We start from the raw sequence: 144179 nt of genomic DNA on the forward strand, positions 1-144179 counted from the left end.
AAACATTCTTCACCGTTTACGTTACATTACGTCAGCTTGCTAGGCAAAATGTTGCAGATTAGTGAAATACACAATGGGGACATTTTGATGCGGTTGGAGGGGGGATGCGGTTTATAGAATGCTGAGAGAGACATGGATTCTGCCAGTAAATTGCTATCCGACCAATGCTCACACAGACCTTTGACATCAAATCTGCTTCCATCTTCCCCAGGCACTACGTTTGCAAAATGCGCCCCTTTCAATTTACTTGCAAGCAGTGATGCTGGAATCTGTCTGGATTATGCTAGAACCTTGCGCCTGCAAAAACCACGCCAAATCCATTGGGATTAGTGTTAATACCGTCCACCCTCCATGTACATAATTGGTGGCATTAATTAGTTGTTTTATACATGGGTTTACAATGTACAGAAACCCGGGATAGGTGGGGTTTTCATGCAAGAATTGCACCCAGTCACAAAAACAATCAAAATAGACGGGAGAACATGTGTTAGCGGTCACGGGCATGCAATTTACATTTTATGTGAAATGATTTATATATCTATTTGTATTTGTTGAATTTCCTAGTGTTTTTCAAGTCGAAAAGCGCTAGCCTCTGCACTAAAATAATCACCCTCAATGTGTTAAAATAAGGAACGGAACAGTTCTAAGCATTAAAGGATTATCCTGCACATCTTCAGGAGCCTTGTTTAATTAATACAATTCGAAAGTATTTACTTTGGCAATGAATTCATCAACAAAAAAAATGTTGACAAAGCCGACATGGCTGGTCATGTTGACACTATCTCCAAGAAATAAATGTAGAAGAGTAGGTCGATGCGTTTTCCCAAGCTTCCGCCCCCTCAACGCCATCATATTGGAAAGCAGGAGTAGAGCTCTATGTGGGACCCCATGTGTTGTCCCTATGCTGCATCGAGTGTATGAGCGACGATATGCCCTCAGGCAACCATACCAAATGTACCCTTGTACTGAAAGAGTGGAAGGATGTCAGCATGCACCGTTGGACATCATGGAGCGCTCACTGAAATGCGATGAGGACAGAGTGATGTCATGAAGTAGATATACGAGGACATACTGAAACGATGTAAAAGCAGCAATGAGAAAAACATGAACAAAATGATAAAGTAATCATATATAAAAAGAAGATAAAGTAACTTGCTGATCAATAAATGTAAATACGCAGTAACGCAAGGTAGATGAGACATATAGACAGACGCATGCTACAGAGGAAAATATAACATGGCTAGGACGGCCATAATAGGAAGATGGGCGTCGGCTCGTGTTAAGACTCAATTCAGCTACCTCAAAGACAGACCAGGAATGCAGAGTTAGGAGACGTTGGATAAATAGCTGTGTGTGCAGAATAAAGAGGAGTCTATGTTGGCCTGGTATCAAGGGTGCTATTTAAAGCAATAATTGCAAGGCACAGGGGAAGGCAGGTGGATAAGCCATGTACATAAAGACATATTTATCTTAGATTAAAGAAGAACACATTTGCAAGAGCCAAGTATCGGACAACTAAAAGTGGGTAAGGGCTATACAAGATGGAGTGACCAAGTCTCTAGAGGCCAAGAGGAGCACGAACAACCAGTAGGAGTAAATCTTTATTTATTTTTTATTTGTATTTGGTTAAATTAACCTTTTACAAAAAGTTCCAACAACAGTCAAGAGACAAGAAATAAAAAAGGACAAAGAAGAAAAACCCAACAAAATAATACAACCCTAAAGCAAGCTCAAGACAAACAAGGAACAAGAAACAAGCAAACAGCAACAAACCACTAAATAAATATGACCTACTAACTATAACCTAAAATCATTTTCACATTACACATAACACAATATGATTTAGTAAAATGTGATATGATATGATATTATCGTTTATTTATATAGCGCCTATACACAATGTGTTTCAAAGCGCTTCAAGGCAAGGGAGGGAACAAGGGAAAATACAACCACATTCTTACAGGCCATGAACAGTAAGGATGTGAAATTAACTATCGTACTCGGCCTGACGACATTTCAGATAGTGCAAGAGCTAAGACATAGATAAGGAAGGGAGAGGGAGAGTGGGAAGGAAATGGAAACAGACAGGCGACTACCGTACTAGGCCTGACGACATTTCTGGTAGAGCTGGAGAAAAACAAAAGGTGAGGGAGAGGGGTGGCGAAAGGGAGGGGAGGAACAAAACAAGCGACTATCATACTAGGCCTGACGACATTTCAGATAGTGCTGAAGCGGTGGTGGGGAGGAAAAAAACAGTAATGGGAGGATGGAGGAAACAGAAGAGGTTACTATCATATTAGGCCCAGGGACAATTCTGATAGAGTAAGTGCATAGAAGAAAGTAAGGGGAGGAGATAGGAAAAGGGAGAAGGGAAAGGAGGAGAGAAAAGAGAGTAAGCAGTCAAAAAGAGTGGAGAAGCAAGAGTGGAGAGTGAATACAATTGCAGAAGTCAGCAGTAACACATAATGTTGCAAGCCAGGATACAAGATGAAGATGGGAATAAAACAGAACATAACAACATCTTCTGATTATTAAAAAAGCACTAAGAAGGGGTTTTGAATGAAGAGCGCACTGCGACTACATCAACTTTTCCAACTCCAAGTAAACCAATTTTATTTTTATATAAATCTGGAAATTACAAGGCTATCCCACAACTTTCTATCATCTGAATTACTGCTATTGTTTTCTGTTGTGAGAAGCCTTCAATCAGACTTTCCCAAAATGAATCCTGCAGATGTTGTATAGGTTCAGGAATGAATCTGCTGAAGAAAAGCAACCTAGCCTTCCTTGTGCCTTCACAGGCTGTCAAAAGATTTTTAATGTATTGGGCTTCCGGGACTGTACAGATTTGGCAAAATGTTCTGGCCAATGCCCCTTGTCCCCTTTTTGCGAGCACTTTGCCTGTATAGATGACATTTAATCTTAATATTAAAAATGTATTTCTGATTTTGCAATCCGGGAATTTTATCAGATATTTGCTCAGAAAGCCCAATTTCCTTTCAGCTAGTTGCAGTTGATTCGGATGGGCCCCCGAACATTTGTGATTGTCTGAATCCAAACCCATTCCTCCCATTTCTTTTTCGCTTTAACCAGATTTTCTGCTAACAATTGTTTTCCAATGTCTGCATCAGATAGTACTAGTACTTTTTTTCCACTTGGACTTTAAGGTTAGAAAGCATTTTCGATTTTAGTGTCTCCAGATGAACTCTTATGTCAGAATAGAGGGAGCCATCCTGCAAGTTGCATATCCGCTGACACAATAATATCAGTTTCCAGCCCACACAGGAGTTCAGAGATCTTAAACCCAGTTCATATCTGATATTTGTCATAGAGAGACAAATTGGCAAGCCCAGAGCATTTTTCCACAGCAGTCCCTCCCACTTTTTCCATGAGATGTTCCAAAGTTGGGGCTGGGCTTCCAGGCCATAGGGTAATACTGGGATCACCTTAGCCTGGTAAAACTTCAGGACCGGTATTAGCGAGAATCTGCCATATTTTATCAAGATATTTTTCATCTGGGCCGACAAGGAGTTAACTTTCAGGACCATGCCATGTTCGGCTTTTTATAACCCAGGTAGACGAGCTCCTCTACCTTTGGTACAATTTTACCCCCCATTTCCCATTGACGAAATATAACTTATTTATTTTGTCTGCCTAAAGGCAAGGATTTTAGATTTATATGGATTTATGGCAAGACCATTTTCCGTCGCATAGCTATGAAGAGCATTCAATAGACGTTGTAGTCCGATAGGTGTTTTATCCAAGACTACAACGTCATCTGCATACGCATGCCAATGGAGTTTTTCTCCATTCAATTCTAGGCTTGCCAATGCAAATGGGGCTAGGTATTCCCCCATTTCAGCTATGAAAAGATTGAAAAACAACAGTGCCCCAGGCACCCCTGATGCACCCCCCAGTTTACTTTCACTGCCTCGGACCGATGGCCTTCCTCGTCTAATTGCACTCTGATATAGTTATCTTTGTGAAATGCAACGAGCATCCCCAGTAGACCCTCTGGAATTCCTCAGTTTCTGCCAGAGCCTTTCCCTGTCCACCATGTCGAAGGCCTTTGAGAAGTCCACCCAAGCTCCATACAGCTGTTGGCCCCCACTTTTGCTTGTGTTCTCACGTAGTTGATTTAATACTATGCCATTTACGGCTGGGGACAGACCCCTCCTGAAGCCAGTCTGACATTTGGACAGGAAGTTCACTTTTCTGACCCAGTTTTCCACTTCCCCCATCAGAATCTCCATGAATATCTTGCCATCAACATGCAGGAGGGCGATAGGGCGATAGTTTGCTGCCACCGCCCTATCACCCCCCTTAAAAAGGGGGATAATAGTGGCCAAGGTCCACGAGGGGGGAAGTTCTCTTTTCCTCAGTTTTGCCCATAGGGCTGGACTGCACTTCAAAACTGGATAAGTTAGCCCATTCGGTTCTGCCACTTTTGAAGCCGAGCTCTTCAGAATTAGGTCTTCAATGTAGGACTCATCAAATTCTAGATTCCAGTTAACATGATTATTTTTGTGAAAGGATGTTTTATGTGGTTTCCCAAAAATCGACTGCAGATGGAAAATCCAATCTTTTTCTGGCACTAAATTAAAGAGATGAATATTTGATTTCCCTTCTAGTTGATGGAGAACGTTCCAGAACTCTTTTGAGTCCCTTTTCTCAATTAGCTCAAACATATATTCCCCATCCCTTTGCAGTCTTTCTATTTTTCTAGAGACCGAGCAGGATTTATAGGCTCTATTCAGTAACTTTTCTTCCTTCTTCCTTGTCTCTCAGTTAGAATAGATTTTTCGAATAATAATTAGATTCTTATTTTACTCTCTTTTCTTAAGCCGAGTTTATTCCTCAAAAACATGCCGGTGTGTTTGCCTGGCTCCCACTCCACTCCCACTTGGAGAGAGGGTGGACCAGACGAACTTTGTAAACCCTCCTGGAATGCAATTTGAGCGTTGTATATGGTCAGACAGAGCTGCTAATTTCTCATTCAGTTTTTTCACTTTGAATTTGTATTTTAATAACCAAACTCTGACTTTTCTGCAGTCAATCACTTGGCTATCCTTATCCTGTTGGTCCAATAAAATGTCGGGAAAACTAAGTTCCGACCTCAGGTGGTCACTCCCCCCTCCCAAACAAATATTAAGTGACGCTTTTAGTTCAAATAAAGCAGTAGAGAGGAATAGATAGTCCAGACTAGAGACTGAATTCCCTTGGATTCTCATTATTCTTGAAGGAATGTCCACCGGGTTCCATTTGCCATTTTTAGTCCCAATTCATTTAGAAGATCTACCCAGGATCTTCCATTTTCTGTTATTCTCCTCCCAGTTTTATTGGTCTGCCCTTTTGTCAACTGAATACATTGCGAATTTAAGTCCCCTCCTAGTATTATTACTGCTCCTGTATACAATTATCTCAATTGTCCCAAAGAGAGCGCCAAAGATTTCAAAAAGGACCCAATATCGGAGCACGCAGGGTTCCAATAGGTGTTAAAGAAAATCATGTCCAAGACCCCTGTTTTTTGTTTCAAGGAGGCTTTGCAAATTTGCAAACCCTTAATATTACTAGGGATTTGTGTAATGTCATTGAATTTTGAATGTCTAACTGCCAAAATCATGCCCCCACTTGCTCTACCCTTAGCTTTTTGAATGCCACATTATCTGAAATCCCTCTACTGAGGTTTGATTTGTCATCCATGTGTCTTGAAGCATGATGACATCACCCTCCCCTGTTCCAGCAAAGAACATTCAACCCCTGGCTATTAAAGAAGATTTTGTCCCAACCCCAGTTTCTGTAAGACTTCTGTTAAGATACTCGGGAGCAGAGATAAAGTATTTTCTACACTGACGTCCTTGGTCGCAGCCTCTTCATTTAGTTGGTGAGACTGCTGGGCTTCGGTGACATTGCCACCCGCTTGTTTTGGACATCCCTTTGACACCCCTCTCAGAGAATTTTTCTTGAGCTCCGGCTGCGAACAGGAGACCAAAAGATCGAGTTTCCTTAATTCAAATGTTGCTCCTACATGGCTGTGTAGGCCTCTCTTGACGATAACCCCACCTCTGCCACCAAGAGATAGTCGTGGTAAGGAAATCTTACGAACTCAATATGCAGACTATTGAGTAAGTATAAGCTTGGAACTTTTTTCAGAAAAGATAGGATTATTCCTCGGCTAAGAGATTTTAGCTTATTTTTGTTAGTAGTCAGGGAGAGCCATATAATATGCATTGCGAACAGAGACAAATCATTTGCCTTTTTTTTTTCTCTCTTGGCATCCCCGGGCCTCCTTGAAAAATGACTTCGCCTTCATTTTCCACTGGTGGCACAAGTATTTTGGAGGTCTTCTCGGGGCCATGACTGGACGCCCCAATCATTCTGTGTTTGCCATCCCCTGTTCTAGTTTCCTCAATGCTCTCCTTAGTTATATATAATCCTTGTGTTTTTTTCAGGAATATTGGAGCAATCATCTGATTTGGTCTTAATTCTCTGGATGCTTCACCCAGAGGTATTGTATTTGGCATTCCTTTATTTTGCTTACACTTCAGAAATATTGGGGCAATCGGCAAGTGCTCACTTGTCTTTACTGAGGCCTTGACTGGCCTCAGTTGGACGATTGGGTACCTGCACGGCTTACATCTAAGCCTGGTATTTGCTTCGCTATGGGCCCCTTGGGATTTGTTTTTTCTCCTTCTGTTTGTGATCCAGTTGATGACACCATTGGCAACTTGTCTACAATCGGGCATCTGGCCTTTTCTCTACTCTTCTTGGAAGTTTTAGGATCACACTCCTGCCCTTTTCCTTTCCCGCTCTGGTCTTCTTTGGCCAGGTTTGTGGCAGGAGAGTCTATCACAATCAAGTCCTATGAGTCCACTCCCGCAGACGTAGAAGATGCATTGGAGATTTTCTTCAAAAAAGCATTTGTCTCTGAAGAATTATGTTTGCGAATTTTCTGATTTTTTGATATTTTTTCCCTTTTTTTTAGCTGCAGATTCTTTCAATCTTCTTTATCTCCTTGATTCACATCTTCTGTCTTTTCTCCCTCCCTTCCCCGTGTATTGGGATCTGCGATCCAGGTGGCGTGGCACCTTCGTGAGTTGACTGATTATTCTCCCCGGTTATTACCGGTACGTCTTCCTCCAAGAGGCCATCACCCACATTAGCCAGCCATCTGAATTCTTCTAACACAGATTCCGAGAGTGGATTATCGTCCATCTGGGAATTAGTTTCTTCCATTTGATTCAGTTCTTTTAATTCCGGAAACCTTTGATTAAGTATTTGGATCTGAGTCAGTATATCTTGCTTCACTTTTGTGTCCAACTCAATCTCCTTTTTCCATGCTGCCATAGATTGTTGGATGGCTGATACATCTAGGCCTTGTTTAGTGATTTCCACATTTAACTCTTGTAGCCTCTGTAATACAGTAGTAATTAATGCGTTACAGCACCCCACCACTGGGCCATCTAGTGTGGCCATTTCATTTGTAATTTCTAGCAAAGTCCCTGTTTGGGACTGAACTTTCACCCTCAATAGTTCAAAGACTGAGACTAGAAAATTGAGAACGTAATTGAGGGCAGAAAGTGTGGTTTCACTTGGATGACTAGCCACAGAGATGGCTAGAGAAGGTAACTAGCACCCAATGTTCAGATCTTTCTGCCGAGATCCCAGCGTCTCTTCTATTTCATCCTCAGGGAAAATAATATCTTTATCTGGCTCAGTTGAGGGCAAAATTCCAGTTGACTCAAGGCATTCATTAAGGTCCAAAGCCCCTTGGGATGACGCCCTCTCTTTTCTAGACCTTTTGCAAGACTGAGGCCCCCTACAGATTTTACTCAGGATTCCTCCTCGTTGGCACTTTTGCTGTTCTTTCCAAAATGATCTTCAATTTTTTTCTGTATTTTTGAGGTTGTCACTGTAAATTCCAAACCTTTTTTCCAAAACTCTGCAGTTGTAGTTGTGGCTGCCTGCGGAGCGTTCTGCCTGATTGGCATGTGGAGTGTATCCTCCGAGTGAATTTGGGCTTGGACATTAAGCAGTCTTGTCGATTGTGGCAGTTCAAATATGTCTCTGTGACTATTCAACCCTGCGGGACTACTTGATGATGGCTGGTCCCATTCGGGGGCTCTCTTGTCCTCCTAAAGTGGGTTGCTTCGTAGTTTCATAATTCCTGTGCCTTCACCTCCAAGCTTAACCCAGTCCTAGCGTTCAATGGCACCCCTCTTTGAATCAGTGAATTCCAACTCTGGGGAACTCCGGGGAAGTTAGAATTCTACCTTATACTCCATGGGACACTAATACTGAGCTTTTACTCTCCTTCACCTTCCTTCCTCTAATAGCCTCTTCCCAGGCACAGCAACAGACTGAACGATTTATCGGCCCAACCTTTAAGCATAGAATTGAAGCAAACTCGAGGAGAAAGGACCTGCTTGTACTCCGCTCGGGTCTTAAAACAATGCAATCACTCGATTTTTGCGGGGCCAGCCGACGGGATGAAAGGAGTTCGAACTCCTGCAGTCTCCCACCCGATAGTTCTAATTACCGAATCCTCTGAGTAATTAGTAAACCCACAGATGGAACCAGCTGTCAGCTGCTATGTCTTGTCGAAAGTCTATCGTTTCTACCAAAAGCAGCACTCCTGCAGGCAAACAGTGTTAATGTTCCTCCCACGTTCATGTTTCCCAGTCAACACAGCAAAGGGGGGAGTATGCAGGAGGGAATTACGCTTTAGGAATTATCAGTTCACTGAGGCGAGTAAGGCGAGTAATACGCCGGCAAATAAAACAGTCCAGTGTAATTAACAGAGTTCAAATAGGCACACTTTCAATGCCCGTAGCTTTCCGCTACGAGAAACTTTTTTGTTTCGTTTTTTACTACTTCAGATCCAGCGTCCCTGCCGCGGGACTTAGATTTTTGTGACCCACTTACCCACCGGGGAATGAAACTTATCCGGGGCACGGGTCCAGCCAACGATCTTTAAGAGTTCTGCTTCACTCCTTCACCTGACCCCACCAGACCACAACAGACCACTTTCTTCACCACTTCCTCTCCGCGCACGCTCCAAGTGGTGTTTTATGTTTGTTGCAGGACAGGTTCCTGTATTGCTCCTACTACAACAGCAATGGCCACTGAAAAAATACTAAGTGTCCAGGATGCAGACCACAACAGACCACTTTCTTCATCACTTCCTCTCCGCACGCGCTCTGCACTGCAAGTGGTGTTTTATGTTTGTTGTAGGACAGGTTCCGGTATTGCTCCTCCTACAACAGCAATGGCCACTGAAAAAATACTAAGTGTCCAGGATGCAGACCACAACAGACCACTTTCTTTACCACTTCCTCTCTGCGCGCGCTCCGCGCTGCAAGTGGCGTTTTATGTTTGTTGCAGGACAGGTTCCTGTATTGCTCCTCCACCAACAGCAATGGTCACTGAAAAAATACTAAGTGTCCAGGATGCACACCACAACAGACCACTTTCTTCACCACTTCCTCTCCGTAAATCAAATAGCAGTAAATAAGATGTCAAAATGGACACATTTGTTGTGTCCTTACACATGATTCAGAAGTCGAAAAGAAGGGCTATTCATTAAGCTTCGGATGACGATAGTGATGTTCTTACACTCTCTCAAATGTCCCAGAACAGATAGCAGACTACAAGTTTAACTAAAGACTTTGGCTTATGGCCGGACTGATGAGAGATGATGGATTAATTGGGAAAGTGGGGAGTCATCTGACCTGACTCAAGCACCAGCGTTTCGTTTTGCTTACCTGCTGCTAACGAGCAGAAAGTACAAGGTTGGGTGAGAATGGCAACCAATCAGAGGGTCTATGGGGCAACATGCTATACCCTTTTCTCTGCGTTAATCAGTATCATATGTATTTAAAGGTAGTTTTAGGTGTGCCTTACAGATAGGGGGCAGCAAATGAAGTACTAACCTATGTAAGCCATAGGTAGATATGTTCCCTTCACCAGCCCTTCCCTTCAATAGGTTTTGTAGTTTGCCACGTAGGATGACATCATAGATGATGCATATTGGGGTACAAAAGCTCTGTATAATCAAGTTTGTCTGTGAGTGCAAACATTATTCCGTTCTTCACCAGTTTGCCTTCCTTTATTGAATTGAGGATAAAGTAGTATTTTGCCATATTTTCTGAGTCTGTCTGCATTTTTAGTCTGAAGTCTCTATTGGTAATTACATCTAGCACAAGAGGTGCTTCAAGGTGCTAGAGCACATTAGTATTTTTGGAACACACCCACAATTATGTCACATGACATGGTTAATTTGGCTACGGAATAGTTGTGCCCCAAAATAAATACATTTCTGAAAAGGGGGCATTTTACAAGCCACGTAGGGCAAATGTAAGGCAAAGAAGCAAGGCGCTGTTCACACCTTCCTTTTACACTTCATGGCATTATAGTGACATGTGGAGGCAGAATAGAAGCATGAGAAAGAATTAACATCTCCTGCCATGCATTCCTTCTATGACTTCAAAGAGCCTTCAGTTTAACACCTACATAAGGGTGGCATGCAGGCGTTAAACCAATGGATACCTGTAGACTCCACCTGTGTTTATAACCTGATCAAATCTGGCGATAAAGCTGAGAGACCGAGAACTGCATAAAATGTTTCTTTAGAGAAATCATCTAGTCCACTGGACTGAAATAGAAAGACAAAATCTTGAGCCCAGGAAGGGCATTTTAAAAGTCTCTTCCTAACAAGGATACTGGGAGGATTTTTCTAGGCCAACTAGGGGAAGAAACAGTGTGTATTCCAAACCCTTGGACAAAGAATCCCACTTATAAAATAAGCCCGGAGAAAAGAAAAAAAAGTAGGATCCTGTGTCTCATGCATCTAGGAGGCATTCCCGACATCAGTATAGCAGGCAGCACCCATATGACAACAGGAAATATAGTTCCAACAGTAGCTCTGACTCTGAAGGAGAGTGGTCCAAAGATGCAATAAGGGCAGATCCCAAAAGAGTTTTAAAAAGACCCCATAAAACAAATAAAATCCATCACATATAGTGTTACCCCTTATCACAAAAACACAAAATATTGTGTGTGCTAACATCTAGAATTGTATGAACAAATGATGTGCTCATTTGGAATAAAGAGTGATTCAATAACATGGAATAGGTAAAAGTGACATTCTCTCTTGAGTTTTCCTGCTTTTATGCAGGGCTGGAGGACCAAAAAAACAATAAAGGGTCTACTTATAAGGCAGACATTTTAAAACACGTTTCTACCCACAGAAACCTACAAGAAGACCATAATGCATCATACAGTATGGTGTGTTGAGGACCAATCTCCAGGAGGCCTGAAGACTCTACTCTTAAAATAACATCTTGACAATCTCTGATCTCATCACTCAACCCTATTTCTCCCCATATGGAATATTCCCCCTGCACCTCATCCCCCTACACATCCCAGCTCCTCTGCTCACCTTTACCTTACTAGTTAAACCTGGGTGCATCCCCTTTGAGTGCTTGCTCCATTGCTTCCCAGATAGGTTTGTGCTTTATAAATCCCAAACATACATCCATACACGCAAGAGGTGCTGTGTCCTGTTTGCCTGTCCTGCTGGACATTTTGAGTATAAAATGGAAATTTTGCATATTCAGTGTGAATGAGAGCTCAGAGAGAATGTTTAGTGAGTGATTTGAAAGATTGTTCTATGTGCATGTCATTTGGGGGATGAACTAGTGTGAGTGAGATGTCCACTCGGTTCGACCGTAACCTTATACTTCCCAAAGACTCCTATGCTATCTGTTGGGACAGCACTCATATCACAACACTGATGATGAGCTACAAAAATGGGCTGTAAGAAGAGCAGTTTAAAGGAGGGTGGCCCAATTATACTTAGGGGGTGGTTAAACCTGGGCTAAATTAGCTACATAAGCTACATTTACCTGTCTGTCCAATAAAACATTGGGCAGACTGGTCCATTAAGGTGTAAAAGCATTATGCCTTGCTTTTACACTTTCATATCCTCCTCCACTCTATATAATATGACCCTGCCTTTGGAACTCGCCAGATTTTTACTCAGGTCCAGATATATTTTCATTTCCACACTTGTTCCCTGCTGGCATGCTGAATGGGGTACCCTCCCTCTTCTCGCTGGTAAATCCGAGAAGTCATCATGTCAGATAAGGAATGCTCTACTTCCTGATCAGAAATATTTGGGACAGGGGACGTTAGACACCTTGCGGCTCATAGCTCTCTAGAGCGGTCAGGCATATTATGCCCCTTTACAATGCATATGGAAGTTTTAGGTTGGTGGAATGAGGCCTTTGGCAGAAGGGAATAATCCCACCCTATCCAAAGCAGCTGCCCCTTGTAGTTTTAAGAGCATTTTATGGTCCCTTGCTTCCTGGCCCCATTTCTCATTTCTTTCCATTTAAGTAATCCTTTTCTTCTCATAATGGACTAATTGTTCTCACAAATCGCACATATAGGCCTGACTAGATTCCAGAGTTTTGCTATGAGAAGTTAACAAGTCCTTTTTTAGCTTGCAGTTCCTCTTGTAAACATTTATTTCTGTGCTAGCAGTTTTGAATTATGCTAGACCTTTCATGATTTTCCTCTTGTGCGTGCAGCATTTGTTTGTTAAAGGACTCTTTTTGTTGGACTGTCTGTTTTTGTTCCAATTGATCTTGCATGTGCTAATTTGCATCTTTCACATTGGCTAGTTCTTGGGAAGAGACTTGTATCCAACCCTCATTTTCATGTACCTGATTAAAATTTGGAATGAGTTGCTGTTGCTCGTAAATTAGAGCAGCACACACTTGCGCAAGCTGATGTCTAAGTTGTTTCATAACACTAAAAATAATGTTTATTTTGATCAAAGTACTTTTTGGATACAACCTCTTTAAGAATTAGGTTTTTATTTTCTTGCTTTAATTCATTCCATAATGTGTTGTATCGGTGTCACAAAGTTGGCACAGGGCATTATTATATGCAGACTGGTCATTATATTTTCCCTGAAGCTTATTTTGGGCTTCCATATACTGTCTATAAGTATCCTGGAGATTCAAATCTGTGTCACTTGGTTTTGTAGCTCATCATGATAGGTTTTGATTTCACCTTACATTTGATCAATGACATTTTGCTCTTGCAATGCAGAAACCTGACTTACTTTCATACAACTGCAAAATGTCTTCCAATTTCTCATTACACAGTTGTGTGCTGCTCAGCAGTTCCACCAAATGTTTCTGGGGCACATCTCTGTACTGTGTAATTTGAGCATCCCGGTCTGCTAACCTACCCATCTGTGTTTGAAAGGGGCACCTGGTAGAGAACTCAAACACATTGGGCCTCATTACGACCCTGGCGGAGTGGGTTTACACCAGCGGTATTCGCGGCGGACCCTTCCGCCCTACTACGAGTTCCCGTAGCGCCATGGAGCGGTTTCCGCCTGGTTTTTCCGGGCGGAGAAATCCATGGCGCTACGGGACCTTGTTGTTAAATACGCCACCGTATTTTACGGTGGCGTAATTAACGCCTTCCCCACTCCCATTATACCCTATGGGGCAAAAATGGGAATGGGGAAGGGTAAAATGGGGAATGGGGATTTACCGCCCCGCCAAGGTCGGAATGGGGCGGTAAATCCGCCAACCCCCATGGCGGTATCGGCAGCTTTCCGCCGTGCTCCATGGTGCATATTGCACCACGATCTCCGCCAGGGTCGTAATGAGGGCCATTGTTTCATTTATTGTAGTGACATACCACAGACAGTGAGGATCCTTCAGCACAATTCACATCCTGGTGAAGGCCATTAGATTGAAGTTACCCAAAATGCAATAGGCCGAAGCACTACTGTGTTGACTCTTGGTTGTCTTTGTATTCCAAAGTGGCAGAAATACTGCTTTTGTTTAAATCTATCTATTTCACTGTAATCCTGCCTAAGAAGATGAGTAGGTATTTGTAAAAAATCACCAGACAATTGAAAAATGAACTTGTGATGATAGCTTTTTGTTGTTCTGTACATAATGTGGAAGGTTCACTATATATGTTTCCATGGTATGTCATGTCTATGAATTAACTTTTGTAAAATATAAAAAAAATGTCATTATTGTTACAGTAAAAACTACTGAATAGTAAGTGTGTTTCACTCTAGTTCTGTTCGGGATCACCTTAACCATTTTTTTTATATATATGCTAACCTACCCTAGGTAGAAATACAAGTCTGCAGAGAGGCATATCAGTTTAAAATGTTTTTCTTTGACTGTTGAAGTTATATATACTCTCCTGCCAGGTATCTGTTTACAATGGGCCTCATTACAACTCAGGCGGTAAGGGGTTTACGGCAGCGTTAACAGCGCCGACCCTTACCGCCTGATTACGAGGTCCCCTAGCGCCATGGTGCTTTTAACACCTGCTTTTAGCAGGTGTTAAAATCCATGGCGCTAAGGGACCATGGAGTTAATTACGCCACCGTAATTTACGGTGGCGTAATTAACGCCTTCCCCACTCCCATTATGCCCTATGGGGCAAAAATGGGAATGGGGAAGGGTAAATGGGGATTGGGGGCTTACTTAAGTCCGCCAACCACCATGGCGTAAACGTAGTTTATGGTGATAAAGTCACGGCCCAGGCGGTAACTTACCGCCTGGGTCGTAATGAGGCCCAATGTCTGTAATCTCTGAGTAATTTATTTGGATTACCTGGTATACTCTCCTACCAGGTATATGTTGACAATGTCTGGAATCTCTGAGTAACTCAGATGGATTACCTGGTATACTCTCATGCCAGCAATCCCTTTATGGGGACTGCAGATCCCCTGGCATACTTTCCTGCCAGGTATCTTCTTCTCAACATTCTTACTGACTAATGTCCTTCTTTCCACCAGGGCTTCTCTTCAATGTTCCCACTGTCTCCAGTATACTACAGTTGTATTCATTAGGCAGACTAAGCACCTTGGGCACATTTTATTTGCACACTGGGGCCCTCGGTAACATGTTGTTATATTTTGAGGGAATGGCGTGGTAAGAAGATGAGGAGCTGAACTACTCTTCAGCCTCTGTGTCAGAGGATGTGATAGTCAGAAAGTAGGATACAGAGTCTGAAGAGTGCAGATAGAGGTTGAGCTGCTGCATGAGGAGGGAGAGATGGTGGCTGGGGAGAGTGAGATGGTGGGCGAGGAGGCTTAGATAGTAGTTTAGGGGGGAAGGGAGAGTATGTCAGAGATTGTCCCCTACAAGATAAATCAAGGAGAGGAGACTGGTGACATTGGACCATTGCCTGTCCATGTGGTGGGGAAAGGAAGGCTCATGATTTCCTCAAGTGGGTGAAGTGAGGTTAGAAGGACACCCACCAACGACATCACCACCCATGTAGTCATTGGTTTGAGACAACTTAATTTTACCAGAGAGTGAGACTGTCAGGCGAAGGCAGGCTATGTAATATACAACACCTGCCAGAAGACAGTGTGTCTGTGTTACCTTGGGCACCTCCCCAATGCAAAACCACTGTAGGCTATGTCACAATGATGTGATGTGTTCAAGGAGAGCACATCACATGCCTCCTGTCACAGTTACTGTGTCCACAAGGAAGTGTCAGATGACATTTCAGTTTGCATCTGGTCACACTCTGTCAAGAAATACCCAATCCCGCTGACTCTCGGCTAGCTCAACTATCTCCCTAAATTCCCATGTCTGGCCCAGGGCACAGAAAGTGGCTCTGTCGGTTCACAGAGTTAAATAAATTGAGGCAAAAACATTAGATTAGGAGTGCAGTACTCAGACTCGGAAAACGACTCCACTAATTAGTAGAGACAAAATATTGAGGCAGAATCTGCAGATTGAGCACTGTAGTATGATCCAGAGAGTGTGTCCACTGGTGGGGAGAGCAGAGTAAATTGTGGCTCTAATGGATGGTAAAGCCAAATACATTGAGGCACAACCTCCACTTTTTTAGCAAGGTACTAGGACTCGCAGACTGTGCCACTGGTTGGTAGAGACTAATACATTGGGGATGAAGGGAAAACTGCAAATGTACTTCCACCTTTCCCCCATTCCACTCCATCCACACGACAGTAGCTGGCTCACACACAAATCTCCATATTCTGCATGGTCACCAATGGGTGATGGACTTCCAGCAATAAGATGCTCATTCATATTTTTTAAAGTAAGCTCTCTCATGTCTGTGCCATTGAGGCATCTCATATAGTCTATGGCAGTGATAAAAACCTGTTCACACTGCATATTAGCGAGCAGCCCAGTAGGAAGCTTAGGTTTTCTATAGCAAATTGAACCACACTGGCCACTTGCCAACCAGAATTGCATTCATAAGTAATTAGCTGCCATGTGTTGAGAAACATGTTGCCAACTGTTTGTTCTGCTCAGATGACCACTGACTTCCTGTGGGGACCCTAAACCATATAACAGGCCTGACTGGAGGAGGAACCTGTTCCACCACATATTTTCCAGCCTCTAAATGCTCACCTTGGTGCTGCCTGACCTAGGCTGAGATTTTGTGGAGAATGAGTATGCACTGCCTATAGAATTCTCTGAGTTCTTGATATGTGACCTTTAGCTCTTTCTTCTAATTGTATCTCGGCTTTTAAACATCCCTCTACTGCATCCTTATACATGGCTAGCATGTACTCTTGTGAATGACAACCACTTGTATTTTCCTCATTCCCACCCACATGCTGTTTAAAAGTTGCCATCTTGACTTTAAACCGTGGGTCCAGAATACCAGAAGGTACTTCTCATTCCTCTTCATCCCAGCAATGCATGGATCCTGTCAGAAGCTTCAAAGAACATTCATTGGCAATTGCCCTGCTTCTGCATTGAGAGACAGTTCAAGTTCAAATATTATGTTGGATAGTTCAATGATGTATGTAGCGCACAGGCTAACCTGCTAGGTGGCCTCTTCAAATGGATGTAGCAAAGACAAAACAATGTCCAACAGTTGGTGCTGGGTAGATGTTAATTAGGCACCATCCCGTTGCCAGCTCTGGTTAATGCAGTTTTCACCCACTGTGTCACATTATTCTCCCAGAAGCTATAGCATATTCAGGTTTGTATCAGCATTGCAGTTTAATCTGGTTGTAAGAGAGCTGGTAATCTCACTACATCATTCCTAACATATTCTGGACACAAAGTGGACACCAATATTCTGGGTCATCTCATCTAGTGCTGGGTACTGGCTGATGAAGCAAGCCTGCAATAAGGTGTCTGAGATGGGAAAGGCATGTGCATTTTTTCAAATATCATCAGGGTATCTCCAAAATTAGATCCATTGTCATCTGTTACAAAGCCCACATGTAAATCACAAGGAGTGAGTCTATGTGAAACAATCTCCTTAAATTGTTCCCAGTGATCAACTACCCTCTGGGAACTGCTGTAAAACCCTTCTGTGTACATGGTGGCCCGCTTGCGACTGACATTTGGCAGCAGCTGTCCTGGTCTTTTCAGACCGGATGTATGAGGGAAGGAAATCAGTGTGTAGTGATGGCCATGAAATCTGTGCCTTGAATGCTGTTTCACAGATTCATTGTTGGTTGGAAAGTCTTACCCACACAGTGGTCTAGTGTAATATCTGCTGCTTCCACAATGTGCTTGTGAAGTCACAGCACTGAGATCCATGTGAATAAGTAGTGAGTCTTAATTTCCTAGCTGTGATCTACAAGGCCATGGAGATGTATAAATCCATGGTTTAATACAAAGGAATAGATCAGTATCATGATCACTAACATTATATCAAGGTGGTCATTAAATAGACAGAGATTTTTGTCTCTTTTGTGATATCTGTGACACACCCAAAAGGTTCAGCAATGGTTGGCTTGTGTATTGAGGGGGACATAATTTGTCTATATGCAATGGGATCTACAGAGAAACTTGTTACAATAGAACTTGTGAAAATCTTAAATCAGGAAAATTCTCTGTGCAGTTTTGTGGGATGGTGGCGCAAATGTGCCTGCGGTTTGTGAGTAGAATTAAAAGCAAAATTAAAGTGAGAAGTGCTGGAATAGTGCCTTTTTCTGGTTCTCTTACATCATAGTGCTGCCATTATTATTAATAGGGTGCACCAGTGAGTTGCTTGTAGTCACCTGTTCACCTGAGAGAGAGCACTCGGCACATGGTAAGGATAGTGCAACTCTCAAAACTAGCTTTCTCAGGTTGCAATGGACTCAATTCCAGATCCCCCTCCTCCTTACCTGAATCCTCGGACGAAGGTTTCTGTCTTCACCTTTCTTAATCCACAGCTTTTTTCTTGAGAAGAGATATGGCCATCCTCGGGTGGAAGTCACTCTGATACCCTGGAGAGACAGGGGAATAAAGGGCCCCCTTCCGAGGACGCTAGTGAGAGGAAAAAAGCAAGAGCTAAAAAAAACCTCTCTCTTTGAAGGTATGGAGGATTAGATGGAAGGCACAAAACTCCAATGTCTGCTGTTATTGTAGTCAGTCAGAATTTCTTTTCCCAGCAAAGGATAGAAGACGGACCGGGAATCCAGTAGAACTTCAGTAGTTGGCTGTCCTCCTGGAACAAGGTAAGCAGCACCAGTAAGCAGAAGGAGGACCGGTTCTGTCGAGCGGAACGCCGCCCAAAGTGGAATTCAGTAACAGAAGAGGAAGAAGGAAGGACACAGACAGTAACAGGATACAGAGGTAAGAAAAGTAAGAAAGTAGTAAAACGTTAAGGAACAGAATATGAACGGGTAACGAAAAAGAAACCTTTGCGGTTTTCTTAGTAAGAAAACCGCAAGGAAGGTAAGAATGGACAGGAAAGGGGAACAGAACAGCAGAGGATAGTAAGAGCAGCAGCTAGCGAAGAAAATAGGGAGTGGCCAACCAAAGCCGGTTCCTAGAAAGGAAGAAACGAACAACAGAAAACACTAGAAGCAGGTGAGCGAGGAAGAGGAGGTAAAAAGGTGGCTAGGGACAGTGGGGCGAGACGCGCAAGGCAAAGGATTGACAAAAAGGCACAAAAAGTACAGCGCGAACACCCGGAGCAAAAGCGATGGGTTGCAACGCGTTGGTACAAAATAAGGGGTGTGGTTAAATATGGAACCAAAACAGAAAGACAGAAAACACTAGCACAGACAAACAGGAAGTACAGGGAAGGAACGGAACATTCTAATGGCGGTGTAGTCGCCAAGCTATTCAATAGACACCAAGGAGACAGGCGTAAAGTGCTCATGATAGCAACAAAGTAAACCATCTCAGGAACTGTAATGGCACTTAAGTGAATTTCGCCAAAAGACTGGGATTTTACTGATGTAAAGTAAAAAAAGGAAATGTTTAAGCCTCCAGTATCAAAACACTCTCTCCATTCATGCAGAACCATGCCTGCCACACTGGAAATATATAAACTGAAAGTATTCGTGAGATACAAGTAATGTCTACATTTCTACAGATACTGCTAATTTCTTACAAATCAAGTAAAACTGACTGTACTACAGATATCTTCATTTCAAAATACAGTTTATCTGCTGTACTTGAGAAAATGAAGCTAAAACTCTTTGTATTCAAAGCCTCAACGTGTCAAGAAAATTCCCACGGAAACAGTGTATTCATGCCTCCCACAGCTGTCAGATTATTGTACAAAGTTTATAATAATATAGTGGACTTTAAATAATATCTTACACTGTTAACAAATTACTTTGCATTGGTTTAAATAACGCTGCTAATCATTTCAAAACCCCTATATTGTGTTGACTTCAGCGGACCCAGGTTTAACTAACCGTCACAACTCACAACCGGGAGTCTTGCAGGGGATATTCATATGAAAAGCAAATATAATACCATGAAAATGAAATATGTGATATTCACAGAAGATTAAGATCTGGAGTGGCCAGATGGTCTGGTTTCTGTCCAAACCTCAAAAGCAAATTGATCCATAAACTGCTGCCTTTTGTTCCTGCTCTATACAACTCTCCCATCTGCTGGGACTAATGAGAGAAAAACAAAGGGATCTGTCATAAGAGCCCTATCAATCATTGACTAACAGTGTCACAGAGAGCACTCTTGAGAGCTATTGCTTGAGACATCCTTAAAGCACAATACCCTGTTTACAGTTTACAGTTTAAAATCACCCATTAGTTGCAATCACATGTTACGTACAGAAATACTTTTGTCTTATAATTCTAGAACCATATGATTAAGAAAAAAAACTAAGTGTGTTTCAAAGCTGTGAATCTCCTCTTTAATTTGGTACAATTTGAATTCCCAGCAATTATTTAAAAAAAGAACAACATGATAAATAATTATGCATTTAAGAATAATTATAGCACATATTTGTTTTGCAAGGCCAGGGGGTTACAGTAATCCATGTTTATTTGAGGTGACAGGTTGATACCATGAATTAAGGGGAAATAACGAAATGTCATTCAGTAGTGTAGGAGTGAAATAAGCCTCTTGTCAAAAATATGGAAATTATTATTAGCCAATGGAGATTGGGGGGGGGGTGTATTCTCTGGGAGTGTTTGGTTGTTTGCAAGCCAATGGAAGAACCTGACAATCAAATGTTGGGCCAATCATGACATAAGCATGGGAATATTGCACATTTTAAAGAGGGCAAAAACAGATAAGGAGGTGATTCGGAATATGACATTAAAGCTGCAGGGAAGAAGAGCACCTGTCCCCATGAACTGCAGCTGGATAACATCTGGGAAATTAGGTCTTGTTCATTAGGGATTCTGAACCAACTTAACCTGGAGATTTGCTTTCCAAGAGGTCGGGGAACCTGACTGAGATTTCTTTTGAAAACTCATGAGTGTCCATTTGGACTCATGCCTTAAAAGAAATATTTTAAAATGAGTATGAAAATCTCCCCACATGCAATCAGACAAGTCCCCTCAAACTATTACCCTGACAAGTCTCTGGGGTGTAAGGACATTGGGAGGTCACTTCCACTAGGTGACACTCATTCCAAATAGTAAAATTTGATTTTGTTGTGTGAAAAGAAACAGTGTTTGCCATTATATTTAAAGAGTAGTGAGGTTTCACAGCATATAGAAACCATATATAAATATATATCAAAGAGAATAGGGTGTCATAGCTGCTAGTATGAGTGATATCCTTTAATAATGTATTTTAAGCGGAGGGAGATTGTCTGGAAATAAAAGCTAAAATGCTTTATCTGTGCTATGAGCGCTGTATAAAATAGGGAATACTCAATGCTGAGAGTATAGCATTTTATAAGTCATATTTAGAAAGTACCCTATGCATTTTTACAGATATAGCCAAAAGACCATGATTCTAAGCACACTGCATCATAGCCTAATGAAGCTATCCATGATAATGTATGATCCGTGAAAGCCATAGATATAAAGGACGGAGAGCACTTGCATTCTAAATTGATAGCACATTACTTTAGGCCCATGACTGCAGAATTCTGATGCCATTGATTTTAGCCTGTATTTAAATGCATACATGTGGATTAGAAACTCATAACCCAACATTTATTCCGCCAGACAAATTAATGTAGGTATATGTATTTAAATGTCAATTTCCTATGCAACCTTTCTTTGGTACCATTACTTGTTTTGAAATTGGAAACAATATAATGTCTTTCAGTGGTCATCTTTTGATCAAATCTCATTTTGCAAATATGAAGAGCTTTCATATACTTGATAGTAAGCAACATTGTGGTTACAGATTTAAATATTGTTTAGAGGTGACCTGGTATTATCTAGGGTTATAATTGTTATAAATATTATTAATAGTTTTGTTGTGAGGCTGTGTTATATGACACCAGATGGCCACAGGCAAGGCACATTTAACTGGGCAAATAATCCATTGTAAATGTTTATGTGATGTCTCTTGGTAAATTCCCCAAATTAAAGTAAGGGGAGCACCTTTACATTTGTTGTATTTAAAATAATGTGAGTTATAATCATGAAATCCAGCCTGTTCACTGTCCCTAGAATTGTGGGGTGGGATTACATACCAGGGGGTATTATCTCAGGGGTGCCCACATATTGAGCAAACATAAAATCAACATGTTTATTCAAAATCATTGCAGAAATGGGTGTGTGTGCCAGGACATTAACTAGATGACATCACTGATGATGACACACTCATGCATTGAATAGCACAAAATGGCCTCAAGATCACAGATTTGTGTGAAGCTGCATGAGTGCATTAGTGCATGCAATTAAATGGCAGCTGTCCCTGTTCTACAGTCTCATTAGAGTATAAAGGTAGTGATTGGGAATTGGCATTTGTGGAATTGTAGGTTGAGAAAAATAGTGGATTTGGAACAGAGAAAAATAATTCAGGTGCCTTTTTTATTTGATTGGACATTAGTGATAGAGATATTCATTATTACAATCAGATATACAATTTAACCATGTCATCACATCACTGCCTGTGCAGTTTTGGAAGTGCTTCTTGAATATGCTTTAACCAGATAGTTCCTGAATGGCCAATGGAAATTATGCGAGACTTGTCTTTGGCCTCAAGCCAAGGGATCGTATCTCTCCAGGACTGGAATCTCTGCTCTGGTCCCCAGCGGTGGCGAGGATTAAGTTCAAAACCCTCTGCATTGTCCACAAGGCCTTCTGGGGCCTGGGACCTCAATACCTTCAACTCTCTCTTCCTAAATATCTTCCTTCTCGAGCTCTTCGCTCATCTGCCCCCAAATCCCTCAGGGTTAGTCGCTTCTCCAAGCAGCGAGTTGATGGCAGATCTCTTTCTTCTGCTGGGAGCTCCGTCTGGATCAGTCTCCCTGCCTCTCTGAACTTGAGGAGAACCATCTTCAGTTCTGGAAGCACCTCAAGACCTTCCTCTTCTTTGATTATGCTTTCTCTCCTCCTCTCCCTTGCTGATCTCCTGGCTGAATCTGAAATTGCACAGGTTACCTGGCTACCCTCTGATCTCGGGGCCAGGACCCTCCCCGCCAGATGCACACCTGCACTGCCCCCCTGGCAACCCTTGCACTAGGGCACTGTTTCTGTATCCCTACAGCCCCTACTAGCACTTGACACCTGATGTCAGCAGTAACCCTTGCACTTGCCACTAGCTGGACGTACTTTTATTTATTGATCCTCATTACGAGTAGCCCGGTAAAAACGGGTTAATTACCGGCATGCCAGTAAGAGCGGGTCTGTGCTTGCGTGAACCCGCTAATAGCGGGTGATTACGAGTGCGTGAGCACACGCGAACCCCCATGCCGGTAATGGTAATACTGGCATGCCGCTAAAGGCCCTCCAATCCCCCAATAGCGGCATGACAGGACCTGCCGATACCGGCACCACCTCAGAGCAACCCCTAAATACTGGCCCGGTAATACCACCATGCTAATACCGGGATCGCAAAACCGGACCCGGAAATTACGTCATCGCGCAGGAACGGGAAATGAGCCGGCGGCCATCTTTGAAAACACAATCCATTGCCATCCTCCCCAACCACCAGTCTTTTCGTGTCCTGCTGCGTCAGAAAACCCTGAGGATGTCCAAGGCTACCCAGAAGATGACCCCCCCAGAAGCGGAAACAGCGTTTCTCTGACGCTGAGCTCAACATGCTGGCGGACACTCTGGCTCAGCATGCAGAAATAATCAAGTCAAATGACATGAAGCATGCTGCCCAGATGAAGAAAAAGCAAATCTGGCAGGAGGTTGGCCAGAGGGTGTCGGCCGTGGGGACCACCCCACGCATTGTGCGTGACTGCAGAAGGAGGTGGGACGACCTCCGCTTGAGGGTGAGGAACATCCTGGCAGTCAACAGGAGGGCGGCCATGGCGACAGGCGGGGGGCCACACTCACCAGCAAAGCTGATGCCCTGGGAGGAGACTGCCAGCTCATTCATTGATCCCGAGTCAATAGAGGGATTCGGAGAGATGAGATGGGTGCCGCATCATCCCCAGAAGGAGGTGAGTGACCCTGCATATCCCTGTAGGAGAAACCATGACATAGCACAAGTGACATGGAAGTGAGACTAGGCAAGCCAATGCATGTCCCAGACCCACATCAACATATCCAGTCAATAATGCGTGCCACACCCTGCCACACACAAATGCATGCTGAGTGCCAATCCCAACACACGGGCAACATAATATGACCGTGCCCATGTAACTCAACACACAGACCCCATATCAATGGCATGCCACCTGCCATGCATTGATGGCCTACATGCCCCATCAGAACACCACTTGCCACACCCCTGTAATAAATGGATGCATGAATGTATGAATATATCACAGTGCAATAGTATGTCGCTGGCATGTGACACCATCACTGATGACCTGCATCTCTTTTAACCCCCAGGCACCGATGAGGAAGATGCCAGTCAGGAGAGGGGCGCAAGGGCATCAACATCACGCCATGGGACAAGGGCCACCGCCACCCCCCAGCCAGAGAAACAGGCCAGACCAACACGCAGAGTGCCAGACCGGGTTGAAACCCAGCAAAAACACCTGCTGCCAGTGTGGGCCACACACATCAAGACCAGCAGCAGCCACCCACAACAGGGGGAGGGGGTTCCGTTCCTGCACCACCAACCACCGCAGACGTTGCAGATGCAAATGTGGACACAGAGGGTGTCACAGTCATATCCACTACACCCACCCCAAGCCCCCTGACCACCTCCCCACCCCATATGGAGGCCGACAGCAGTGACGATCCCTGACTCCATGACTCTGACCTCAGAGATTCCGACATGTGCCCCTTCGAGGAGGACAGCACCCTGGATGTCGGCCCCACGCAAGCCCCATCCACCACCCCGGCTACCACCACCCCAGCTACCACCACCTCGGCCACCAGCACTCCGGCTACCACCGACACCTTTGAGGCTCGCCTGTCAAGGGTGGAGGCATGACAGGAGTCAATGCTTGATCTAATACGGCAGTATATTGCCGATGGGGAGGGCACCAGGAGGGTCATTGCTACTGCCATTGTGGAGACCACAGCAGCCATTGCTGCGAACACTGCTGCCGTTAACGCGTCTGCAGTCATCATGAGGGACTGTCTGGGGGCAGTAACGCAAGTGCTAACGTCCATCCTCCTCCTTATGCAGCGGCCACGCCTTGGAGCAGGCATGGAACCTGCCTCTGACACGTCCTCTGCTACAACACCTTCAACCTCAGCCCACACAAGCCCTGTGCTGATGACCCAGAGGAGTACACGGCACTCAGAGATGCCACCCCCGGATACCAAAAAGGCCAAGAAGTAGATTGGCCAAACAATGGCCGTTGGACACATGGTTGTTGGTGAAGGGAACAATCGTCAGAGTATATTTGGGGACATTTGGGGTTTGTAGGGTGGGTTAGGGAGTTCACTGGGGGTTATTGGGGTTTGTAGGGTGGGTAAGGGAGTTCACTGGGGGTTATTGGGGTTTGTAGGGTGGGTTAGGGAGTTCACTGGGGGTTATTGGGGTTTGTAGGGTGGGTTAGGGAGTTCACTGGGGGTTGGGGGGGAGTGTTCACATTGTTGCCTGTTTGAAAAATACACCCATTGTATGCCAAAAATTCAATGGCTGGACATTCTTCATTTTGTGCATGTACATTTAATGTGTGATGGTGTTCAGTGGCCAACTCCCAACAATACAAGTGTACATGTACACATGGAGCCAGTGTATCACCTACACATGTCTATCATAGTCCCTGTGTTTCAGAAGTATTTGTGAATTAGTGCTTGGCGTACAGCATGGCCATCCCGTGCATCACGTACTGGCAGGGGGGCTACTTCACCTCCATCTCCATCCTCATCATCCTCACCCGGGCCATGCATGTCAATGTCAGGTGGCAGTGGTACATTTCTCCAGACGCACATGTTGTGCAGCATGACACAGGCCATGGTGATCTTTGCCACCTTCTCAGGCCTATATAGGAGTGCCCCACCAGACCTACTGACGCAGCGGAACTGCGCCTTCAACAGGCCAAAGGTCTGCTCAATCACAACACGGGTACGGGTGTGCACACGATTGTACTCCTCTTCATGGCTGTTCTGCGGGTTCCACACAGGAGTAAGTAGCCACGGCCTCAAGGGATATCCTCCATCACCTGCAAGCAGATACAAATAGGTGTGTGTCACTCTGAACTGCCACCTTCAGGGAGCACAGTCATGGCGGCAGCTATTCGGTGTGGGCATACACATGTCCCTGTACGCATGCAAAAATGTCACCTAGATGCAATCTATACTGTCATGAGGTGTGGTAGTCTGGATGGCGTTCAATAGATGATGCAGGGTGTAATCATGCATGCTGAAGCAGATGTGCTGTGGTATTGCAACAATGTTTAGCCTGCAATTCATGCTGTTAATTCTTCACTATGCATGGTCACACTGACCACATTGCCTCAGTTGCCATCCTGTTCATTCACGCATTGCTTGCCATCACCATGGTGGCCTGGTTGTGCATCTTACTTGTTGTCATCGATATGCATAATTTGTGCAATGTGGCCCAGTGATGTGTCATGTTCCGTTTGGCTGGTCCAGGTCAGGAGTGTTTAGCTCTCGATGCTTTATCCAATCACCGGCAATTGCCACCCAGGTGGAGTATGCCCCCCCCCTTTCCCACCCAGGTGGAGTATGCCCCCCCTTTCCCACCCAGGTGGGGTATGCCCCCCTTATGCATCCCTACACATCAGTACCCCAAAGCAATGGCATGGGACAGTTGTGCAACTCACCAAGCAGCCAGGCACGTGGTCCAGCATGTCGCTCCATGTGACGGGGTAGCGTGGAGTTGCGCAGTACCATGGCATCATGTGTTGATCCAGGATATCGGGCGCAGCAATGTGTGATGATCTTGCTGGAGTCACATACCATTTGCACATTGATGGAGTGGTATTGCTTGCGATTGCGGTACACCGCCTCTATGGCATGGGGGACTACCAATTCCACATAGGTGCAGTCGAGGGCACCAACACAAATGGGCATGCCTGCCAGTGCATGGAAGCCTACTTTGGTGTTGGCTATCTCCTGTGTAGTCCGTGGTAGGGATATGTGGCTGCTTGCGTGCTTCAGGAGGGCATCCAGTACTTGGTTCAACATGCGTGAAAATAGTGGTTGTGAAATGCCATGCAGCTGGCCCACTGTGTGTTGGTAGGTGCCTGTGGCCAGGAAGTGGAGCACAGACACCACCTTTAGTAGCAGGGGGATGGCAGTGCGTATTTCTATGAGGCTGGCAATGTCGTTCTGTATCATGTCCACTATGTGTCACGGTCCAACCGGCACAGGGTGTTGATCTGCGCAGGGGTTAGGTTAAAAGGGATGGGTCTTGTGCGAGGGATTGGTGGTTGCCTGCGAGGCACTGCTGGCTGCACTGGTGGTAATTGCTGGGCCTGTCTCACCCTCCTTCTCCTCCTGCGTCTCCTCTGTGCTGCCTGTTGTTGCTGCTGTAGTTTTTGTTGTTGTTGCTGCTGTAGTTGTAGCAGTATGGGCATGTCCTCCAGCGCCATGATTGCAACAGCTAGTGGTAGCATTTTGGTGTTGGAAGGGGTGTGGTGTGTGGGTGTGCTCATTTTATACTGGCCCAGCCTCCATTGACTCCACCTGTGGGGATTGTGTGCACCTGTGGCAGTTGCCTTGTATCCTGATTGCTGTTTGCGGGTGGTCTGCAATGCCTGTATGGGCGGCATCGCACAGCCGTGATTACCGGCTTCGAAATGCCGGTATTTGCATGTCTGCGTGGGCTGGGATGTCCCCCTATTACCGGCATGCCGGTATTTGCTCCCCAAAGGGGCGCATGTACGCGCCCATGCCGCTATTAGCGGTGCTGTTATTTAGGGTGCCGCTAATACTTGGTTGCCGGTTCAGAATACACCGGAGCGGTAAACGATGCCGGTATTGCCTTACCGCCAACCTTGTAATGAGGCCCATCGTCTTTATTTATTTTACTGTTATCCTATGTACTGTACGGCCCCTCCCCCTTACCCCCTGCACTTTTCCCCTTCACCCTCCCCTGCACTTGTGCGATCTCAATGGCACCTGGCCTAGTAGGATTGTTGTCTCTGTCTTCCCCCTGTTTCCCCTCCCTCGCCTCGTCGCGCCTTGAAACACTTGTGTATAGGCGCGTTATCAATGCCATATCATATCACGGTTGATGGAAGACATTGAGATATAGAAAAATAAATGAAGAGAAATTGTGCAAAATGTAGAAACAGATATTTGGGCAACAGAATGTCCACTAAATGAAGCCTTTCAAAAACTGTACTTCACCTCCACAGCTCGGGAGAAGAAGCAAATGATTGTGAATCTTTCTGTTCATTTCGTCTTTCACCTTAAATTGGTGGAGGGCAGGATGCCAGAAAATGTACCGCATTTGCACCAATTTACAGAAAATACTAAAAAGAACTCAGCAGAATTGAAATTCATGCAACAAGCTAAAGATCAGTGTGACACAAGATAAAACAATTCAGCGCGTCTCTGTGTTACAAGCAAGTGTTAGTAGAGAAACAGCACTGTGTAATAAAAGAAACGCAAAATGAGTTGGAAGTGTGCAGAGAAGTCAAGCAATGCTGAGAGAGACAAGGTTTAGAGAATAAGGACATTCACAACCAATGCCTACAGACACAGGATAATTAAAATTCCAAACTGACCTGTCAAGCCGCTTACACCAATGGCTTATCAGATGCGTCATGAATATACAAATACAATTGAAAGAGAGTAAAGAGATTGCCGTGAAGCCTGTTGGGAAGGATATTGATTCATAGGCTGAAATTGATCAGCTATATATTGAAATAAAAATCATTAAGAAGCAAAGGACTCAGTTCAGGAAAAAGACATTCCAGAAATACATCAGCTTACTTTACAGTTAACACAGGCACAAATACAGAGTGATCAGATTAAGGTGACTCTATAAGAGTTAATGCAAAATTTAGAAGCGAATGTAACCTTGAGAGACAAGTTAGACACACGTTAATGCAAGATCTCGAGGACACAGTGTCTGAGATTGAGTCTGAGATTGAGCACCTGAACAAATTAGCTAGCTGGCAGAATATGAGCCAAGAGTCAGTGGAAGATAGAAATGGTTATCAGAAAGAGAAAGATTACTTGTTTGTCACCTAGAAACATGTGTACAGGCACATTATAAATGCCATATGATATCATATCTTGTATAAAGACCTAGAAAACATGAAATGTTGCTTCCATAACTAAAGCATTTGAAACTAGCCAGGGAAGTATCAATGATTCTAGTCAACAGCTAATGCAGGCTAAACAGCATGCGATGGTTAATTTGGACCATAATGCTAAGTTAAAACAAGAAATCAAAGATATTCAGTTGAGTTCAGAATTACTATCTAAAACTCAAAGACAGATAGGTTTCATTGAAGGAGGGAGACTATCCCCAATTCCTGAGACTACCCCTCCATGCCCATACTGGTGGTGTTGGCAGAGCTAGCCATAGTCAGGAAATAGGGGCTCCATGCATACCATTTCCCCTTCCCAAACTCAACCAGATATACAGGAAGACTTGATTCTCCTGTCAGATACAAAGGAATATAGAGACATTCAGGTGAGAACACAGTGTGTGCTGCTCTTAGCATGCCTGCAACAGAAAGGAGAGGAATTGAGATCATGCCCAAACATTGAATTAGTGAATCAAGATATTAAAATGAGCCAAAGGAACAAGAATGACAGCAGCTGATCCAACAGAGAGACAATTTAGCCTGTTTGGCTGACCACGAGAAACAAACAAGCAACCTAAAAAGGGCATTTTTTAAAACCCTTTATATGCTAGGGTTTACGGGGATACCTCAGAGCCCCCTGCGTAGATGGAGAAACACTGATTCTGAGTGGCAATATGATTACATGCCCGACTATCGAGCCTCTCAGTAAAGAGTTGAGCTCCACAGCCCAGTAGACCAATGCAAAAGAGAGAAGAGAGAGGATACCCTCTACTGTACGCATAGGAAATCGCTGTATAGTCATTATGAAAGGGGTGCATATATGGAAGCAGCAAGGCAGATTCAACTAATGGCTCTGACTCTGATGAGGGTAGCTGTACTCAAGTCAGGAGACATGAAGCACCCAATGAAAAGCTTTATGACCCTATTCCATACAAATGCAAAATATTCTGTTTGGGAACGTCAAGAACTGTAAGAAAACATGGTGGCATCATTGGGATTGAAAAATGACTGGAAAAACATAGAATTCATAAAATGGATTTTCTCTCCTATGTTTTCCAGCTTCCTTTCTGGGCCAGAAGATCAAAATCATTACAAATGGTCCTCTTACAAGTGAGGCATTTTTTTTAATATTTTTGTAATTCATTGAAACCCATAAGAAGCCAGAGTGTGGGAGCCCCTCTACTGAGAACAAACATGGGACAAAAACCCTGTTCCATGGACTTTCTTCTACTCCGGTGGGTCTACTACCACATTTTAGTTCACTGCACCCTTCTCAGAGGAGAAACATCAATTAGGCATATCAGTCTGGTCCCACCCAAATGGGCGATATAGCACGAAATACTAGGCAATTCTCCTCTGAACAAGAGTACCATCAGCAAACCAAGACACATGTTTTTGCCTTGTTGGGCCTCCTCAGTGAGATGAGGCTGAGCCTCTCTAATGCACAGTATAATTTAATGTGTGCGTAGGTACAGTCTCCTAGGAGGTTTGCTCAAGAACCAGATTACTCAATGTTTTGATACCGAGATTCGACATTGCAAAACTGTAGTCTTCTGTGCTCATCCATAATACGTAGTGACTCAGTTCATGATTTTGATCACTCAAGAAGTTTTATGTAGATCATCCCGCAAACTTTGAGGATATAAGAAGTACAGAAACCAACAGTTTCCCAAACGCCTGCTCGAGCTCCCATTAAGGTAGCTGAGGTCAGGAGAACTCCTCAGTTGGACTTAGAAACAGGGGAAAAACTGCATATTCCTCTGCTGCTAAGGATCAAAGCAGACAGAGAAGAACCTGAGTTCAAAGTCAGCCAACTATTCCTCCACCTGGAATTCAAAATACTGATCCTACAAAATTAGAGACTTACATCAGTCCCTGGAATTTTAAGTTCTAAGCCCAACATGGGCTACAAATAAGTTCTTCCTTCAAAGAGAAATAGTCAGAACCCAGGAGGGAGTTACAAGGGAAATCCAAATCCCAGTTTTCATGGGGAGAGAATCCATCCACCACCTCCTAGGATCAATTACCAGGAAAGGTATCCTCCTCCTCCTAGGTTTCTGGATAAAAGATCCCATTGCCAGGGTGAGTGGAGACCAAGCAATACATTTAATAACAGTTATCAGCGTTATCATAAATACTGTCCTAAGAGGGATAGTGACCCTTCTAGGGAAGGACAAAGATATGGCCAAAGACCACTGTGCAGTCTGTAGGGTGAAGAAACATTCTATTAACTTGAGCAACAGGTTAGACATTTCATACAGAGCATTGGCCAAATCATAAAATCCTAACAGGGAAGATCCAATTCATAAACATTGATATTTGTGATGTCATCTTTGATGTCCTGGGTGTTAGTCTTAGCAGTGCACGGTGGTGCGAGTTATAGTTGCTTAGCTTACCATAACTGGCGAATTTCTGGGGTTTTTCGATTTTACTTGTAACCATAATGTCCTTTTAACCAAGTTTTTTTACTGAATTTCATAGGTTTTTATTAGTCCAACTTAACCATAACATCCCTTCAACAAAGTTTTTTCAATGAATTTCATGGGTTTTTAGCAGTGCATGCTATTTTCCTACAATTTACTAATATCATACTTACCCAATATAACAATATTTCTGTCCAATTTACAAAGTGTCACCTTAAAACTCTGCCATTTCCCACCTTCTAGAATCATTTTAAACAGTTTTACACACTTTTTGTATCTCTTTCAACTAGATTTGCATCCGTAGACGTCTACGAACATCTGACTTTATTGCAGACCTTTTGGACAGTGCCACATGACCATACAATGGCAGGCGCCATGATGATGTGTCTGAGAACCTGTCCGCACTTCACGATAAGATCTGTGCTTTGCGGACAGTTCGGAACTGCATTTTCTACAGATCTAGGAACTTTCAACTTCAAAATTTCCCTTGCACAGCTCCAACACCTATTCCTACTCATTGGGGGTCATTACAACGCAAGCGCTAATTGCGCCAACTTTACCACCATGGTGTAAACTAAGTTTACACCATGGTGGATGGCGGATTTACCGCCCCATTCCAAGGTGAGTGGGGCGGTAAATCCCCATTTCCCATTTTCCCTTCCCCATTCCCATTTTTGCCCCATAGGGCATAATGGGAGTGGGGAAGGCGCTAATTACGCCACCGTAAATTACGGTGGCGTAATTAGCATCATGGCAGGTTAGCGCCATGGATTTTAACGGCTGCTAAAAGCAGCCGTTAAAATCAGAATAGGCGTTAAGGGTTAACGACGGCATTAACCCTGGGTCATAATGAGGCCCACTATCCATGAACAATCTAGTACACAGTACATACTTTTAGCAAAACTGCTATTTATCTTAAAATGGCATTAGCTCCACAAGAGCCACCACTACTGCTGTAATCAAGGAGCATGAGAAACACTGCCCGCTACCTTAGAAATAACATGTGCGCAACATTTTCCCCTGTCCACTTGCCCCTCCATATTAGTGTTTGGTGCCTCTTCCCTCATTTCTCTCCCCACCTTTCGTTCATAGCTCTCCTGTCAAAAATAAAATACATCCAAAAACAACAAAAGAAATGTTCCTTTAGCAGCCACCGATCACAGCTAAATAAAATGTATAGACTTCATCTACTTTTCATTTCTCAGTAAAGTACATAGACTCAGTAAGATTTTCCAACATTTCCATTTGCATTTTGTTTTATGCTAATGGGAATATTGTGGCGTTCATCCCCCGTTCTAGAGACTGGAATGGTGGATACCGGCCCAGCAGCCCAAGTTATCAGCCCAAGCGAAGCAATGGTGGATAACGAGGTCTCTGGACCATTATCCCCCCATTCCAGCACCTGTAATGAGGGATGAAGGCCATTAGCACCCTAGGATCCCAAAGCGGGAACCCGGGGTACCAAAAAAGGTTTTTTCTTCTGAAGTAAGGAGGGGCAAATTGAAATGATAATAGTCTTATGTATTTATTAATTAACTTTCATATGAGTATATTTAAGTAAATATTATAAATAAACAGAGGACATGAAATGTGCGTCTTCACTGCTTCGCTTCTCCTCCAACTGTCCTCTCCCCACGTTCCATGCTCGTCACTTCCATTCTCCTGCACGAGCACCCTCTCGTGCAGATGCACGGGCCATTTCACATATGAAGATACTACACATCTCCCTTCTTTATATAGAAGAACTCTTTGGCATAGTTCTCATTATTCTACATAGTCACAAAGATATCTTGGTGGTCTGCATTCTCTTCCCGTCCTGGATCTTATCCTGTTACTTCTTTCTTGATAATCATCTGAATCTGTTGCCAAGGAAGTAACTCTCTTAGAGATTCTGCTCGACACCTCACTCTCTCTTTGCACATTCTTATCATCTATGTCAACAGTTATACCTACTCTCCCTCTCTCACTATCCACTTCACCCAAACCATCAGACTTACTCCCCCAACATTGATCACCTATATCCATTACCCTTTCATTGTTCCATACTCTGCCATCATGGGTCCTAATAGCATGGGAATATATCTCTACCACTCTCATGGGCTTGGACCATTTGCAACCATCTCCTCTCAAATTCACAGGTAGTTTTATCCTCACCCAACCACCCACTTGAAATTCAGGTAATTTCCTAAAGCGTTTTTTATCATGCATTTTTTTGTTGTCGATTTGCCTGTGTCTAATATTCTCCTTCGCTTCCTCTATTTTATTCTCACTTCTCACAAGATCATTCATCCACCCTGGAAACATGTTTGTATTGGCTTTCCTGCCTCTATTGAGTTCAAATGGTGTGACTCCAGTTGAACTGTGAGGAGTGAATCTGTGGGCTAACAGGGTCTCTTTGACTGCTACCTTCCATTCCTTTCCATTGGCCCATGCCAGTTTAATAGCATTTTTTATTACTCTGTTGAACCTCTCCACAACACCATTGGTTTGTGGATGGTAAATGGCGCACAATTTATGGTTGATGGCTTTGCCTTTCAAATATGTTTCCATTTCCTCAGATTTAAACTGTGAGCCATTATCTGTGAGAACTATTTTTGGATAACCCTCTTTCACACACTTCTTCCATGAAATTTATAACATTGCGTGTGGTAACTTGAGGTAAAAATTTAATTTCAGCCCACCTGGTTAACATGTCAATTATCACTAAACAATAAGTAGCACACCCATCACTCCAAACGGGACCAATCACATCCATAGCTAATTCACTCCACGGACTCTCAGGAACTTCTCTCAATACCATTGGATGGTCCGCACCCCTGCACACTTTATCGCTTTTGGAGCAAAGGATACATTTTCTAACTTGGTCCTCGATCAGCCTATCACAACCGGACCACCAATATGTGCTTCTGATTCTTCTTTTAGTCTTTACAATGCCCTGATGTCCTTCATGAGCCATTGTTGTAATCTTCTCTCTTAGGTTGGTAGGGGGTATTATTTTGTCTCCTTTCATGAGATAATCACTTTGAAGATATAATTCTTCTCGTACGTCCCAAAAAGCTTTAACTTCTGGAGAAAGTACTTCATTCTTCCTCCATCTCCCCTCTTTGACCATCTTCAAAACTTCTAATAAAGTGTCATCCTTCACCATGCCATCGCTCCAATCTTCCTTGGATATAGCTTGACTCGATATTTCACACACAGCTTCTTGATCTCCAAGATCCTCTTCAACATCATTAAGATTGGTCAAACGAGACAAACAATCCGCTGTAATGTTCTTTGAACCTGGAATGTATATAACTTTGAAATTGAACTCCTGAAGTCTTGTAACCCATCTCCTAATCCTGCTGGATACTCTGTCCAGGCCTTTGGTACTGAATATTTCCACTTAAGGTTTATGATCTGTGTGTATGGTGAATTGTACTCCCCATACAAAAGATCGGAATTTCTCAATGGCCCACTTGATTGCCAAAGCCTCTTTCTCAATTGTGGCATAGTTCTTTTCTGGTCCTTTAAGTAACCTTGATGCAAAAGCAATTACTAATTCTTGTCCATTATAATATTGCGATAGGGATGCGCCTAAACCCACATCGCTTGCATCAGTGGTTATTACAGTCTTCCTGCCTCTAACATAGCTTTGCAGTGCCAGAGCTTGGGCTAAAGCTTTTTTTATGAACTGGAACTCTTTCTCACTCTTCTTATTCCACATGAATTTCTTATTCATTTTCATTAGACTCCTCATTTCAACTGTGTGGTCTGAGAAATTCTCTATAAACTTGGCGTAATATTCTGCCATTCCGAGAAAGGTTCTTAGTTGATCCTTGTTGTCTGGAGTATTCATGGATCTGATAGATTCTGCCAAGTCTTTCTTGGGTTTAATACCATCACCAGATATTACGTGTCCTAAATATTCAATCTCCTTTCTGTTGATTTTCGATTTGGCTTCACTCAACACCATTCCAGCCTGGTGTAGTTTGTGCAAAACTCTGTTCAACCTCATATCATGTTTGTCTTGATCATTTGCATAAACCAATACATCGTCTTGAAAGAAAACTACACCTTCCATATCACCAAGTATATTCTGCATTACTCTTTGAAAGACTGAAGCTGCTGAAATTAATCCAAATGGCATCCTGCGAAATTGATAAAGCCCCTCTGGCGTGATAAAAGCCGTCAAGGGTTTAGAATCTTCATGTAGTTTAATTTGATGGTATGCTGCTGTGAGATCTAGCGTAGAAAAGACCTTTGCAGGACCCAAAGTGGAAATTAGTTCTTGTATATTGGGTAATGGGTGTCTGTCGGGGATCACACATTTATTCAACTCTCTCATGTCGACACATATTCTTATTTTTCCTGTAGTTTTCCTAACAATGACCAATGGTGAAACCCATTCCGCTGCATCAATGTTCTCAATAATGCCTTGCATTTCCAATTTGGTTAGTTCCTCTTTGACTTCCCTTTTGAGAGCCAACGGAATATTTCTGAGTTTCTGGGCCACAGGTCTTGAATCTCTCTTTAGCAATATGCGATGTGAGAATCCTTTTAAGCATCCTATTACATCATCTCTAAATATTTCATTCTTTATCTTCTGAATGTTACCAATGTATGATCCATCGATTTGGTAAACCATTTCATCAGCATTAGGGTCTAATCAGACTTTGAGTAATTTCTGGTTTGTCCAACTGAGTAGAGCAGACTCTCCGCTTTTAGATACATAAATGCGACCACTTGCTTGCCTCCCTTTGAAGCCTAAATTGGCAACAAACCACCCAATCAATTCTATCCTGACTCCACCGTAGGCTTTGGGTTTTACATCAACTTCATGTAAATACTCTGGGCCGCATTTCCTCCACATCTCTTCTGGTATCAGCGTGTACTTCGCTCCAGAGTCAACCATCATATTGACTGGAAATCCATTCACAACAATTTCAGTTCTGGGACTCTCTATGTGTGTGTCTTCATCCGTAATCATGAATACACATTCCTCCTCATCGTCATCATCTCCAATCCAGTTAGAGGATTGTTCACCACTTGGGTTGGTCCTACAGCACTTTGCTATGTGACCTTTTCCCCCACACCTTCTGCAAATCGTCTTAAGAGCAGGGCATTCCTTATTGTCGGCCCAGTGACTTGGGCTACCACATCGGTAACATCCTCTTTGTCTGGTCCTCCCTCTACCATCCTGGGGAAACATGCTCCTGTTTTGACGTTCTCCTCCTGACGTAGCCGTCCTTATCATGTCGGGTCTATTCCCTCTCCTAGATTCTACTCTGTCAGGTCTTCTTGTATTGGCTTGATTGTTGTACGTATCTCTACTCTCAAAAAATCTTCGCAGTAAATTGCTGGTGTTGGGTATTGTTCCATCTCTTTGTGGTCTCATTTTCTTTTTCTTGTTGCCTCTAATTATTCCAATTTCTTCATCTTGATCTGATTGTACAACACTAATCGATGAGTTGATTGATATGTCCTTCATTCTATTTTCTAAAGTAGAAACACACGTTTCCGTATGCTCCGCTTCCTTGGCCAATCTAAGTACACCATCGAGTGTGGGATCATCTTCAGACCAAAGTCTCTCCCTGACCTTACTGCTCCTGCACTCAAGCATAAATTGGTCTCTGATCCTTTCATCGAGTTGTTGGTTGAAATTGCAATTCCGGGCCATTTTCCTCAGGGCAGTAACATACTGTTCTACGGATTCTTCTTTCTCTTGAACTCGCTTCCCGAATTTGTATCTTTCTAGGATGGTGCTCATTTTCTTGTCATAATGTTTATTGAGTTTGGCAATGGCAATTTCATACATGTTCATGTCCCCTGTTTCATCCTCTGTGAGATCAGGCAAATCCTCAAATTTCTCTTGGCCCGCTGGTCCTAAACAATGTAATAGTAGAGACTTCTTTCTTTCTATACTGTAGTTCACTCCACAAACCACATGTGCGTAATGTTCAAAAGCTTTAAGCCATCGTTTCCACGGAAGTGTAGGTTCACCAATTTCCGGTAGAAACATGTGTGGTGGCTGCACTCCTTGCATGGCCATTTTTGATTGTATTTGATTGGTTCAGGGAATCAGTCTAGGTATAAAATCCGTATAATAATTTTGCGGATGGTCGTTGAGATTGTGTATCTTGTACGATATCAATTTCTTTATCTTTTCACTGTGGAGAGGAGGAGTGTGAGGAGTAATGAGGATTACTGAAGAATGTAGCGTAGAAAACTTCGTGATGTTGATTTTACTTTATTTTAAATTTCCACTGTGAAGAGGAAGATTATGAGGAGTAATGAGGATTACTGGATTACTCGACATGGAGTAGTGCGTAGTGACGATGGAGTCTGGTATTAGCAGCAGGATCCGGTTCCGCTGGGAACACGCGACGTAGTGTGCGTAGATTACGGCAGGCAATAGATTGGCATACGGCTGGGAGCAGTGAATAAATTAACTAGTATCATCAGCTGGGCCCGCCTCCTCTGGGAACACGTAACGCGGTATGCGTAGGATACGGCGGTTGAATGGGGCAAGGAGCAGTGAATAAATTATGTCTCTCCCATATGTGTCACGAAGAGTGGGCGGGGAAAGCACGATCGCAGTGACAGTCGGTCTGGGGAATATGCGCTGCAGGCGATCGCGGCTGGGACGCTAACCGCGTTCCTACCTGCAGTGCGGCCGGAGATCCTTCTCAACGGCCATTATTGTTTCTTCCTTTCATCCTCGTCGCCATTGAAGTAAGGAGGGGCAAATTGAAATGATAATAGTCTTATGTATTTATTAATTAACTTTCATAGGAGTATATTTAAGTAAATATTATAAATAAACAGAGGACATGAAATGTGCGTCTTCACTGCTTCGCTTCTCCTCCAACTGTCCTCTCCCCACGTTCCATGCTCGTCACTTCCATTCTCCTGCACGAGCATCCTCTCGTGCAGATGCACGGGCCATTTCACATATGAAGATACTACATCTTCCTACACCGGGATTCCTCTGGCATCCCGGTGTAGTAAGGAAAATCCTTTTCCAAGATGGCCACCATGGAAAGGGAAGGTGGGGTTCCATACAGGCCCCTCTTCACTTTCCATGGCAGCCTGCAGAAGGCAAAGATAAAACCCTATGACCAAATTACTACAAGCACATTTTTCTTCCCTTTCAAACCTATCCCAATTTCGAACAACTTTACCACAAAGCCGGTCCCAGGTGCACATGGCCACTTTAACCCCATGTGTTGTCCCTCGTGGTCATGGCATAGTAGCCAGATTGTCCGGATCATGACCTTATTCCATGACCTGGACAATCCGGCCACTGCCCATGGCTACCGGCTATACCTCAGTCACCAAAAAGGTATATCACTACTTTTTGTACCTACATTATGACACTTGTTCAAAAATAAAACACGGGCACATTTACAAAACCATGCTTTCAGATCCTTGCTCCTTCCACAAGTTTGCTGGAAATCCACACATGTTTTATTTTTTCAAAAGTGTCAAATGTATGCACATACAATCGTCATATAACCTAGCCCCCATTTGACAAAATCCATAGAGACTTTATGAAAACATTTATATCTAGATCTAAAATCTTTTTGCAAACTTTTGTGTAGATTCGTGAAATTGCACCACATTTATAAACCTTTACAATATTTTGGGACCCCCCCCTCTAATTTTGCCCCCTCTTGAAAAAATCCCACCAAACATTTCAAAAACATTTAAATCTAGCTCTTTAATCTACTTACAAACCTTTGTGTAGATTTGTTAAATGGTACCACATTTATAGGCCTTTAAGGCAATTGTATCTTCTATTTGAAGAAAGGTGCTATATTTCTTGTTTGTTTTTGAAATGGGATAATGATAACATTTATTTGGGACGGTTTAGTGACTTTTTTATGTACATTTGAAATTTTTTACTTTTGTTTTGTGCCTCTGCAATTCAGTTGGCAAATAAACATTTTTTTCCTGCCTTTTATTGCTTAATGCTATTCTTTGGCATGAATTGTGCATGAATTTTGCAAGTGCATCCATTGTAGAGCTTGATGTCTTTCATTTAAATTTCTGGTTCCTGCCGTCACTTTTTTATTGGGAAATTTCCTATTGAAACATTTATTTGCATGTCTTTCTGGGGTATTGCTTTTTTGTATTAGGTTGAGCTAGGATGTCACAGGTTCTCATTAAGTCCCTGTTGAAGGCACAAATGACCCTGCTGCACTATCCAATGACGTGTGTAGTGGGCACTAACCACCGTAGCCACCTGGGTTCCAGGCGAGAATGAGCATGGTCGACTAAATCTTTAGGCTTTACTTGACAACCCAAAATCGTGTCACGATGTTCAACATTAACCTGTATGCTGAGTACATCATAAATATTAGTAATACGAATCCCCTTGCCACACTGATTTGTTCATGTGTTATGAATCTATAGCCCTCTGGGAGTTGCCTGTCACATGACTATAAAAATATTTCTTGGACAACAAGAACGCAATTGATTCAATCCTGTAGAAAACCAGACCTATCACAGGGAAATGGTTGACATTGGTGTAGGGTTGATTTAACAAGAACCACACAAGAGCTAGTTACAGAAGACAAATATGTGTATGCTGCCTCGTCTAGTAGACTGATGTTTTGATTGTAAGATTTACTGTTGAATCTATGTTATGGAAACACAACTTAAAAATTATTTGAGTTGTTAGAGTACCTATCACGAATTCTTGATGAAATAATTCCAAGACTCAAGTGTATGTTTGTTATTTGTTTTTGTATTTTACTGTGTTACCTTTCTAATGAGATAAGGGCAGCACCATGGTTTTGTAATTGATGTACGTATTTTTTGGTAACTTTTCTGTACCAAGTGATTATTTGCACACATATGAAATTTGTGTTTGGGGAATTGCTTTGTCAATTGTTGGATAAAATGAGTTTGTTGACTTAAAGTTTGTTGTGTATTTTTCTCCAACCTTAGACACACTTTTGTTAGACTGTATTCAACTGTGACAGGATTTCAATGAAGGAAATCCTGTCACAGTTATTCCATTCACCCTGCCCCCATGTTTTTGTGCTATGACTACTTACATGGACCCTGCCAGATGCGTCCTGTGAAAACAAACCTAAGGATATCACAGGAGGGCTTTTCTGCTTAGTGCACATTGCTCCTAGGGGCCTTGCTACTTGGGTCACTTGCATACCTTTGGGTTTTCTCCAAAGGTGGTATAGTGGCTAAGGGGAAGGATTTAATGGGATTGCCAGGGAGTATTATTCCTCAACCCTTGCACATAGAGACACATTTTGTAATGGCCAGACAGACATAAACGAAACAGCAGTGTTTTATTTTATTCAAGGTGCAGGCAAAATATCATATTTAGACTGGAAAAACACATAGGCTCCAGGGAGGAATCATTAAACTGGCAGTTCATTTGACCAGGCTGAATGTCAATCTGAGTGTGATAATATCCTTGCTAGAATATTCCATAAAAAGAGATCTTCTTTCCATCCCTTCACTTAAATGCGTTTGTATTTCCTTCATGAGGCAACATCATTTAATGAAGGACAGTATAGAAATATGGTGTGTACCCGAGAAGCATCGTGTCCATATGGCAATGCAAGTTTGGATCTTGCAGTGGAATTGATATGGAAATGTAAACGGTATATTAGCTAACTATATTTTCTGACACTGCATAATCTATACTTGCAAAAAGAGTGGTTTTCATCCCGACACACAGTGACTCAATCTGTGTTTTTTGGCATTCCATCCCAAAAGATTCTAATCATGATGGTATTTCTTCTTATTGGTTAAAAATCAGTATATTGTAATGCTGACATAGCCCCTTAGCATAACTTCATATAGTCTTTAATGTTTTCTTAAGAGTGCAGCAGAATACATGATTACCAGAATGATAGCTGAGGTGTAGAACGTTGTGCTCCTCATTGTCAGACATCTAATATAGATATGATTGAAGTAATTTATATACATATATATATATTTATTTTTTTCAAAGAAACAACTGTAGTTGCATGGATGTTAAGGTGAGAACTTAATGCAAAAAAACCCTGAAAATTCAGCCAAAGCCACCTTAACTTCGCGCTCCCTGTTGCGCAGCCTATGACCACAATGATGACTTCACAGATCACTTCACTGATGACATCACTAATGACAGGTTCTATCAGATCACTGTTGACATTAGAGATTACATCGATGGTGCCAACACTTGTGAAAGCAGTAATTACATTGTATGTAACAGTTTTGCTTTTCCACTATATCTTGAATGGGTTACTTTTTGTAATGTTATCCAAGTAGACAGTTTAAAGTAAAATTAGTGCCCGACAGGGGATAATCAGATTGTTACAAACAATCAGATTGGTCCTCACTGTGTCCTTAGCAGCCTGAGAAGTCACCAGTCACTGCCACGTCCCTCAGTGTTCGTTCTACGAGTGGCTGCCATGGGAAGGTAGAAGGGACTTCTTGTCGGGCGCCTGAATTCCCGGTGCCACCGGGACATTACAAGTTCCGGTGGCATGGGAAGTCAGGCACTGGATTTTGTAAGTCCCCATTCCCATGAAGTCTGATAGGACTCCATGGGAGGGGGTAGATGGAAGCACCAGCACCGTTCCTAAAGGTGCCGGTGCTGCTGTGACGAATCTGCCTACCGGGGCCACTGCGCTCGACGGGGTCAGACTCGTAGTCTGGCAGTCAGGAAACAAGGGTGCCGGTGAGCTTACCGGGACCCTTGTTTCTGGACCACCACACTTGTAATGAGTAGTCATCATGTACATTGTTCCAGTGGACCTGGACCAGATGGTTTATTAGAAGGACTGATAGCAAAGAACAATAAAAAGTAATTTACTTTGGGTGTGGTGATAACTCGTGGATATGGAATCTGGTGTATCCTGATTAGTCAAGGGTAGTGTTTATAGCTATGTCACAGTTTCCACTGCAAATAAAGCTCCAAATATTTAATGACACACTATCTATGTATCCAAAAGATCCACAGATGTTTACATCAACGACAGTCAGCATGTGTACAGTGTGACTTCTGCAATCATACCCTAAATTGTTATTAAGAAATTCAAAGTTTTTATAAGCTAACTTATAAATAATATGTCAACTACCATTATTGCTGTATTACGCACAATGTAAATACTGTTGAATACCAGAAAAAGCAGCATTGGTGGCCGCTGGCGCATTGCCACCTAGCAATGCGTACTTTGGTGTGCGGATGAGGGCATCCCCTTCTACTGGTATGGTCTGAGCGCATTGTTGGCTTGTGAGAGTGGGGGAACATGTTCCACTCGTAGTTCTCTTTGCAAGCTTTGGCCAGAACACACCAGCATTGATCCTTGGGCAGGCTGCATCAAGCAATAAGGATATACCTCATTGGCTGCTGCAGCATGGGCGTAGGACATGGGGGGGACAGGGGGGACAAATCCCCCCCACAATTTTAAGAGGGGGGATGTAATGTCATTTATCCCCCCCAGAATATGTGTTTGGTGTGTCGTGCAGGGATCTGTTTTTGAAGTCGGGGGAGGGGCTGCTTACTATGTAAGATGCCCTCTCCCCCCTGACCCCTAAAGCATGGGGGTAATTCCCTGGGGGCAGATGGGTGATCATCTGCCCCCAGGGAAGGGGGGGCAAACAAAAAAAAAAGATTTTTTTTTTAAAACGTAGTTTTGGGTGGGGTGGGTGCGGGTGGGACCACTAGCCACCAGGGATTTTTGAAAGGGGGGTGGCCCTCCCATCCTAAGTGGATGGGGCACCTTATGTAGTTCTCCCTGGCGGTAGATTTCTGCCCCTAGGAAGGGGTACATGAGATGCCCCCATCCATTTGGGGTGGGGGGAGGCCACTGCAAATATTGGCAGAGCCACACCCCAAGCCTGGGTCAGTACGTTTTGCCACCCCCCGGGGGGCAGATGGCCACACACATGTGCCCATCTTCCCCTAGGAAAAGGGCAACACAAAAATAAAAAAAATTATAACTTGTTTCGGGTGGGTTTGCGGGGCCACTGAACCACCATGGATGTTTTTAGTGGAAAGGGGGGTGGCCCTCTCCCCCCACCCCAAATGGATGGGGGCATCTAATGTAGCCCTCCCTGAGGGCAGATTGCTAGCACAATCTGCTGCTAGGAAAGAGGCAAAACAAAAACAAAAATAAAAAAATGATAACTTGTTTTGGGTGGGTGTGGGGGTCACTAAACCACCATGGATGTTTTTAGTGGAAAGAAGGTGCCCACAGATGTCTTCTTTTCAGAAATGCATGGGGTTCTCTGTTTTCCTTGGTGGCTTCGACACCCTAGGCCCAAATCTGTAGGTTGTCCACATGAGCAAAATCTGCTTTGCCGAAAGGCTTGGGATTATTGGCAGAGCAGATTTTGCACATGTGGACAACATACAGATTTGGGCCTACGGTGTCGAAGCCACCAAGGAAAACGGGGAACCACATGCATTTCCAAAAAGAGTACAGCCCTGGGGGAATCCACAGAGGTCTGACTTGCGCGAACCGCCCCAAAATGTATTACCCACAATCCCCGGCAAAGTCTGAAATTTGGTGAAAAAACTACAATTTACAGACATTTCCCTCTAGCCACCCACCAAAACACGCAGCCAACAGAACATGTCCTACTTTCCCGCGTTCCGACATAAACGATACCTCACATGTGTGGGTGCACCTACCTGGGCACAAAGGGAAAAGGATAAACCACTGATATCCCCCAAAGGGTTTGGGGAGACAACCTACAGATTTGGGTCTAGGGTGTCAAAGCCACGAAGGAAAACAGGGTAGCTCATGCATTTCCGAAAAGAAGACACCCCTGGGAATGCACTGAGGTCTGACTTGCGCGAATCGCCCCAGAATGTATTACACACAATCCCAGACAAAGTGAAAATTGTGTTTTTTCCACAAAATTTCAGACTTTGTCAGGGATTGTGGGTCATAAATTATGGGGCGATTCGCACAAGTCAGACCTCTGTGGATTCCCACGGGTGTCTCCTTTTTGGAAATGCATGGGTTCCCTGTTGTCCTTCGTGGCTTCGACACCCTAGGCCCATATCTGTAGGTTGTCCACATGAGCAAACTTCCTGAAAATCTGCTGTGCGAAAAGACTTGGGGTTACCAGTGTTTTAGGCTTTTCCCTTTGCACCCAGGTAGGTGCACCCACACATGTGAGGTACCGTTTTTGTCGGGAAACCTGTGGGAACGCGGGAAAGTAGGCCATGTATTGTTGGCTGCTTGTTTCGGTGTGTGACCAGAGTGAAATGTGCGGAAATCATTTTTTTTTCTGTCATTTTCCCGATTTTCCCCCAAACTATGGAATATTTCCCTACAAAGTTGTTGCCTGACCTGTGCAAATCACCCCTTCCTAAACTTGGAATATTGTCTACTTTTCAGAAATGTATGCCTTTCTGGCTTCCCATTCAGCTTTCCTACCCTTTTCTTCCATTCCGTCCACGCATGTCCTATTGGACAAAAAACGCCAAAATCGCCTACCTATCACAAAACGGCTGATTAGCATATCAAAATGTTATTTTGGTTTTCACTCAATCTGTTCTTGAAAGCCTGGAAAATGGCGAATCCAGAACAGCAAACCATTTGTTCCTAGCTCTTACAATGAAAACACCACAGGCTTCTTTGTACAACATTTTATTGGCATTTTTGGAAAAAAACAGAAATGTTCTCCTTTTTGGTTATTTTCTCTCACCCCCCAACTGCAAACTAGGATTCTTGGGTGGCATTATGACCGCCTACATGCAGGAAAAAATGGGCCAACTTTGGCCGAGATATCTCATGTAACAAAGAAGTTACAAGGGATTGAATGGCGACATACCGAAATCACCAAAAAAGGCCTTGGCACTGGAGGAAAATACCCATGACAGTTAAGGGGTTAAGACGGTAAAGCCCCAGAGGAGATACCATTTGTAAGGTAGCTAACTTAGTTCATTATCCAAATGCAGATTGTGCACAGGAATATGTAACACCTGTGTTCAGCACCTGGCTTAATCTTCCGGTGGGATAATAGTCAGAGTGAATGCATTCAGCTTCCAATGCAACACAGCATTTTCCAGATCAATTGGTTCAGAAAAAGTGGTGGAAAACACTATTACTGTTGCTTTTTCTAATTGGCCAGATTTCCAAGCATTTTCTGGGTGGTGGTCAGGAGCCGAGTGGACACACCAGGACCCCCTGTATTTCCCGCCCCACCAGACAAATGCGGCCTTACTGCCAGCATGGATTCTCATTCTGGAAATAAGGAAAGGGATTCCTCTGGTATCTGCTTGAAAATGAAACCTGGTAAGAGCGGGCGGAGTCCAGAGGAAGCCATTGTCAATATTGCCACCAATCGCTAATTGCGCGAGGTATTTACACTCTTCCAAAGTGGAAAAGCAATGTGATTTCAACTGCCTTTTACGCTAAAATCTTACATTTTGTGGCAGAAAAGTAAAAAAGTGTGCCGATGGAAGTGGTCCACTCCATCAAGTTTACTTTGCGCCTTGAAGCTTGGGGGTTTTGCGTGATGCTACACATGTAATAAATAAATAAATACATTTAACATGACCCCAGATAAATGCCAATTCGTGATTAGAATGAGTGAGCATGGCATGTCGCTGGTAAGAGGTTGTCCTGTGCTTCTTGAGTGCATTGGCAAATGCCCTTAATTGCCATCTCGCGTTAAGCAGGTGCTTAAACCCATCAGTGTGGATTGCGCAATAATACGTCGACAGAGGTATTTCAAATGGCCAATTTCGCTCTTTGGGTGACATTGTCAAAGTGGGAGAATGTTGCCCAGCATGTGCCACTTTCTCTGCGGAGTGAATTGTGCCCACCCCGAGGAAGAAGTGTGAAAAACCCACAAGGGCACTGTGCCCTGCTCTTTCTGTGTGTGTCTTCCCCACAGGGCGACAGATGCCGACTCAGACATAGGTAAGTCTCAGGTGGCAAGCCTGTACCCTAGTTGATGTGGCAAAGGAATCCAGACTTCTGAGTCTGATAACATTAGTAGCATTGAGTTACATGCCACCTGACAGGTATGTGTGATAAAGTTGCAAAGCAGAGCTGTTAGTGGGCTAAAACAGGAGGCAATGTCTGCCCACCCTCAAAGGGTACGTACAACCAAAAATAATAGGCCCCTCCCCCCATCATGGCTGTAGGGGCCAGGCTCCATAGCATGGCAAGAATGCCCTCCAATCATCCATGCCCACGAGTAAGGTAACCCTCGTGCTCCAGGAACCCTGTTGAGCAACCTCTGTGCTTTACAGGGGATACTAACGTTATTTAAAGCCAGAAGTCTAAAAGGTAATCGCTTAATTGCAGCTGGAAATTAGCTCCTGCCGTGATCAAAATGCCTTAATCAAGTGTGACATCATCCCCTTCATTTATAAGCAATATATGTGTTCTCGCGTTTCTTCATTACTGAATTACTGTTAGAAACAAAGGCAAGAGTTGTGTCTCTTGTGTAGGCATTAGGAAGGCAGTTGCCAGACTCTGGCATAATATGCCATGTTCTTCAAATACAATATTGGCTAGCTGTTGCCCTCTTATGGCCAGGTAGATACATCATGGCAGTGACTGGCAAATGTCTTTCCCCTGCAGACAGAAAAGCGGAAATAAGAGGCCAATTCAAGACAGTTAACAAATAGAAGTGAAGACAGACTGCAGCTGCCATTGCTGTGTTAGGGAGAATATGTTGAGTGTTCAAGAAAGGATGTATGTATTAAGCAAGCAAGCAGTGAGACAAGGGAGAGACAAAGAAAGGCCAGAGGGGCTCTTTGAATAATTTAACAGGGCAGAGGACCCATGCTCTGCCATCCTAGTAACATATGAGAGAATCAAATAGATCAGGCTTTGCAGCAAATGTTAAACGAGAAAGGATCAGAGTCCAGCTCTGCTTTCAGAATAGCAAAGGCAAAGAAAGGCTAGGCTCTAAAGCCAGCATGTGATGGAATAAGAGGGACCAGACTCATCGTGAGAGGTTGGCCTGGCCCTCGTAGTGGCGCTAGAGAGGCAGCCCACATAACAGGCAGGCCCTCTGGCCACCCCCTGGGTCCACATACATCCCACCTACTAGGCATCCCCCGGGTCCGACACATCCGGCCGCAGGCCTGGTGAGTGCTTATAAGGGGGTGGGCTTGCGATCGCTCATCCTCCTTGTTTGCTGTATCCCCCCCCCCCGGAGGACAGTCAAAGGAGCAACATCACACACCTGGTCCCTCTTCTCCCATAACAGGGCTTACTCAGAGGTACAAACAAGATTTCCTCTTTCTTTGTAACCCCCATCTGTCCATTCCAAGAGACACACACGTCTCCTTGCCCCACACAAAAAAAGTAGCAACTTGCAGTTTGTAGAAAAGGCTTCAACTCCTTTATTTGGCAGGAGTCCACTTACAGGTGATCTGCCTCTTAACAAGCTGGCGTCCTAGCTCTGGCCCACTGAAAGTAATTGTAATTTCCTCTCTCTTACCATGAGCTCAGTCAGATGAAAAATCCAGAAATGCAACATACAAAGACATGGGGCCTCATTCCGATTATGGCGGTAAGGGATAGTGGCCACCGGTAACGAGACCGGTGGCGGTAATCCCTTACCGCCATACTCCGAGTTCCCTTTGCGCCCTCGCCCTTAACGCCTGCTTTGAGCAGGTGTTAAAGTCGAGGGCGCAAAGGGGCCTCCAAGCCAATAACGGTGACCGTAATGAACGGTCACCGTTATTTGCATCTTCCCCATTCCCATTGAGCCCTATGGGGGCTCATTTGGGAATGGGGAAGAGCCTTGGTGAATGGGGAATTACCGCCCCGCCAACCTTGGAATGGGGCGGTAATTCCGCCATCCACCAAGGCGCTGCCGGTCCGGGTACGGCGTCAACCAAGGCGTTAATAGCGCCATCGGTTAGCGCCGTACTCGGAATGAGGCCCATGTAGTTTGCTGCTGCATCCTGTAATTGTCTTCTGTTTTCTTTTCTTCTTTTCTCTTGTTTTATACAGTGATATTTGTAATGTATTACGTACTGCTATTTAGATTCTAATTTTGTGAAAAGTCGAGTTATTTGACTAAAACACAACAAATAAATAAATAAATAAATAAATAAATAAATAAATAAATAAAGCAAAGTCCCCAAGATGTCCCCTGTCCCCCCCAAATTTTATGTGTCTCCTACGCCCCTGGTTGCAGCCTGTCCTTCGCTTTCTATGATAGTCTATCTCTTTCAAACACAGAGAGATAGATAATCATAGAAAGTGGATATTTGGCTCCAAGTGAGTATTCATAAACATATTCAGCCAAAACTGAATACCTACTTTTTGGCTGAAATTCTGTATGCACAAGGAGCAGTGTGTCTCTTAGGCAACGCAAACTACACTATTACAGCAGAACACTGGCATTCAATTCTAAAAATAAATTCACATAGATTGATTCATTAAATTTCACTTGAATTACCTGTAAAATGGATACTAATCATGTAAACCATTGGAAATGAATTAAGAAAACCTTTGGACAAAATAGTTCAAATGGTCAATTGCATTAAAAGTAGACCACTCCAAACACGATTATTTGCTCATAATTGTGAAAAAAATGTGGGCAAGTTTTAAAAACCTACTACACACAGACGTTTGTTGCCTCTCAAGATGTTGAGTGCTTTGTCAGGTATGCAAATTGAGGGAAATGATGCTTAAACTTTTTCATGAAAATCAGCCAAATGAATTCTGAAATCTAATTCAAAATAAACTTTGATACACAAAATTGGGATTGGATGGATGAAGACTTCTAGCAGATGCATTGTCATCAGAAAGAAAACATCCTGGAAAGGCCTCACGCTCATCCAATTGGTACTGCTGCAGATGGCAGCACCACATCTCTAGTCATTTTATCAAAAGCCTATTGTCTGAACCGCTCCAGCATTTCTGATGACACTTCGACTGGAGTTCTCCAGTGCTGCAGGTGTTTCAAGACTCTGGCTGTTGGTGGCAGAACCTTTAATGGGTGGATATTGATTCTGCACAACCACCGCTCACAGCTCCAGTGAAGAGGGAAGACCACGTGTAAACCATAAATGCTGCAGCCCTGTATGAGGCAGACCATCCACAAGGCGCTAGATGCTAGTTTGAGCATAGTTTGCAGTATCTATCCCTCATGTAGAATTGGTTAAGGTTCTCCCAAGGCTTGGATGAGATCAGAGGTACAAGTGAGCTTGGAAGAGAAAAAGGGGGTAGAAAGAAAGCCTCAAGTGCACATGATGGCCACACACCTCGAGGTACGCCACAAAAGGAGAAAGGTGGCAAGAGAAAGCACTGAGGTCAAGGATGAAAGAAAGCAGGTGGCAGAAAATATCCTCACTCACCTCAGTCGAGGAAAACAACAGCTGTCAGGAGCAGTCCAGTGAAGAGGAGGCAGAAATGCTGTCATCTTCCAGTGAAGGTAAAGACAAAAGAGCTCTCAAGAAACAAAAAGACTAAGGAGAATTGGAGGAGAATGGGGACAACTTTGGGCCAGAAACTCTACTTCATCCCTGGTCATCAGATTGGCAGCCGCCAATGAAAATAGCAGGATACTTGATGATGAGTTTGAGAAAGGCACTGGCTAAAGAACCCAGAAAAAAAGTATGGAGTGCGTGTTCCAAACCACATCTGCCAGAAGGAATCACTGAAACACCTGAAATAGACAAAAGAAAGCTCACCTGCATGGGCAAATATACTAAACACATCAAAAAACAGCCAGATGGATCTTGGAAATCATGCCAAGATAAATTACTGGATGTGTTGGTACCAATTACAAAGATACTCCATCTGGTTGATTAAGTGAAAGAGAAAGGGAGGAGCATAGACCTTACGGTTCTGACGAGATGGGCCCCAAAAACCATATGGCTACTGTGTAATACCAAGAGTACAATCACAACAGAAAGGAAAGCTCATCCTAGTTAAAAGGTATCCTAAACTGAGCGAGCTAGCAACTTCAGAGGCAGCAGCTGCCAAGGGCAAATTATTTGGCAAATCGTTTATCAAGGAAAACCCCAAAAAATAAAAATAAATGTTATTCTTTCATAATTTGCCAGTCCCCTGTAAAAGAAACACCTATTTTGTGAAAAATGAACATTTGTTACATATTCTGTTTAGATGATTTGTATATAAATCACTAGCTTCCAAAGCTTCTACTACATCTCCTGCTGACATATTTCAACATATGAATAAAATAAACACCAAGAATATGTCTAAGTTTCTCAATACCTTCACCGTCCTACATAAGACTCACTCTTCACTGAAAAGAGTGTTTGCCCCTCGGGTGTTTGGCATGACTGGCAGAGGCAGAGACCCCTCAGCGAACTGCAGAAGCAATCAAAGGCCCTATAGAGGAAACACTTGATGCCAAGAAGACAACATGCACCGTGCCTGTTACTTCAGTTCCACTCTTCCACACTTCGCTTTGGATACACTGTTTTTTTTCTGTCAAGTATTAGGGATGCCACCATGGGCCATAGCCTTCAGAAGTACCACTATATATTTTAGAACACTACCAATGCTGGATATCCCCTGGCATATTATCTTCCAAAACAGGTTGCATTGGACATTGTGTAAGGGAGGCATGGTATCATAAGTATGACACTGACACAAGAGTTACAAGTTTCAAAACCTTTATTAGATTCTTGGGGTTTGGAGAAACTCCTACTTTGCCCTATAGCTATGACGGGAGTAGTCTCTACCATCAAATAATAAAGAAAACACAGTCCTAGTCAGTCTTTGTCAAATCAAAATGGCCTATACTAACAAAACCTAATGCCTGCCCTATCTCTCATACAAAAAGTGTTTAAAGGGGAATATGTATGCAAAGAAAAATCAGTATTATAACAAAAACGATCAAAGTGGCTGAGTCAGCTCTCCTCCCCACGTTGGACAACACACAGAAATGTGCCCCCCATAGACAGGATGACACACTCTGGATCAGGTTCTCAAAACGAAGGCACTTCAAAATGTGGATCGAGGCTCACCTGGCCTTTCACGTTAAAGTCACTTATTCCAGAGGTCCAAAAGTTCTTTCACAGTTCAACAAAAGTTTCACGTAGGTTTCCCTCAGCCGGGCTCACACCTCGCATTTACAGCACTTGCAGGGGTTCCCTTCCCCAAGCTTAATGCACTTTTGATAGGGATTCCCTTCCTCTAACTTATCACACTTCCGTTCTCCCTCAGTCGTGCTCAGACATTTTACTTATGTCAAAGACTTTCAAATGTGTGAGGCTTTTACCATAGACCTCCACAGGGCCACTTTGACTTTCTCTTCAGCTCACACTCTTATGTTATTTGCCCCAGTGTCTCTTGGTCTTGGTAGTTCAGTACCATAAGCAAAAAAGTTCAAAGAAATCTTTCTCTTTAAGCATTCACCTTTTCACTTCCCCTTTTGCCAGGGTTAATCTTGACCATTACGCATTTCAGAGTGTGTTCACTTTGCTGCTTTATAAAAAAAACATTTCACATTTTGTGGAGACTTTCGAGTGGACTACTTCCTTTTGCATCTCGTCGGCATGTGTGCAACCTTCACTTGTCAGATACAATGTTGTGGCGTGGACATTTACTTGACACAAACTGGCTTTTTATTTCTTTCACTAACTTACCGGTTTTGCATGTTCCTATCGTGTCTCTGTGGCTTTGATTCACCAGTCAAGGTTAATACCACAGGTTTGGTCTCGCCTCCCCAGCTCTGTCGTTCACCCAGGAGGGTTGCTGGCATCCTTGAAACACTATGCATGTTTCTTCTTGTCTGCGATTTGGCTTCCTTTGCGTTGCCTTCATGGTTTCCCAGAAGCAACAATCTCCTGCAGGGATCTTAAGGGTTTCCCTCCCCATTGCTCTAATCCCTCGATCAGTCATCCTGCTCCAGTAGGGTGCGCCTTCGCCCCGGAAGTTCTGCTCCTTCTCGTATTCCACCTTGCTCAGAGTGTGTCTCTATGTTCCGCCTTTCATCTGTGTGGGGGGAGAAAATGGGTATAAGATGTATGTGATTAAAGTCAAGTGCCTGACTTTCCCAACCTGATTAGCGAGGAATGTCCAATGAGATATTTAAGTGTTAGCCTCTTTACTCTCAGTCGCCCTCTTTCTCAGCCCATTGTTTGTGTAGAAAAGGGAGGGTTGGGATGTTGGAGGATCTTATAAAATAGGATTGGGCATGGGTATGGGAGAGGGGGGAATACCGCGCGTCACCATCGACTACCTCAACCTCACTCCCCGAAGATCCCTCTACCTGGTGCTCCTCCCGCACTGGTCCACCCCCAGGGTCTGTATCCAAAGGCAATGGCTGTGTCCTGGTCACCTAAGAGAGAGATTCCCAGAGACTCGAAAGTGAGACACCCTTTGGTTTTTCACATTTGTCACTTTCTTGGGGAATTGGCAAATCACTTGCTCAGACCTTACAGGAAACCTGCTCAGTACAGCAAAAAAAGCAATGAAAGAAAGTTATGAAGATGTCCATGGGTATGCTAAATATTTGCTTTAACTCCATGGAAGAACCAGTGTGCCCAGAAAAGTGTCACTGACTCCTGGCAGTATTTCTGTGTCAATTAGCAATGGAGTAAAATGGCCATTAAATAAGTTCAATGTGTTTCCTATTGTAAGCTGTTGCAGATGGAAGCTTCCAATAAACAATACCAAACCTTTGCAACCTCTAATTTGATTCAGCACCTCAACCAGTTCCATTATGACAATGTGGAGGAACCCTATAAGAAGACGAATGTCCATCAAAATGTACAAACCCATGGCCTATAATCTCTGCACAGGTATCCGCTGTAGAAAAGCACATCTGTGTCACTGACTTCCACTTCTATTGCTTCCTCTGTTCCAGCCACCTCCACCCAATTTCCTCCCATCCTACATTATACCCATTGATTAGTAAGTGATTCCAGATGGTTACTAAAACATATTACCCATGCACCCATATACCTTTGAGAAAAAAGACAAGTAGCCGTTTTCTCAATTTTTCAATGAAGGCGCGCTTAAGGCAAGCCCGTCTGTGCCCGTCCGTGCAGGGACGCGCTGGAAGGGCTATTTAGATAGAAACTTATTAATTTCCTTAGCCCACCCCAGCACCAACTGGCCAACTGGTTGGAACCATAATATAACCCCATCTACCCCCTCTCCCACCAGAAGCACTCCTAGCAGCGAGTCCACGCTGGATAACCCTACTCTCTGCCTGCTTAACACAAGGTCCCTTCCTGCTCACTCGGGTGAAATCCGGGACCTGTTAACCAATAGGCAACCTGCCCTGCTATGCCTAACTGAAACGTGGCTGACACCGAGCTCGGCACCTACAGTAGTGCAAGCTCTCCCCCCCGACTATCGCATCATTCACTATGATCGCCCCCCCCCTAAGCACGGTGGAGGCATTGCAGTTATTTTTAGTGACAAATACACGGTGAACCAAATACCTTGCTCGCATACACTTAACATGGAAGCCCTCCTCTGCCGATGCGAGCTATCGGCATCATGCACCACCCACCTCCTGCTTATCTACCGCCCCCCAGGCCCTATGGGAACTTTTGGGAAGGACGTAGCTGATCTTATTGCTGCCCTAAACTTGCAGTATACCAATCTCGTGGTATTAGGTGATTTTAATTTGCATTTTAACCCTCCAAGATCAGATGAACTAAATCTGCTTTTAGATAGCCTCTTCGATCTTCATTTCTGTTCATTGATCCAAGCACCCACCCATCTGCATGGAAATACTCTAGACATGGTATTTGCCAATGATGCTTTACTTGGCCCTGGTCTTATTGAGCCTGTGACCTGGTCCGATCACCATCTGATTTCATGCTCGTTTACTCTAGCCACCCCTGTCTGTAAAGCTCGCCCTCCCAAGACGTTACTTCGCTCTTGGCGATCAGTTGACCCCAAGGCACTTGGTGCCTGCATCGTTTCCAAGTGTACCTCCTTGGGACCGGTATCTCTATCCACGCTCTCTACATCGCTGCTCTCCGCCGCTAATGTTCTCGCTCCTCTAAAACTTACCCAGAGTCGGAGATTACTCTCTCAGCCTTGGTTTACTGATCAATTAAAAAACGCCCGTCTGCTACTCAGACAAGCCGAACGCAAATGGCGGGCTAGCTACGACCCTCTACTTAAAAACCTGTATAAGCTCAGTCTTTCCACCTACCTAGCCAATGTTAAGCGGGCTAAAGCTACTTTTTTCGCCCAACAAATTGAAAGTGCCCTGTGCAAACCCAAAACACTATTTTCTATTGTTCAATCACTTTCCTCCTCCGAACCCCTCACCTCGATGGTCAAACCATCGCAAAAGCTATGCAATGACTTGGCATCGTTTTTTATTACGAAAATCGTTGCGATACGATCTAACATCGCCTCATCTCTTGCTATGCAACCTGCCGGCACTACTTGCTTTGTACCACTTACCTCTACTGATCCCCCGGCCAGCTGGTCTACCTTCCCTCTATTTACTGAGGCAGAGGTGCTAGCAGCGATTCTTAAAATCAAGTCCTCCTCTCCAGAGGACGCCATTCTGGCCAGTATGATGAAGACTATTGCTCCAGACATTCTGTCTGACGTCACAATGGCTATAAATAACTCATGCCAGTCTGGTCTGGTCCCTCCGGAACTTAAATCGGCTAGGGTTATCCCCCTGCTCAAGAAGCCGTCCCTCGACCCTACTATCCCCTCAAATTTCCGCCCCATATCCCTGCTCCCGTTCTTGTCTAAACTCTTGGAATCTCTGGTCACACCCCTTCTCTCCTCCTTTCTGGAATCCTCTAGGATCTTTAATCCTACCCAGGCAGGTTTCAGACCTGGTAGGGGAACGGAGAGTGTGCTTGTCTCAGTGCAAGATGACATGTCTAGACTCGCAGACGCAGGTGGAGTTGGAGCTCTGATTCTGCTGGATTTGTCTGCCGCATTTGATACAGTGGACCATCCTATTCTCCTCTCTCGCCTAGCACAAATCGGGATCTCTGGATCAGTTCTGGCTTGGTTTACCTCCTTTCTTGCAGACCGCACTCAGACCCTTGCCATGCCCCCTTTCCTTTCTGTCCCCTGTGCCCTCACCTGTGGTGTTCCCCAGGGATCCTCTCTTTCCCCTATTCTATTCAATATCTACATATGGGCTCTGGTCTGCCTTATCCGTTCGTATGGACTTAATTGCTATTCCTACGCGGATGACACTCAAATCCTGATCCGTTTGGATCAGGATCATATCAAGGCTTCAGCTTCTCTTCATGACTGTTTGACATCAGTCGGCATCTGGATGGACCAAAATTGGCTCAAGCTTAACGGCGATAAAACTGAGGTGATGTTGGTGGGTTGTCCCCCCGCCCATCACTTTGGACCCCTGCTTTCTGGCCCACCTCACTGGGCCCCCTGCCTTGTCCAGTGGACAAAGTAAAGAACCTAGGAGTTATTCTCTCCACTTCCTTGTCCATGTCAAACCAGGTCTCTACAGTCTGCCAATCTGCCCATCACCAGATCAGGATACTCAAGAGGGTCCTCCCTATGATCCCAGAGGCTATGCGTCCTCCTGTGGTAGCCGCATTAGTCCTCTCACGGTTGGACTATTGCAACTCCTTATACCTTGCCCAGCCAATGGGCCTTCTCCAACGTCTCCAGCGCATACAGAACCTGGCAGCCAGACTGGCCACAGGTTCCCCCTATGGAGCTCACATCTCGCCAGTGCTTCGCCAACTTCACTGGCTCCCGGTGGCCCAGCGAGTTAAGTTCAAGTCACTATGCATTGTCCACCGGGCAATCCAGGGCCTAGGTGCTGAGTTTCTCCAAACTAAATTTGTCCGTTATATACCAGAACGCAACCTTCGCTCCCTGAACACCAACCTTTTGGTGGTTCCTAAGTACAATCGGGAAAGACTCGGCGGCAGAGCCTTTTCCATTGCTGCGGCAAGGCTGTGGAACGCCCTCCCACTGCCACTCAAGTCTATCTCCAACCATCTGGCTTTCAGGAAAGCCCTGAAAACTACCTTATTCTAGCCCCCCGACTATTACTGCTCTTCCTGTGTGACAGTTTCCTCATCAGCGCCATGATGCCCCTGGGCGACCGTGCGCTCTACAAATTTAGGTAACATAACATAACAATGTAAATGGATTTAATTGTTCTTTTCTTCAAATAAGAGTGCCCTCTGTGATTACACGTGTTTTGACAGATCCACCGTCTTTCTCAAATCAGGGCTAGTCATGTTACATATTAAATAACAGTTTGTGACAACATAACTTATTTGGAATTTTGTCATTCATTACAATAGTGAAATCCCATAAAAAAGAGATTGGCCGTTTTGGTGTGGGGGGGAGGGTAGGAGTGTTAAGGGATAAAAAAAAACACATCAACAAAGAGAAAAAGAAACAATACATTAGTCTATGCCAGTTTGCATTTATACATCCTGTCCATATGTCACATTCTCCATGATTCTTATTTCATTGCATTCGTTCTATAATCCTTTAAGAAAATGGTCTGTATGGTATTTAGGTTTTAAAGGAAGTCGGCTTACCTGATTGTAGTTCTCCACAATTATACTTTCTGTCATGTGTGTCCAGTCATGGGTTAAATCCCAGCCTGTGTAAAAGAATTAATGAATGTGTGTCATTCCACACAATTTGATTTTCTGATAGGTTATTTTCTAACTCCTCTACGTTAAATCCAGGGTGCTTTTATACCTCTTGTTATACACAGTTGTAAACTGTTGCCTCTTATTAGGTTTTGCCACGTAGTTAACAAATTGGTTGATAACCGAAATATACGTCCATTATGTACACGTTGTTAATTACAAGTCTTTAGATATCTTTCTTTACATAAACCAGCGCGCAACACGTGATCACGCGTGTATCTAGAAATGGAGTAACCCCTCCTAGAGCCCCTCATGCTTGCTTACCTTCCTAAATCAAATCTCGTGCTAATCCGTCCTCTTGAGCTACGCTCGTTCACTGCGCTTCCTCGTATAAATATTATGTCACCTAGCAACATAGTCCTACTACTATTCCTATTGCCGTCGGCCATACTTTGGGCCCGTGTCATGTGTAGTTACTGTCACTACATTAATACATGGAAGTCGAACTCTGTAATGCCCTTTAATTAAGTGTATTTACTAATTAAAGCTCCTTCCCACGTTGTTACTATATTAAATAATTGTTACAGAAATATAAAGCAGTATATGACGTAGATTCAGGTTGTGCGTTGTCCCAGTCTTTTTTCTGTTTTTATTCTTGTCTAGTTGTTGTGTAACATTATTGCTGCACAGAATTATTTTTAATTCCTAGTGTTACGTTTTAGTTCAGGGTATTTTTTTAACAGAATTATTGAGTCTTACGGTGTATGTTTATTCTCTAGTGGTATGCCTTTGCATTTTGGGCTTCCCGTTTGCGTCTTAGTAGGGCAAATTGCACTATGGTATCATTTTTACCTTTAGCGTTTTTTTGTTTTTTAGTTTTTATGCAAAACATATTTCATGGGCCCAATACCAAACATAACCATTCCTCGGATTATTCCTTACAAGAAAGAGGCCATCTCATTATCAGAATTTAGGCCCCTTTCTACTGTGCGAAATTTACAAATTAATTTAGCTTCTTCCTGTCTCAGTTTCTTTTCCTGGTCTCCACCCCTTGGGCCTAATACCACTTTCTTGAGACCAAAAAACCTCAGTAGTTTTTTATCATTTAGCTGGTATTTCCTTTGCCAGTGTTGGGCTAATGGTAAATTTATGTCTTGGCTTCCAATGTTGGATAAATGCTCTCGTATATTTGTTCTTATTTGGCGAATCGTGCTTCCTTTATAAATCTCTTGACATTGACAGATTATGGCATACACAACGTATTTCGTTTTGCAGTTTATTTGATCCTCTATAATGTGTCTTTTGCCATGTTTATCTTTAAAGGTCACAGTATTGTTGAGTGCATGTTTGCACATTGAACATGTGCCACATTTTGGAAATCCTTTAGGTGGTGGTGGAAGCCATGTCGGCAAATTGTCATTTTTAAGTTCCGGAAGTAAAGACGGACTTAGGATATTCTTGATTGTTTTCGCTCTTTTGAAGATTATGGAAGGACTGTCCTCAATATACTTCTTCACATTGGGATCTAATTGTAATAGGTGCCAGTTTCTCTTCAATATTTTCCTTAGAACAATGTTGTCTGTGCAATAGGTAGTGATGAAACTAATTATGCCTTTTGCTATCGACTTCAAGGGATTGGTGATTAGGGTACTTGCCCTGTTTAGTTTGATTGCTTTCTCCTGCGCGTGTGCTATGATTTTCTTCCCATATCCTCTTGCCCTGAACCTGTTTTTGAGTAATTTACATTAATTTGCAAAAGTTTCTTCTTCAGAGCAGTTCCTCCGGGCTCTAATGAATTCACCCTTGGGTATATTCTTGATCACTGGATTGTAATGACAGCTGGTGGCTGTTAAAGTAGAGTTAGCTTCTGTACTTTTTCTGTAAGTTCTTGTGTTGAGAGTTTTTTGTGATACATAAATGTTGAGGTCTAAAAAATTGATCTCATTTGCACTTGAGTTGCCAGTAAATTCAATCCCCATTGTGTTCTGATTGGCCCTCTTCCTAAAATCCTCAAGTCCTTCTTTATTGCCCTTCCAGATCAGAAGAACATTGTCTATGTATCGTATCCATAATATCACGATCGGTTCATACGCCTCATCTGCATAGATATATTGATCTTCGTACATGGCCATTGTTAAATTCGCTAGTGCCGGGGCGTACTTGAACCCCATCACTACCCCTCTTATCTGTTTGTAAAAATGTCCATTGAATATAAAGATATTGTTTTGTAATGTTAGTAGTAGCATTTCCTTGAGCATGCTCACTGATTGATAGTCTAATGCTTTTTCCTTAGAAAAAATGTAGTCAATGGTTTCTGTAGCAGTATCATGTCTTATAGCTGTATAAAGTGATTTCACATCCCACATAGATAGTAAATAGACATCTTGCCATTCTATGGTGGCCAGTTTGTTAATCGCCGTAGTTGTATCTTTTAGATACGATTTGGTTTTAATTACCAGTGGTATTAAAATATCATCAATGTAATGTGCCATGTTCATAGTTGCCCGCCCAATGCCACTTAAAATAGGTCTACCCTCCGGAAGCCTTTCGAATTCTTTATGGATCTTGGGAAGGAAGTAAATTGTTGGTAAAATTGGCCGTTTTATGTCCAAAAATGTTTTTCGTCATCAGTGATGAGTCCTTGTCTGTGCCATGTCGTTATCGCATCTTTTAGGTCGGATAGTATCTCCAATTTGGGATTTGATTGCAATTTGATGTAGCAGTCTGGTGTATTCAAATGGTTCATTGCCATTTTCACATAGTCATCTTGTTCCATCACTACTATTTTGCCTCCTTTGTCTGCTCCTTTTATAACAAGATTGTTGTTTTGTTTCAGATTTAGAAGAGCTTTTCTCTCCATGTTTGTCAAGTTGTCTTGTGTACACTTGTATTTTGTACTGTTTCTGGTTCTATCATCGGTGAGGTAATTCAGATCTTTGGTGACCGATTTGTAGAATGTGTCCACTAAGTTCTCTGGCATTAATTGTGGGGTAAAATTAGATTTGGATTTCAGTTCTTTGGTGGTAAGACCAGTTTGTTGAATTTGAAGTTCATGTAAGGTCTCGTGATTGGTTGTTCCTGTGTTTCTTCTAAGGATCTTAGCAAATGAATGTCGGTTAGGTCTTCAATTGTCAGGGTACTTGCTGCTACTGCTGGTTCCTTGGTCCGAAATACTGAGGTTTGCGTGTCAAAATATTTTTTTATTTGAGTTTCCTGATGAATTTAAATAAATCTATATGTACTTCTGTATCCAGGAAGCGTGTAGAGGGTGCAAAAGTAAATCCTTTGTTCAAAAGCGTGATTTCCTCTGGTTTCAATTGGTAATTTGACAAATTCATTACTAAGGTGTTTGTTTGTTCCGTTTCGCTGCTTCTCTCGCCCCTGCTCTTGTGAGGCGCTGAGAATATTCTAACGCATCTGGATTTTCTATGTCTACCACTCCCACATTTGCCCCTCCTCCTCCGGGTGGCGGTTGTTGGTTCGTCTGTTGTGGTAATAAAAAACGCACTTGTTTTTGATAGTTGAGTCTGTTACCTTTCTTAAATCTCCTTATCTGGTTAAGAAAACCTTGTCCTTCGGTGGTTTTGGTTATTTGTTCTGTATTTTTGTCCTGATCTCCTTCAGAGTCTGCATCTGAGCTGCCAGGTGAAGTATTCGGTGTACTCTCCTGTGAAGTTGGTTTGGTCAATTGTCTATATTTATCCTGAAAAGTGTAAACCTTGTCATCTTCATAGTCTCTATTGTCTCTAACAAAAAAATCTCATTTTCCTTAGTTTGATCTCATCCTGGTATTCTTGTACTGAATGACAAAATTCCAAATAATGTATGTTGTCACAAACTGTTATTTAATATGTAACATGACTAGCCCTGATTTGAGAAAGACAGTGGATCCGTCGAAGCACGTGTAATCACAGAGGGCACTCTTATTTGAAGAAAAGAACAATTAAATCCATTTACATTGAAAAATTGAGAAAACGGCTACTTGTCTTTTTTCTCAAAGGTATATGGGCGCATGGGTAATATGTTTTAGTAACCATCTGGAATAACTTACTAATCAACGGAGTTGAGGAACCAGATACTCCGAGGTTACCCCTCCATGCAACCGGACACAAGGAAACAACAAAACACTAATTCAAAAAGGCGCAGAGATCCAACCTAAGGAATACCCACCCTGAAAGGTTCCTCAACTTTTGTTAAACTACATTATACCCAAGCTGCACGACTGCAAACTAATGTGTTTGAAATATTATAACTGCATCATGGTGTGAAATCATACCCTACATGGTTACAGAAGAGCTATTTTACAACACCAAAACAATTGCTGCCACTACAAATAACTACACATTTCTTTCAGTGGCAATTTCTTTATCCCCTTTTTTTACAAAAATAAAAATAATAAATAATGAATGAAAAGAGTAGGCACAATAAACCCATACTTCAAATATTACTTGTGGACTAAAATTGCATTGCTGAAGCCCATAGTGCACCTGCATTATTGGGGCAATTTGTACCAGAAAAAACATTGTATTTCTTAGTTACATAATAGGAGTTTGCACAACTAATACCATTCCTACATTCTTTATGAGTGTATCTTTAAAAATAGAACTAAGCAAACATATTTTGTATGAAATTAAACACTAGATTTCACAAAACAACAACCAACAAATGAAGACAAGATATTTTCTCTTATAGATAACCATGGAGTAACACACTCCAGCATAAAACATCTTTTTAAAGCAGACACATTTTCAGATCACCCCAGAAAGCACTTTAATAAACACTATAAGTGATTATAAAAGCATTGTAAATACAATCACATTTCTACTGCTCTATGATCATTCTTTTATTTTGAGTGCAGGAAGTATATTTACTGATTCTATTTCATGTACCTCACTGAAATACATTTTCTTTCCTAATAAACAACTTCCAACAATTGTTCCCACCCATTTTCTACATATACAGCAGTACCACTTCATTGTTAACAAATACATTATGATACAAAAAAAGTCAACATATTATCAAATTAAACCTTCAACAAAAAATTTACAAACAACTGATACATGCCAATATTTTGTCACAGCTAACATGAACTGCACCATGAGCACAGTTTGAGTTCTGCAGTAAAAATGAGAAAAGTTGACAAAAGGAAACTAGTAAAATGGCCAACACATATTCACTGGAACCTATCACAAAGAAGTACATATTTACAACATTAAAATCAGTCAATTAAAAACACTGAAACACATACAAAACCCTGTCCAGCATCTCTTGTAGCTATGGCTATTCGACTTGGCTACAAACCCTGCCTTGTAGCTGTGGCTACAAATACATTTTCTACAAACTCAAAATCTAACTAAGCCAACTTTCAAAGCTTCAAAAAAAGACAAGGGAACACCTAAGCACATAAAATAACAAACACAGATAAAATTCAGCGCTGTATCATCCACATACAAATATGATTATTGCGCAGAAAATGTATAGTCCACGCCTACCACAACAACCAATGAAATGGCGAAAAGCATTAACACGCCCATGCACATGCTTTTTATAGCCACAGTTATAGAGAATCCACTATTAATACATACGTCTAAGACACGTCCACAAACACTCGACGTCCCATTTGCTAGAATGCAGCCATGGCTGCACCTTACCTGTGAGTAGGAAAGCAGTGCACCGGGTGGGTGGTGGGTAACCGCAGCTAAACACACCAGCCATTGTTCTGGCTAGGTTTGATCCTCAATCCACCATACACTCCTTTGATTGTATAGCCGCGGTTATAAGATTTTTAAAAAAAATATCTGAGTATGACAAAAGAGTCAGTAGTGATATAGTGGTAGTTAAAAGGTGTCACTGCGGTATATGACTGTTCATAGAGTTATGTAATGTAGATGATGATCAGGAAAGCACAGTATACATCATATTTAGGATACAGAACATGGGGTTAACTTGGCTGTATGCAAACAAGTTCATATACATTAGTATCCTTCTATCTGCAAAAACAAGAAAACACAATTAGTTAAATAACACACTACATGAAAAACAATTAAATTCATGTTTTACCCTCATATATAGTGCAATGTATACACAATATAAGATACAACATTGGTGCACAGTACACTGTTGTTCTCTTTGCACATACAAATCATGGATTAAAAAAAATACTTCTGTGTGGTCTGTCCCATACTGGGCTGCAACCTTTTTTGGCTTACATGTGGTCTTGCTTTTCAGTGGAGCTGTGAGCAGTGGTGTTGTAGAGTCACCTTCATCCATTAAAGGTGCTGTCATCAACAGCTAAACTCTTGAAACTCCTTCAACACTGGAGCACTCCATTGCAAGAGCCATCAGAAATGATATAGGGGTTCAGAAAGGAGGCTTTTGATGAAGTGTCTACAGATGTGCTGCTCTCATCTGCAGCAGTACCACTTGAATGAGCAAAAGGCCTTCCCAGGATCTTTTCTTTCTGATGCCAATGCATTTGCCGGAAGTCTTCACCCACTTCATCCCAATTTTGTGTATCAAAGTTTGTTTTGAATTAGAACAAGATAGAATAGGGTGGAATAAGTAAACTTGGTGAACAAGAGATCGAAAACAATACCACAGGAAGAAACACTAGTACTTTAAAACAAATCTTTTCCCAATGTTTCAGTTATGAGAGTAATGCGCTGCCTGTGCCACAACTGGCTTCTCCCAGGAAATGCCACACTAGCCCATTGAGAAATGACTCACTCCAAACATAATGAACACTGCGATCACTATTTCACTAACACAATAGAGGTACAATAAAAGTATAAATCTGTTACTATTTTTTTGTTTTTTTGTTTTTTTGGCTAAGACATTTTTGTTGCACCAGTAGTACATTTTACAACTGCAGTTAAGCTATTTTTTTTTAAATGTATTTATTAGTACATTTTACAGGTACATTACACATTGTCAAGGATACATCCATCTTCTTATGATTCAGCCAATATACTAAACATAACAGTACAAACAAATACACAACTCACATCTGTTTAAATTGTTTGATGCTAACATCTGTACATTGTCACAGCATATCCAGTTTAGGGTAGGTGGACAATTCACACATAACACGTCAGTGGTAGGGGTCAGGCCTACTACATGCTTCCTGTGTATGGTTAAGATTGCAAAGGTAAATCGGTCAATGTCCAGGGGAAGAGTACACAGTGGTTTATTGTCTGAGGGGTAAGAGACAGAGTCAACAAGTACTTCCAAGCTTCAAAGTTAAGTGCTACAGCTCCCCCATTTGCAGACATCACCCCCTGCATGCAGTAGTTTCAGCATCACACCAACATAAAATTCCCTGTACCACACATCGAACTGTGGGACCTTGCATGATTTCCATGTCATTACTACACATCTCTTAGCCAGTATGCATGCTAGGTCCATGAATTTGTTGCCATGTTTATGCTTACGCAATCTGGCATACATGCCCAGTAAACATTTGAGCAGGTTTCATTGTTATCTTCTGATCCCAGCTCCCTTGCAGATCTGATTAATTTGAGACCAAAAATACTGTGTCGCCACACACTCCCAAAGCATATGTATTAAATGTGCATCTTGGCTACAGCGGGGAAGTTAGGGAATGCATCTAGAGGGGATCATATATGTGCGATGGAGCACATTTACCTGTATGAGCCTAAATCTTTCATTGCGTGATACATTTTTAACAAAGCCCAATGCCATTTTCCTCTGTCTGTCCATAATTATTAAGCCCAAATCAGTCTCCCACCATGTCTTTAATTTAGTGAGTTTTAATCTAGCGCCATCTAATCGACATTTATACAAGCTAGACACAGGTCTCCAGCCATCCTCCAATTCGTACATTAGCGTTATGAAAGCACTTGATGATGGCTCAGCAGGCCACTCATACCAATTACGCCTGGTGGTCCTTGCTATCCTCATGTACAACAAGAACTAAACTCCTAGTAGTCCCTCCTGTTCCACAAAACTAGCCAATTCGCTAAATGTACCACTCGCATACATGTCACCCCAAGTGGTTATACCCACCCGTTCCCAGCACCAAACAGCCTGGAGTTCATCCAAATTGTGGCATGTACCCGCCAGGATTGGAACATTGGGAGAATAGGGGTGTTGGAGTTAGAGTAGCTTAAGTGTTTGGGACCAGATCTGTCTGCCCACACGCAATGGCAAGCGTTGGGTATCATTCCAATTTACCGGAGACCATAGGGCCTCTCTAAGCCAGACAGGTCTCGTCAACGTGTTGAGCAGCTCATGTTCCAAGCTGAATTAATCCGACAGCCATTTTGTGATGAAGCTTAACTGAGCAGCCAGGTAGTAATATTCCAGGCGCAGAAGTTGAACCCCTCCCTCCTCACAGGGGCGGGACAGAGCATTAATCGCCAGTTTGTGCCTTTTTGTCCCTCATAGAAAATCTCAAAGTATGTCTTCCAGGTCTCGGAAGAAGGGAGCTTCTATGTAATAAAGGATGTTTGTGAAGCCATATTGACATTTGGGGAGGATAATCGTTTTAGTTATAGCAATCCTGCCCATGAGGGAGAGGGGTAAATGAGACCAACCAGAATGTAATTGATTTTTTAATGCCCTCCGCTGCCCTCTGTGTATTGAGTGCATGTATTTCCTCAGGGACATGTGCAATTTGTATGCCCAAATATTTAAAATGGTGCAGTTCCCATTTCAAGCCCAGTTCTGGTAATGCGTCCACATCCATCCCGCATAATCCTGTCAGGGGGAAAAGGCACGACTTTTGTTTGTTGAAGGAGATACCTGATAGCCTGGTAAAGTTGTCTAGCACCTCTAGTATGATAGGCAGTTTGTGTTGCGGTTGGCAAAAATATAGTAACATGTTGTCCGCATATAAGGAAACAAGGTGAGTAAAACCAGCAATATTGATTCCCGCCACCAGATACTCCTGTCTTAAATATACGGCCATTGGTTCCACGGCTAATATATATAACATATGTATAAAACATATATAAAACATGGGCGAAAGTGGGCAGCCCTGTAGCGTTCCCTTCTGAATGGACCATTGTCCTGATATCTTCCGACCGGATCGTGTTCTGTGGGGGAGGTGTACAATATTTTAACCCAGCGAGTAAAATTCATGCCAAACCCGAAGCCCTGTAATGGTGCGTCTATCCACTCCCAGTACACTGAATCAAAAGCTTTGATAGCATCTAGCAATGCCACCACATACTGTTAAGTGCAGGTATTGGTCTGGTCGATAATATGCTGTAGTCTACGTAGGTTCTGAGTGGTGTTACGTCCAGGCACAAATCCACTCTGGTCAGAGTGTATTAAGGTTTCAATGCATCGACGAAGGTGTGTGGCTAGCATGGTGGTGAGCAGCATAACATCATAATTTAGCATAGCCAGAGAGTGATATGAATCGCATATTACTGCAGGCTTCCTAGATTTAAGAATGGGGACCAGCAATGTTTCCCTCATCATGCTCAGGAGTACACCCATATCAAAGGCTTCCTCAAAGACTTTAAGAAGCGTTGGAGCCAAGATGGATTGGTAAATTTTATAAAATTCTGCCGGGAGGCTATCCCTTCCCAGGGTCTTGCCAGAGGTAAGAGAAGGCATAGCTTTGCCCAGTTCCTGTAGTGTAAAGGTGTGATCAAACAGTCCCTTTGACTAGCAGTACGTTTTGGGAGTCGAATTGTTGCAAAGGCCTCAGCTATTGCTTCAGAGGATGTTTGTAAATCAGGGCTGTACAATTTAGCATAATAATTGGCAAATATCTCATTCATAGCTGTATGTGCTCTCCACAGGGCCGCACATTCTTCGCATAGTACCGTAATTAACCATTTAGGGTGTTCCAATCTCCATAGCCAAGCCATCAATTTTCCAGACTTATCCCCTTCGGTGTGTGTTTGGGCAGTTTGGATAGTGTAATCGAATTCTGACAATCTTGCATATGCAGCTCGACATTTAGATCTAATCTCCCTGAGTTCTCCCTCTAAAGACAGCACACCAGCGTGCAGCTTCTCAAGTTCATTCACTTTAGCTTTCAGGATCTCCAGTTCCTCTCTCAGCTTTTCACAAATACCCCCAGTGCAGGCAATGATCTCCCCCCTGGTTACAATTTTCAAAGTTTCCCATATAGTTCCCCAGCTACCTACACTACCAATGGTATTTTCTAGGAAGGATCTCAGCATGGTACAGAGTTGTTCTCTGAATGCAGTGTCTAATAGGGCATCCGTGGGCATGCGCCATGCTGAGATAGGGGTATAGGGTGTCCCACTGTCCCACGTAACCATCAATGGGGAATGATCAGATATTGTACGACCCAAGTAATCAGCCCCGATAAATTCAGTGAGCTGGCCCGACCCAACAAGAACATAGTCTATCCTGGTGTACAATTTGTGTGGCAATGAGTAGACGTAATACTCTTTGACCCCCGGATGAAGTTCCCTCAAAATATCTACTAGATCTAAGTCAGCAATTGCTGTATTTAGTGCACCAGTTGGCACGAATTGGTCGCTCCTAGGTGGTGTGGATCTATTCAGCATCATATCCCGTACACAATTGAAGTCACCTCCCTATATGAAAGAGGTGTCTCGCTGTGAGGCAATGTTGGTGTACAACATCTGAGTGTATGATGGTATCGCATGATTGGGGAAATAAGAGTTTACAATGGATAGTTCTTTACTGCCAAGATAGCTCCGCAAAGTGTTGTATCTGCCCCCTTCGTCTTTGTCTAAGTTCAATAGTCAAAATGGGAGGGAGTCAGCTATCCATATAAGCACCCCTCTAGCATACTAAGAGAATGGGGCCCAATAAATAGTCCTGCCACCACAATTTACCACCAAATTCTGTTCCTCAGCTGTCAAGTGAGGTTCCTGGAGGAAAGTTATAGCTATCTTCTTGCGATTCAGGTATTATTTTGCCCTATTTCTGTGAATATAAGTGCCTAGACTCCTAACATTCCATGACAAAATTCTAATTTGTGTCATGGCCTATTTAAGTTATCACTGTGTCACCATAGTATAGGATAATATAAGCACACCTTTGCATACAGCCAAAAAGACATGGCCACATTGCTTCCATATTCAACACACGTGATACAGTTCAGCTTGTGTGGTAAGAAAGGACTCCACCTGGCCCGGTTCTTGATGCAAATTATAGAGCATGGGGTGAGCATCATTGCACCATGAGGGTATATTAAACAAAACACAACTAACAAGTCCCTGAACATGGGGTGCAAACAGTGTCCAACAGGGCAGTCCCGTTCTGACACACTGGTGCCCAACAAGGGTAGTATTATTCTCGGGCACCAGTTCAATAGGTGGACAACAAAATTGTGTAGACAATCCATATGGATCAGGGTAGTCTGGTCACCACCCAATGGACGATGCAGCTCACTCCCACCAATTAGCAGTGATTTCAGCAGTAGGTAGCAAAAACCATTGCAGGACCGCCATCGGGATGTCCTAGCTTTGTGTGTCGCCTGACTGATGGTTATTTTATTTTCCCCCTTTTCCCCTTTAAAAAAAAAATAATTGTTCCTTGCAGGCCACATCCGAGACAGCATATAGTCAAGAAGGCCGATCTGCAGTCTTTCGGGCAAGTCATCAAGGTGTAGCAACCTTCAGCATTTCGGTGTCAGTTTCCAGGAGGAAAGGGCCCCCTGGCTTGGTGCGCAGCATTGTCTTGATCCTCTATATTGGTATGTTCCATCCACATGGACATAGCTTCTGTGGTTTTGAAAAGGTGCGGCTTACCACCGTACAGGACCTTCAGTCTGGCTGGGTATATAAGCATATATTTGAGCCCTCTCTGTGGGAGCCTCGCTTTAACTGGGATATGATATGATATGGCATTTGTAACGCGCCTATACACAAGTGTTTCAAGGCGCGATGAGGCAGGGAGGGGGGGAACAAGGGGAGACAGACAACAATCCTACTAGGCCAGGTGTCATTCAGATCGCGCAAGTGCATGGGTAGAGGGGAAGGGAAAAGTGCAAGGGGAAAGGGAGAGAGGAAAGTGCAATACAGGGTTAGTAAAACAAGATAAATAATAAGGGCCAGCTGGTGGCAAGTGCAAGTTAAGTGCAGACAAGTGCTGGGAAGGGGGGCTGTAGGGATACAGAGACAGTCCCGCAGTGCATGGGTTGCCAGGGAGGCAGTCCAGGGGAGAGTTGCTGGGCCAAGGACTGAGATTGGTAAGTGGCCCAGTTACAGATTCAGTGCAGTTTCAGTAATTAGCAGGAGAGAGGGGGAGAGAAAGCAGAAGCAAAGAGGAAGGTTTTGAGGTGCTTCCGGAACCAGAGATGGTTCTCCTCAAGTTTCAGGGAGGCAGGAAGGCTGTTCCAGAGGAAGGCCCCTGCTGCGGAGAGCGATCTACCCCCAACTCGTTGCTTGGAGAAGCGGGTGACCCTGGGGAAGTCTGAGGGATGAATCTCTTTCTCTGTTGTTGTACTAGAGGAGTGTAGTCTGGATAAATAGCGATGATAGAGTTATCTCTCTGTATCTGCCCACCTTCTCTAGAGAATTGTAATAGCAGTTCTGGGTCTCTAAACTTTAATATCTTCACAATTACTGGGCAAGGGTGTGACCCAGGTGGATGTTTCTTTTGCAAGGACCCCTGTGACAGTTCCCACTTCCTGTAGGCACAAGTTCTCGATGTAGGTCGTCGGGTCTTGGCCTTCAATGTCTTTCCAGAATCCCCAATACCCTAACGTTGTTCTGGCGAGAGCGACCCTCCGTGTCCTCAGCTCTTCATTCCAGGAAGTTGCTTCTAGATTCCAGTGCCTTCATCCGAGTGACCAAGTCTTCAGTGGTGGTGGCAGTGTCCTTCAACAGTGATTACATCATCGTCAATCGCACTGCAAGTGAGCTAACATCTTGGCGAAGTAGATGGACATCTACCTTCACCTACTCAATTCTCTGTTCCAGAGAGGATCTTAAGGCAGCAGTAGCTGTAACGATTTTGTCTTCTTGTGGCCCAGGTTGAGATGTTTGGGCCCGGCCTGCGCAGCTCCTGTAGTTGGATCTGGGGCAGACTATTTCGCCACACTAGCGAAAGAATCCATAATGGAGCCCTTGTGCTTGTTCTTAGTAGGAGAAGTAGCCTGTGCTGTGGATATTCATCGAGTATTCAATTGGTGGTGCTGCAAATACTCAGTGTGGGCTGTTGCAGTAGCATTTGAATCATAGGTTAGCTCCAGGTCGCTCCTATATACAGGCCCAGTCTATCTGCCAAAGTTTAGAGCGTGTTGCAGGCTAACCGATCTGTCACAGCAGTTGTATCAGGCAACCTAAAGCAATGTCACAACCACAGCTCCTCAGATGGCACACAGGTATGGGAGCGGGATTGGCCACACATATTACCACACACACTGCAGCTCAATGTGCCACAATGCAGCATATAGTAATTCCCCGGGTCAATCCGGTGTCTAGACATAATCGAGGAGCGAAGTCATTGCAGGGGCAGTATACAATCAGTTCAGAGCCAGAGTGGACATTCGGGGAGCCGTTCTGTACTTCTATCATGAGCAGCTATATTTCAGGTATCAGCCCGCGCCCGCAAATGTTTCTCAGTAGTGTGGTGTGCATAGGAGGGGGCACAGAAAGCACCTGTGTACAGTTTTGGCTATCAGAGAAAGGGTGGAGTTCCCAGCACGTGTTCAGCCCTCAGCACTATTTTCAGCTGTCCATTGGTCAGGGCACCCTGCCAGTATCCTCCTCCCTCTGTAAGCAAGTCGCAGTCCGCTTACCTTAATCACTCATTGTGCTGCAATAATGTGGCCGTGGGCAGGCATGCGCCATCCACAGCTCCAGCGGGGCACAGGTGCACCAGCCCCCAATCCCCTACGGCCAGGGCCCCAGTTAGGTGACACAATAAGGCAGTCTGGCTATATCTTTTCTGATTGTGCCGCTGCTCAGCTTGAGGGCAGGGTCATTTTTCTGCTTCTCGCTCCAGCTGCTGCACCTATCTCATAGACGTCGACAGGCTCTGCAGTTCTCCCGACTCCTCCGAAGTCACCCGGCCACCATCTTGGGTCTCCTTACTCAGATCTCAGATCGGGCACTCCCAAGGCACCAGATATCGATTTTCGCTCTGGGGAATCAGCAAACCGGGTGCTGGTACTGTTGTCCCGATAAGGGTCCATGGATGCACTCGTCATCCGGCGTGAAAACACTGCAGTAAGGATCAATTTAGGGATCTTTGGTGGGAGCTCACACGAAACACAGCCTGACTGCATGAGCACCAGGCCACGCCCCCCATAAATCTGTTACTATAATCAATAAACATACATATATAAACTCGCTGAGAAGAAACAAGGGACATTATGCTAAGGAATTACAATAGAGTAAATGGGGTAGGTTAAGTAAACTTGGAAAACAAGAGAGAATGGGGTAGTTTAAGTAAACATGCAGAACAAGAAATGATGGGGTAGGTAAAGTAAACTTGTAGAACATGGGAAACAAAACAGTCACAAGGATATAAAAGTGCCAATGACCAATCAGGACACCCGAGATTCCATAGACAAGATATCTACCAGAGCCACAAAAATAACTTTATTTTCATCATTGCAAACAGTACCTTTTAGTGAACAATATTCCATCCCAAAGCTTAGGAACATCAGTGCTGATCAACCATTTGTTACAGGTGCACTAGGATAATGAATGTAGAAAAGTAATACCTCCTCCACCTCCTCCATCCACTCCTTTGTTTTGAATATAGGTTGGCCTTTCAGGGGAGTTAACTGTACAACATCTGGTGCAAATCCACTGGGATGAGAATGATGCAGCCACCAGAAAATACTAAAATAAAAAAAATAATATGATGAACTTGCAAAACACCATCATTTGAACTACCTCCCAAAAAACTGAAAACAGCTGAAAGTACTGCATAGTGAAAGTGCATTAAAATTACAACAAATAAGGTCAAATACACTTTCAATCTCACTAACATGAATACAAAAACGAAATACCTGCATATAAATGCCATTGAGTGACAGATCTAATTGTGCAGGTCTATATTAGTGAAAGATAAAACCATCTGATAGCAGTGGATAATATAAATAACTCACACAAGACTGTAATAAACCTTCAAATATGTAAACATTTATTAAAACTTTCACATCAGCCACACTCTTGCCATGTGCACACTGTAAGTTCTGGAATCAAAATGATAAAACTGCAGACAATACCACAAAAAGAGGACTATATACTAATAAAATGACTAAAATGGATGACAAATTTTCACCACAACCTATCACAGACACCTACACAATATCAAGAACCAATCACAATCAAACTCACTGAAATCTTTTTTATCCCTGACCAGCATCTCTCGTAGCTGCGGCTACCACACGTCCACGAACACTCGACATACTATTTGCCGATATACAGCGGCAGGTGCAAAGGGTGCCACTTTTACCCATGCACCAGGTGGCTGCTGGATAGCTGCGGGTAAACATCCCCGGTCGTTGCTATTCCTAAGCGCGATACTCAATACACCAGTGATGTCCCATTTCATGTAGCCACGGCTATAGGATTTCTTTTTTTTAAATGAGTATGGAATATGAATGATGAAAGAGACAGTAGGGATACAATGGTAGTTAAAAGGAGTTATGTAAGGTACATGATAAGAAAGAGAGCACGCCAAATGTGCTAAAATACTACATTCAGTGTACCCCAAAAGAGTCCTTTTAAGAATTACTTATCACACATAAATACACAAATACAATGAAATAACATCTATCAAATATAAATACACAAATACAATGAAATAACATCCCAAAACTTTTTCTAAAATAAATCATCACTCATAGGCACAACTAGAGTTCATTGACACTTTTCCGAGCCGCGGCTACAATATGATACCTAAAGAACCAATTTGCATATGTTTTTATACATATGTACATAGTTACATAATAGATTATTCTTCGAAAGGGCTCTTTCGGGTATGAACTGTGCACCTTTTTGAACACTGAGGCCGATAGCCGTGGGTAAGTTCAAGCAAAATGGCGGCTATGACCCTCCCAGTCGTTGCTGTGGTTGACCATGCCTATGAAATCCAACACCCCATTGGATGACACGGTATGCATCTATGTTTAAAAAAATATCTTTCTAACTGTAAAAAAAAAACATAATTAGTTAAAGAACACACCCACTTTAAGAATCACAATTTTATACACAAGTGTTTATGGCCCTTTATCTCATATGCAGTGCTAAGCCCGAGCGCGCAAAGGGCATCGTCTGGAGAGTTTCCTGGCTGTTGGGCTGTGGCTGCTGTGTGACTGAAGAACTCCTTCGTTTTCAGTCTGCTTCCCCTGAGGTTTGCCTGTGTGGCGCGGACAATTTGTGCAGAGGCAGGAGGGGAAACATCATTGCGCCAGAGCGCTGCCTGACCCCGCCCCCCTGCCCGCCCCCGGCTCCTCCCCCAGGAAGGAAGTAGAATTTAGGCCGGACCCAGACACCCTTGCGGCGCTAAGCCCGAGCGCGCAAAGGGCATCGTCTGGAGAGTTTCCTGGCTGTTGGGCTGTGGCTTCTGTGTGACTGAAGAACTCCTTAGTTTTCAGTCTGCTTCCCCTGAGGTTTGCCTGTGTGGCGCGGACAATTTGTGCGGAGGCAGGAGTGGAAACATCATTGCGCCGGAGCGCTGCCTGACCACGCCCCCCTGCCCGCCCCCGGCTCCTCCCCCAGGAAGGAAGTAGAATTTAGGCCGGACCCAGACACCCTTGCGGCGCTAAGCCCGAGCGCGCAAAGGGCATCGTCTGGAGAGTTTCCTGGCTGTTGGGCTGTTTGGCTGCTTGCTGTAGCGGAGATTGTTCCGCCACGAGTAGAATTGGTAGTTCATTCACCCATTAGGAGGTTTGCATAGAGGAGCTGCACGACAGGATGAAACCAGCCCCAGCGTCCATGGACATCTCTGCAACGGGGCTGCGAACTAGACTCCAGGTAAGGCAAAGAGTTGCCTCTTTACCAGAGGCAAAGGGGACTCCTGAGCATTCATCGAAAGTGACCCCGATGAAACAAAGCCGCCTACCTTTTTGCAGCAATAAACGAAAGAGCCTTTCTGTGGGGGCGAACACGGATATGGGGAACAATGATCCTCAAATGTGCCCAACCCCAGAAAACTCACGATTGATACCAAACTCCCCAAAGCAGATAATGACATGTACTATTCCCTCTGTTGGGGGGGAAACGGACCCTTTTCCTATGCTTCAAGATCCATCAAAGTCCCAGAACGACGATACTAACCAGGAGAAGGGGAAAGATCAACACAGTGGTGTGTCAGATGCAACTACCCAAAGTACTTGCTCTGTTCCCTCAAGAGAACGTACCAAAACTCCAGTAGATTCCAATCCGCTCCCGGAAAATCCACAAGGGGAGGCTACAGGTGCCGACAGGGAGACTGGAATAACATATGCTAAAAGCGAAACTGATGTGAGAAAGGATTTATCCACTTCTCGAAGAGAAGATGACGCTCACACGAGCCACTGTGCCGACGAACCTGTCGAAACTTGTATTGAACCTAATCTCGACGTGGAGCCAAGGATGGAGAGCACAACAGAGGAGAAGGTGGTGAGCAGACGAAGCGTCACTCCAAAGGCGCCTAGAAAATCGAGAAAGAACTCCAGCAACGAGATGGCTCCATTATCTGAGATTGGAGGGACTCATGGAGATGATTGGGACGTCATGGAGTTGGCCCAATGGGAAAAAGCCCTGCAAGATTCTACAATCGATATGGAGAAAAAATCATGTCACCTAGGCTCCAGGGAGGCATCCCCAGTAGCTATTGATATTTTCCAGCCTTACAGGGAAGAGAATTGCATCCAGAATGATAAATTGGATATGAGGCCAAAAGATGGTACAAACGAGAGAAGTACACCCATGACCTTAGAAAATCCAGTGATGGAGCCGTGTCCAATTGGTGGGAAATACCCAGTAAAGGCGTGTTCAAAATGATACTGAAAGGATGACTCCTTTAAGAACTCAAGGGTCCGGACTGCTGCCACCAGTTAACCTGAGTAACTCTAGCCTTGCAAGTAAAATCATGCAGGACCTTACGCTACTGACGGGGAAAATTCAAAGGGAAAAAAGGAAGAGTTTCTCCTTAATAAATGAGAGGATGGCAGCATTGGGCATGGAACTTGAAAAAGGGAGTTCCTTTGTGACCGCCGATTCTGAGTCACCCGCCATAAATCAGCGGGATGATAATGCGAAGCGAAACACTGATCCCGAGAAGAATAACACTAGCTCAGGTTGCCGAAAACAAGTTCCAAAACCACAACCTCCAGTCGGTGGACCTCGTACGACAACTCAAATGACCCAGACGTTGGCAATGGAAGATCCAGTGTCGAATTTGGATTTTCTACGAAAAGATCAAATAACCCAACTAATCAGCGAAGCCTGTATAACTGAAAGAGCAAAGGACATGGAACATATCCAATAAGTGATCATGACCTCGCTGACTATTTCATTAGTGCCTTTTCTCAAACTTTATGAGGTGATAAAAGACTCGGTACAAGAAGTTACTACTACAAACTTGCAAATAAAGGAGGCAAACATGCAAATGGATCTGTCCTTACAGAACCTGAATATACTAATAAATAAAGAAGCTGAACAAACTCAGCACTGGCAAAACCGCCTCGGTGATCTAGCAAGAAGGGATGCTAGTGATAAGTCACTGCTTATGGCAGCAGTCCTTGAAGACTGCAAATGGATGAGATCTTTGCATAAACAAAATAAAGTGGATCCGCAGGCGGGGGAAAATCTAAACCGAGGGAAAGGCCCTATGAAATTGAAACAAAGCAACGCACTAGAGACACCTCGTGAGGAAATAATTCTTATTTCCCCTGGTTCTAAGGGAGATAAAAAAAAGATCCGAAATCCCAACTAGAGCAACCTAATTTTGCGATTTTCTTAGGCACAACCATAAAAGAGAAGGAACATCGGCTGGGAAAAGAGTGGGTTAATAAAACTAAAGAAAATGGAAAAAAATCAAAAAATGAAACGCTCAAACGGAAGGTGAATGGATCAAGAGCCTTCTTGAGGAATTTAAGAACTCCTCCGAGAAGGGAAAATGTGCAATGTATTAAGAAGCCAAGAAGAGAACTGGCGTTGGGTGAATTAGATAGTATGGAGGCCGAGGGAGTGACTGAATCTAAAATCAGGGAGCCTTCTGTGGACGACAAAAGGGATGATTTGGATAAATCTGCGGACTTGCGTGACCTGATCGATCTCATGGACAAAATTAGTGATGAAGATGAGTGGGGAAGAATCAGTCCGTCAGATTGGAAGACAATTGATAACTGTGACATGGTCGATTTGGATTTATCCTTGAATGGGGGTATGAAATCTCAAAAGGCCCCAATTACTAAGTCCACAGGGGGGCTAAGAAAAAAAGCTGCCCCTTCTGAAAAAGATCATGATGAGAATGATGAACAGCCCTGGTGCTTCAAAACCTTGGAACAAAAAAGGAAAGAGTTGGCTTACAAAGAAATGAATGTACGATTTCAACAAGAAAATACTCGCCCTGAGCAAAGAAGCACCTACAGCGAAAAAGACTGTATGGTTGATAAAAAAAGACAAAGGTCGCACGTTCCAATTCAAAAGAAACCATCTGTCACCAGAGTATACTATCTGAAGCTGGAAACTACATCTAATGGACCTAGAAAGGCCCTTCTAAATAGACGTTATGTGGTGGCTCTCTGTAAGCAGATTCCAGCGCTTCAGGAAATTTCATCAGACGACATAAAAGTCGTCAAATTCCTAAGGGAACAGAGGACGGACCAAGTAATATTACATCTTACCTCAAATGAAATCAAACAGAAGTTTCTGAAGGCCAATGAATATCTTAAAAAAAAGGGCTATCGCCTAGAAGATTGGGACCGGGATACCAAATATATAAATTCAAAAGATACAACTTTGGGTGGAAGGAGACCCAGGGCGGAGCCCATAGAGCTTGGTAGGGAAAAACCATTGGCTCATGTTTTTAAATCAAATGATAGATTGAGCGAGGAGGCGAGAAAAAGAGATGTAAAAGTACAGGAGACGGAGGGGGAGGAGAAAAAAACTAGAAAAGAAGGAAAAATCCTTAACGATCAATCCCCCACCAAGGAGTACCGTGCTGGGAAATTAAAAAACCTGAGATTCACAGTGGCTAACTTGGAAATTCCAAGGAAGAGAAAATTCAACCGGAATTACCCGGAACTCAAAATTAATGATCGGCAATGGACGATGACCACCTGAAATTCCAAAAAGAAGCAATAGAGTAAGGAAGACCAATATAGATCGGTATACTGTGCCTCATGGAATACCAGAGGATTTCAACATCTGTTCTCGAAGGATAGTGGCTTCCTAGCCAACTACGATCTAATCTCCATTCAGGAGTCCTGGCTGCGTGAAGCCCCAATATGTGAGGGCTATGAAGTCTATTTTAACCCGGCTAAAAAGGGTCCTAAAGGTAGACCATATGCGGGTCTGATGGTACTAAAAAAATTGGATTCTCCACTGCAAGTCCTGGAACACAGTATACCTAATCCCTATGTGCAAATCCTATCAATTGCTCTTAAAGCAGAGAAACAGGCGGACTCAAAAAAAATGATTCTTATTAATACTTACTGGAGCGAAAACATGCCGAGCCAGGGGATTTACCTAAAATCCATCATGAATACAATTGACAAGTACATGACTGAAGACAAAGATAAGTTGATTCTATTAAATGGAGATCTAAACATCAAACTTCTAGATAAGTATGGTAAAATTAGGGAGATAGAAAATCTACGAGGAAACGAAAGTCGATGGATGAAGGAAATGTCTATCCGTGATATGAGGATGCTAAACAGCCAGACCAGAGGCGATCTAATGGGTGCAAACACATGGCATAGCGGAAAAACCGCTGCATGCCTAGACTACTGTTTCGTAGGTGGAAACACGCTTCCATGGATTAAATCTTTCACAATAACCAAGCTAGCTAATAGTGACCACAGCTTGTTGAGAACTGAACTTGCATGGGACATTAGATTAACAACAAGGACTAACAAATGGAGCGAGACCGAAGTTTCGTGGGGGAGAAATCAATTGAGATTAAAAAATCAAGCCATACCGAAGTTGGTACATGACTATCAAGAAGCCTCTAATAAAGGTGAAGAGTCAGTTGAATACAAATGGCTGTTGGAAGCATTTGTGGTTAAGTATGATCCAGCAAAAGTGAACATCATCGAAAAAAAGCACGCCTATGATGACCTTGTAGTAACTAGAAGAAAGCAATATAGAGCAGAACTCAAGACCATAAAAAAGTCTAACAGCACGGAGAAAGAAGAGCTTTTGAGGAAATGCCGGCAAACTTTTAAGAACTGGCTGCGATCAACTCGCTTCTTAAGAACACAAAGAGACGCTGAAAAAATGCTGGCAGCGATATCAACAAACAACACAAGATGCACTTGGGATTTAATTAATAATAGAGACTTGAACCAGTCAGCTTTAGGCGTCAATCAAGTCTCAGAGGACAGTTGGTTCCGGCATTATACTGCGCTGTTTAAAGGAACTACCAAGGAGACTGGACCGGAGATAAGACCTAAGGCTCCTGCCTGGGCCCTGGAATTCGATAGAGATGATATACTGATGCTCATTAAAAATCTCAGCACCTCCAGGGCAGCAGGCCCTGATGGTATCTCCAACAAAATGCTAAAAGAGAACTGTGAAGGTTGGTCTGACCTGATATATGCACTTTTCCAAAAAATAATGAAAGCCAGACAAATTCCAACTACGTGGACGGAGACATATATAGTTCCCATTTTTAAAAAGGGGGATCGTGGTAATCCAAGGAACTACAGGCCAATTGCATTGTTGGACTCCATCGGTAAACTCTTCGCGTCCATCCTGTTAAGGAATTTAAAAAAATGGGCCTCAGGAACCAACATCTTTGACAAAAGACAGACAGCCTTTATAAGCGGCGTGGGCACTGCCCTTAACTTGTTTTTGATAAACTTATTAAAGGCTAAAGCACTGAAAGAGAAGACCACGATCTATCTGGCTTTTATTGACCTTGCACAGGCGTTCGACGGAGTAAACAGAGAGCGCCTGTGGTCAAAACTGAGTACTTGGGGCTGCCCGAATGACCTGTTGGAAGCGATCCAAGCTCTCTACACCGACACTTCAATTCAGGTTCAAATTACTAGGAATGGTGGGCTATCAAGGAAAATCAAAACAGCTCGGGGAATTAAGCAAGGATGTGCATTGGCCCCCTTCCTTTTTGTCCTCTATATGGCGGACATGAAAACAGCACAAGACCAAATTCGTGCTTTCCCTCCGAAGATAAATGGAATGGAAGTCCCGTGGATGCTATATGCAGACGACGTGGTATTCGCTGACCAGACACCAATAGGCTTACAGCGAAGAATCGAAGCCTTTAATAATTATCTAAAAGGTAATTACATGCAAATTAACATAAAGAAATCGATGATTTTATGCATGAATTCGTGTTGTGGGAAAAAAACAGCGGGGAAACGACAGATATGGATGTTGGAAAACAAAAAACTGGAGGTAGTGGAAACTACCATATACCTTGGTATTAGGATAAATAAGAACTGTAATGAACAAGCCCACTATACCCTGATTCGTGAAAAATTGGTAGCTTTGACCAATCAAGGGGTATTCCTACACCGTAGGTATGGAAAATTCTCAATGTTGCCAATCATTACATTTTATAAGCAAAAGGTGGTGGCCGTACTAACATACGGAGCAGAATCACTTCTAGCATTAAGATGGGATACCTGGAACTTATGTGAGTCCTACTTTTGGCGCAAGATCCTACATCTACCTAATTCGATTCCCATAGTACTTATAAGATCAGAATTAAGACTTCAATCCATGGTCTCAATCACGATATGGAAATCCCTATCCTTATACCGGAAATGTATTCTGAACAAACCAGCGCAGCCTTAAAAATTCTAGCAAGCCCTGGCCTACCTAACGAAGATTTAATCCTGCAGGAGTGGAAAGGGAGATGTGAGGAAACCCTGGTACAGCTGGGCATCTCGGATGATATCCTGAAGTGCAGCCCGGACAAGGCTAAACGAATTGTACGGGAAAAAGATTGGGAGGAAACTCAGGAGAAGAAACTGTTACGAAAGTGGTGTCCTAACATCATTTGGAAACGTAAAGCACTTAACATCCTCCCACCGTACCTACAGAAATTTCCATCTAAACACTACAGAGACCTGCTGTTGCGCTGTAGACTCAATATATGGTGCTCCCGTGAGGTAAAACTGAGAAGAAGACTTATTGAAAAATCATCAGCGTTCTGCAGGTTCTGCAGAAATAAGGACCAAATCGAATCTGTTAAGCACGTGATGCTAACATGTCCAGCCTTGGCATCAAAACGCCACTCATACTTGGGAAGTTACACAAGTAATATCTCCTCGGAAACTGAAGAGGAATATTGGGAGCGTCTCCTAACAGTCGAAAGAGCTGGGCGGACACTTGATGCTCTAAAGTTCGTAGAATCCCTAAAACTGGATCAGGAGGAAAGTGATACAGTAGCGACCCAGGACAGAATAGTCTGAAGGATTATATTTGGGAATCCTGTTGAGGACCCTGAAATGTGGACATGAAAGCAAAAAAAATTGATCTAAGGATGATGTTTTTTCCTTTTTTTCTTCTTGGGATAAATGTTAAAGGTTTAACGTTGATTAACCAATAAAACAAAAAAAAAAATAAATAACATGCACTATATAATATATAACATTTGTGAATACAAAACTGTTATTCTCTTTGCACATACTAATCATTGGGTCATTGGGAAAAAAATCCGAAATGGATTAAAAAACCCATCCAATAATATAAAAAAGTATTAAAACTGTCACTACAATAAATAAATAGCTATATATGAACTGGGTAGAAATAAATGGGGTAGATTATACTACGTAGATGCAATACAATGGATGAGGTAGCGTAAGTAAACTTGGAGACAAAGAGAACACAAGAACACAGTTTGGGATAAGTAAACTTGGACAACAAGGGATAGAAAACAATCACAGAGATAAAAACACTACAACTTTAAACAAAATCTTTTTTTATTTTTTGTAGAACAAAACCTCAAGAAGACCATTGCCGATAGTTGGAAATATTTCAAGATAAAAGAACACTGTTAAAAAAGAATGGAGAAAATCCCATGCACCGTGTGAAAAAAGGCACTAACACGTGGGCTTTCAAACAATCCATTTCAAAGCTTGGAAACATCCAATTTCAGTAGGACGTTACTGAAAAATAAATGCAAAGAATCCAACTTTCTTTCAACAGAAACAAACAAAAGCAGCCACAGAAACAAAGCAGATGAAATAAATGTCAATGCATACCATCTGATAGCAGTGGTTATTGTAACTAACACATAAGACTTCAAATAAACCTTTGTTGGGAAATTGTAAAAATGTGAACTTCGCGCGCCATACCACTGACTGGGGGTGGACACGTCATCATCGTCATTTCTGACACTTTTGCAAATTGCTACAAAAATTAGATTTAGGATACTTTGTGTTATTTTGTGCAGAGGCGATAGATTTGTAGATTTGCATGCACGCAGAAACATAACGATAAAACATTGTCACACGGAGGGTCCCTCCACACTCAGGTAAAGCAGGCAATCAATATGTGCACATGGAGTTTAGCTGAATGAATGGCTCTCATGATAGGAGATCATAATAGGTATAAAATGCACACATAATGGTACACATGTATAGGAAGTGTTTTTTTAATGTAGTAAAATGTATGAAATATATGCGGTGGGATTGGTCTGTGTATCATGGGTCTCCGCATTGTGGATTAATCAGAAGGGTGTTTTTTCGCCATCATGGCAAAGGTTTGCAAAGGCTTCGTCAGCAGTTGGGGAACAGGATTTTCAAGTTGATCAATGGGGTAGCTGCGGTCAGTTTGCAGATGGCTCAAGTGCTGAAGGGCAATGGGAGATATGATCTCTGGTGAACTGGAAAGCTATTTTTTTAAGATATAGGCATCTTGTGAATTCATGGGGTTGTTTGAAGTAGGTGGCTCTCCTGGGGCCCTTGCGGAGACCAGTAGTAATACATTTTAGGAGAACGATTGTGTTGTCAGAGAGTGGGCAGAACTCATGTGAATAGGAAAAGGTCAGTCACTTAGAAATCATAAAAATCGGACACCAGACAGGTCTGGGCAATGCGATTAGCAAACATGACTAGGTAAAAAGGGAATCTACGTGGCTTTCTCTCGTCTAGGTGTGCTTGGGTATTTTTTGTCTATCTCTGTGTGTGTTATTGATAGGAATTCTGTTGTTGTGTGACTAATAGGCAAGGCTGCCACGAAATATGGAGTTGATTTGGGGAAGGGGTGTGTGGAAAATGTAAACCTTGTAATTATACGTTTTTAGGGGATTGGGTTATAAAGTCTATGTCCAATGAACTGTGTGGGTTTTAGATTTCTCTGTATAGAACAACCAATCATGTTTTGGGGGATGAATTTGTAACGCTACTTGGGGGAGTGTATTAAGTGTTGCAAATTGTATATAATGTGTGTTCTTTGTATGGTTCAAGGAGACAAGGGTTAGTTTGACTATTAGATGTAATCTAAGCCCCCCTCCCGGCCATTGTACAATAAACTTGCTTTATGAACAAAAGGCGCACTTATTAATTTTAGAGGTGGGCCTAATTTGGGTAAAGGGGCAGGGCTTAAAGTCCGCACCTACAATTTGGTGAGCCAGGTAGGAGCCTTAGGCTCTCTGAAAATATTGGGGGTCTCCTGTTCATCCAGCTGGACTGTGGTCCTTCACTGCAGGGAACAGTTCATGCATGAAAAAGAAGCATTTTTTAGGCACTAAGAGGCTTGTCTGGTCCCCGAGGCGGAAGTTCCACAGCCCAGCTGTGAAGCAGAACCGATTGGGGGAGCACTAGCTCGGAGCGCTTCGAGATTTTGACGTGCACGTACGTGCATCTTTGTCAGGTAAACCAAGTGGTGTATAATAGGGGGGGGGGAGAGTAAACTGGCCTTTTTAGGTAGGGCAAGGAATGTATTTGTAGAATTAGAAGGGACTAAGCAGGTTGAAGAGTGAATGTGCTTAGGAAGTGTATGAATCATTTTACGTTGTTAAAACATTTTGTTTTGTAGATCTAGTTTGTTATTTTAGAGGTGTAGTCTTTCAGCCCAGTGTGTTACTCATGGGCATAGGCTCGATACCCTTCAGGTTGCTTGTCTGGTTGATTGGAGCCCTCACTTTAGAGTAGAGTGAGGGGCCATTTTATGGTAAGACCACCTGTAGATAGCTTTCTGAGCCATATCTTGGTAAGGCCTTACTTGTACTAATTGCGCAGGCTTGAGTTTCGTGGTTAGTCTCACATAGTGTGGGTCGCTCTGGTAGTTTTGGGGAAGATGGCTCTGTAGTAGAAAGGGCCATACTAGTGAAAAGAGGAAGAGATACAGCATTGTTGTAGTGGAAAACATTACGCTCCTTCTATGCACAAGTGAAGTTGAAATCTCAAAGGGATGGAAAGAATTTGGACCGGCATGTTTTAATAAGATGTTGTCTTTCGTGAACAGTTGGGGAATACATAGTAATTGAGGCAGATATGATAAAGCAGTGAGTGCAGAGATTGAGTGTGGGAAAGATCTTCTGAGGGACAGAAAAAGGAATTTTTGGGTAGTGATTTTTGCATTGATAGGTTGGGGTTTTCTTTAATAATATTGGGATTTAGGGGATTTTTGTTGAAACATAGAAACTCAATTGAATCATTTATGCCAACTTCTCCCCGGACTTAAAAATAAAATGATGAAGTATCATCGGGAATGGTTGAGGAAAATGAAGGGTAAGATGTTTAAACCATGGCCTAGTGAGGGATCCTACCATAAGGATATGTTGGAAAATCTGCCTACTTTCTTAGGGACAAAATGTAAGGGGTCGAAATTGGACAATAGACTGAATATCTTGGAGCTATCGAGGTTATATGAGAAGGGTGGGAAGGCCCAGTAGGTTGTGGCTATGGAAGAAGGGACAAGGGAGGAAGGCATAGGAATTATTTCTGAACCACCTCCATATGGGTGCTATCCTTTGTCTCCCGCAGAAGGGTATACAAATACAGAGTTTGAACCTTCATATTCTGCAGTGACTACTCCAGTGGTTACGAGATGGTCAGGGGTAACACCTCCATGAGCACTAACTTTGGAGCGACAGGAATATGAGGGAAGCAGAAGGGTAATGCCCTCTTTAGTAAAGGTTGTTGGCGGGCCTCGAAGGGAAGACAAAAGAAGAAAAGTATATTTTAAGGATAAATCAGCATTAACCTTGGGACCAGAAGAGCGAGTGAGGATTGTAAGAAGCAGGTAGCGATAGGAGAATTGCCCTCTCGTTCCATGATAGAGGATAGATTACAGAGAGTAGTGGAAAGGCAAGAACAGCAGAATAGGGAGGAAGCAGCAAGGTTAGTAGAGAGCGAAGTAGCAGGGGTACAACAGGATAGAAGTAAAATGCAGGAAGACAAGAACAGGGAAACACAGGCAGTGGAGGGAGAAAGATGGAGGCATGGTCAGGGAGTAAGTGTGGCCATGGAAAAAGAAAGCACTGGCATAGATTCAGAGTTAGAACAAAAGAGAAGAGAGACAGCCTGCTACGGCAGCCAGAAGGGTGTGATTGTCCCCACAAAAGGATCAAGGGATGTGATTGAAGGGACAGATGAAGAAGAGGAGGATGAGTGGGAGACAGACAAAAAGCAAGGAGGACAGGAGGCAGAGGCCATGCCTCCCGCTCTAGTTAGGACTTTGCAAAATACGCCATTGAGTCTTCGGACACGCCCTGGAGCCCGCATGACCATAGGAAGAGGGTGAGGACAGGTAAGGGAAACCCTAGTAAAAGCAAAAGTGACTTTTCGAAATTTCAGTCAAATCTGTTACTGGCATCAAAGGTTTTTAACAATATCATTTTGAGGGTTTCCTATGGGAGGCCAAATCACCTAACTATAGGGTGGCAACTGCGTATAGGCGCACCTGAGCGAGTACCTCGATTACTGTTTGCTGTCTGGACCCGCTGCCTGTTCTGCTCCCTAATGTGTATTGGAAACCCAGCTCGATTCTTTGCCTGGAGGACGTCCAGCGAGGCAACACCCAGCTTTGCCTGACTTACTTTGGAAAGCAAGAAAGGACTACACTCCAGTGATCCCTCCCCTGTGGTGGCTTTGCCCCTTTCTGCCTCCTTAACAACAGCACTTGTGCACCCGCGCTGCGCACCTGAGCAAGTACCTCGAGTACTGTTTGCTGTCTGGACCCGCTGCCTGTTCTGCTCCCTACTGCGTTTTGGAAACCCGGCTCCATTCTTTGCCTGGAGGACGTCCAGCGAGGCAACACCCAGCTTTGCCTGACTTACTTTGGAAAGCAAGAAAGGACTACACTCCAGTGATCCCTCCCCTGTGGTGGCCTCACCCCTTTCTGCCTCCTTATCAACAACGGCACTTGTGCACCCGCGCTGCGCACTTGAGCGAGTACCTCGAGTACTGTTTGCTGTTCGCTGTGCGAGGTGCGCGAGGCAGGGGTTTGATACAGAACACTCTGCCACAATTTCCCAGTATTCAGAGTGTCCGGAACTGTAATTGGCTCACTTTATCTATATTACAACTCATCGTTATGATTCACGTACTTATTCAAAGTCAGATCCAGTGGCAGTCACCACGCATCTAATTATAATTTGCTGATCTTTGTCCTGTGTCTATTTCTCGTTCCATTATAAATATGGCCTATAGACTTACGACAAACATGCCACCACATATTCCAAGCTTATATGTCCTAGCAACAAACCATGGGACAGCTACCAAGGACGAGGTTGTGGCTCAACCACAAGATTTTTATTCTGCCCATTCCTGCATTCCAACAGGCACATCGTCATCCTCAAAACCAAAGTTTACTTTTGACAATAATATAGATGAATCTATTGTTTCTATTTCATCAAGGTCAATCTCCCACTTAGGGAATTCCAAGCAACTTGAGCATTCCAATATACAGGATATACCTACCCCACTAAAAACTCCAAGTGGAAGAGTTAATCCACACCCATTATCCAACATCACAATGCTATCCTCTACTCACATCTGCCCGCGTCTCTCTTCTTCCCACATTAAAATCCCCCCAATAATTTTTCCCACATTAGCACAGGATCAGTCTGGCTTATACATCCATGCCAGTCAAAGTGAATCTCCTATACCATGGAGTACTAATCATTACCCTACTGTTAAACCCTTGTGCACCAAAACTAATATGTCCGATCAATCTTCAACAAATTCTAAACATTCTATGCTACATTCCTTTGTCTTACCCACTCCAAGAACAACTAAAAGAGTCTCTTCAGAACTATTTTTACAACACACAACTATGATCCAACCAGCATTGATAGCCATCAACACAACCATTATGAGTCTGTGCAAACTGTTTGAATCGTTGGACACAAAAGTGTCACATCAATCCAGGCAGTTTGATGATTTGATGAAGTGGTTGATGACTCATTACAATTCTACTCTTTCTAAAAATCTTTCTCCAACCTCTGGATCCTGGATCACAAATGATGCACAGGACGGTGCGATGAAAGGGAGATCAGCAATGTCCAAGGTTTCCAACTCTAGTGTTGCTGAAGTACCCAGTTCGGAGGCATGTGCTTTGCCTCTGATCACTGGTATCATTCGACCAATTGATCAAACAGCCCATATCCAATCATCTGTGAAAGGACTTGCTGATACAGTCCAACTATCTCAAAAATTTGAGTATGAAGAATCACAGCCACCATCAGAGCCATCATGTGCACGAAAAAGTGGAAAAGGTCTAAGTCATCTAGATGCGCTAAAAGTAAGAAATCCAAAAGTTGCATCACAAAAGCCTCTTGCATTAAAAAAACAAAGAACATGGCAAATCTTAAGCAAACTAAAAAGACTTTGAATTCTTTCTTTAAGGCTATGGGCAAATCTACTGCTTTAAAAGATAATTCCTCTGACACAGACTAATGTTCTTCCACCCTCTCATTTGCCATCATGTGTGTCGACCAGCATGTCCTCGGATGGGCCTCTATCAGAGATGGCTCGACCAGCTTTGCCACCTCGTTCTGCGAGAACCCTTCCCCTGCCTTCATCAGTCTTGGCTGACATGCCAAGGAATATATTGACACAAGACTCGTTCTACCCAGTCCTTTCAAACTTACCTGTTGGGCCCTTTTTCATGCCTTCTAGAACAGCCAAACAAGATATTGTCACTCAAGCTCACACCCCATTGTCTCCATTGTCGCAGCTAGTTTCATCTATAGATCGCAACATCGAGGCAGATAAACAACTAGCTGCTCTGAAAGCACAAAATGCTGCCCCATGAGGTTTTTTTTGCGAACGCTCACACTTCCACATCAATAGGCCCTCCACTGACAAACACCACAAATAACCAAATAATGGAAGGTGCCTATCTTGTCAAACCGCCAACTCCTTTGGTTGTGGCTTCTGCTAAAATATCTAGTCTTCAAAGTCAGCAGAAATTGCCAGTTACCGTCGATGATCCTACAACCTTGACTCAACTTGAGAATTTTAGACAAAAAATAGACGAATACCTGGCAATCAGTTTAGCAAAAGCACAAAACTCTCTTGCTTCAGCTGCAGCTGTCTCTGAAGTCCAACCTACTCAGAAACCAATGCCCGCACGACAAGCAGATCAAGAAGGAGGTTACAGCACTCATGTCAGCAATGACAGCGACAACCCTCAATTGCAATGGGCTCCAGAAAGGGCCAACACTCAGATAGCCACACGTGATTTAAATCCTCGACGTGAGCAATTTTTCACTCTCATCTTAAAATGTAGAGAAGGAAAGTTCCCATGTTACGACTTGAATCGGCAAAGCGTCCTAAATATTTTCAGAGATATTGATGACTTAAGAAATCTGGCATCTGACGACATAGAGCAAATTGAATTTGTCTCAGAAATTACATGCGCAGTTGTCAGGTTGTGGATCCCTTCTGGTCTAGTCCGAGACTCTATTTGGCAATGCAGGATGCAACTGTTTAGCATGGGCTTTCTCTTAGCAGAAGAACCTGAGAAAGTACCTTCAAAAATTCAACACCTTACTACGAAATCTAACATCTATCATGGAATGCGGAGGCAGTCCGCAGAGGTACAAAGCGAAACCTCCAATTATCAGTAACCATTAACAACATGTGCTAAAGATTCGATTTGGCTTTTAAGTTGGAACACAAGGGGCCACTCCCACTTGCATTCCTCCATTGCCAATTTCGCCAATCTCCATCATTTGATAGCTTTACAAGAAACCTAGTTTATCACGTGCCCGGTCTGGGATGGTTATGAGATCTCCTTTCTTCCTGCAATTCCGAGCAGTGGTCGCCCCTCCTCCGGCCTTTTAGTGGGTGTACACAAAGCCAGTGGCTTTTCTATCACACCTTGGGCCTCGGTTGGAGCCCAGATTCAATTAGTTCGTATTCTGAGACATTCCCAAGAACTGGCACTGGTAAATGTCTATCGCAATACCACCACCATGGCCGATGACGTATTCTACGATGGTCTGATTACGATCTTAGACCTTATAATTTCCAAACCCTCCATCACTCATACCATTGTTACGGGAGACCTTAACTTGGATTGTCGAGACATATCTGATAACTCTCGGTCTGCACAGAAATGGATAAGTATATAGTAATCTATACAGGTTAAATGGCTCCGTTACACGTGATGTCCCCTCAAATTACACTTGGCACCTTGGATCCAGTACTAGTACTCTGGACTACATCTACATGAGTCAAAATCTGTTCCAAATTGTTCAACATCTTTCTATCAGTGCTCACCCCAATAGTGATCACTGTGTGTTAGTTGCACAGCTCACATGGAATTTTGAGCATGTTCTCAGTAGTCGAGTCTTACATGCTGTAGCAACAATAAACACTGCAAGAAATCGCCTTAGATGGAATATTGGCAAGATTCAGTATTTGGCAAACATCTTAGAAGCAAATGAGTGGCATGACAATGGTGCATAATATCCGGACCTCCTAAAACCCTTTATGTAAAATCTAACCATTCTGCAGCACAATCGTGTTTGCCATTTACACACTTTTGATCCCGAAATTAAGATCATGAAAGCCGCATATCGGAAAATCAGGAAACAATTGATTTGCTCGAACGATCCTTCACGCTGGAAACTCCTAAAAACTGCTAAATGCCGCTATAAAAACTGGCTTAGGAGCAGGAAGTCGTCACAGTTCCAGCGTGATAGTATCTCAATGCAAGCTGCAATGTCCTATAAAAATTCGGCACATATGTGGCAGTTATTAAATAACCATAAGCAGAATTTACAGGGCGACGCGTTCATTGACCTCAATGCTGCATTTGACTCAGTGAGCCGCGTCCTCCTATTAGCAAAATTGCAGAGAGATCACTGTCCGGCAACTCTACTGGATGTGATATATGCTTTACATTCCAAAACATCGATCAGAGTTCGATTGACATTGGACGGCTTGTTGTCAAAACAAATACATACATCACGTAGCCTTAAACAAGGTTGCCTCTTAGCTTCAGCCATCTTTAATTACTATATTCAAGATATGAGACATGACCTCTCTATTGTGATTTCAGACTCCCCGAAATTGAATGGCCATCCAATCCAAACCCTTTTATATGCCGATGATTTGGTACTTATTTCCAAAACACAAGTGGGTTTACAACGTCTGTTGAACGCCTTTTTCCTTTACACACAGATTAACAAACTGAAAATAAATCTATCCAAAACACACATTTTTGTGTATTCCCCCAAAAGGCGATGTCCGCTTTCTTATGTGTGGACCCTCAATCAAACCCCTATAAATAGGGTGCCTCATTACAACTATCTCGGCATGGTTTTTGAGAGTCTTATTCAACCAACAGGTCACTTAATACGTCTTGAAACAAGATTAACATCATTTATATCACAAGCCAGCATTTTAATGCATAAATATGGTAAATTCTCAATATTGCCAGCATGGCATTTTTGGACGGCAAAAACCATTCCGGCATTGTTATATGGGCTGGAAATTTTTCATGAAATCCCTTCCTTCCAACTGACAAAATGGGAGGCAAAATATTGGCGCCGAGTATTACATCTGCCAACCTGCACCCCAGTTGCCTGGATAAGGTATGAACTCAGTTCAGTCTCAATGCAGGCAATTTTCAACTGGCGTCAATGCTCCTTTTTTCAAAAATGTCTGCTGTCAACGACATCCCAAGGTTTGCTAAAACATGTTTCATCATATATGTTTTCATCAAAACAGACGTTCATCACATCTTGGTTGACGAGTGTCTATCGCGTGATAATTTTGGCAGAGGTATCATTAGATCTTTTATTGCAAAATCCGGACAAAGCTAAACTAAAAATATATCACACAGACTGGATCCTTACCCGAATTACATGTCTTGCATATCAAGATGCTGATGAATTTCGATTTCCATATAAAAAATGCGCACATTACCAGCATATTTAATTCGATGTCCATCTCAAAAATACCAGAATAACATTTTAAGATTACGATTCAACCTGTGGGTCACCAGATAGTTAAAAGTTAAAAGGAGACTACTGAGCATTTCAATGAATTTTTGCCGTTACTGTAACTCGATGGACACTCGTGAAACCTTGATGCATCTTATCACGGAATGTAAAGTCCTTCGACCGTTGCAAGAAATTCATTTTGCGAGACATTGGAACTACCTAAGTCTTGCTTCCCAAAACGTGACCTGGTCAGCAATACTAGGCTCGGGCTACTTACCACTACAGATTGCCACTGTACATTTTTTATCCAGTTTAAAACTTGAAACTAATTGACAATATTCGTCTCTCATGAATTCTATTTGAAGTCGAAACCTAAGTTTTACAATCTTGTATTTCTCATAAGTTTTCTTTTATTGTTTGTTTTAAAGTTCATTTAAAGGTGAAGTGTAAGATTCATAATTTGTATATATTGATTCTATGTTAATTTGTTCATTGCTCTTTCCTTCTCCCTACTTTTCTCTATAAAGTGTTATATGTATATATAATATGTAATTGTATTTGAAAGGTTGATTAATTTCAACCGATACAAATAAAAAAAATAAAAATAAAAAAAATATATTCAATGAACAAACTTTGTTAAAGGGACGTTATGGTTAAGTTGCACTAATAAAAACCTATGAAATTAAGTAAAAAAAACATTGTTAAAGGGACGTCATGGTTCCAAGTAAAACCGAAAAACCCCTGAAATTCACCAGTTATGGTAAACTAAGCAATCATAACTTGCACTACCACCGTGCATTGCTAAGACTCCCAGGACATCAAAGATGACATCACAAATGTCATTGATGACATCACTGATGACATCACATGTACATTTACTTTTCATGAAAACTCTGTAGAAGGTATTCTCATTATAATGTTGACCAAAAAGTGGCAAGAAATATTGGAATAAATATCAAGTGCTAATTAGTACATACATTAAGCAATGCGTTGATATAAATAGCATTCTATTGTGAAGTTCTATCCAGTATACTAAGCTACTCATATAGAAATATAGGCATTGTGTGCAGCATATATGATGGAGGTGCAATATTCATAAGCTTGCCATGTTCAAAAGTGAAATGATAACTGTTTTCTTATTAGAGTTTTGTGTACTGTGAATCAGGTGAAAAGTAGGTAATAAAACCCACTTACTACATAATTTCATTATTATAGACAAAACACAAAGAGACAACAACACATACAAATTTGAGTATCTACAAGGACTTTGAAGTAAGGAAATAAACAGCAGTAGTAGCAGAAAGTGTTCATATTCTAAATGATTACGTTTATGCAGAGAAATGATTGCTCTATTTGAAAGGTGCCACTTACCCTATGCATATGTATTGCATGATTTGACTGAACCCTAAGGGAATTATTGTAAGAACATACTTGAAGGATAAGTCTACAAATAGAGTACCTTTTCAATTTTGAATCCCTGACTGTTACTGCAGGAAACCATGTGGCCAAGATATCGCAATAAAGGAAAAAAGGGGGAGCCAGACATGTGATGTCATCAGTGATGTCATCAATGACATGTTCATTCCTGACATATCGAGGCCACATGATTTTCTTCAGTAACAGTCAGGAGCTAAAAATTGTAAATTTACTATATTTGTAGACTTATCCTTCAAGTATGTTCTTACAATAATTCCCTAATCGTCCAGTCATATCATATGAAACATATACATAGGGGAAGACACAACCTTGAAAGACAGCAATCCTTTTAGTGCATTAAAATTATCAGTAGAGTTATCAGCACTTTCTGATAGTTTTGATGTTTTTTTATTACTGTACTTTCCCTGCATATGCTCATATTTTTATATGTTGTACTCACACTATTTTCCTTAGGGTCCAGACATATCATGTGATAAATATAGATAGGGTAAGTAACAGCTTTGAAAAAGAGCAATCATTTCTCTGCATAAAGGTAATCAGTTAGGTTATGAACACTTTCTGCTACTATTGCTGTTTTTTTTCTTACTTCAATTCCCTTGTATATATTCATATTTGTATGTGGTGTTGTCTCTTTGTGATTTGTCTATAATAATGCATTATGTAGTAAGTGGGTTTTATTACCTACTTATCACAAGTTTCACTGTATGCAAAACTCTAACATGAAAACAGTTATCATTTCACTATTCAACATGGCAAGCTTATGAATATTGCACCTCCATCATGTATGCTGCACACAATGCCTATGTTTCTACATGAGTACCTTAGTATACTGGATTGAAATTAATAATAGAATGCTATCTATATCAATGCATAGCTTAATGCACTGATTAGCACTTGATATTTATTCCAATAATCTTTGACACTTTTTTTATTAACATTACACTAAGAATCCCTTGTACAGGCTTTTCATGAAAGGTAAATGCACATGTGATGTCATCAGTGATGTCATCAATGCCATTTGTGATGTCATCTTTGATGTCCTGAGTCTTAGGCTTTCCAGTGCCTGGTGGTGGCGCTAGTTATGGTTGCTTAGCTTACCATAACTGGCGAATTTCAAGGGTTTTTCGGTTTTACTTGGAACCATAACATTCCTTTAACAAAGTTTTTTCACTGAATTTCATAGGTTTTTAGTAGCGCAACTTAACCATAACGTCCCTTTACCAACGTTTTTTCACTGAATTTCATCGGTTTTTAATAGCGCAACTACCATAACGTCCCTTTAACAAAGTTTTTTCATTGATTTTCATAGGTTTTTATTAGTGCAAATTAACCATAACGTCCCTTTAAAGTTTTTTAATTGAATTTCATAGTTTTTTTATTAGTGCAATGTAACCATAACGTCCTTTTCAATGGATGAAGACCACTAGCATCCTAGGTTCTCAAAGTGAACCTCAAAGTGAACCTGCGTCGTCCCAGTGTAGGAAGGAAAATCTTTTACCAGGATGGAGACCATGGAAAGGGAAGGCGGGGTGTATAAAGAGAACACAACAGGGCATGGGTAGGGGGGATCAGGAGGGAGACATGGGGCATGAGAAGGGGGTGGGGGTAACAGGAGGGAGACACGGGGCATGAACGGGGGGAGGGGGGTAACAGGAGGGAGACACGGGGCATGAGCGGGGGTGGGGGCAACAGCAGGGAGACATGGGGCATGAGCAGGGGGTGGGGGGGCAACTGCAGGGAGACACAGGGCATGAGCAGGGGGTAACAGGAGAGAGACACGGGGCATGAACGGGGGGTGGGGGGCAACAGCAGGGAGACACAGGGCATGACCGGGGGGTGGGGGATAACAGGAGAGAGACACAGGGCATGAGCGGGGGATGGGGCAACAGGAGAGAGACACGGGGCATGAGTGGGGATGTGGGGGGCAACAGCAGGGAGACACGGGGCATGAGTGGGGGGTGGAGGGGAACAGGGGAGACACGAGGCATGAGCGGTGGGTGGGGGGAACAGGAGAGAGACACGGGGCATGAGCGGGGGTGGGGGGCAACAGCAGGGAGACATGGGGCATGAGCGGGGGGTGGGGGGGTAACAGGAGAGAGACACGGGGCATGAGCGGGGGCTGGGGGGCAACAGCAGGGAGACATGGGGCATAACCAGGGGGTGGGGAGCAACAGGAGAGAGACACGGGGCATGAGAGGGAGGTGGGGGGTAACAGGAGAGAGACGCGGGGGTGGGGGGCAACAGCAGGGAGACATGGGGCATGAGCAGGGGGTGGGGGGTAACAGGAGAGAGACACGGGGCATGAGCGGGGGGTGGGGGGCAACAGCAGGGAGACGTGGGGGTGAGGGGAAACAGCAGGGAGACACGGGGCATGATCGGGGGTGGGGGGAACAGGAGAGAGACACGGGGCATGAGCAGGGGGTGGGGGGTAACAGGAGAGAGACACGGGGCATGAGCGGGGGTGGGGGTCAACAGCAGGGGGACACGGGGCATGAGCAGGGTGGGGGGCAACAGCAGGGAGGCACGGGGCATGACCGGGGGCGGGGGGAAAACGAGGGAGACACGGGGCATGAGAGGGGGGCGGGAGGTAACAGCAGGGAGACACGGGGAATGATTGGGGGTAAGGGGCAACAGAAGGGAGACACAGGCATGAGAGGGGGTGGGGGCAACAGAAGGGAGACATGGGGCATGACCGGGGGGTGGGAGGCAACAGGAGAGAGACAAGGGGCATGAGAGGGGGGTGGGGGGTAACAGGAGAGAGACACAGGGCATGAGAGGGGGGTGGGTGGCAACAGGAGAGAGACATGGGGCATGAGAGGGGGTTGGGGGGGTAACAGGAGAGAGACACGGGGCATGACCGGGGGCTGGGGGGCAACAGAAGGGAGACACGGGGCATGACCGGAGGGGTGAAGGGCAACAGGAGAGAGACACGGGGCATGAGAGGGGGGTGGGGGATAACAGGAGAGAGACACGGGGCATGAGAGGGGGGTCGGAGATAACAGGAGAGAGACACGGGGCATGAGAGGGGGGTGGGGGGAAACAGCAGGGAGACACAGGGCATGATCGGGGATGGGGGGCAACAGGAGAGAGACAAGGGGGAATAATTGGGGGTGGGGTGTAACAGGAGAGAGACACAGGGCATGATCGGGGGGTGAGGGTAACTGGAGAGAGACACAGGGCATGAGCGGGGGGTGGGGGCAACAGCAGGGACACACGGGGCATGAGCAGGGAGTGGGGGGCAACAGCAGGGAGACACGGGGCATGAGAGGGGGGTGGGGGTAACAGGAGAGAGACACGGGGCATGAGAGGGGGTGGGGGGTAAGAGGAGAGACAAGGGCATGAGCGAGGGGTGGGGGGCAACAGCAGGGAGACACGGGGCATGAGCAGGGGGTTGGGGGTAACAGGAGAGAGACACGGGGCATGAGCGGGGGTTGGGGGCAACAGCAGGGAGACGTGGGGGTGAGGGGAAACAGCAGGGAGACACGGGGCATGATCGGTGGGTGGGGGGAACAGGAGAGAGACACGGGGCATGAGCAGGGGGTGGGGGGTAACAGGAGAGAGACACGGGGCATGAGCGAGGGTGGGGGTCAACAGCAGGGGGACACGGGGCATGAGCAGGGTGGGGGGCAACAGCAGGGAGGCACGGGGCATGACCGGGGGCGGGGGAAAACGAGGGAGACACGGGGCATGAGAGGGGGGCGGGAGGTAACAGCAGGGAGACACAGGGAATGATTGGGGGTAAGGGGCAACAGAAGGGAGACACGGGCATGAGAGGGGGTGGGGGCAACAGAAGGGAGACATGGGGTATGACCGGGGGGTGGGAGGCAACAGGAGAGAGACAAGGGGCATGAGAGGGGGGTGGGGGGTAACAGGAGAGAGACACAGGGCATGAGAGGGGGGTGGGTGGCAACAGGAGAGAGACATGGGGCATGAGAGGGGGTTGGGGGGTAACAGGAGAGAGACACGGGGCATGACCGGGGGCTGGGGGGCAACAGAAGGGAGACATGGGGCATGACCGGAGGGGTGAAGGGCAACAGGAGAGAGACACGGGGCATGAGAGGGGGGTGGGGGATAACAGGAGAGAGACACGGGGCATGAGAGGGGGGTCGGAGATAACAGGAGAGAGACACAGGGCATGAGTGGGGGGTGGGGGGAAACAGCAGGGAGACACAGGGCATGATCGGGGGTGGGGGGCAACAGGAGAGAGACAAGGGGGAATAATTGGGGGTGGGGTGTAACAGGAGAGAGACACAGGGCATGATCGGGGGGTGGGGGTAACTGGAGAGAGACACAGGGCATGAGCGGGGGGTGGGGGGCAACAGCAGGGACACACGGGGCATGAGCAGGGAGTGGGGGGCAACAGCAGGGAGACACGGGGCATGAGAGGGGGGTGGGGGGTAACAGGAGAGAGACACGGGGCATGAGAGGGGGTGGGGGGTAAGAGGAGAGACAAGGGCATGAGCGAGGGGTGGGGGCAACAGCAGGGAGACACGGGCATGAGCAGGGGGTTGGGGGTAACAGGAGAGAGACACGGGGCATGAGCGGGGGTTGGGGGCAACAGCAGGGAGACACGGGGCATGACCAGGTGGTGGGGGGCAACAGGAGAGAGACATGAGGGATGGGGGTAACAGGAGAGAGACACAGGGCATGAGCGGGGGTGGGGGAAACAGCAGGGAGACATGGGGCATGAGCGGGGGTGGGGGGAACACGAGGGAGACACGGGGCATGAGCAGGGGGTTGGGGGGTAACAGGAGAGAGACACGGGGCATGAGCGGGGGGTGCGGGCTACAGCAGGGAGACGCGGGGCATGAGCAGGGGGTGGGGGCAACAGGAGAGAGACACGGGGCATGAGCGGGGGTGGGGGGCAACAGCAGGGAGACAAGGGCATGACCGGGGGGTGGGCGGGCAACAGGAGAGAGACACAGGGCATGAGTGGGGGGTGGGGGGCAACACGAGGGAGACACGGGGCATGAGCGGGGGGTGGGGGCAACAGCAGGGAGACACGGGGCATGAGCGGGGGTGGGGGCAACACAGGGAGGCACGGGGCATGAGCGGGGGTGGGGGAACACGAGGGAGACACGGGGCATGAGCGGGGGGTTGGGGGGTAACAGGAGAGAGACACGGGGCATGAGCAGGGGTGCGGGCTACAGCAGGGAGACACGGGGCATGAGCGGGGGGTGGGGGCAACAGGAGAGAGACATGGGGCATGAGCGGGGGGTGGGGGGCAACAGCAGGGAGACAAGGGCATGACCGGGGGGTGGGCGGGCAACAGGAGAGAGACACAGGGCATGAGCGGGGGGTGGGGGCAACACGAGGGAGACACGGGGCATGAGCGGGGGGTGGGGGACAACAGCAGGGAGACACGGGGCATGAGTGGGGGGTGGGGGGAACACGAGTGAGACACGGGGCATGAGCGGGGGGTGGGGGGAACATGAGGGAGACACGGGGCATGAGCGGGGGGTGGGGGTAACAGGAGAGAGACACGGGGCATGAGCGGAGGGTGGGGGGCCACAGCAGGGAGACACGGGGCATGAGTGGGGGGTGGGGGGCAACAGCAGGGAGACAACGGGCATGAGCGGGGGCTAGGGGGAATACGAGGGAGACATAGGGCATGAGCGGGGGGTGGGGTGCAACAGCAGGGAGACACGGGGCATGAGCAGGGGGGGGAACACGAGGGAGACACGGGGCATGAGAGGGGGTGGGGGGTAACAGGAGAGAGACACGGGGCATGAGCAGGGTGTGGGGGCAACAGCAGGGAGACACGGGGCATGACCAGGGGGTGGAGGGCAACAGCAGGGAGACACGGGGCATGACCGGGGGGTGGGAGCAACAGGAGAGAGACACGGGGCATGACCGGGGAGTGGGCGGAACACGAGGGAGACACGGGGCATGAGGGGCAACAAGAGGGAGACACAGGGCATGAGCGGGGGTGGGGGTAACAGGAGAGAGACACGGGGCATGAGCGGGGGTGGGGGCAACAGCAGGGACACACGGGGCATGGGTGGGGGGCAACAGCAGGGAGACACGGGGCATGAGAGGGGTGTGGGGGGTAACAGGAGAGACACGGGGAATGAGCAAGGGGTGGGGGCAACAGCAGGGAGACACAGGGCATGAGCAGGGGGTGGGGGGTAACAGGAGAGAGACACGGGGCATGAGCGGGGCTTGGGGGCAACAGCAGGGAGACACGGGGCATGACCGGGTGGTGGGGGGCAACAGGAGAGAGACATGGGGCATGAGAGGGGGTGGGGGTAACAGGAGAGAGACATGGGGCATGAGCGGGGGGTGGGGGGCAACAGCAGGAAGACATGGGGCATGAGCGGGGGGTGAGGGGAACACGAGGGAGACACGGGGCATGAGCGGGGGGTGGGGGTAACAGGAGAGAGACACGGGACATGAGCGGAGGGTGGGGGGCAACAGCAGGGAGACACGGGGCATGAGTGGGGGGTGAGGGGCAACAGCAGGGAGACACAGGGCATGAGCAGGGGGTAGGGGGAACACGAGGGAGACACGGGGCATGAGCGGGGGGTGGGGGGCAACAGCAGGGAGACACGGGGCATGACCGGGGGGTGGGGGGCAACAGCAGGAGACACGGGGCATGACCGGGGGTGGGGGAACACGAGGGAGACACGGGGCATGAGAGGGGGGAGGGGGATAACAGGAGAGAGATAGGGGACATGAGCGGGGGGTGTGGGGCAACAGCAGGGAGACACGGGGCATGACCGGGGGTGGGGGGCAACATGAGAGAGACACGGGGCATGAGAGGGGTGTGGGGGTAACAGGAGAGAGACAGGGGGCATGAGCAGGGAGTGGGGGACAACAGCAGGGAGACACGGGGCATGACTGGGGGGCAACAGGAGAGAGACACAGGGCATGAGAGGGGGGTGGGGGGCAAAAGGAGAGAGACACGGGTCATGAGCGTGGGGTGGGGGGCAACAGGAGAGAGACACTGGGCATGAGCGGGGGTGGGAGGCAACAGCAGGGAGACACGGGGCATGACCGTGGGGTCGGGGGAACAAGAGGGAGACACGGGCATGAGCGGGGGGTGGGGGGAACACGAGGGAGACACGGGGCATGAGTGGAGGGTGGGGGGCAACAAGAGGGAGACACGGAGCATGAGCGGGGGTGGGGGGCAACAAGAGGGAGACACGGCATGAGCGGGGGTGGGGGGCAACAGGAGGGAGACGCGGGGCATGAGCAGGGGTGGGGGCAACAGCAGGGAGACACGGGGCATGAGCGGGGGTGGGGGGAACACGAGGGAGACACGGGGCCTGAGAGGGGGTGGGGGGAACACGAGGGAGACACAGGGCATGAGCAGGGGGTGGGGGGCAACAGCTGGAGACACAGGGCATGTCCGGTGGGTGGAGGGCAACAGCAGGGAGACACGGGGCATGAGCGGGGGGTGGGGGGCAACAGGAGTGACACACGGCTTGAGCGGGGTTGGGGGGCAACAGGAGGGAGACACGGGGCATGAGCAGGGGGTGGGGGGAACACGAGGGAGACACAGGGCATGAGAGGGGGGTGGGGGTAACAGGTGAGAGACACGGGGCATGAGCAGGAGTGGGGGCAACAGCAGGGAGACACGGGGCATGACCAGGGGGTGGAGGGCAACAGCAGGGAGACACGGGGCATGACCGGGGGTGGGGGGCAACAGGAGAGAGACACGGGGCATGAGCGGGGGGTGGGGGGCAACAGCAGGGAGACACGGGAATGAGCGGGGGTGGGGGGAACACAAGGGAGACACGGGGCATGAGCGGGGGGTGGGGGGAACACGTGGGAGACACGGGCATGAGGGGAAACAAGAGGGAGACACAGGGCATGAGCGGGGGGTGGGGGTAACAGGAGAGAGACACGGGGCATGAGCGGGGTGGGGTGCAACAGGAGGGAGACACAGGGCATGAGCCGGGGTGGGGGAACACGAGGGAGAGACGGGGCATGAGCGGGGATGGGGCAACAAGAGGGAGACACGGGGCATGAGCGGGGGGTGAGGGGTAACAGGAGAGAGACACGGGGCATGAGTGGGGGGTGGGTGGCAACAGCAGGGAGACACAGGGCATTAGCGGGGGGTAGGGGGAACATGAGGGAGACACGGGGCATGAGCAGGGGGTGGGGGGCAACAGCAGGGAGACATGGGGCATGACCGGGGGGTGGGGGGCAACAGCAGGAGACACGGGGCATGACCGGGGGTGGGGGGAACACGAGGGAGACACGGGACATGAGAGGGGGGGTGGGGGTAACAGGAGAGAGACATGGGGCATGAGCGGGGGGTGGGGCCAACAGCAGGGAGACACGGGGCATGACCGGGGGTGGGGGGCAGCATGAGAGAGACACGGGGCATGAGAGGGGTGTGGGGGTAACAGGAGAGAGACACGGGGCATGAGCGGGGGTGGGAGGCAACAGCAGGGAGACACGGGGCATGACTGGGGGGCAACAGGAGAGAGACACAGGGCATGAGAGGGGGGTGGGGGGCAAAAGGAGAGAGACATGGGTCATGAGCGTGGGGTGGGGGGGCAACAGGAGAGAGACACGGGGCATGAGCGGGGGGTGGGGGGCAACAGCAGGGATACACGGGGCATGAGCGGGGGCTGGGCGGCAACAGCAGGGAGACACGTGGCATGAGCGGGGGGTGGGGGAACACGAGGGAGACACGGGGCATGAGCAGGGGGTGGGGGGCAACAGCAGGGAGACACTGGCATGACCGGGGGGTGGAGGGCAACAGCAGGGAGACACAGGGTATGACCGGGGGTGGGGGGCAACAGGAGAGAAACACGGGGCATGACCGGGGGGTGGAGGGCAACAGCAGGGAGACATGGGGCATGCGCGGGGGGTGGGAGGCAACAGCAGAGAGATACGGCTTGAGCGGGGTTGGGGGCAACAGGAGGGAGACACGGGGCATGAGCAGGGGGAGGGGGGAACACGAGGGAGACACGGGGCATGAGAGGGGGGTGGGGGTAACAGGAGAGAGACACGGGGCATGAGCGGGGGGTGGGGGGCAACAGCAGGGAGACACGGGGCATGAGCGGGGGGTGGGGGGAACACGAGGGAGACACGGGGCATGAGCGGGGGTGGGGGGAACACGAGGGAGACACGGGCATGAGGGGCAACAAGAGGGAGACACAGGGCATGAGCGGGGGGTGGGAGTAACAGGAGAGAGAAACGGGGCATGAGCGGGGTGGGGGGCAACAGGAGGGAGACACGGGGCATGAGCAGGGGTGGGGGAACATGACGGAGAGACGGGGCATGAGCGAGGGTGGGGGGCAACAAGAGGGAGACACAGGGCATGAGCGGGGGGGTGGGGGGTAACAGGAGAGCAACACAGGGAATGAGAGAAAGGGGGTGGGGGTAACAGGAGAGAGACACGGGGCATGAGCGGGGGGTGGGGGGCAACAGCAGGGAGACACGGGGCATGAGCGGCTGTGGGGGGTGACAGGGGAGAGACACGGGGCATGAGCGGGAGGTGGGGGGCAACAGCAGGGAGACACGGGGCATGACCAGGGGTGGGGGCAACAGGAGAGACACACGGGGCATGAGAGGGGGGTGGGGGGGTAACAGGAGAGAAACATGGGGCATGAGAGGGGGGTGGGGGGTTAACAGGAGGGAGACACGGGGCATAAGCGGGGGCTGAGGGGCAACAGCAGGGAGACACGGGGCATAAGCAGGGGGTGGGGGGAATAGGGGAGACACGAAGCATGAGTGGGGGAACAGGAGAGACACACGGGGCATGAGTGGAGGGTGGTGGCAACTGCAGGGAGACACGGGCATGAGCGGGGGTGGGGGGCAACAGCAGGGAGGCACGGGGCATGACCGGGGGGTGGGGGGCAACAGGAGAGAGACACGGGGCAGGCATGAGAGGGGGTGGGGGGTAACAGGAGAGAGACACGTGGCAGGAGCGGGGGGTGGGGGCAACAGCAGGGAGACACGGGGCATGACCGGGGGGTCGGGGGTAACAGGAGAGAGACACGAGGCATGAGCGGGGGTGGGGGGCAACAGCAGGGAGACACAGGGCATGACCGGGGGGCTGGGGGGCAACATGAGAGAGACACGGGGCATGAGAGGTGGGTGGGGGGCAACAGCAGGGAGACACGGGGCATGAGCAGGGGGTGGGGGGAACACGAGGGAGACATGGGGCATGAGAGCGGGGTGGGGGGTAACAGGAGAGAGACCTAGGGCTTGAGCGGGGGTGGGGGGCAACACCAGGGAGACACGGGGCATGAGCGGGGGTGGGGGGCAACAGCAGGGAGACACGGGGCATGAGTGGGGGTTGGGGGTAACAGGGGAGAGACACGGGGCATGGGTGGGGGGTGGAGGGGCAACAGGAGAGAGACACGGGGTATGAGAGGGGGGTAGGGGTAACAGCAGAGAGACACGGGGCATGAGCAGGGGGTGGGGGGCAACAGCAGGGAGACACGGGGCATGACCGGGGGTGGGGGGGCAACAGGAGAGAGACACAGGGCATGAGAGGGGGGTGGGGATAACAGGAGAGAGACACGGGGCATGAGAGGGGGGTGGGGGGCAACAGCAGGGAGACAAGGGGCATGAGCAGGGGGTGGGGGGCAACAGGAGAGAGACACAGGGCAGGCATGAGAGGGGGGTGGGTGGTAACAGGAGAGAGACACGGGGCATGAGCAGGGGGTGGGGGGCAACAGCAGGGGGACACGGGGCATGACCGGGGGGGTCGGGGGTAACAGGAGAGAGACACAAGGCATGAGCGGGGGGTGGGGGGCAACAGCAGGGAGACACAGGGCATGACCGGGGGGTTTGGGGGGGCAACAGGAGAGAGACACGGGGAATGAGAGGTGGGTGGGGGGCAACAGCAGGGAGACACGGGGCATGAGCAGGGGGTGGGGGAACACGAGGGAGACACGGGGCATGAGAGCAGGGTGGGGGGTAACAGGAGAGAGACATAGCGCTTGAGCGGGGGGTGGGGGGCAACACCAGGGAGACACGGGGCATGAGCGGGGGGTGGGGGGCAACAGCAGGGAGACACGGGGCATGAGCAGGGTGTGGGGGGAAGACGAGAGAGACACGGGGCATGAGAGCGGGGTGGGGGTAACAGGAGAGAGACACAGGGAATGAGCGGGGTGTGGGGGGCAACACCAGGGAGACACGGGGCATGAGCGAGGGGTGGGGGGCAACAGCAGGGAGACACAGGGCATGAGCGGGGGGTGGGGGCAACAGCAGGGAGACAGGGGGCATGAGCGGGGTGTGGGGGGCAACAGCAGGGAGACACGGGGCATGAGTGAGGGGTAGGGGGCAAAAGCAGGGAGACACGGGCGATGAGAGGGGAGTGGGGGTAACAGGAGAGAGCATGAGCGGGGCATGAGCGGGGGGTGGGGGCAACAGGAGAGAGACACGGGGCATGACCGGGGGTGGGGGGAACAGGAGAGAGACACGGGGCATGAGCGGGGGGCAACATCAGGGAGACACCGGTCATGACTGGGGGGTCGGGGGCAACAGGAGAGAGACACGGGGCATGATCGGAGGGTGGGGGGGCAACAGCAGGGAGACACGGGGCATGAGCGGGGGGTGGGGGGAACACGAGGGAGACACGGGCATGAGCGGGAGGTGGGGGGCAACAGGAGAGAGACACGGGGCAGGAGCAGGGGGTGGGGGCAACAGCAGGGAGACACGGGGCATGACCGGGGGGGTCGGGGGTAACAGGAGAGAGACACGAGGCATGAGCGGGTGGTGGGGGGCAACAGCAGGGAGACACAGGGCATGACCAGGGGGTTGGGGGGGCAACAGGAGAGAGACACGGGGCATGAGAGGTGGGGGGTGGGGGCAACAGCAGGGAGACACGGGGCATGGGTGGGGGGTGGGGGGGCAACAGGAGAGAGACACAGGGTATGAGAGGGGGGTGGGGGTAACAGCAGAGAGACACGGGGCATGAGCGTGGGGTGGGGGGCAACAGCAGGGAGACACAGGGCATGACCGGGGGTGGGGGGCAACAGGAGAGAGACACAGGGCATGAGAGGGGGGTGGGGATAACAGGAGAGAGACACGGGGCATGAGAGGGGGGTGGGGGGCAACAGCAGGGAGACACGGGGCATGAGCAGGGGGTGGGGGAAGACGAGGGAGGCACGGGGCATGACCAGGGGGTGGGGGGCAACAGCAGAGAGACACGGGGCAGCCATGAGAGGGGGGAGGGGGTAACAGGAGAGAGACACGGGGCATAAGCGGGGGGTGGGGGGCAACAGCAGGGGGACATGGGGCATGACCAGGGGGTCAGGGGTAACAGGAGAGAGACACGAGGCATGAGCGGGGGGTGGGGGGCAACAGCAGGGAGACACAGGGCATGACCGGGGGGTTGAGGGGGCAACAGGAGAGAGACACGGGGCATGAGAGGTGGGTGGGGGGAACAGCAGGGAGACACGGGGCATGAGCAGGGGGTGGGGGAACACGAGGGAGACACGGGGCATGAGAGCGGGGTAGGGGGTAACAGGAGAGAGACATAGCGCTTGAGCGGGGGGTGGGGGGCAACACCAGGGAGACACGGGGCATGAGCGTGGGGTGGGGGACAACAGCAGGGAGACACGGGGCATGAGCGGGGGTTGGGGGTAACAGGGGAGAGACACGGGGCATGGGTGGGGGGTGGGGGGCAACAGCAGGGAGACACAGGGCATGACTCAGGGATGGGGGGGCAACAGGAGAGAGACAGGGGGTATGAGATGGGGTGGGGGGTAACAGGAGAGAGACACGGGGCATGAGCGGGGGGTGGGGGCAACAGCAGGGAGACACGGGGCATGACCGGGGGGGTGCGGGGTAACAGGAGAGAGACATGAGGCATGAGCGGGGGTGGGAGGCAACAGCAGGGAGACACGGGGCATGACCCGGGGGTGGGGGGCAACATGAGAGAGACACAGGGCATGAGAGGGGGGTGGGGGTAACAGGAGAGAGACACAGGGCATGAGAGGGGGGTGGGGGGCAACAGCAGGGAGACACGGGGCAAGAGCAGGGGGTGGGGGGAAGATGAGAGAGACACTGGGCATGAGAGTGGGGTGGGGGTAACAGGAGAGAGAAACAGGGAATGAGCGGGGTGTGGGGGGCAACACCAGGGAGACACAGGGCATGAGCGGGGGGTGGGGGGCAACAGCAGGGAGACACAGGGCATGAGCGGGGGGTGGGGGCAACAGCAGGCAGACACTGGGCATGAGCGGGGTGTGGGGGGCAACAGCAGGGAGACACGGGGCATGAGTGGGGGATAGGGGGCAAAAGCAGGGAGACACGGGCCATGAGGGGGGAGTGGGGGTAACAGGAGAGAGACACGGGGCATGAGCGGGGGGTGGGGGCAACAGGAGAGAGACACGGGGCATGACCGGGGGTGGGGGGAACAGGAGAGAGACACGTGGCATGCGCGGGGGGCAACATCACGGAGACATCGGTCATGACCGGGGGGTCGGGGGCAACAGGAGAGAGACACGGGGCATGAGCGGGGGAAGGGGGCAACAGCAGGGAGACATGGGGCATGACCGGGGGGTGGGGGGCAACAGGAGAGAGTCACGGGGCATGAGCGGGGCGTGGGGGCAACAGCAGGGAGACATGGGGCATGAGCACGGGATGGGGCAACAGCAGGGAGACACGGGGCATGAGCAGGGGGTGGGGGAAACACGAGGGAGACACGTGGGTGGGGGGCAACAGCACAGTGGGTGGGGGGTACAGGAGGGAGACATGGGGCATGAGCGGGGGTGGGGGGCAACAGCAGGGAGACACGGGGCAGGAGCGGGGGTTGGGGATAACAGGGGAGAGACACGGGGCATGGGTGGGGGGTGGGGGGCAACAGCAGGGAGACACAGGGCATGACTCGGGGATGGGGGGCAACAGGAGAGAGACAGGGGGTATGAGATGGGGTGGGGGGTAACAGGAGAGAGACACGGGGCATGAGCGGGGGGTGGGGGCAACAGCAGGGAGACACGGGGCATGACCGGGGGGGTGCGGGGTAACAGGAGAGAGACATGAGGCATGAGCGGGGGTGGGAGGCAACAGCAGGGAGACACGGGGCATGACCCGGGGGTGGGGGGCAACATGAGAGAGACACAGGGCATGAGAGGGGGGTGGGGGTAACAGGAGAGAGACACAGGGCATGAGAGGGGGGTGGGGGGCAACAGCAGGGAGACACGGGGCAAGAGCAGGGGGTGGGGGGAAGATGAGAGAGACACCGGGCATGAGAGTGGGGTGGGGGTAACAGGAGAGAGAAACAGGGAATGAGCGGGGTGTGGGGGGCAACACCAGGGAGACACAGGGCATGAGCGGGGGGTGGGGGGCAACAGCAGGGAGACACAGGGCATGAGCGGGGGAGTGGGGGTAACAGGAGAGAGACACGGGGCATGAGCGGGGGGTGGGGGCAACAGGAGAGAGACACGGGGCATGACCGGGGGTGGGGGGAACAGGAGAGAGACACGTGGCATGCGCGGGGGGCAACATCACGGAGACATCGGTCATGACCGGGGGGTCGGGGGCAACAGGAGAGAGACACGGGGCATGAGCGGGGGAAGGGGGCAACAGCAGGGAGACATGGGGCATGACCGGGGGGTGGGGGGCAACAGGAGAGAGTCACGGGGCATGAGCGGGGCGTGGGGGCAACAGCAGGGAGACATGGGGCATGAGCGCGGGATGGGGCAACAGCAGGGAGACACGGGGCATGAGCAGGGGGTGGGGGAAACACGAGGGAGACACGTGGGTGGGGGGCAACAGCACAGTGGGTGGGGGGTACAGGAGGGAGACATGGGGCATGAGCGGGGGTGGGGGGCAACAGCAGGGAGACACGGGGCAGGAGCGGGGGTTGGGGGTAACAGGGGAGAGACACGGGGCATGGGAGGGGGGTGGGGGGCAACAGCAGGGAGACACGGGGCATGACCAGGGGGTGGGGGGGCAACAGGAGAGGGACACAGTGCATGACCGGGGTGGGGGAACAGGAGAGAGCGGGGGGTGGGGGGCAACAGCAGGGAGACACAGGGCATGACCGGGGGGTGGGGGGCAACAGGAGAGAGACACAGGGCATGAGAGGGGGGTGGGGTTAACAGGAGAGACACAGGGCATGACCGGGGCTGGGGGGAACAGGAGAGAGACATGACGCATGAGCGGGGGGTGGGGGGCAACAGCAGGGAGACACAGGGCATGACCGGGGGGTGGGGGGCAACAGGAGAGAGACACAGGGCATGAGAGGGGGGTGGGGGTAACAGGAGAGAGACACAGGGCATGAGAGGAGGGTGGGGGGCAACAGCAGGGAGACACGGGGCATGAGCAGGGGGTGGGGGGAGGACGAGGGAGACACGGGGCATGAGAGCGGGGTGGGGGTAACAGGAGAGAGACACAGGGAATGAGCGGGGGTGGGGGGCAACACCAGGGAGACACAGGGCATGAGCGGGGGGTGGGGGGCAACAGCAGGGAGACACAGGGCATGAGCGGGGGAAGGGGGCAACAGCAGGGAGACATGGGGCATGACCGGGGGGTGGGGGGCAACAGGAGAGAGTCACGGGGCATGAGAGGGGCGTGGGGGCAACAGCAGGGAGACATGGGGCATGAGCGGGGGATGGGGGGCAACAGCAGGGAGACACGGGTCATGAGCAGGGGGTGGGGGGTAACAGCAGGGAGACATGGGGCATGACCGGGGAGGTGGGAGGCAACAGGAGAGAGTCACGGGGCATGAACGGGGCATGGGGGGGCAACAGCAGGAAGACATGGGGCATGAGCGGGGGATGGGGGGCAACAGCAGGGAGACACGGGGCATGAGCAGGGGTTGGGGGAACACGAGGGAGACACGTGGGTGGGGGGCAACAGCACAGCGGGTGGGGGGTACAGGAGGGAGACACGGGGCATGAGCGGGGGTGGGGGGCAACAGCAGGGAGACACAGGGCATGAGCGGGGGTTGGGGGTAACAGGGGAGAGACACGGGGCATGGGTGGGGGGTGGGGGGCAACAGCAGGGAGACATGGGGCATGACCGGGGGTGGGGGGGAACAGGAGAGGGACACGGGGTATGAGAGGGGAGTGGGGGGTAACAGGAGAGAGACATGAGGCATGAGCGGGGAGTGGGGGGCAACAGCAGGGAGACACAGGGCATGACCGGGGGGTGGGGGGCAACAGGAGAGAGACACAGGGCATGAGAGGGGGGTGGGGGTAACAGGAGAGAGACATGGGGCATGAGAGGGGGATGGGGGCAACAGCAGGGAGACACGGGGCATGAGCAGGGGGTGGGGGTAAGACGAGGGAGACACAGGGCATGAGAGCGGGTGGAGGTAACAGGAGAGAGACACAGGGAATGAGCGGGGGGTGGGGGGCAACACCAGGGAGACACGGGGCATGAGCAGGGGTTGGGGGGCAACAGCAGGGAGACACAGGGCATGAGCGGGGGTGGGGGCAACAGCAGGGAGACACGAGGCATGAGCGGGGTGTGGGGGGCAAAAGCAGGGAGACACGGGCCATGAGAGGGGAGTGGGGGTAACAGGAGAGAGACACAGGGCATGAGCGAGGGAAACAGGAGAGAGACACGGGGCATGACCGGGGGTGGGGTGAACAGGAGAGAGACAAGAGGCATGAGCGGGGGGTGGGGGGCAACAGCAGGGAGACACAGGGCATGACCGGGGGGTTGAGGGGGCAACAGGAGGGAGACACGGGGCATGAGAGCGGGGTAGGGGGTAACAGGAGAGAGACATAGCGCTTGAGCGGGGCGTGGGGGGCAACACCAGGGAGACACGGGGCATGAGCGGGGGGTGGGGGACAACAGCAGGGAGACACGGGGCATGAGCGGGGGTTGGGGGTAACAGGGGAGAGACACAGGGCATGGGTGGGGGGCAACAGCAGGGAGACACAGGGCATGACTCGGGGATGGGGGGGCAACAGGAGAGAGACAGGGGGTATGAGATGGGGTGGGGGGTAACAGGAGAGAGACACGGGGCATGAGCGGGGGGTGGGGGCAACAGCAGGGAGACACGGGGCATGACCGGGGGGGTGCGGGGTAACAGGAGAGAGACATGAGGCATGAGCGGGGGTGGGAGGCAACAGCAGGGAGACACGGGGCATGACCCGGGGGTGGGGGGCAACATGAGAGAGACACAGGGCATGAGAGGGGGGTGGGGGTAACAGGAGAGAGACACGGGGCATGAGAGGGGGGTGGGGGGCAACAGCAGGGAGACACGGGGCAAGAGCAGGGGGTGGGGGGAAGATGAGAGAGACAAGGGGCATGAGAGTGGGGTGGGGGTAACAGGAGAGAGAAACAGGGAATGAGCGGGGTGTGGGGGGCAACACCAGGGAGACACAGGGCATGAGCGGGGGGTGGGGGGCAACAGCAGGGAGACACAGGGCATGAGCGGGGGGTGGGGGCAACAGCAGGCAGACACTGGGCATGAGCGGGGTGTGGGGGGCAACAGCAGGGAGACACGGGGCATGAGTGGGGGGTAGGGGGCAAAAGCAGGGAGACACGGGCCATGAGGGGGGAGTGGGGGTAACAGGAGAGAGACACGGGGCATGAGCGGGGGGTGGGGGCAACAGGAGAGAGACACGGGGCATGACCGGGGGTGGGGGGAACAGGAGAGAGACACGTGGCATGCGCGGGGGGCAACATCACGGAGACATCGGTCATGACCGGGGGGTCGGGGGCAACAGGAGAGAGACACGGGGCATGAGCGGGGGAAGGGGGCAACAGCAGGGAGACATGGGGCATGACCGGGGGGTGGGGGGCAACAGGAGAGAGTCACAGGGCATGAGCGGGGCGTGGGGGCAACAGCAGGGAGACATGGGGCATGAGCGCGGGATGGGGCAACAGCAGGGAGACACGGGGCATGAGCAGGGGGTGGGGGAAACACGAGGGAGACACGTGGGTGGGGGGCAACAGCACAGTGGGTGGGGGGTACAGGAGGGAGACATGGGGCATGAGCGGGGGTGGGGGGCAACAGCAGGGAGACACGGGGCAGGAGCGGGGGTTGGGGGTAACAGGGGAGAGACACGGGGCATGGGTGGGGGGTGGGGGGCAACAGCAGGGAGACACGGGGCATGACCAGGGGGTGGGGGGGCAACAGGAGAGGGACACAGTGCATGACCGGGGTGGGGGAACAGGAGAGAGAGGGGGGTGGGGGGCAACAGCAGGGAGACACAGGGCATGACCGGGGGGTGGGGGGCAACAGGAGAGAGACACAGGGCATGAGAGGGGGGTGGGGGTAACAGGAGAGACACAGGGCATGACCGGGGCTGGGGGGAACAGGAGAGAGACATGAGGCATGAGCGGGGGGTGGGGGGCAACAGCAGGGAGACACAGGGCATGACCGGGGGGTGGGGGGCAACAGGAGAGAGACACAGGGCATGAGAGGGGGGGTGGGGGTAACAGGAGAGAGACACAGGGCATGAGAGGAGGGTGGGGGGCAACAGCAGGGAGACACGGGGCATGAGCAGGGGGTGGGGGAAGACGAGGGAGACACGGGGCATGAGAGCGGGGTGGGGGTAACAGGAGAGAGACACAGGGAATGATCGGGGTGGGGGGGAACACCAGGGAGACACAGGGCATGAGCGGGGGGTGGGGGGCAACAGCAGGGAGACACAGGGCATGAGCGGGGGAAGGGGGCAACAGCAGGGAGACATGGGGCATGACCGGGGGTTGGGGGGCAACAGGAGAGAGTCACGGGGCATGAGAGGGGCGTGGGGGCAACAGCAGGGAGACATGGGGCATGAGCGGGGGATGGGGGGCAACAGCAGGTAGACACGGGTCATGAGCAGGGGGTGGGGGGTAACAGCAGGGAGACATGGGGCATGACCGGGGAGGTGGGAGGCAACAGGAGAGAGTCACGGGGCATGAACAGGGTGTGGGGGGCAACAGCAGGAAGACATGGGGCATGAGCGGGGGATGGGGGGCAACAGCAGGGAGACACGGGGCATGAGCAGGGGTTGGGGGAACACGAGGGAGACACGTGGGTGGGGGGCAACAGCACAGCGGGTGGGGGGTACAGGAGGGAGACACGGGGCATGAGCGGGGGTGGGGGGCAACAGCAGGGAGACACGGGGCATGAGCGGGGGTTGGGGTTAACAGGGGAGAGACACGGGGCATGGGTGGGGGGTGGGGGGCAACAGCAGGGAGACATGGGGCATGACCGGGGGTGGGGGGGAACAGGAGAGGGACACGGGGTATGAGAGGGGAGTGGGGGGTAACAGGAGAGAGACATGAGGCATGAGCGGGGGGTGGGGGGCAACAGCAGGGAGACACAGGGCATGACCGGGGGGTGGGGGGCAACAGGAGAGAGACACAGGGCATGAGAGGGGGGTGGGGGTAACAGGAGAGAGACATGGGGCATGAGAGGGGGATGGGGGCAACAGCAGGGAGACACGGGGCATGAGCAGGGGGTGGGGGTAAGACGAGGGAGACACAGGGCATGAGAGCGGGTGGAGGTAACAGGAGAGAGACACAGGGAATGAGCGGGGGGTGGGGGGCAACACCAGGGAGACACGGGGCATGAGCAGGGGTTGGGGGGCAACAGCAGGGAGACACAGGGCATGAGCGGGGGTGGGGGCAACAGCAGGGAGACACGAGGCATGAGCGGGGTGTGGGGGGCAACAGCAGGGAGACACGGGGCATGAGTGGGGGGTAGGGGGCAAAAGCAGGGAGACACGGGCCATGAGAGGGGAGTGGGGGTAACAGGAGAGAGACACAGGGCATGAGCGGGGGAAACAGGAGAGAGACACGGGGCATGACCGGGGGTGGGGGGAACAGGAGAGAGACAAGAGGCATGAGCGGGGGGTGGGGGGCAACAGCAGGGAGACACAGGGCATGACCGGGGGGTGGGGGGCAACAGGAGAGAGACACAGGGCATGAGAGGGGGGTGGGGGTAACAGGAGAGAGACACAGGGCATGAGAGGGGGGTGGGGGGCAACAGCAGGGAGACACGGGGCATGAACAGGGGGTGGGGGGAAGACGAGGGAGACACGGGGCATGAGAGCGGGGTGGGGTAACAGGAGAGAGACACAGGGAATGAGCAGGGGGTGGGGGGCAACACCAGGGAGACATAGGGGATGAGCGGGGGGTGGGGGGCAACAGCAGGGAGACACAGGGCATGAGCAGGGTGTGGGGGGCAACAGCAGGGAGACATGGGGCATGTGTGGGCGGTAGGGGGCAAAAGCAGGGAGACACAGGCCATGAGAGGGGAGTGGGGGAAACAGGAGAGAGACACAGGGCATGAGAGGGGGGTGGGGATAACAGGAGAGAGACACGGGGCATGAGAGGTGGGTGGGGGGCAACAGCAGGGAGACACGGGGCGTGAGCAGGGGGTGGGGGAAGACGAGGGAGGCACGGGGCATGACCGGGGGGTGGGGGGCAACAGGAGAGAGACACGGGGCAGGCATGAGAGGGGGCTGGGGGTAACAGGAGAGAGACACGGGGCATGAGCCGGGGGTGGGGGCAACAGCAGGGGGACACGGGGCATGACCGGGGGGTCGGCGGTAACAGGAGAGAGACACAAGGCATGAGCGGGGGGTGGGGGGCAACAGCAGGGAGACACAGGGCATGACCGGGGGTTGGGTGGCAACAGGAGAGAAACACGGGGCATGAGAGGTGGGTGGGGGGAACAGCAGGGAGACACGGGGCATGAGCAGGGGGTGGGGGAACACGAGGGAGACACGGGGCATGAGAGCGGGGTGGGGGGTAACAGGAGAGAGACATAGCGCTTGAGCCGGGGGTGTGGGGCAACACCAGGGAGACACGGGGCATGAGCGGGGGGTGGGGGACAACAGCAGGGAGACACGGGGCATGAGTGGGGGTTGGGGGTAACAGGAGAGAGTCACGGGGCATGAGCGGGGCGTGGGGGCAACAGCAGGGAGACATGGGGCATGAGCGCGGGATGGGGCAACAGCAGGGAGACACGGGGCATGAGCAGGGGGTGGGGGAAACACGAGGGAGACACGTGGGTGGGGGGCAACAGCACAGTGGGTGGGGGGTACAGGAGGGAGACATGGGGCATGAGCGGGGGTGGGGGGCAACAGCAGGGAGACACGGGGCAGGAGCGGGGGTTGGGGGTAACAGGGGAGAGACACGGGGCATGGGTGGGGGGTGGGGGCCAACAGCAGGGAGACACGGGGCATGACCAGGGGGTGGGGGGGCAACAGGAGAGGGACACAGTGCATGACCGGGGTGGGGGAACAGGAGAGAGCGGGGGGTGGGGGGCAACAGCAGGGAGACACAGGGCATGACCGGGGGTGGGGGGCAACAGGAGAGAGACACAGGGCATGAGAGGGGGTGGGGGTAACAGGAGAGACACAGGGCATGACCGGGGGTGGGGGGAACAGGAGAGAGACATGAGGCATGAGCGGGGGGTGGGGGGCAACAGCAGGGAGACACAGGGCATGACCGGGGGGTGGGGGGCAACAGGAGAGAGACACAGGGCATGAGAGGGGGGTGGGGGTAACAGGAGAGAGACACAGGGCATGAGAGGAGGGTGGGGGGCAACAGCAGGGAGACACGGGGCATGAGCAGGGGGTGGGGGGAAGACGAGGGAGACACGGGGCATGAGAGCGGGGTGGGGGTAACAGGAGAGAGACACAGGGAATGAGCGGGGGCGGGGGGCAACACCAGGGAGACACAGGGCATGAGTGGGGGGTGGGGGGCAACAGCAGGGAGACACAGGGCATGAGCGGGGGAAGGGGGCAACAGCAGGGAGACATGGGGCATGACCGGGGGGTGGGGGGCAACAGGAGAGAGTCACGGGGCATGAGAGGGGCGTGGGGGCAACAGCAGGGAGACATGGGGCATGAGCGGGGGATGGGGGACAACAGCAGGGAGACACGGGTCATGAGCAGGGGGTGGGGGGTAACAGCAGGGAGACATGGGGCATGACCGGGGAGGTGGGAGGCAACAGGAGAGAGTCACGGGGCATGAACGGGGCGTGGGGGGCAACAGCAGGAAGACATGGGGCATGAGCGGGGGATGGGGGGCAACAGCAGGGAGACACGGGGCATGAGCAGGGGTTGGGGGAACACGAGGGAGACACGTGGGTGGGGGGCAACAGCACAGCGGGTGGGGGGTACAGGAGGGAGACACGGGGCATGAGCGGGGGTGGGGGGCAACAGCAGGGAGACACGGGGCATGAGCGGGGGTTGGGGGTAACAGGGGAGAGACACGGGGCATGGGTGGGGGGTGGGGGGCAACAGCAGGGAGACATGGGGCATGACCGGGGGTGGGGGGGAACAGGAGAGGGACACGGGGTATGAGAGGGGAGTGGGGGGTAACAGGAGAGAGACATGAGGCATGAGCGGGGGGTGGGGGGCAACAGCAGGGAGACACGGGGCATGACCGGGGGGTGGGGGGCAACAGGAGAGAGACACAGGGCATGAGAGGGGGGTGGGGGTAACAGGAGAGAGACACGGGGCATGAGAGGGGGATGGGGGCAACAGCAGGGAGACACGGGGCATGAGCAGGGGGTGGGGGTAAGACGAGGGAGACACAGGGCGTGAGAGCGGGTGGAGGTAACAGGAGAGAGACACAGGGAATGAGCGGGGGGTGGGGGGCAACACCAGGGAGACACGGGGCATGAGCAGGGGTTGGGGGGCAACAGCAGGGAGACACAGGGCATGAGCGGGGGTGGGGGCAACAGCAGGGAGACACGAGGCATGAGCGGGGTGTGGGGGGCAACAGCAGGGAGACACGGGGCATGAGTGGGGGGTAGGGGGCAAAAGCAGGGAGACATGGGCCATGAGAGGGGAGTGGGGGTAACAGGAGAGAGACACAGGGCATGAGCGGGTGAAACAGGAGAGAGACACGGGGCATGACCGGGGGTGGGGGGAACAGGAGAGAGACAAGAGGCATGAGCGGGGGGTGGGGGGCAACAGCAGGGAGACACAGGGCATGACCGGGGGGTGGGGGGCAACAGGAGAGAGACACAGGGCATGAGAGGGGGGTGGGGGTAACAGGAGAGAGACACAGGGCATGAGAGGGGGGTGGGGGGCAACAGCAGGGAGACACGGGGCATGAACAGGGGGTGGGGGGAAGACGAGGGAGACACGGGGCATGAGAGCGGGGTGGGGGTAACAGGAGAGAGACAAAGGGAATGAGCAGGGGGTGGGGGGCAACACCAGGGAGACACAGGGGATGAGCGGGGGGTAGGGGGCAACAGCAGGGAGACACAGGGCCTGAGCGGGGTCTGGGGGGCAACAGCAGGGAGACATGGGGCATGTGTGGGCGGTAGGGGGCAAAAGCAGGGAGACACAGGCCATGAGAGGGGAGTGGGGGAAACAGGAGAGAGACACAGGGCATGAGAGGGGGGTGGGGATAACAGGAGAGAGACACGGGGCATGAGAGGTGGGTGGGGGGCAACAGCAGGGAGACACGGGGCGTGAGCAGGGGGTGGGGGAAGACGAGGGAGGCACGGGGCATGACCGGGGGGCAACAGGAGAGAGACACGGGGCAGGCATGAGAGGGGGGTGGGGGTAACAGGAGAAAGACACGGGGCATGAGCCGGGGGTGGGGGCAACAGCAGGGGGACACGGGGCATGACCGGGGGGTCGGCGGTAACAGGAGAGAGACACAAGGCATGAGCAGGGGGCAACAGCAGGGAGACACAGGGCATGACCGGGGGGTTGGGTGGCAACAGAAGAGAGACACAGGGCATGAGAGGTGGGTGGGGGGAACAGCAGGGAGACACGGGGCATGAGCAGGGGGTGGGGGAACACGAGGGAGACACGGGGCATGAGAGCGGGGTGGGGGGTAACAGGAGAGAGACATAGCGCTTGAGCGGGGGGTGGGGGGCAACATCAGGGAGACACGGGGCATGAGCGGGGGGTGGGGGACAACAGCAGGGAGACACGGGGCATGAGTGGGGGTTGGGGGTAACAGTGGAGAGACACGGGGCATGGGTGGGGGGTGGGGGGCAACAGCAGGGAGACACGGGGCATGACTCGGGGATGGGGGGGCAACAGGAGGGAGACACGGGGTATGAGATGGGGGTGGGGGGTAACAGGAGAGAGACACGGGGCATGAGCGGGGGGTGGGGGCAACAGCAGGGAGACACGGGGCATGACCGGGGGGGTGCGGGATAACAGGAGAGAGACATGAGGCATGAGCGGGGGTGGGGGGCAACAGCAAGGAGACACGGGGCATGACTCGGGGGTGGGGGGCAACATGAGAGAGACACAGGGCATGAGAGGGGGGTGGGGGTAACAGGAGAGAGACACGGGGCATGAGAGGGGGTGGGGGGCAGCAGCAGGGAGACACGGGGCATGAGCAGGGGGTGGGGGGAAGATGAGAGAGACACGGGGCATGAGAGCGGGGTGGGGGTAACAGGAGAGAGACACAGGGAATGAGCGGGGTGTGGGGGGCAACACCAGGGAGACACAGGGCATGAGCGGGGGGCAACAGCAGGGAGACACAGGGCATGAGCAGGGGGTGGGGGCAACAGCAGTGAGACACTGGCCATGAGCGGGGTGTGGGGGGCAACAGCAGGGAGACACGGGGCATGAGTGAGGGGTAGGGGGCAAAAGCAGGGAGACACAGGCCATGAGAGGGGAGTGGGGGTAACAGGAGAGAGACAAGGGGCATGAGCGGGGGTGGGGGCAACAGGAGAGAGACACGGGGCATGACCGGGGGTGGGGGGAACAGGATAGAGACACGGGGCATGCGCGGGGGGCCACATCAGGGAGACACCGGTCATGACCGGGGGGTCAGGGGCAACAGGAGAGAGACACGGGGCATGAGCGGAGGGTGGGGGGCAACAGCAGGGAGACACAGGGCATGAGTGGAGGGTGGGGGCAACAGCAGGGAGACACGGGGCATGAGCGGGGGGTGGGGGGAACACGAGGGAGACACGGGCATGAGCGGGAGGTGGGGGGCAACAGGAGAGAGACACGGGGCATGAGCGCGGGGTGGGGGTAACAGGAGAGAGACACGGGGCATGAGGGGGGGAAGGGGGCAACAGCAGGGAGACATGGGGCATGACCGGGGGGTGGGGGGCAACAGGAGAGAGACACGGGGCATGAGCGGGGGTGGGGGGCAACAGCAGGGAGACACGGGGCATGAGCGGGGGTTGGGGGTAACAGGGGAGAGACACGGGACATGGGTGGGGAGTGGGGGGTGGGGGGCAACAGCAGGGAGACACGGTGCATGGCTAGGGGGTGGGGGGGCAACAGGAGAGGGACACGGGGCATGACCGGGGGTGGGGGGAACAGGAGAGAGCGGGGGTGGGGGGCAACAGCAGGGAGACACAGGGCATGACCGGGGGGGTGAGGGGCAACAGGAGAGAGACACAGGGCATGAGAGGGGGGTGGGGGTAACAGGAGAGAGACACAGGGCATGACTGGGGGTGGGGGGAACAGGAGAGAGACATGAGGCATGAGCGGGGGGTGGGGGGCAACAGCAGGGAGACACAGGGCATGACCGGGGGGTGAGGGGCAACAGGAGAGAGACACAGGGCATGAGAGGGGGGTGGGGGTAACAGGAGAGAGACACAGGGCATGACTGGGGGTGGGGGGAACAGGAGAGAGACATGAGGCATGAGCGGGGGGTGGGGGGCAACATGAGAGAGACACAGGGCATGAGAGGGGGGTGGGGGTAACAGGAGAGAGACACGGGGCATGAGAGGGGGTGGGGGGCAGCAACAGGGAGACACGGGACATGAGCAGGGGGTGGGGGGAAGATGAGAGAGACACGGGGCATGAGAGCGGGGTGGGGGTAACAGGAGAGAGACACAGGGAATGAGCGGGGTGTGGGGGGCAACACCAGGGAGACACAGGGCATGAGCGGGGGGCAACAGCAGGGAGACACAGGGCATGAGCAGGGGGTGGGGGCAACAGCAGGGAGACACTGGCCATGAGCGGGGTGTGGGGGGCAACAGCAGGGAGACACGGGGCATGAGTGAGGGGTAGGGGGCAAAAGCAGGGAGACACGGGCCATGAGAGGGGAGTGGGGGTAACAGGAGAGAGACAAGGGGCATGAGCGGGGGTGGGGGCAACAGGAGAGAGACACGGGGCATGACCGGGGGTGGGGGGAACAGGATAGAGACACGGGGCATGCGCGGGGGGCAACATCAGGGAGACACCGGTCATGACCGGGGGTCAGGGGCAACAGGAGAGAGACACGGGGCATGAGCGGAGGGTGGGGGGCAACAGCAGGGAGACACAGGGCATGAGTGGAGGGTGGGGGCAACAGCAGGGAGACACGGGGCATGAGCGGGGGTGGGGGGAACACGAGGGAGACACGGGCATGAGCGGGAGGTGGGGGGCAACAGAAGAGAGACACGGGGCATGAGCGCGGGGTGGGGGTAACAGGAGAGAGACACGGGGCATGAGGGGGGGAAGGGGGCAACAGCAGGGAGACATGGGGCATGACCGGGGGGTGGGGGGCAACAGGAGAGAGACACGGGGCATGAGCGGGGGTGGGGGGCAACAGCAGGGAGACACGGGGCATGAGCGGGGGTTGGGGGTAACAGGGGAGAGACACGGGGCATGGGTGGGGAGTGGGGGGTGGGGGGCAACAGCAGGGAGACACGGGGCATGACTAGGGGGTGGGGGGGCAACAGGAGAGGGACACGGGGCATGACCGGGGGTGGGGGGAACAGGAGAGAGCGGGGGTGGGGGGCAACAGCAGGGAGACACAGGGCATGACCGGGGGGGTGAGGGGCAACAGGAGAGAGACACAGGGCATGAGAGGGGGGTGGGGGTAACAGGAGAGAGACACAGGGCATGACTGGGGGTGGGGGGAATAGGAGAGAGACATGAGGCATGAGCGGGGGGTGGGGGGCAACAGCAGGGAGACACAGGGCATGACCGTGGGGTGGGGGGCAACAGGAGAGAGACACAGGGCATGAGAGGGAGGTGGGGGTAACAGGAGAGAGACACAGGGCATGAGAGGGGGGTGGGGGGCAACAGCAGGGAGACATGGGGCATGAGCAGGGGGTGGGGGGAAGACGAGGGAGACACGGGGCATGAGAGCAAGGTGGGGGTAACAGGAGAGAGACACAGGGAATGAGCGGGGGTGGGGGGCAACACCAGGGAGACACAGCGCATGAGCGGGGGGTGGGGTGCAACAGCAGGGAGACACAGGGCATGAGCGGGGGAAGGGGGCAACAGCAGGGAGACATGGGGCATTACCGGGGGGTGGGGGGCAACAGGAGAGAGTCACGGGGCATGAGCGGGGCGTGGGGGGCAACAGCAGGGAGACATGGGGCATGAGCGGGGGATGGGGGCAACAGCAGGGAGACACGGGGCATGAGCAGGGGGTGGGGGGTAACAGCAGGGAGACATGGGGCATGAGCAGGGGATGGGGGCAACAGCAGGGAGACACGGGGCATGAGCAGGGGGTGGGGGAACACGAGGGAGACACGTGGGTGGGGGGCAACAGCACAGCGGGTGGGGAGTACAGATGGGAGAAACGGGGCATGAGCGGGGGTGGGGGGCAACAGCAGGGAGACACGGGGCATGAGCGGGGGTTGGGGGTAACAGGGGAGAGACATGGGGCATGGGTGGGGGGTGGGGGGCAACAGCAGGGAGACATGGGGCATGACCGGGGGTGGGGCGGGAACAGGAGAGGGACACGGGGTATGAGAGGGGAGTGGGGGGTAACAGGAGAGAGACATGAGGCATGAGCAGGGGGTGGGGGGCAACAGCAGGGAGACATGGGGCATGACCGGGGGGTGGGGGGCAACAGGAGAGAGACACAGGGCATGAGAGGGGGGTGGGGGTAACAGGAGAGAGACACGGGGCATGAGAGGGGGGTGGTGGGCAACAGCAGGGAGACACGGGGAATGAGCAGGGGGTGGGGGTAAGACGAGGGAGACACGGGGCATGAGAGCGGGGTGGAGGAAACAGGAGAGAGACACAGGGAATGAGCGGGGGTGGGGGGCAACACCAGGGAGACACGGGGCATGAGCAGGGGTTGGAGGCAACAGCAGGGAGACACGGGGCATGAGCGGGGTGTGGGGGGCAACAGCAGGGAGACACGGGGCATGAGTGGGGGGTAGGGGGCAAAAGCAGGGAGACACGGGCCATGAGAGGGGAGTGGGTGTAACAGGAGAGAGACACAGGGCATGAGCGGGGGAAACAGGAGAGAGACACGGGGCATGACCGGGGGTGGGGGAACAGGAGAGAGACATGAGGCATGAGCGGGGGTGGGGGGCAACAGCAGGGAGACACAGAGCATGACCGGGGGGTGGGGGGCAACAGGAGAGAGACACAGGGCATGAGAGGGGGGTGGGGGTAACAGGAGAGAGACACAGGGCATGAGAGGGGGGTGGGGGGCAACAGCAGGGAGACACAGGGCATGGACAGGGGGTGGGGGGAAGACGAGGGAGACACGGGGCATGATAGCGGGGTGGGGGTAACAGGAGAGAGACACAGGGAATGAGCGGGGGGTGGGGGGCAACACCAGGGAGACACAGGGCATGAGCGGGGGGTGGAGGCCAAAGCAGGGAGACACAGGGCATGAGCGGGGGGTCGGGGCAACAGCAGGGAGACACGGGGCATGAGCGGGGTGTGGGGGGCAACAGCAGGGAGACATGGGGCATGTGTGGGGGGTAGGGGGCAAAAGCAGGGAGACACAGGCCATGAGAGGGGAGTGGGGGTAACAGAAGAGAGACACGGGGCATGAGCGGGGGGTGGGAGCAACAGGAGAGAGACATGGGGCATGACCGGGGGTGGGGGGAACAGGAGAGAGACACGGGGCATGAGCGGGGGTGGGGGGAACACGAGGGAGACACGGGCATGAGCAGGGGTGTGGGGGGCAACAGGAGATAGATACGGGGCATGAGCGGGGGTGGGGGCTACAGCAGGGAGACACGGGGCATGAGCGGGGGGTGGGGGAAACAGGAGAGAGACACGGGGCATGAGCGGGGGATGGGGGCAACAGCAGGGAGACATGGGGCATGACCGGGGGGTGGGGGGCAACAGGAGAGAGTCACGGGGCATGGGGGCAACAGCAGGGAGACATGGGGCATGAACGGGGGATGGGGGGCAACAGCAGGGAGACACGGGGCATGAGCAGGGGGTGGGGGGAACACAAGGGAGACACGTGGGTGGGGGGCAACAGCACAGCGGGTGGGGGGGTACAGGAGGGAGACACAGGGCATGAGCAGGGGGTGGGGGGCAACAGCAGGGAGACACGGGGCATGAGCGGGGGATGTGGCAACAGCAGGGAGACATGGGGCATGACCGGGGTGTCGGGGGCAACAGGAGAGAGGCACGGGGCATGAGCGGGGCATGGGGGCAACAGCAGGGAGACATGGGGCATGAGCGGGGGTGGGGGGCAACAGCAGGGAGACAAGGGGCATGAGCAGGGGGTGGCGGGGAACACGAGGGAGACACGGGGGTTGGAGGCAACAGCACGGCGGGTGGGGGGTACAGGAGGGAGACACGGGGCATGAGCCGAGGGTGGGGGGAACATGAGGGAGACACGGGGCATGAGAGGGGGGTGGGGGTAACAGGAGAGAGACACGGGGCATGAGAGGGCGGTGGAGGGCAACAGCAGGGAGACACGGTACATGAGCAGGGGGTGGGGGTAAGACGAGGGAGACACGGGGCATGAGAGCGGGGTGGGGGTAACAGGAGAGAGACACAGGGCATGAGCGGGGGGTGAGGGCAACAGCAGGGAGACACGGGGCATGAGCAGGGTGTGGGGGGCAACAGCAGGGAGACACAGGGCATGAGTGGGGGGTAGGGGGCAAAAGCAGGGAGACACGGGCCATGAGAGGGGAGTGCGGGTAACAGGAGAGAGACACGGGGTATGAGCGGGGGGTGGGGGCAACAGGAGGGAGATACAGGGCATGAGCGGGGGGTGGGGGCAACACCAGGGAGACACGGGCATGAGCGGGGGTGGGGGGCAACAGCAGGGAGACACAGGGCATGAGCGGGGGGTGGGGGCAACTGCAGGGAGACACGGGGCATGAGCGGGGTGTGGGGGGCAACAGCAGGGAGACACGGGACATGAGTGGGGGATAGGGGGCAAAAGCAGGGAGACACGGGCCATGAGAGGGGAGTGGGGGTAACAGGAGAGAGACACGGGGCATGAGCGGGGGGTGGGGGCAACAGGAGAGAGACATGAGGCATGAGCGGGGGGTGGGGGGCAACAGCAGGGAGACACAGGGCATGACCGGGGGGTGGGGGGCAACAGGAGAGAGACACAGGGCATGAGAGGGGGGTGGGGGTAACAGGAGAGAGACACATGGCATGAGAGGGGGCTGGGGGGCAACAGCAGGGAGACACGGGGCCTGAGCAGGGGTGGGGGGAAGACAAGGGAGACACGGGGCATGAGAGCGGGGTGGGGGTAACAGGAGAGAGACACAGGGAATGAGCGGGGGGTGGGGGGCAACACCAGGGAGACACAGGGCATGAGCGGGGGGTGGGGGGCAACAGGAGAGAGTCATGGGGCATGAGAGGGGTGTGGGGGGTAACAGGAGAGAGACACGGGGCATGAGAGGCGGGTTGGGGTAACAGGAGAGAGACACGGGGCATGAGAGGGGGGTGGGGGCAACAGCAGGGAGACACGTGGCATGAGCAGGGGGTGGGGGGCAAAAGCAGGGAGACACGGGGCATGAGTGGGGGGTGGGGGGAACATGAGGGAGACACAGGGCATGAGAGCGGGGTGGGGGGTAACAGGAGAGAGACACAGGGCATGAGCGGGGGTGGGGGGCAACACCAGGGAGACACGGGGCATGAGCAGGGGTTGGGGGTAACAAGGGAGAGACACGGGGCATGAGTGGGGGGTGGGGGGCAACAGCAGGGAGACATGGGGCATGACCGGGGGGTGGGGGGGCAACAGGAGAGAGTCATGGGGCATGAGAGGGGTGTGGGGGGTAACAGGAGAGAGACACGGGGCATGATAGGCGGGTGGGGGTAACAGGAGAGAGACACGGGGCATGAGAGAGGGGTGGGGGCAACAGCAGGGAGACACGGGGCATGAGCGGGGGGTGGGGGGCAAAAGCAGGGAGACACGGGGCATGAGTGAGGTTTGGGTGGCAAAAGCAGGGAGACATGGGCCATGAGAGGGTGGTGGGGGTAACAGGAGAGAGGCACGGGGCATGAGCACGCGGTGTGGGCAACAGGAGAGAGACACGGGGCATGACCGGGGTGTGGGGGGCAACAGCAGGGAGACACGGGGCATGACCGGGGGTGGGGGGCAACAAGAGAGAGACACGGGGCATGAGCGGAGGGTGGGGGGCAACAGCAGGGAGACACAGGGCATGAGCGGAGGGTGGGGGCAACAGCAGGGAGACATGGGGCATGGGGGGGTGGGGGAACACGAGGGAGACACGGGACATGAGCGGGGGGTGGGAGGTAACAGGAGAAAGACACGGGGCATGAGCGGGGGTGGGACGACAGCAGGGAGACACGGGGCATGAGCGGGGGGTGGGGGGCAACAGGAGAGAGACACGGGGAATGAGCGGGGATGGGGGCAACAGCAGGGAGACATGGGGCATGACCGGGGGGTGGGGGGCAACAGGAGAGAGGCACGGGGCATGAGCGGGGCATGGGGGCAACAGGAGAGAGACACGGGGCATGAGAGGGGGGTGGGGGGTAACAGGAGAGAGATGCGGGGCATGAGTGGGGGTGGGGGGCAACAGCAGGGAGACACGGGGCATGAGCGGGGGTTGGGGGGCAACAGCAGGGAGACACGGGGCATGAGCTTGGGATGGGGCAACAGCAGGGAGACATGGGGCCTGACCGGATGGTGGGGGGCAACAGGAGAGAGTCACGGGGCATGACCGGGGGTGGGGGGCAACAGGAGAGAGACACAGGGCATGAGAAGGGGGTGGGGGTAACAGGAGAGAGACACGGGGCATGAGAGGGGGGTGGGGGGCAACAGCAGGGAGACACGGGGCATGAGCAGGGGGTGGGGGTAAGACGAGGGAGACACGGGGCATGAGCGGGGTGGGGATAACAGGAGAGAGACACAGGGAATGAGCAGGGGGTGGGGGGCAACACCAGGGAGACACAGGGCATGAGCGGGGGGTGGGGGGCAACAGCAGGGAAACACAGGGCATGAGCGGGGGTGGGGGCAACAGCAGGGAGACACGGGGCACGAGCGGGTGTGGGGTGCAACAGCAGGGAGACACGGGGCATGAGTGGAGGGTAGGGGGCAAAAGCAGGGAGACAGGGGCCATGAGAGGGGAGTGGAGGTAACAGGAGAGAGACACGGGGCATGAGCGGGGGGTGGGGGCAACAGGAGAGAGACACGGGGCATGACCGGGGGTGGGGGGAACAGGAGAGAGACATGAGGCATGAGCGGGGGTGGGGGGCAACAGCAGGGAGACACAGGGCATGACCGGGTGGTGGGGGGCAACAGGAGAGAGACACAGGGCATGAGAGGGGGGTGGGGGTAACAGGAGAGAGACACAGGGCATGAGAGGGGGGTGGGGGGCAACAGCAGGGAGACACGGGGCATGAGCAGGGGGTGGGGGGAAGACGAGGGAGACACGGGGCATGAGAGCGGGGTGGGGGTAACAGGAGAGAGACACAGAGAATGAGCGGGGGGTGGGGGGCAACACCAGGGAGACACAGGGCATGAGCAGGGGGTTGGGGGGCAACAACAGGGAGACACAGGGCATGAGCGGGGGGTCGGGGAAACAGCAGGGAGACACGGGGCATGAGCGGGGTGTGGGGGCAACAGCAGGGAGACATGGGGCATGAGTGGGAGGTAGGGGGCAAAAGCAGGGAGACACGGGCCATGAGAGGGGAGTGGGAGTAACAGGAGAGAGACACGGGGCATGAGCGGGGGTGGGGGCAACAGGAGAGAGACACGGGGCATGACCGGGGGTGGGGGGAACAGGAGAGAGACATGGGGCATGAGCGGGGGGTGGGGGGAAACAGCAGGGAGACACCGGGCATGACCGGGCGGTGGGCGGCAACAGGAGAGAGACACGGGGCATGAGCGGAGGGTGGGGGGCAACAGCAGGGAGACACAGGGCATGAGCGGAGGGTGGGGGGCAACAGCAGGGAGACATGGGGCATGAGCGGGGGGTGGGGGGAACATGAGGGAGACACGGGCATGAGCGGGGGGTGGGGGGCAACAGGAGAGAGACACGGGGCATGAGCGGGGGGTGGGGGCTACAGCAGGGAGACACGGGCCATTAGCGGGGGTGGGGGTACAGGAGAGAGACACGGGGCATGAGCGGGGGATGGGGGCAACAGCAGGGAGACATGGGGCATGACCGGGGGGTGGGGGGCAACAGCAGGGAAACACGGGGCATGAGCAGGGGGTGGGGGGAACACGAGGGAGACACGTGGGTGGGGGGCAACAACACAGCGGGTAGGGGGGTACAGGAGGGAGACACGGGGCATGAGCGGGGGGTGGGGGGGCAACAGCAGGGAGAAACAGGGCATGAGCGGGGGATGTGGCAACAGCAGGGAGACATGGGGCATGACCAGGGGGTGGGGGGCAACAGGAGAGAGTCAAGGGGCATGAGCGGGGGGTGGGGGGCAACAGCAGGGAGACATGGGGCATGAGCAGGGGGTGGGGGGCAACAGCAGGGAGACAAGGGGCATGAGCAGGGGGTGGCGGGGAACACGAGGGAGACACGGGGGTGGGGGGCAACAGCACGGTGGGTGGGGGATACAGGAGGGAGACACGGGGCATGAGCCAGGGGTGGGGGGAACATGAGGGAGACACGCGGCATGAGAGGGGGGTGGGAGGTAACAGGAGATAGATACGGTGCATGAGAGGGGGGACTAACCGCAGGGGGACACGGGGCATGAGCAGGGGGTGGGGGGAACATGATGGAGACACGGGGCATGAGAGTGGGGTGGGGGTAACAGGAGAGAGACACAGGGCATGAGCGGGGGTGGGGGGCAACAGCAGGGAGACACGGGGCATGAGCAGGGGTTGGGGGGTAACAGGGTAGAGACACGGGGCATGAGTGGGGGGTGGGGGGCAACAGCAGGGAGACACGGGGCATGACCGGGGGGTGGGGGGCAACAGGAGAGAGTCAGGGGGCATGAGAGGGGTATGGGGGGTAACAGGAAAGAGACACGGGGCATGAGAGGCGGGTGGGGGTAACAGGAGAGACACGGGACATGAGAGGGGGGTGGGGGGCAAAAGCAGGGAGACACGGGGTATGAGTAGGGTGTGGGGGGCAAAAGCAGGGAGACACGGGCCATGAGAGGGTGGTGGGGGTAACAGGAGAGAGGCACGGGGCATGAGCAGGGGGTGGGGGCAACAGGAGAGAGACACGGGGCATGACCGGGGGGTGGGGGCAACAGGAGAGAGACACGGGCATGAGCGGAGGGTGGGGAGCAACAGCAGGGAGACACAGGGCATGAGCGGAGGGTGGGGGCAACAGCAGGGAGACACGGGGCATGAGCGGGGGATGGGGGAACACAAGGGAGACACGGGACATGAGCGGGGGGTGGGAGGTAACAGGAGAGAGACACGGGGCATGAGCGGGGGTTGGGGCGACAGCAGGGAGACAGGGGGCATGAGCGGGGGTGGGGGGCAACAGGAGAGAGACACGGGGCATGAGCGGGGGATGGGGGCAACAGAAGGGAGACATGGGGCATGACCGGGGGGTGGGGGGCAACAGGAGAGAGGCACGGGGCATGAGCGGGGCATGGGGGGCAACAGCTGGGAGACATGGGGCATGAGCGGGGGTGGGGGGCAACAGCACAGAGACACGGGGCATGAGCAGGGGGTGGGGGGAACACGAGGGAGACACGGGGGTGGGGGGCAACAGCACGGTGGGTGGGGGGGTACAGGAGGGAGACACATGGCATGAGCGGGGGGTGGGGGGAACATGAGGGAGACACGGGGCATGAGCGGGGGGTGGGGGGTAACAGGAGAGAGACACGGGGCATGAGAGGGGGGTGGGGGGTAACAGGAGAGAGACACGGGGCATGAGCGGGGGTGGGGGGCAACAGCAGGGAGACACAGGGCATGAGCAGGGGTTGGGGGGCAACAGCAGGGAGACACGGGGCATGAGCTTGGGATGAGGGCAACAGCAGGGAGACATGGGGCCTGACCGGATGGTGGGGGTCAACAGGAGAGAGTCACGGGGCATGAGCAGGGGGTGGGGGGCAACAGCAGGGAGTCATGGGGCATGAGCGGGGGGTGGGGGGCAACAGCAGGGAGACACGGGGCATGAGCAGGGGGTGGCGGGGAACACGAGGGAGACACGGGGGTGGGGGTCAACAGCACGGCAGGTGGGGGTACAGGAGGGAGACACGGGGCATGAGCGGGGGGTGGGGGAACATGAGGGAGACACGGGGCATGAGCAGGGGGTGGGGGGTAACAGGAGAGAGACACAGGGCATGAGAGGGGGTGGGGGGTAACAGGAGAGAGACACGGGCATGAGCGGGGGTGGGGGGAAACAGCAGGGAGACATGGGGCATGACCAGGGGGTGGGGGGCAACAGGAGAGAGAAACGGGGCATGGGAGGGGGTGAGGGGTAACAGGAGAGAGGCAAGGCGCATGAGCGGGGGGCAACAGAAGAGAGACACGGGGCATGAGCGGGGGTGGGGGCAACAGCAGGGAGACACGGGCATGAGCGGGGGGTGGGTGGAACAAGAGGGAGACACGGGGCATGAGCGGGGGGTGGGGGGAACACGATGGAGACACGGGGCATGAGCGGGGGGTAGGGGGCAACAAGAGGGAGACACGGGGCATGAGCGGGGGTGGGGGTAACAGGAGAGAGAGAGACATGGGGCATGCGTTGGGGGTGGGGTGGAACAGGAGAGAGACACGGGGCATGAGTGGGGGGTGGGGGGAACACGAGGGAGACATGGGGCATGAGCGGGGGTAACAGGAGAGAGACACGGGGCATGAGCGGGGGGCAATAGGAGGGAGACATGGGGCATGAGCGGGGGGTGGGGGGCAACAGCAGGGAGACATGCGGCATGACCGGGGGGTGGGTGGCAACAGGAGAGAGACACGGGGCATGAGCAGGGGGTGGGGGGAACACGAGGGAGACACAGGGCATGAGAGAGGGTGGGGGGTAACATGAGAGAGACATGGGGCATGATCAGGGGGTGGGGGCAACAGCAGGGAGACATGGGGCATGACCGGGGGGGTGGATGGCAACAGCAGGGAGACACGGGGCATGACCGGGGGGTGGGTGGCAACAGGAGAGAGATGCGGGGCATGAGCGGGGGGTGGGGGGCAACAGCAGGTAGACACAGGGCATGAGCAGGGGGTGGGGTGAACACGAGGGAGACATGGGGCATGAGCAGGGGTGTGGGGGGAACACGAGGGAGACACGGGGCATGAGAGGCAACAAGAGGGAGACACGGGGCATGAGCGGGGGGTGGGGGGCAACAGCAGGGAGACATGGGGCATGAGCAGGGGGTGGGGGGAACAAGAGGGAGACAAGGGGCATGAGAATGGGGTGGGGGGCAACAGCAGGGAGACATGGGGCATGACTGGGGGGTGGAGGGCAATAACAGGGAGATACGGGGCATGACCGGGGGGTGGGTGGCAACAGGAGAGAGACACGTGGCATGAGCAGGGGGTGGGGGCAACAGCAGGGAGACACAGGGGGCATGAGCGGGGGTGGGGGGCAGCAGCAGGGAGACATAGGGCTTGAGCAGGGGTGGGGGGCAATACCAGGGAGACATGGGGCATGAGCTTGGGATGAGGGCAACAGCAGGGAGACATGGGGCCTGACCGGATGGTGGGGGTCAACAGGAGAGAGTCACGGGGCATGAGCAGGGGGTGGGGGGCAACAGCAGGGAGTCATGGGGCATGAGCGGGGGGTGGGGGGCAACAGCAGGGAGACACGGGGCATGAGCAGGGGGTGGCGGGGAACAAGAGGGAGACACGGGGGTGGGGGTCAACAGCACGGCAGGTGGGGGTACAGGAGGGAGACACGGGGCATGAGCGGGGGGTGGGGGAACATGAGGGAGACACGGGGCATGAGCAGGGGGTGGGGGGTAACAGGAGAGAGACACAGGGCATGAGAGGGGGGTGGGGGGAAACAGCAGGGAGACATGGGGCATGACCAGGGGGTGGGGGGCAACAGGAGAGAGAAACGGGGCATGGGAGGGGGTGAGGGGTAACAGGAGAGAGGCAAGGCGCATGAGCGGGGGGCAACAGAAGAGAGACACGGGGCATGAGCGGGGGTGAGGGCAACAGCAGGGAGACACGGGATGAGCGGGGGGTGGGTGGAACAAGAGGGAGACACGGGGCATGAGCGGGGGGTGGGGGGAACACGATGGAGACACGGGGCATGAGCGGGGGTAGGGGGCAACAAGAGGGAGACACGGGGCATGAGCGGGGGTGGGGGTAACAGGAGAGAGAGAGACATGGGGCATGCGTGGGGGGTGGGGTGGAACAGGAGAGAGACACGGGGCATGAGTGGGGGGTGGGGGGAACTCGAGGGAGACATGGGGCATGAGCGGGGGTAACAGGAGAGAGACACGGGGCATGAGCGGGGGGCAATAGGAGGGAGACATGGGGCATGAGCGGGGGGTGGGGGGCAACAGCAGGGAGACATGCGGCATGACCGGGGGGTGGGTGGCAACAGGAGAGAGACACGGGGCATGAGCAGGGGGTGGGGGCAACAGCAGGGAGAAACAGGGGGCATGAGCGGGGGTGGGGGGCAGCAGCAGGGAGACATAGGGCTTGAGCGGGGGTGGGGGGCAATACCAGGGAGACATGGGCATGACCAGGGGGTGGGGGGCAACAGGAGAGAGTCATGGGGCTTGAGCGGGGGGTGGGGGGCAACAGCAGGGAGACATGGGGCATGAGCGGGGGCTGGGGGGCAACAGCAGGGAGACAAGGGGCATGAGCAGGGGGTGGCGGGGAACACGAGGGAGACACGGGGGTGGGGGGCAACAGCACGGCGGGTGGGGGGTACAGGAGGGAGACACGGGGCATGAGCCGGGGGTGAGGGGAACATGAGGGAGACACGGGGCATGAGAGGGGGGTGGGAGGTAACAGGAGAGAGAACGGTGCATGAGAGGGTGGTGGGGGGCAACAGCAGGGGGACACGGGGCATGAGCAGGGGGTGGGGGGAACATGAGGGAGACATGGGGCATGAGAGCGGGGTGGGGGTAACAGGAGAGAGACACAGGGCTTGAGCGGGGGCTGGGGGGCAACACCAGGGAGACACGGGGCATGAGCGGGGGGTGTTGGGCAACAGCAGGGAGACACGGGGCATGAGCAGGGGTTGGGGGTAACAGGGGAGAGACACGGGGCATGAGAAGGGGGTGGGGGGCAACAGCAGGGAGACACAGGGCATGACCGGGGGTGTGAGGGGGCAACAGGAGAGAGACACGGGGCATGAGAGGGGGGTGGGGGGTAACAGGAGAGAGACACGGGGCATTAGAGGGGGGTGGGGGCAACAGCAGGGAGACACGGGGCATGAGCAGGGGGTGGGGGGCAACAGCAGGGAGACACGGGGCATGAGCAGGGGGTGGCGGGGAACACGAGGGAGACACGGGAGTGGGGGGCAACAGCACGGCAGGTGGGGGGTACAGGAGGGAGACACGGGGCATGAGCGGGGGTGGGGGAACATGAGGGAGACACGGGGCATGAGCAGGGGGTGGGGGTTAACAGGAGAGAGACACAGGGCATGAGAGGGGGGTGGGGGGTAACAGGAGAGAGACACGGGCATGAGCGGAGTGGGGGGCGACAGCAGGGAGACACAGGGCATGACCGGGGGGTGGGGGGCAACAGGAGAGAGAAACGGGGCATGGGAGGGGGGTGAGGGGCAACAGCAGGGAGACACGGGGCATGAGCGGGGGTGGGCGGAACAAGAGGGAGACACAGGGCATGAGCGGGGGGGGTGGGGGGAACACGATGGAGACACGGGGCATGAGCGGGGGTGGGGGGCAACAAGAGAGAGACAAGGCGCATGAACGGGGGGCAACAGAAGAGAGACATGGGGCATGAGCGGGGGTGGGGGGCAACAGCAGGGAGACACAGGGCATGAGCGGGGGTGGGCAGAACAAGAGGGAGACACGGGGCATGAGCGGGGGGTGGGGGTAACAGGAGAGAGACATGGGACATGCGCAGGGGTTGGGGGGCAACAGGAGGGAAGCACGGGGCATGACCGGGGGTAGGGGGAACACGAGGGATACACGGGGCATGAGCGGGGGTAACATGAGAGAGACACGGGGCATGAGCAGGGGGCAATAGGAGGGAGACACGGGGCATGAGCAGGGGGTGGGGGGCAACAGCAGGGAGACATGGGGCATGACCGGGGGGTGGGGGGAACACGAGGGAGACACAGGGCATGAGAGAGGGTGGGGGGTAACAGGAGAGAGACATGGGGCATGAGCAGGGGGTGGGGGGCAACAGCAGGGAGACACGGGGCATGACCGGGGCTGGAGGGCAACAGCAGGGAGACACGGGGCATGCCCGGGGGGTGGGTGGCAACAGGAGAGAGACGCGGGGCATGAGCGGAGGGTGGGGGGCAACAGCAGGGAGACACAGGGCATGAGCGGGGGGTGGTGGGAACACAACGGAGACATGGGGCATGAGCGGGGGGTGGGGGGAACACGAGGGAGACACGGGGCATGAGAGGCAACAAGAGGGAGACACGGGCATGAGGAGGGGGTGGGGGTAACAAGAGGGAGACAAGGGGCATGAGAGTGGGGTGGGGGGCAACAGCAGGGAGACATGGGGCATGACTGGGGGGTGGAGGGCAACAACAGGGAGATACGGGGCATGACCGGGGGGTGGGTGGCAACAGGAGAGAGACAAGGGGCATGAGCAGGGGGTCGGGGCAACAGCAGGAAGACACAGGGGGCATGAGCGGGGGGTGGGGGGAACAAGAGGGAGACAAGGGGCATGAGAGTGGGGTGGGGGGCAACAGCAGGGAGACATGGGGCATGACTGGGGGGTGGAGGGCAACAACAGGGAGATACGGGGCATGACCGGGGGGTGGGTGGCAACAGGAGAGAGACAAGGGGCATGAGCAGGGGGTCGGGGCAACAGCAGGAAGACACAGGGGGCATGAGCGGGGGGTGGGGGGAACATGAGGGAGACACGGGGCATGAGCGGGGGGTGGGGGGAACACGAGGGAGACACGGGGCATGAGGTCAACAAGAGGGAGACACGGGGCATGAGCGGGGAGTGGGGGTAACAGGAGAGAGACACGTGGGGCACGACCAGGGGGTGGGGGGCAACAGGAGGGAGACACAGGACATGAGCAGGGGGTGGGGGAACACAAGGGAGACATGAGCGGGGTTGGGGGGCAACAAGAGGGAGACACGGGGCATGAGCAGGGTTGAGGGGGTAACAGGAGGGAGACACGGGGCATGAGCGGGGGCTGGGGGGAACAGGGGACACACGGGGCATGAGCGGGGGTGGGTGGGATCACGAGGGAGACACGCGGCATGAGCGGGGGTGGGGCATTACAGGAGAGAGACACGGGGCATGATCAGGGGGTGGGGGGCAACAGGAGGGAGACACGGGGCATGAGCGGGGGCTGGGGGGAACAGGGGACACACGGGGCATGAGCGGGGGTGGGTGGGATCACGAGGGAGACACGCGGCATGAGCGGGGGTGGGCAGAACAGGAGGGAGACACGGGGCATGAGCGGGGGTGGGGGGCACAAGAGAGAGACACAGGCATGCGCGGCGGGTGGGGGGTACAGGAGGGAGACACGGGTAATGAGCAGGGGGTGGGGGGAACACGAGGGAGACATGGGCATGAGCGTGGGTGGGGGGGTACAGGAGGGAGACACGGGTAATGAGCGGGGGTGGGGAGATACAGGAGGGAGACACGGGTAATGAGCGGGGGGTGGGGAGATACAGGAGGGAGACACGGGTAATGGCGGGGGTGGGGGGAACGGGATATCCGCTCCTCGGTCCTCCGCAGGCCACTGTGTACCAATGGCTGGCGTGTCTCCTGCAAGTCTGCTGCAGCCTGGGACGTTCAGGAAGTGTAATCCACATGAGCCTCACAAAGCCCCATTGGAGGCCCCGCTGTCCTCTGATCTTATTGCATTGGAATTTTCGCTTGTTACTTGTGATAATCACTTGTGAAGTCTGAAGTCACCGCAGAGCTTGCCACAGATGCCAATATACGAACAATAAACTAAGATGGCGGGCGTCTCTGAAAATAAGACGCACTGCACGCTTTACTACAGCCAATGGCAGAGCACGTCAGATGTCTGCGGACATCACGCAAGTTGCTTGCCCAATCCCCGTCCTGTCCGTGGAGCGAACAGGGAAGTGTGTCCGCAAAGCGGACACAGATATCACTAATTTTTTTCACTTACATTTTTGTCTTTTTGTAAAAAACTACTGGACGAATTTACACCAAATAAAAAAAAGCATGCTTTCAGGACCAAGCCGCCGCTCCTGCTGCAAATTTGGTGTAAATCCGTCCAGCGGTTTGGGCTGTAGGCGTGAGCAAAATTTTTTTCCCATTATGTCTATGGGAAAAAAAAGGTTTTGGGACCCCCCTATAACTTTTCCCCCCCTGGACCAAACCTCACCAAACGAATTCAGAGTGGGCCATATACTTTTTTTGCAAAGTTTAATGAGGATTCGTCCAGTGGGAGCGAAGTTATAAGCCTCCCAAAAAGTGCTCTTCCTATGGAAACAGCAACTTAACCATAACTACATGGCCACTACCGTGGCCACGTAATATATATATATATATATCTATATATATATATTATATATTCACTCAAAAAAACTTTGTTAACGGGACGTTATGGTTAAGTTGCACTACTAACAACCTGTGTAATTCACAATTTTTTTTTACAAACGTGCCATTATGGTTCAAAGTAAAACCGAAAACCCCCTGAAATTCGCAAGTTATGGTAGGCTAACCACCCATACCTGCTCGCACCACTGTGCACTGCTAGCACTAACACCCAGGACATGAAAGATGGCATCACAAATGTCATTGATGACATCACTGATGATATCACATGTGTAGCCCCTTTGTTTTTGTTCACTGCCATATTACATGGACGCGGTAGTTATGGTTAACTTGGTGTTTCCATAGGAAAGAGCATTTTTTTGGGTGGCTTATAACTTCGCTCCCTCTGGACGAATCCTCACCAAACTTTGCAAAAAAAGTATATGGCCCACTCTGAATTATTTTGCAAAGTTTGGAGAGGTTTGGTCTAGGGGGGACAAAGTTATAGGGGGGTCCCCAAAACTTTTGTTTTTTTCCCATAGACATAATGGGAAAAAACTTTGCGCACGCCTACAGCCCAAACCGCTGGACGGATTTACCCCAAATTTGCGGCAGGAGCGGGGGCTTGGTCCGAAAGCGTGCTTTTGCAAATCCGTCCAGTAGTTTTTTTTTAAATGACCAAAATGTAAGGCAAAAAAATTAGTGATATCTCCGTTCACTCCGCGGACGGACTTCCCGGTTCGCTCCACGGACAGTGCCCTGATTGGCCGAGCGGCTTGCGTGATGTCCGCGGACATGCGATGTGTTCGCTGATTGGACGGCGTGGTGCGTGAAGCACGTCAGATTTTCTGTGGCGCCTGCCATCTTGCATTTGCGGACGACCACGGACAGTGCGGTGAAACTTGGATTAAAAATTGTATTTAGTGGAGTGTGTTGGTGTGTAAGAGTGTTTGGGGAGGGTGGTGGAGTATGAGATAGGTTCAATGTTCAGTTTTTTTTATTTGCTAGACGCTTTTGTTGTGTTCGATTTGTCTGCGGACAACACGGCTTTTCTGAAATGTTCTATATAAACTAAATGGTGGGGTGTTCTGAGGACGGAGTATGTGTCCGTTTTGTTTGCAAGCAAGCTAAAATTGAGCTAAGAACACTCGCGGTGTCCTTAAATGTTCGTACATAAAGAAAATGGGGGTGTCCTGAGGACGCTGTCCGTATTGTACTCTGGCAAGTTGAATGTATTCTAAGAGCACTCGCGGTGTCCTGAAATGCTCTGATGACTTACTGGTAATCTTAATTACTCCTAGTCCTACTCTTCCTCGTCACCGTACTGATGACCCTCCTCACCCTCCCTGCGGGGAAGGTCCCATGCTCTGGCTTGGTAATATGAAACTGAGTGATGTGGATGTGGGGGAGGAGTTATAGGAATGTAAAGAAATAGAAGAAGGTCCTGTGTCAGAGGCATGGGCCTCATGAAGTAAGTACTGGGACGAGGAAGAGTGGACGTGGAGGTAATGTTTGCAATTAAACAAAATGGGGGTGTTCTGAGAACGCTGTTCGTATTGTTCGTTGTCAGGTTGAAAGTGTTCTAAGAACCCTCCTTATGTCCGTTGACATTACAATTTCCTATGGCCCTTACCGGACTTTTTGTCCACTAAACAAACGATAAATCAGGCTGCTGTGCGTCGACATTATGTGATAATCCTATCACTTTCCCCATCGACCTGGCTGACCTGCTTTTGCGACACTAAATCATATCTCCCGCCCCTAAGCCTGACATTATCAAAGCATTCATATTCCCCGTCTCTCTCCGTGACGGTACAGGGTGCGTAGCCAAACGCGCCCTGTCGTCTGCAGTCCTACGCGACTTTACACAGAACCCGGAATACAACACAGATCATCTCACAACACAGCGCGCAACAATTCGGAATATGAAACTGTGATTTAAAAGCAAACAGCAAGATTGTACATTTCATAAAGTACTTTTATTTGACATCAAATGTTTAGAGAATATTCAGCGATTTGCATTTGTCTTTGCTGTCGATTCACAAAAGTTCATCTTGAGTCACGCGCTGTTCCTTTGCGGTACACAGGGTGTTGGTTTATGATAAAAGAAGCACTATGGTCGCACTGATAATCGGAAGGCTGTTCCAACAATGAGGCATTAGACCACCATAATGGTTGGTATGTTGCTTCTAGCCGCTAGTACCGCGTAAGGCCCAGTCGTCTCCACTCCTACGCGACTTAACACAGAACCCGGAAAACAACACAGATCATCTCACAACACAGTGCCCCACAATTTGGAATATGAAACTGTGATTTAAAAGCAAACAGCAAGATTGTACATTTCGTAAAGTACTTTTATTTGACATCAAATGTTTAGAGAATATTCAGCGATTTGCATTTGTCTTTGCTGTCGATCCGCAAAACTTCATCTTGAGTCACGCGCTGTTCCTTTGCGGTACACAGGGTGTTGGTTTATGATAAAAGAAGCACTATGGTCGCACTGATAATCGGAAGGCTGTTCCAACAACGAGGCATTAGACCACCATAATGGTTGGTATGTTGCTTCTAGCCGCTAGTACCGCGTAAGGCCCAGTCGTCTCCACTCCTACGCGACTTTACACAGAACCCGGAAAACAACACAGATCATCTCACAACACAGTGCCCCACAATTCGGAATATGAAACTGTGATTTAAAAGCAAACAGCAAGATTGTACATTTCGTAAAGTACTTTTATTTGACATCAAATGTTTAGAGAATATTCAGCGATTTGCATTTGTCTTTGCTGTCGATCCGCAAAAGTTCATCTTGAGTCACGCGCTGTTCCTTTGCGGTACACAGGGTGTTGGTTTATGATAAAAGAAGCACTATGGTCGCACTGATAATCGGAAGGCTTTTCCAACAACGAGGCATTAGACCACCATAATGGTTGGTATGTTGCTTCCAGCCGCTAGTACCGCGTAAGGGCATATTGGTCCTTGGCGATTGTCCCATAAAATGGTGAGGGTCATGAAGTTGTTTAGAAGTAGCTGCACCTGGCAGTTAAAAAATCCGTCGTCCGGGGTCTGAAAATCGTGGCATTGACAGTACAGAAGGACATACCTGTTTTAAAAACATAAATTAGTCGCACCAGCCGATCTTCATTAAAAATATTCATTGTATTTATTAGGGCGTGAAACTATTTGCTAGCGAGGATAGTGCAACGGAGTATGTTAACTTATTCCCATTAACTCATCCTCTGTCCTCTGCCTTTTTCAGAGCCCTCTAAGCGACAGGGGACCAATTCGGCGGTGATACTGCGCGGTAGAAAACACTATGCCACATTGAACGAACAAGTACAACTTAACTGGGCTTTAATGCCACGCTTTTGTTATTATATTCCGGTATGAAATAATCTAAAGGGTTACTTACATTATATTGGCATTTTCCATTGTCTAAGTGTAGTGCAGTCCCAAAATACGACTCCGCCTGTGCCAACAATCTTTCTCATAGTGATATAATATATAAAAGTGGTTTCGTTTCAGAAATTTCATCCTTATCGTGTCTTACGTTTTTTGCAACATTCCTTCAAAAGAAGTCTTTTAGCACGATCCCTGTCTGTCAAGGTCAAAAAACAATAGAACCTTATAGTGCGAGTCGTGGGCCGCTCCGGCACGCGAGCAAAAAATGGAAGCAGCTGACCTTCACTGTAAACAACCATAAATTCTTAGTTTGCAACATTCTGTGTTCAGCCATCTCTGAGAAATTGCTTTTTACACGCCATCTTTGTATATTGTTTGCGTGCTAATAAAAAAACTTTGTTAAAGGGACGTTATGGTTCCAAGTAAAAACCGAAAAACCCCTGAAATTTGCCAGTTATGGTAAGCTAAGCAACCATAACTCGCGCCACCACCGTGCACTGCTAAGACTACCACCCAGGACATCAAAGATGACATCACAAATGTCATTGATGACATCACTGTGTATGTACTTTTCATGAAATATGGTACAAGGGATTCTTATTATAATGTTGCGAAAAAAGTGTCAAGGATCATTGCCATAAATATCATACCCTAATTAGTGCTTTGAACGATGCATTGATATAAATAGCATTCTATTATGGGGTTCTATCTAGTATACTAAGCTACTAATGCAGAAACATAGCATTGTGTGCAGCGTACAAGATGAAGGTATAATATTCGTAATGTTAATATGTTGAATAATGAAATGATAATTGTTTTCTTAATAGATTTTTGTGTACTGTGAAATATGTAATAAGTAGCTAATAAAACCAATGTATTACATAATTGCATTACTAAAGAGAAAACAGAAAGAGACAAGAACACATACCAATATACATATACATAGGGTAAATAGCAGCTTTGAAACAGAGAAATCATCATTTATTTGCTTGAAAATAATGCTGTCTTTAAAGCTTGTGTCTTCCCCTATGTATATGTTTCATATGATGTGACTGGACTCTAAGGGAATTACTATAAGAACCTACTTGTAGGATATGTCTACAAATAAAATACAATTTTTCGTTTCTGACTGTTACTGAAGAAAACCATGTGGCCTAGATATGCAAAAGAAAAAAGAGTGAGCCAGAAGAACACTCGCGGTGTCCTGAAATGTTCGTACATAAAGAAAATGGGGGTGTTCTGAGGATGTTGTCCGTATTGTTCGCTGGCAAGTTGCATGTGTTATAAGAACACTCGCAGTGTCCTGAAATGTTTGAAAATAAACAAAATGGGGGTGTTCTGAGGACGTTCTCCGTATTGTGTGACTGCTTAGCTGTATGCAATGAGGGAATGGCACAGAGAGTGAAGTGGAAATGGTAGAAGGGCTGTCCAAGAGTTACATGGTCCGCGGACACCGCGGCTGTCCGTGGACAGGGCGTGCTACATCCGGGGTTTTCCAGTATGGAAAGAAGACTGTAGGGATCAGCCAATCAGATGTTGATGTTGTGGATTTGTGTTGAAAGAGACTGTGTGTAGTGAAGATGGCAGAAGTGGAGAAAGTCAGGGTGTTGGTGCTCGGAGATATGTTTGTGCATGATTTACAACAGTATGCTCAATGCAGGCATGTTGCAAACAATTTTGATGTTAAAGGAGTGGAGGTCGTGTGGAGCACTGTGCCTGATTGCAATGTACAAGGAATTGTACAAGTTTGTGAAGATATGGGCAGGATCAACAGTCCCCATGTGGTAGTTTTGCACTATGGTGCTTTCCGTTTGGGCTATGTAAGTGCCCTACTTTGTTGGCAGATTTGGAACACTTGGTTCAAGCAGTAATGAACATCCTTCCAAATGCCAAAGTAATTTTTTCTGGATTACTACCTAGGGCAATATGGGACAATAGTTCAGTTTTTTGTCCTCAGCAAAACAATGCTAGGTGTGTAATCAACCGAGGCATGTGTGCCTTCATGCTTAGAGCTGGTATGTTCTTCTGTAATAATGAGAATATTGATTCCAATAATGCTGTTTATTTTAAAGAAGATGGCATTTCCTTATCTTTTATGGGAAATGCCATGCTGTTTTGGAATGTAAGGGTTGCTTTGGAGAAGGTTATGTGAAGATTTTAGGAGTAAAGTAAGAAAAAAAGAAGAAAAAAATACAAAATAACAGGTGTCTGTCAAGCATCTGCAAAAAAAACAAAAAAAACGTCTCTTTTCAGAGCCAACCTCAAAGGGGAAATGGGGCACACTATTTAAATTTACATTCACCAGGCTCAGATTTTCGATATGTCCGTGGACATGGCGGTAGTCCGCGGACATCGAAATCACAAGCTAGGGGTTCAGTATGTTATATGTTACATGTATTTAAAGTCAGGGATATTATGGTTAAGTTGTGCTACTAAAAACCTATGAAATTCAGTAAAAAAAACTTTGTTAAAGGGACGTTATGGTTAAGTTTCGCTACTAAAAACCTATGAAATTCAGTAAAAAAACTTTGTTAAAGGGACGTTATGGTTCAAAGTAAAACCGAAAAACCCCTGAAATTCGGCAGTTATGGTAAGATAAGCAACCATAACTCGCGCCACCGTGCACTGCTAACACTAACATCCAGGACATCAAAGATGACATCACAAATGTCATTGATGACATCACTGATGACATCACATGTGCATTTACTTTTCATAAAAAACTCTGTACAAGGGATTCTTATAATGCTGCCCAAAAACTGTCAAGGATCATTGGGATAAATATCATGAGCTAATTAGTGCATTAAGCAATGCATTGATATAAATAGCATTCTATTATGAAGTTCTATCCAGCATACTAAGCTACTCATGCAGAAACATAGGCAGTGTGTGCAGCATACATGATGAAGGTGCCATATTCATAATCTTGCCATGTTGAATAGTGAAATGATAACTGCTTTCTTATTAGAGTTTTGCGTACTGTGAAACATGTAATCAGTAGATAATAAAACCCACTTTAATACATAATTATTACAGACAAAACACAAAGAGACAACAACACATACAAATATGAGTATATACAGGGACAGTGAAGTAAACAAAAAAGCAGAAGTACTAGCAGAAAGAGTTCATAACCTAACTGATTGTCTTTATGCAGAGAAACTATTGCTCTGTTTCAAAGCTGCTACTTACCATATGTATGTGTATCACATAATGTGACTGCACCCAAAGGAAAGGAGAGTGAGTATAATGTATACAAATATGAGCATATACAGGGAAGGTAGAGTAATAAAAATAAAACTATGAGAAAGTGCTGATAACCCTAATGATTATCTTCATGCACAGAAAGGATTGCTCTCTTTCAAGCCTGTGTCTTCTGCTATGTATAATTTTCATATGAGGTGACTTGACCGTAAGTCTACAAATATAGTACCTTTTCAATTTTTACTTCCTGACTGTTACTGAAGAAAACTATGTGGCCTAGATATGTCAGTAAAGGGAAAAAAGGGAGAGCCAGACATGTGATGTCATCAGTGATGTCATCAATGACATTTGTGATGTCATCTTTGATGTCCTGGGTGTTAGTGTAAGCAGTGCACGGTGGCGCGAGTTATGGTTGTTTATCTTACCATAACTGCCGAATTTCAGGGGTTTTTCGGTTTTACTTTGAACCATAACGTCCCTTCAACAAAGTTTTTTTACTGAATATATATATATATATATATATATATATATATATATATATATATATATATATATATATATATATATAGTGAAAAAACTATGTTAAAGGGACGTTATGGTTCAGAGTAAAACCGAAAAACCCTTGACATTCGCTAGTTATGGTAAGCTAAGCAACCATAACTCGCGCCACCTACGTGCATTACTAAGACTAACACCCAGGACATCAAAGATGACATGACATCAATGACATTTGAATTTTATGGGTTTTTAGTACGTCATCTTAACTATAACGTCTTCTTAATGAAAAAAATGTGTACTGAATGTCACAGATTTTCAGTAGGGCAACGTAACCATAACGTCCTTTTAGCAAGGGTCTTTTGCTAAACAGTATACACCTTGCGAAGAATGCCACATGACAATATGCAGGCGTACATCACGGTGACATGTCCCAGAATCAGTACACATTTAACAGTAAGATCTATGCCTCATGGACTGTATGGAAATAGATTTTATATTGATGTAGGAATGTCCACCTTTAGCGTTTCCCTTACACAATGTCAACACGTATTGGTATGCAGCGATTACCAATGCACTACACATTATATATCTTTAGCCAAAGTTGTACTTATCTGAAAATGACATCAGCTAAAGGCATCCTTCCTCCCCAAGAAACAACAGCACTGCTGTACTGAAGAAGCATGAGAACCAGTGCCACTACCTTGCAAATAACAAACGCACAAAATTTGTCGCCGTACATCTACCGACCCATATTACCGTTCGTTGCCTCTTTGCTCATTGTCGTTCGCAAATTCCCTTATTACCTGCCGTACCAAAAAATAAAGCCACCCGTAAACAAAGTAAATAATGCGTTAATATCGACCTTTCACAGTGTAAATACATTAATTTTTAAAAATTGCATACACTCCAAGTACTGCATATTTCTCAGTAAAATACATAGACGCAATAATCTTTGCCAGTAATAGTCTAAATTTGCAAAGTAGTAACGTGTGCTGCTAAAAAAGGAGGATTACTTGTTATAATCCGGGGCGGCTTTGGTGGGTCGGATTACAAAACAAAATCCTTTTTCAAGATGGCCACCATAGAAAGGGAAGGTGGTTATTTCCTACATAGTCCCTCTTCCCTTTCCATGGCAGGCTGCAAAAAGCACAAGTATGTGACGTGACGCAGAACCTGTAAATAAACATACAGCGATGCACAACCTAATAACTTACATTTGGAAATAATAGACTGGATTGTAAAAGAAAACGTGAACATTTTAGAGTTTGTAAAGTAGGTTTATTTAACAACAAACGGTCAGAGACCATCAAAGTAATCCCATTTTCAATGCAATGATAACAATGGTTCTAAGGGTGGCATTGCAAATGTTAAAGATGAGGAACACGCTGGTTTTTTGCCATACAAAAATTATGGGGTCTTGGTTAAAGCAGCCGCTTTGTTTCCACAGTGATTTCCAAAAAGGCACCATGACCTTGAGCCTACAGCACCATAAATGATGTGATGTTGCTCCGAATAGCAAGTTCCGAGTACGGGAAAAGCGGGCTTGGGGCGTCATCCCACATAATTGTTATGGACAGGCAACCGCTCACAAGTAGTTGTATTTGCCGTCCGAAAAAGCCCTCACTCGTCATCTGGAAGCCATGGCATGGACAGTACGGCAATATGTACCTGGGAGGGAAACGTAAAAGAAAATACATGCCAATAACCAACTCCTACCAAAAAATTTAAAAAAAGAGACAAAAAATGTGCAAAGTAATACACATATTTAAGTGGTCAAACATGACATTTTTGTGAAATGTTACTAATGACCATGTGTAACTATAGTAGCAGGCTATAAACGCCAAGATTCGGTATGCGCCGTAAGATAAAAAAAAATTGCAACTACACAGGAAGACGATAATTCAGTTATGAAAGTAAAATGAATGGACAATTAAAAAAAAATTACATCTTGTGATTTCAAACAAGACCAAAAGAACCTGCAAATTGATACACAAACCTATGTGGGCAAAATAACGTTTCAAACAAGAAATATTAATGCTAAAAAAGGATGTGTGTAGTCATATTCTACAAATGCGGAACCTGTGCACTCTGCAATATTACAGGAAAAATGTAACAGCGCAGAAAGGTAAAACGTCTTTTATATTGGCACAATTAGATTTTCGGTAATGTAAAAATAAAGCGCGGTTCGCTGTAGAGTGTGTAAAAGTAAACTTACATAATATTTACTGCCTCCATTCTTTTTCTGCAAGTCACACAACAATGTATTTGCATCGAAGAATCTTCGTGGACTGATATTGCATGTGCCTTACAAACTTTTTAAAACATAACCTATCAATAGCTTTTTTTTTTTTACCCTTTCAATCCTTGAATTTCTTCTAAGGTTTCCCTTTCGCTCAAGGTCAAAAAACAATTGCCCCTTATACATTCACTTGGATGCGCGCATGGGCGTAGGACATGGGGAGGACAGGGGGGACAAATCCCCCCCACAATTTTAAGTGGGGGGATGTAATGTCATTTATCCCCCCCCCAGAATATGTGTTTGGTGTGTCGTGCAGGGATCTGTTTTTGAAGTGATGGGAGGGGCTGCTTACTATGTAAGCTGCTCTCTCCCCCCTGCCCCCCAAAGCATGGGGGCAATACCCTGGGGGCAGATGGGTGATCATCTGCCCCCAGGGAAGGGGGGCAAACAATTTTTTTTTTAAACGTAGTTTTGGGTGGGGTGGGTTCGGGTGGGACCACTAGCCACCAGGGATTTTAGAAAGGGGGGTGGCCCTCTCCCCCCACCCTACGTGGATGAGGGGCACCTTATGTAGCCCTCCCTGGGGGCAGATTTCTGCCCCTAGGTAGGGGTACATGAGATGCCCTTCATCTATTTGGGGTGGGGGGGAGAGGCCACTGCAAATATTGTCAGAGCCACCCCTCCCAAGCCTGGGGAAGTACGCGATGACCCCCCCTGGGGGCAGATGGCCACACATATGTGCCCATCTGCCCCTAGGGAAGGGCAAAACAAAAATATATATATTATAACTTGTTTTCGGGTGGGGTAGGGGGGAGCGGGGAGGGCAAAAGACCACCAGGATCTTTTGTGTTTGAAAGGGGGATGGCCCTCCCCCCACCCTAAGTGGATGGGGGCACCTTATGTAGCCTTCCCTGGGGGCAGAATTCGGCCCCTAGGAAGGGGTACATGAGATGCCCCCATCCATTTGGGGTGGGGGGAGGCCACTGCAAATATTGGCAGAGCCACCCCCCAAGCCTGGGGCAGTACATTTTGTCCCCCCAGAGGGCAGATGGCCACACACATGTGCCCATCTGCCCCGAGGAAAGGAGCAAAACAAAAATAAAACAAATTAAAACGTGTTTTGGGTGGGTGTGGGAGTTACTAAACCACCATGGATATTTTTAGTGGAAAGGGGGTGCACCCACACATGTGAGGTACCGTTTTCATCGGGAAACCTGTGGGAACGCGGGAAGGTAGGCCATGTGTTGTTGGCTGCGTGTTTCGGTGAGTGACCAGAGTGAAATGTCCGGAAATTGTGTTTTTCTTTCTGTCATTTTCCCGATTTCCCGATTTCCCCCCAAACTATGGAATCTTTCCCTACATAGTTGTTGCCTGACCTGTGCAAATCACCCCTTCCTAAACTTGGAATATTGTCTACTTTTTAGAAATGTATGTCTTTCTGGCTTCCCATTCAGCTTTCCTACCCTTTTTTAGCATATCCAAATATGTTATTTTGGTTTCCACTCAATCTGTTCTTGAAAGCCTGGAAAATGCAAACCATGTG

Source organism: Ambystoma mexicanum, chromosome 6q (assembly GCF_040938575.1).
Source record: "Ambystoma mexicanum isolate Mex_15411 chromosome 6q, UKY_AmexF1_1, whole genome shotgun sequence".
NCBI classification, from domain to species: Eukaryota; Metazoa; Chordata; class Amphibia; order Caudata; family Ambystomatidae; genus Ambystoma; species Ambystoma mexicanum.